The 118,989-nt window shown below is 39.1% G+C and overlaps 1 protein-coding gene across 1 annotated transcript; it reads left to right on the top strand.

Moving 5' to 3' along the window:
• Window positions 1-12,620: 12,620 nt before the first annotated feature.
• Window positions 12,621-74,813, top strand: trabd2a (TraB domain containing 2A). The gene is made up of 7 exons (XM_040000392.1): window positions 12,621-13,338; window positions 14,661-15,221; window positions 38,517-38,663; window positions 39,177-39,351; window positions 65,528-65,618; window positions 68,030-68,302; window positions 70,604-74,813. The coding sequence occupies exons 1-7, from the start codon at window positions 13,234-13,236 to the stop codon at window positions 70,809-70,811; spliced, it is 1,560 nt and encodes a 519-aa protein (XP_039856326.1). The 5' UTR covers window positions 12,621-13,233; the 3' UTR covers window positions 70,812-74,813.
• The last annotated feature ends 44,176 nt before the right edge of the window (window positions 74,814-118,989 follow it).

Genomic DNA, 118,989 nt, shown 5'->3' with positions numbered 1-118,989 from the left:
TTACAGAGTTCAGTAAACAAACAGAACACTTCTTCTCTACATGAAACTCCAGCCTTTTTATGTATTGGCCTCGTGTCCTGTATACAGATTGCTCATTAACCTCTTCAATTTTATTGCATAATTTATATATTGATTTTGACTTGCATCTCATTGTCATAAAACTAGTATGTACCATATGATGTTCTTGGTTAACCACATGCTTTGAAAAATCTTATTTTCCAAGTAGTAGTACGTGGCTTTTACTACTGATGCCCATTTCTCTATTTATTTATTCATAGTAATAAATGCTAATAGGAGATGTGGAGTATTATTTTTCTATCGTCAGCACAGAAACAGCATGTCACATCATAAACACGAGTGGTTAACATGCAGAAAAATGTTTGAAATGTTTTAAGTGGGATTTGCACAGGACTGCACAAAAGTCTTGAGCCAGGCCTAATTTCTTTCTTTATTTTGCTTTGAAAATTTAAAGCATGTGTAGGTATTTCAAGGTACATTGAAATACAGTATATAAGGCAACACAGAGCTTGTATAATTCTAACGAGCTTGTAAGTCAATTTTTGGTATGAGCGCCTTTATTCTTCAACACAGCCTAAAGTCTCTTAGGCAGCTTTCTTTTTGTTTCGTCAAGTAGTCTCCAGGTGTAGTTCTCTGGACTTCTTAAAGGACATTCAAAGCTCTTCTTTGGCTGCTTTTTGTTTTGATCTCTGTGAAGATGATCCCACACTGCTTCAGTAATCTTGAGGTCTGGGCTTTGGGGAGGCCAATCTATGACTGATTGTGTTCCATTGTGTGTGTGTGTTTTCTGTCCAAGTATGCTTTTATTGCATTGGTAATGTGTTTGGGATCACTGTCAGTGTGAGAAATGAAGCCAATCAGATGCTTTCCCGGTCGATCAAAATGCAATGGCCTGAAATGCTGTTCCAAACCATGACAGAGTCTGATGCTGATGACAATTTTAACCAAAAATGTCAAATTTGAATTCATGACTCCCGTCCAGTTCTTGTGTAATTTGGCAACCTCAGTCTTTTCTCCCTGTTTTCCTTCCACAAGACTGGAACTGAGATTAAAAAGCTCAGTGATCAACTGAAGGTCCAGATGGATTTTTTCCTGTTTCTTAAGAATGTGACTTTGGATACTGTTCATCTGTTGTAGACAGTTTTTAATGCCTGCTACTTTTTCTTTGCCCTCCACTTTCCTCAAATTTCTTAATTGCACACTACAGATCAGAGATGTGCTGAGATATGCTAAGTTTTTGGCTAATAGCTCTTTGGGACTCACATTGTTGATGTAAAAATATAATGTTATACCTATTTAAACTGTGTAATCTTTGGGATGATGTGTTTTTGTAACAAAACAAAGTGCCCAAAGATGCAATTTAAGGTCAGTTAAAAGGTCTGGACTGTAAATGAGTGAAAAAGTAGCCAATGCCCAAAGAAAAGCTTTGAATGACCTTCAGAAAGCCTGGAGAACAAGACCACTTTAAAATTACAAGAAAGTCTGGCTCCTTGGAAACAAAACATTAAGAAAGAAAAAAAGAAACCCAGTGCTCTTGCTTTTTAAAAATCTTTGTCCTCGAGAGGCTCTAAGCTGCGTAAGTACATTACATGAACATTAACCTTTACACCATGTATAAGTAATCAAGTTCAGGTACTGCAGATAGTACACACACACACACACACACACACACACACAGGTCAACAGGGAGCAGAAATCCACCGGGCCAGAGGGATGAACGTCTGAGTGATCTCCATGGTGTTTGAGCCAAAGTGAGTCACACTGGGCGCCGTGACCACTAAATCAAAGAGCTGTTTGAACAGCTGCATTCCTTCACACCCCTTCATCCTCTCTTTCTCTTGATGTGCAGTAATTCTAATTCTGGCTTTGCTGCTGACCCAAACCCTGTCCCCTTTCCATGTTCTGGTGTGATGGAGATCAAACTTAATGGAAAAGGAGTGCAAGCAAGTTTAGTCATCCTCTGATAATGAAAAGGTGTCTGTTTGAGTTCCAGTGTGATGATGAGACGGAGAAAGTGCAGCAGATTTATGGACACATGACAGCCCGAGTGAGTCGACCTGCCGTTGCTTTTCACATATACAGCTGCCCTCCTCCACACTCATTTACTGTTAGGCCTTTAGTTTTCAGTGACAGGCGTGGTAATTGGAGCGGTATGGACAAATCTCATACTGAAACAATTCTTTTGTTTTAGGTTTCTGACATTTTACTGGTTCAGTACTACCTAATGTTACAGTGCAATCATGTGTAATGATTATATTAATGTTTCTGTTCAATATTTCCTCCACGTTCCTGCCCCGATTTTTTAACTTGCATGCTTAGGGTGACGATCCTGATCACTAGGCCAGTTTTATTCTACTCTGCATGAGTATTTAGCAACATAAACAACTTATCAGTAAAGTCTGGCATTTGACATTGTTCCTCCTACTTTGGGGGCCTACAAGTTCAACTTCAGGCCATGCAAACTATGTTACATCTGGCATTTAGTGATAGATCCTGAAAAAGAAATGAAGCATCACAGTTTCTCCATTAAAGTGTCATCTTTGAAGTCATCTGTTAACAGGACCAAACAGAGATGCTTACACTGGCGGTTTCAGGTGGTAGTTTCAGGTGGCTCTTCATTTTGAGAAGTTGTTAGCTTTTTTTTTAATGTAGGTATTTCCTATTGTTATTCACACTGCCTGAAATAAAACAGTGGTTTAAAAGAGAGAGCTAGGGGAACATTTAAGAAACATATGCATATTTAATATCCCACCATTATGACTGCATCCTTAGTGAGTATTTGTTGCTACAATCTCAGGAGAATCTTTTGGAAAATTGAAATGTAACTCTGAAACAAGTCATTTTTAAAAAATCTGCTTCAAACCTGAGGAGGAAAAAACACTGAAGGAGTAGTGCCTGCTGCAGCACTAATTCAAAACAGATGAGGTCTCTCAGCTACCATACTGGATTATAGGTTGACTTCTGTAATGATTCATCAGCATGGTGGACCCTGCAGGCTCTGGGATGGGTTTCATTGGTCTTAGTTTTGCTTTATTTCTTATCAAGTTGCTTTGCAGTTCTGTATTTTTATTTTTGAGTCTTGTTTTATTTAACAACATAATTAAAACCAAAGCAAGTGTGGATACAACATGTAATGTATGTAAAAGATGGACGTACCACTGTGATGTCACCTTTTGGACTTTGTATTTTGAAGCCTCAGCATCAGTGTTTTGATCTGATTTGGTTGAGTTAATTCAATTTCAGCCTCAAAGAAAATGGATGAATAAATTTTTTTCCACAATCATTCTAAACAAAATACCCTGCAAATAAAAAATGAAAAGAAAAATACATTAAAACTTCTTAATCTAGGTGTTTTTAACGAGATTGCCTCACCTAACACATAACGTGTATTTTTACATGTTCATTTCCCAAGAAATTGAAATCTTAAATCAGACCATGCCATTTGAAATCCCAAACTTTCTATTGTGTGATATAAAATTAACAGTTTAAATGACAGTTTTAGTGATTTTACCAACATCCAAAATAATGCTCTTTTATATGTGTTTATTTTTTTAAAGAAAAGATTATCTGTTTCACTATACACAAGTCCGGGAGGAGAGGAAGCACGTTGAGCAGGTACACAGACTGAGAGAAGACAGCGCTAATAAAAAGGGTAATCAGGGAATTGAACACAGGAGGGAAACACAGGTGAAACAAATAAAAACGGTCATGCAAGGGGAGAAATATTAAATGGAACAAACAGGAGACAAATAAAAAATAAAACAGATAAAAGTAATTAACAAATACAGAGGTAGATAATCAGCAACTTTACAGTGAGGAAAACACCGAGGGAGCTTGTTTCCACCACTTTTTTTTTTTTTTTTTTTGGTCAGTGGTGGAAACAAACATGACTTTTGGCCAATGCCAATAAGTTAAAATTTCCAGCCATTATCCCAAAACTCAACCCACCAACTCAAATTTCTGAGAAAGTAACTTGACATGTTGTGTTATCAAGTCGAAACTCTGACATAACCCCAAACCTCAACTCATTGAAGACAAACTTTTTTTTCATAGCGGCAGTAACGGCCTTCCCTAAAAAACTGCAATTCACAAAATCCAAAAACACTATACAAACCGCAGAAGAAGAAAAAAACACATGGATTTGAAACTAGAGTTCAAGGCCACAAAGAAAGTGTCCAGTGAGGTCACAGATCATCTTAGTGGTAGAGTCATCCTCCGGCTAACTTCCATGCAGGAAACCCTCCTTGCAAACAGAGAAGCCGCACCCGTCAGTATTAAACCAAAAGTGCAGATTTAAGATCTTATCACCTTCACCTTTTGTTTCACAGTCGTAACCACACTTTGATTGGTTCTTCATTAACTTTTTTAAAGATTTTTTTTTGACTTGGTATAAATGCAATCCTCTACATATGTTTTTAAGTCAAGTTATTTAGCAACAATACTTTGAGAATCAGAAAACTACTTCAAATTGTCACACGATCAACATTTTTCTGCTTTTTTACACCTAAGGAAAACCACACCACACGAATGTGAGTCAAATATGAAAAACGTGAAAAACAGAGTTCAACAACAAACACTGAGAGGAAGGTGGTTGGGTGATGAACAATTACGAACATAAGCTGGGATCAGAGCTTTGGATCAAGTATACAAGGTATGTGTGTCTGCCCACAGATCCGCCGGGACACCCTGGATTCCAGTAAGTGCTTTTTACCCTGAACACCACTTCTGCCTTTGAAGCTGTGACTAAAGGCTCAGTCACACAACCACTTCCATCACAGCTAACCATACAGTCATGTCTTTTCTGCTGTCTGTGCCATTTGCCATTAATGTCATGTTTGTTTTTGAAATGCGAAACTATAGATGTTTACAAGTACCAGATAATTAAATGTGCTGTGACTATCAAACACAACCATCATGTGGTTTGTGTCCCTGCTAAAACTAGAAACTCTCCATATAAATCTCATTGAAGCTGAGATATCTGGGAGATTGGTTGTCTTGTGTTGAGAAGTCACAGATTAGAATAGATGGGATTACTGTAAACAGAGCAAAACAGCAGGACAAATTATCATGTCATAGGAAGAAAATGTGTGTGGTTTTCTTTCTTTTTCTTTCCAAAACCCAAAAAGATGTCATTATAAAAGTCAAATATCTGTGCAATAAAGTCATATTTTCTCTGCCTGACGAAGACAAATACCCTCCAGGACTCATTTATAAATACTCTAAATGACTCTGATTGTATCGCGATTTTATATGACCACCTCAAACTAGACTTGTAGTCAAGACTGCCTAATCCGAGACCAAGACAAGACCAAGACCAGAGGGTATCGAGACCAAGACAAGACCAAGACAAAAGTCCGTCGAGACCAAGACGAGACCAAGATCTTGTAAAAGTGGTCTTGAGACCGGTCTCGAGACCAAGACCGGTCTCGAGACATCCAACTCTAGTCAGCAACCACATAAATATGCCCATTAAAGTCGACAACAAACCACACCATACCAGCCCTTAAAGTGCTCACTGAAATGGTTTCGATATATTTCTGCTCAATGAATTCACCAAAATACCTAAAGTTAGTGAAAATTGTTTAAGTAGCTGATAGCCACTGCTAGCGCTAGCTACCTGTACATAGCATGTAACGTAACGTTAAGTTAAAGTTAAGTCTGCAGGGACGGTTGCAAAAAAACTGTCCCTACATAATTTATAATGTTTGAAGAACACATTATAAATAACAATATTACATAAACATGACCTGGTCATCTGAGGTTGGAAAGGTAGTTAGAAGAGTTTGAAGATGGATAGATGGCTACTGGCTAGCTTACCTTTGAGGGTGTTTGAGCTCCAGGTGCCTGGTGAAGGTTGAGGTAGTCCCGGCTGTCTCGGTCAAGGAGACTTTGCAAAACCTTCACTTTGCCGAATGCTTCTTTTTTGCATTTACCAAAAACTCTTTGTGTTCTATGAACGCAAACTTTATGACACACGAAGTCGCTGACATTTCTGTAACTTACTGACCGGGCATATTGCTCAATCTAACGGGTTGCATTTAGTTGTGTTTGTGTGTCGCTGTGTGACAGCTGAGCAACGAAAGGAAATTAATTGAGGAGCCGGCTCTCGCTCAATGGGAGTCGACTATTCTGATTCACTACAAAGCACTCTCTAAGCACGGCTCTCAGAGCTAAAGCTTTTGCGCATGATACATTATCGAACGTTATGCTGTGTTTCATGGATACTGTTGACTCCAAATCTCCCGACCACTATGTTGATCTGAGACAGCAAGACCGAGACAGCGAGACCAAGACAAGACCGAGACCAAAGTCCGTCAAGATCAAGACAAGACCAAGACAAAAGTACGTCGAGACCAAGACCACGTAAAAGTGGTCTCGAGACCAAGACCGGTCTCGAGACATCCAACTCTACCTCAAACACAGGACACAACCTAGATCAGGATTTGCCTGTAGAGGACATTCCACAAGGTACCTCTGTGTGGTTTGTATAGTTAATAAAAACTATGAGTCACTGTCTTGATTGTAAAAAAAATAAGAAGTCTCTTTCAGTAAGAATATACCCAAAGGACCTAAAATACCTTTACCCTAAATAGCACAGACACTACAGGCTTTGTTACTTTCCTGGACATCTTCTGAGTCCTGTGTTTACCAAAAATATACCAGATCTATAACAGGTAAACAGATGAAGTGAAGCAATCAATGAGAAAAAAAAGCCATGTTGTGACAAACAGTTTAACATCCACAGCCTTGTTTTTTATTTTATGCTATCTTGTTAGCACACAAACTGTCCCTCAGCCTCTGGATCTTCTGTTTGGTCTAGTTTCTGTAAGAGAGACATAATGAAGTCTGTCTTTGTATATGATCTGTCTGACATCTATGTATTACTTACTTCTGATCTAACTTGATCGACTGATGTTCAAAGTGGTAAACAGAGATGGGCAGTAACGCGTAACGCGTTACTGTAATCTGATTACTTTTTTCAGGTAACGAGTAAAGTAAGGGATTACTATTGCAAAAACGGTAATTAGATTACCGTTACTTTTCCGTAGGAATGCTGCGTTACTGCGTTAATAAAACCGTGATTTTTTGGGAGAATGTCTCATGACAGTGACATAAGCGAGTGCGACGTTCGTGGCAACAGCTGTGTGCAGATCAACAATGGATAATATATCGAGTACGGGAGAGAGTATGAGCAGTGCAGCGTTTAAAGCGTGGAAGTACTGACCTTACTTTGAGTTTGATTCCATAAAAAGTGACAAAAACATTAGTGTCCATTGTGCGTGGGAAGAAAACTTCTTTTTACAGCGGAAAAAAACCCCCTAAACTTCCAAGCAAGCACCGAGTGCGCAACGACGTAATGGGAAACTCACAGAGAAACTCGCGGATTCTTCAACTGACCGCTGTGGCACACCTGCACCAGGGTAAACCTCCGCCTACCCAACTCCTGCTTTACAGGTGAAAATAGAGCAAAAGGACCGCTGAGTCTTTGACTTTATTTATTTTCTGCTGTGTTTTACTTGCATCTATTTGAAAGAGTGAGTGTAAACACAAAAAAATATATTTTTTTATGTGCTGGAATGTGCAGAAAATAAGTTTAAATGTTAAACTAATTTCTTCCAGTCAGAGAATGTTGCATATAATTAAATTTTTGCTTGATGCATAAAGTTAAAAGGTTAAAACTAATAAAACAAGTTTTAAAAAGAGACTTTTCCATTTGATTACATTTTGTATGATGGATTATGCAGAAAAAGTAGAAGTGGGCAGAAAGATCTATCGCTTTATCACCTATTCAGGTTGTAAATCGTGTTTTTAAAAAGTAACTAAGTAACTAAGTAATTAATTACTTTTGAAAATAAGTAATCAGTAAAGTAACGGGATTACTTTTTTGGGGAAGTAATCGGTAATTAGTTAATGATTACTTTTTTTAAAGTAACTTGACCAACACTGGTGGTAAATGTAGTTTAATTGATCCAGTGAGACTTTGGCATGAACATCTGCATCTGCAGCCATTAAAGGAGGGAGATGGTATTGGAAGGTCACTTCTGGTCTGGCTCATTTGTTATTGAATCATCTATAGGAGCTCAGAGGACAATCAATAAATCATTTATCACCCTTTATTTAATAATAAATTCGAATGAAAGTATTATTTTAAACTTCACAAAACTCTTTGAAAACTAAAAGTCTTTATCTGTAACTTGAAAATGTCTGAGGCTAAAAACGAAATATAGTGTGTACTATATATATCCTGTGGCTTAATATTTTATGAGAATATCAAAACTTCTCTCATATCTGCACATAAAGCTCCACTCCAGGTTTAACTGAACACAATCTGCTTTGTATAATAATGTGTGTTGGAAATAAAAGCCAGCCACCTCCACTAAAACCACATAGACCATTTTCACGCATGAACTGCTGCTCTGAACTTGTCTAGACATTACCACACAAAGGTACACGTGACAACACTTGGGACAGTCTTTAATCTGCCAGCTCCCTAGTAAAAAGTCCATGTGATGCCTGATTGGGCTGATGTGAAAAATATCAAGCAGGTAACTGTCCCGAGAAATCCCAGCTAGCGAGTGGGAGTCATGTCTCCTGGGTCCTGCAGGCTTTATCCGGGCCCCTACGTGCCTAAACCGAAGAAATCTTTGGAGTGAGAACATCTCCAAAGATTACTGTGCTAAATATCAAAAAGGGCATATTTGGATAATTTATCAACCGGATTCCTCTAACATTATCTGGAGGTCATGTGTGAAAATGTCTACAGGCAGGCAATGCAAGCATGGAGGCAATCAGGCATCTGCCAGCACACAAGCCGCAGATACTAGAGCCAGGTCTTTTCAATTAGACACAATAAGACAGTGGTTTATATGACTGACCATCTGTAATCGGACAATTACTGGAACTGCATATGCAGTCCATATGATTCTCATCTCTTCCTGTTCTTTTTTTCGTGCCTGATTCAACACTTCATCAAAATGTGCTTTCCACTACCAATATCCACAGTTTAGGTCAGCTATTTTTCTCCCTGACTGATTACAGCTCAGGACAGGCCCTGGTTTCCCATCTAGAATCATCTGTGGATTTGCCAAAACCTCGTTCAAGTTAACTGAACTGTTCCTACATCACAGCTGTAGTCCTTCTGTCCCGCAGGTACTTGTCTACTTCTTCTGGAGGCCTCTAGGTCAGCCAAGCCCAAATGGTCTTCTTTTTCAGCTTGACAGCTTCCTTCATCATCGGTGTCCCCTTGATGATTCTTAGTTTGCAGCTCCAACAGGCGCTGACAGCCTACTGACCACAATTCAAGTAACCACCAGCACTGGGTCCAAACGTGGCTTTCTTTGCTTCCATGTCTCTAATATCCTCACAGTGTATCCAAAAATGTCCCGTGGAGGAAAAATGTGCCACAACTACATGTTAGCTGTTCACCCACCCAAGTGTCCAAGAAATCGCACCTCATATCTGATGATACAATCAGAAAGTCAAGCTTTGAACTTTGACCTTAAGTGTTTTGCTGCAAATAAGTAAGCCTGTGATTGCTAATAAGGTGTTTCTAGCACCGGAACCCAACCATGAGGTCTCACAAACATTCAGGAATATTCTCCAGAGACAAAACACACAACTCAGGTATAGTGTCCATTGGGCACCAGAGGCCACAACAAACTCTGGGAAATGGAACTGCAGGAGAATGGAGGCATAAGCCAGACAACTCAACTACTCAACCTCCCACACCAGCACGGGGTACTTCCCCAGCAGAGTGGTTAGCATGGTTCCATCTCACAGATGAAAAGTTCCACACCCAGGTCTCGCTGTTTAACAAGCCTTAGTGGATTTCAGTGGAGAGACCCATCTCCAAACAGGACATGTTTTGTTTATGTTTTTATGCATTTTTCTTTTAAACTTCTTCTTCTTCTTTTTATTTGTTATATCTTGTTCATGGTGTTTCTACACACACACACACACACACACACACACACACACACACACACACACACACACACACACATATATATATATATATATATATGATATTATTTTCTCATTTTGCAATATTGTTGCATTAGAAAACAAAAACCCCCAAACAGTGTTGTATGAGTCACCTGTCAGGATCAAATGCATTCACCACCCCATCTGTAAAAATGAAACATATGTGGTCATTTCCATACTGTGAGACGCTTTTGAAGATTTTTCTAAAGAGGCCGAATCGGATGTTTGCTCAGGATCTCTCAGAAGACCCGAGTTCTGTTTGATCTTCATAAACAAAGCCACTTTAAAGTGGAAATATACAGATGTAATGTTGCATCTGTATTGACAGGAGGTCACTGAAATCCATTCCAGATTTCAAACAGACTTACTGCACTCAACTTGAACAAAATATCGTCAGTGTTTTTTTGGAGTATTCAAAATTAATTTAACTAATAAAACTGTGGATTACTGGTTTAACATTTAGTTCACTTGTGCAAAAAATCTGACCATAAAACCAAATCATCTTTAAAGTCACCTGGTAAGGTTTAACTTATATCATTACAATAAAAAAACATTTTTCAACCCACAAGAACATAAAACTAGGTGCTTTTAATCTCCCCACATGCTGGTGTGTCATATGGTTTTTAGTTGCAAAGGTATTTTGCACTGACGTGACATTTTTAGCAACGTGTTAGTTAATCTCTGAGGAGTCATGAACCCCAGACTTCATTCTGATCCTCGCTCCAAGCGAGGTACTAAAACTGTGACTTCTGCTGCAATAAAAAACCATAAAAAGCACACGTTAAGGGCTCTTACACCAGGCATGCCATATGTGATGCTACATTGAGCTGGGGAGGATGATCGAACAGCCTTTGCCAGATAAAAAACAGGTGTGTGCTTAGTCGCGCACAGATGATGTTCTTTTAATCTTCATACAGATGCACAGAACAAATGATCAAACACACACATGCGTGCACGCACACACACACACACACACATTCGAAGTTGTTTTCGCTTCTCTCAATGTGTCCTGCCAACAGATTGGACAAATTAGCTTAAGATAAAGATCATTTCCAGTAGATTGTTTATGTACATGATTGACAGTTTCCTGTTAGTCACTAACATCATTAGACAAATGCAGCGATGTTCAGAAATGAGTGAAGTCGAAATGGATCGAAAATAGCACGAGTAACCATGTGTTATAATTTATATTTACAATTCTGGATTCTAAAAAGATGGTGAGAATGATCTCCAAACTATCTTTGGGCAGAATAAACTCAGAGGGACCGGCTTCTTTCTCAACGTAACACTCTGTCTGACACCGCTGCTTCTTTTCTGTCTTTACTTTTCTGGACTGAATTTGTCGTCTCACCCTTCATCCTATCTTCCATCCTCTCTGCTTCCTTTTTCTCCTTCAGTCCAGTTCTGGAACTTGCAGAAACAACTCTATCCACTAGGAGGCGCTTTAACAGATATTGGTAAAGTTGGTTTATTTACACACAGCTATGCAAAAACACAGCAGATTATTAGTGTACCAAGGGGAAATGTATGCACATGCAGCCACATATCTGATTATCATCATTCACTGCTAAATGATTTAAACGGATTTAAATCGCACGAGTCAACGCTGTCAATTACATTCGGTGAGCTTGACTCCGTGAGCTTAATGTTGAAACCAATTATCATACAAGACACTTTTCTCTCTCTCTTCTATTTGTATGCAAACAACAAGCGACAGAAATCGGGCCCCGGGGTCGTTCCTCGCGTCAATAAACCATTTCGTATTTACTCAGACGTCTGAAAACATCAACATGTGTTCACTGCCCCCGTGTGAACCAGGGGTTTCGAGCCAGAGCGCACAGATCGGCCTAGAGACGCAGATATAAACCTCAAGGCCTTACTTAGGAAATTCAGTCCAAAACTGCTAAAACATTAGAAAATGTAAAGCTGTGTTGGATCTAATGATAATACGACCTAATAAATATATAAAAATAGGTTACAAACACATTTTCTGCGTGGACCCTGAATAGTAAAAATGTCATATTGGTAGTCCTTATTTATTCAGGGCGAGGTGACTGACCTTTTCTCAGCTGCTGCATGTTTCTGCTGGCCTTTCATGAAAAGGTGAAGCTCTGCGGTTTCCTTGTCTGTCCCAGATGTAAGCCAGTGTTATGGCAGGTTTTCTCATGCGAATGCCTCCTGTTTGTAAGGCATTAAGGACTAGAACATGATAATCTATCCGCGGGATCTCGAGCGGCACCCAAAAAAACAATGCCTTTGGGGCCTGCTTCTCTAGGGCGACAAAAAGAGACCTCATCAGTATAACGATAATTGAAATCAGGGATAAATGCTGTAATCAGTGTAGCTTTTGTTAATCACACATATCGGTGATAAATTGCTCTTGATTTAAGTCTGGTAAAGGTATGCACACTGAATTCATTGACATATGAATTGTGATCGACGAGGTGACGTTTAATCAGATTACTGTATGTGAGTGTGAGAGAGAAAGCGAGAGAGAGAGAGAGAGAGAGAGAGAGAGAGAGAGAGAAAGGAAAGGGTGGACTGCAGCAGGGTGGTGGCGGTGGGGTTTATGCAGACAACCTGGGGGAGGGGGTGGGGTGGTAGGTGCTCATTCACACACGTCAGAGAGAGAGAAAGAGAGACGCAGAAACAAACAGTGCACGTCTCCGTGGATAGACGGAGCAGTGTGCGCAAAAGTTTGGGGTTTTTAAATATCTATCTGGCAAGTGCGGCTTCGTGCACCACGCTCACATTCACCAAACCAGACATCAGGAAAACAGAGGTCAAAACGTAATCCCGAGTTTTATTCTGATGTTTAGCTTCAGGTGCTGGCACGGCGTGGACCTGTTGCTTCAACTTTTGCAGGCAACTTTTGGATAAACTCGCGCAGTTTTTCTTGCCAGAAGGGAGTACAGAGAGGGGAGTGTGTGTCTGTTGGAGGGGGATCCAACATGACCAGCAGTGAGAGGATGATGTGACCCTGTGTAGACTCCTATGACCGCCTCTCTCTCTCTCAGACACACGTGAAGCGGCAGCGTTGAGTCCAGGAGGCTGAAGTCAACATGATTCTGTCCGGCGGTTTATCGGATACTTGTCAGCTCATTTTACGTGACCGCACGGAGCTCAAGCTGTGGAAATAGGACTTGGTCCATGCTTTTTTGGTATAGTTGCTGCAAACACGTTGTGGTAGAGTAAACACAGGCCACCGTGCACGGTTTGGAGACAGCTACGATGCGGGGCACTTTGGGCGCATTCATTCAGTCCTGCCTCATACTGTTGGTCCGAGCAGACCAGTGGAGGCTGAAGGACTCCGCCAGCTGCGAGCTGAACAGGAAAGTAAGTTGTATGAAGAGAGAGTGTATGAGTGATCACACTGTTTCAGTTTGCAACAGTGTTGCTTTTTGTGTCTTTTCATTTGCTTTTAATTTTGCACTTTTTTGCATAACAGATAAAATAGTTGATCTCAGACTGGACCTGTCTTGGATTTAGTTAAATCTGCCTTTTATAACTTGTAAAATCAGCCCAGTTTGTTTTTTGTGCAACTACTCACTTATCGTCATTATTTGTTTAATTAATAAATTGATGATCTGATCTTTGAAATCTGAAAAAAAGCTTCCAAATCTCTAATGTAGCTTTAACTTGAAAACTAACAAGCTTACAAAGAAGTGGATTGCCTACAATTTTCTGTCAGCTAATCAATGAACTATTTCTTTTAACACTCCTTTTGTGTATTGGGATTGTGTTATTTGTAGATCTTTATCTAATCTACAAAAAGATGTGTGCATTCATAAAAATAACCTTTCAGTCTCTTTGCGAGTAGTCTTCTTGTAACACCGTTCATCATACCCCAGAGTAACTCAGACCAATTTGAGGTCAGATCCAGCAGCAACAGGAAGGAAAACATTCAGGGCAACAGCCTGTAGTCTGACAGTCACTGACATGTGTATTGTTCATTTGACACTTGGGCTCTAAGTGGCCTGTTAATAAGTCATTATCAGCATGTTAGTGGTCTGTCTAATAAACAGCCACTCACAGACAAAGAGGCAGTTGGTGTCAGACAGGCTGTAATGTAAACATAATGGAAAGACTGTAAATTTGCCCCTTTGTTTCTTTCTTGCTTGTTTTCCTATGTTTTTTTTTTCTTTTCTTAGAGTTGCTATTGTTTAGGTGCTACGTGCTTGGGTGATAATTTGATTACTTGAGCAACTCACAATTAGAATTAATTGTGAGAATCAGGAATCTCCTACATTAAGGATTTCTATATTTCTATATTTCATGAGATTGTGGTTTAGGACTATCGAACAAACATAAAAAGTAAAATATTTAGCACGTTATTATGAACCACTCAGTTTATGTTTGTTTGTGGTTACTGTGTGGAGTTTACGTGTTCTCCACATGTCTGTCTACACTGGCTTCCTCCTGCACTCCAAACACATACATGGGATTTAGTTAATTGATGATTCTAAATTGTGAATGTTTGTCTGTCTCCGTGTGTGATTAGCGACGTGTTCAGGATCTATTTTGCCTCTCGCCCTATCACACTAGGGATAGGCTGCAGACCTTCTGTGACCCTGAATTGGATAAGTGGAAGAGGGCCCATGAATGGGTCTGTCTATCTTGATTGTAGCTTTGCTAATATTTTTTTCTTGTACCCACAGCAAACTGACCTAAACTCCTTCCTGTGGATGATCAAACGGGACCCCCCTTCATATTTCTACGGTACAATCCATGTTCCCTACACACGTGTTTGGGACTTTATCCCAGAAAATTCCAAGCAGGCCTTCCAGGAGAGCAATATTGTCTACTTTGAGTTGGACCTAACAGACCCTTACACCATCTCAGCTCTGACCAGCTGTCAGCTGCTTCCTCAAGGTGAGAACCTGCAGGACGTATTACCCAGAGACATTTACAGGAGGCTTAAAAGACACCTTGAGTATGTAAAGCTCATGATGCCTTCTTGGATGACCCCGGATCAGAGAGGGAAGGGACTCTACGCAGACTACCTCTTCAATGCCATCGCTGGGAACTGGGAGAGGAAGCGACCCGTTTGGGTGATGCTGATGGTGAACTCGTTAACCGAGGCAGACATTAAGACGAGAGGGGTGCCGGTGCTGGACCTGTATCTGGCCCAAGAGGCGGAGAGGATGAGGAAGAGAACAGGAGCTGTCGAGAAGGTGGAGGAACAGTGCCATCCACTCAATGGGCTCAACTTCTCCCAGGTTAGTTAGAGAGATGTACTTCTTCATACCGTCTCATCTTTGCTTGTGTGAAATTGTCAATATTGCAAAAATAACAGAAACACAGTGGTACAGCTGTAATCCTACAGCAGAGACTGTTTCAGATAAATTACACATGATGAGGAGAGTGAGGTGGACACATTGAAGCAAAGCTATTTCCCAAACCTACAGTTACAATTTACACAAGCATAAAAAGGTCGCTGGGCTATAATTGTCTCCATAGTCAACATTTAATGTGTAGCAGCACATAAGTTTCTAATAACTTCCACAGAGGAGTGATCAACTGATTGGACTTTTAAGATAAACATTATTTTAAGATGTGTGCTTTTTCTGAACGCGATTATGTCTTTTCGAGTCTGAACAACATCCATCTCATGCTGATGATGCCAAATGATGTGATGTTACATGAAGCAGCTGGTGGGTTCAGGCTTCGGCCTTCATGCATCAGGCTTGCTTGTTTCAATAAACATCAACGCCCCCCCAACACTCTCATATATTGTAAAATACATCAGCATAAGACACTAGTATGTGTAATATAAATGATTAAGACTGGGCATATACAGCCCTCTTGTCCCTTTCATTCTTTTCCCATAGCTTATGTGGAGAAAGGTGTGGTGTGAGTAATCAGCTGTATAAACATCCTAGCGCTTGTTTTTTTACATCCTTTTGTTATTAAGGAAAAATGGATTCTAATAACTCAGGTCTGAAATCACGAGAAAAAAAGGGAACCTTGTTCCTCAAACCTCTCTCCCAGCCTTTCTGTTTATCTGTCTGTGCCCCTCAGTGACCCTTTCAGCATTACAAACATGTCTCAAAGACAGCAGCCACTATGAAATCATGTCGCATATTACTGTGGAATTTCTGCCAACGCTGGCCGGGAGTTAGAGGGATTACACCATTTAGCCTAACACCCAGAAGCTTAAATTGTTGTTATTTTAAAGGGCGCCCTGTTGGCCACCATAAGTCTCAACTCAAACCACCCAACACCACTTATATAAGCATTCTCTAGAGATGGAAACAAGGGTTTTAATAATCTCACAGCACATATAATCAGTCATATGTAAAATGAATTATGCTTTTTTACTTGTTGGTGTAGGCAGTTTAATAGAAATCTTTTTTCCCCATGGCAGTGCTTACATCTTAATAAACACATGGCATGTGAGTGATAGATGACAGTTACTGTGAAAGCATTTTTTCCCTCTCACTGAGGTAAGATGATTAGCTTGTGCTCTAAACATCTAAGACTGATTTAAGAATGGCTTTGAATAACTGTGAGTGTTTTTGATTAGAGTCCTCTAATAAATAAGAACTACAGGAGTATCAGCTAATTGCTAACCCCTTTCTAGAAAGCATGCTTTTTTTGTAATTAGACAAAATATCCAATGGCCAGTGGATATATTAATATAGCTTCGATATTTCCAGGAAATCTGCAATAATGATATTTATGACACTTTAGAAAAAATATGTTTTATTCGTTATTGCAGTTTGCAGCCAGTGACATTGATTTCTGCTACCAAAATTTCCATTTTCAATTCGTTGTTGTCACTGATTACAAGCTATGTAATTTGAAGTGAGAACCTACTGCTACAAGCTCCCAGCAGCTTTAGCTTAACTCTAAAAAGTCTGTCAGCGTAGCAACTAATAGTTCCCACTGCACACAGCAGACAAGAATAAACAGCCAAACTTAACTCAACTGTTCCGCATAGACGAGACACAGTTATTTACAATATCTTAACTCAGGCACTACAATAATTAAACTTCTGGGCGCACACATCAGGCACAAACACAGGTGAGCCAATCCATTATAAAAACATTAAAGAGGATTCAGGTATTGCAGCTGTTTAGTCTCTAAAGATACAGCAGTCGGGACATACAACAGGCCTGTTTGCACACTGCTGACTAGAACCTATCAGATTTAGCATATAATACTCGCCCCAAAGCCAGATTTGCACAGCATACAATATGGTCAAATGCCCTTCTGCAGCAAGTGTAGGACTGTAAAATCACTGCCTAATAACAATATTAAACTGCAGCAGCTTATAATAGGCCAAAGGGTTACTTTCATCTGCGTGCACAAATATAATACTCCAAAGGTGCTCCGAGGTTTAGGCGATGAATTTCTTCATGAGTTCTATGGAAGAAATTGTTCCAAGTTTTCAAAATGTCTTTGAAGGCATTCATCAGTAACAGGTGTGTGACTTTCATCTGTAATGTATTGAACAGTAACCATGGCGTCACTGGAGAATAATCACTCGGGTGAGGCCAACAGGAACAGTTCTGAGAGTCATCAGGGGGATGATGCTCTATAATATGCTGGTGTTTTGCTGTGCTCTTTTTATAAGCTAGCTGGTAACAAAACAAGTGTTTTGATATTACTGTCATTTAAAAAAATGCACCATGTTTTAACTATTGGTGGCTACTATGTAAAGTCATTTGACCATGATACCTGGTGATGATGGCATTTTTAATATATTACAACTTCCTATCACACATTTCTTAGACAGCTGATAACAGGAACACTCTTGGCACTATAAAGGTTTTTAACATATTTACCTAGGTTTTTTTGGCACTTGGCAGGGGGTGCTGCAGCACCCCTACTTACCACGACCTTGAACAACAGCAAAACTGAGAGGAGCCCAATTCAGAACAAAGTTGAGCCCATTATAATGTAGCAGTTGTGACAAAGCATTATATAAAGTGATGTAACATAAAACAAATGTAAGCATAAAACTAGAAACATAACTGCTTAACACTTTTGTTTAACAGTAATTAAAGTAACGGAATCTTAAAACCCTTCAGGAGCTATGTAATATTTTTATGTAATAAAGTAGTAATAAAGCAGAAATTCAAAAATATTTTCTAACCTGGAATTTTGTGTCTTGGGTTGATCATTTTAACTAGTTGGCTAAAGCCCACCTTTTCCATCATGTAACAGCATCAGTAATTTCCATCCACCATTTCCTTTTTCTGTCTACTGAGCATAACTAGCAAGTGTTCCAGGGATGCTAGGTTGAGTCATTTACTTTATTTACTGTTGGATTGTGTTGGGAGGGGTGAAGCAAGTTTGTCCTTTCCACCTTTAGCAGGATTAGTTTGTTGGAGGTTGCTGAAGTAGCTCCCTATTTAGGTACTACATTACCATCAGAGGCTAGCATTCTGTTATGGCGATATACCGATATTACGGCAGGCTCTGTATCCAATGACCACTGGTATTGGCCCATGTTGGTCTTGTTGATTGATGTCAGAGTATAACTAGCATAACCGGCTATTGTTATCTGTTTCGTCACATCAGTTTTATAAAATGTTTGAAGGGACTGAAAACCTAAACAACTTCATATGTTCTGTGATGATTTCTGTGTTGCCCTGGCACAATAATGAAACAAATAACTAACACAAGATAAAGAAAACAGAAGGACATTTTGGTAACAACTAGTTGTCTGAAGTTTGCACTGCTTGTACTGCTCAAATGGTGATTTGGAGTATGTACCTGACATTATCACCAGCATTTGCAAAGAAGTTTAAATGCCCAGAATCATTTACGGGAGGTGGCATATCTCCTAATTCATTTCCCGAATCAAAGTTGGCCTGTTATGAAAGACATTGATACTTTGCTTATTTTGTTGTATAGACATGGTTGTTAGACATTATTAATATCAGAGAAAGGTTGCGGGTGGCTGAAATTGGGTTTGTCAACAGACCTGTAAAGTGATTAAACCTTCCATCATCGCAGCTTCCATTTAATTAGGTCCACAAAACCTCCAGAAGGCTCAACAATGGATTGTAGTGTCCTGAAAACAACCCCTGTCCTGATCCTATCAAAACAACACACAGCTTGGCACTCCGTAATTTTCACACTCAGTTTCAGTCTAATCACCAGCAGCTCGACTGACGCCTTCGCCCCGCTGGCTTAAAGCAGCCTGCTTTATACCTTTTTTCACAGTTCTGCCTTGTAGTTGAAAAGGGCAATTCCATTTAAAGCCTTTTAGCTCAACTCAACTATAAGATGTCCAGATAGAGTGTGATGAGTGAGATACACGCTTGGTGAAACAATACTGCCGCCTCAGCCACCAGTCTTGACAGAGATGTTTAATCAGGCTGCAAATAGAGAAGCACATTTATGGTTTGTAATAGTCTCTGTAATGTTTTCACTGGCTATTTGGCTCTGGCATGGAAAATAAAAATATTTAATGTACTGAAACAGTGAAAAGTTCTCTCCTCGTGCCTTTGTTAAGGACAAACCAGCATGTAGGCCTGTTCACTTCCAACAACTCAGATGGGTATGCATTTGAAGTAAAATTGATTTTCAAAGCCACAGTTGATGTAGACATTCTCTTCTTTTGTGAAAAATCAACACAAAACCTTTCCACAGCTGATTGGATGACTGCACCACTAGCTTTATTTCTGACTTTCGCACTGGAAAATCATGGTTGCCCTTCAGGAATTTTACCAAAACCTTGAAGAAGTTTAAGACAAATAGGTCTTGCAATCATGTATAATTGGACATCCAAAGTATATCTTTCAAAGGGTTTTGAAGGCTTGGTATTTTTTCTAAGAAATGAAAGAAAAAGAAGGAAAGAATTACACAATCATCTCACTGTCATTTAGTTTTCATAATCTCAACTCTTTCCATAATCAGCTAATGAGCCAGCTTCCTGCCTTCTGTGAATGTATCCAAACAGATAAATTCACAGAAGGGAATGCAAATGGCATAATGCAGTCATTTACATGTAAAGATAATGCTGTACATTTTGAACAAATCTTTCCCTGAAAGGTTTCTGTGGTTTTGTACTTGAGACATTCACAAAGAGATAAAGTAATTGCATCAAGCAAGGAAATTTGAGCTCTAGAGTATATGAATTTTGAAAAAGTTTAGATGTTGAACTACGGCATGCAGCAGGAATGCTTCTTGGACCGATGGCTTAGGAAATTTAGAAAAATTACTGGATTCATGGATCTTAAAGGCAGGCAATTTGTTGATACCCTAGAATATTGGTACCTGGCGCAACTTTTTTACATAAAAAAGACAAGATGCGGCTTTTTTTTTGCTTGTCAATATAAATTAAGCACATTTAGGTCATTATTTTCATGCCACAACTTATTATGCTTTCTTTTGTCGCATCTCTAATCTGGCTAAGCATGACTGCTCTTATTCTTGCGTGGTGCCCCTAGTCTTTTGAAGAGCGAGCTCAGCCTTGCCCATTACACTAAGTGAGCTTGTTGAGGACAACAATAGCTGCATGAAGGCTGGCTTTCTCTGTCACTGTTGCTGGATACCCACAAGACATTCCACACCTCAGTGGAGCGGACCTGCTAATGAAAGTGTTGTTTCTTTGCTTCCATCATTGGGTGTAATGGTGCATGGAGAGGTGATGAATGCGGGTCTCAGTGTACGTCTAGGAGAACAGAGAAAGAATGTTTTGAGCCCATTTGGTTCATTCATGACCAGGAGAACAGGGAGAGCTGAGATGCAGACTGAGATCAGTAGAAGAGCCATTAGGGAAGGAAGGCGTGACTCCATCTCCATTAAAGGTATCATGACGTTACCTCTGTTTGACAACCTTGAAACTCCATTTGTGGTATTTTCTTTTCACATGAACTGACGAGCCACCGAGCTCTGGATGTGCAAGGTTTCATAAGGCGAGGCCTCATGATATCTGAACAAAACCCACATTTATAACATCACAGACTCAGAATGAAGCTGTTTTCTCTTTCGATGGAGCAGTTCAGTTCTCATTAGACTTTCAGTTCGCCTCTCTTCCCTCTTTTTAGGCTCGTCTTTTTTGCCTGAAGAGAAGCATAAGATATTAGAGAGATATTTTACTAAGGAAAGCCAAACACAACTTCTGCCTGATGTGAAATTCAACACGGACAAGGCTCAATAGCACTAGTGATTTTAACCTAATTATCATATCTTCCTGCATGTCTGTAATCCAAGCTGTTTTCACACATGCACATCAGCCCTGAACTTTTTGAGCCATCACCCTGTGGAGGTGCACATGGAAAGCAAATGTAGATTGTATATGAGGCCGTCTTTAACCTGCTGTCTCCTTACAAAGTTTTTGTGCTGTTCAATCGAGTCCACTTGAGAATAGCACAGGTCACTGTCAGGTGAGTTCACAGTGAGCGAGTTGGTGTCAAGTGTCCTGCCTCCTGCATACTTTAACCCGGCTGTGCCCTCACCTAAGAAAAAAACCAGAGTATGTCTTGTAGTGAGAATGTAACCGTTTCAGACCATTGACAGCAGTGTGCTACATTTGAGAAAGTGCAACTTTAGACAGTGTCCCAACCTGATTCACCCAAGAATATCTGAGGTTCACGTGTGAAAATGAATTGCAACTGTTTCTGGCCTCAAATTCAAAAAGGCCTCTTACTGCACTAACTTACCCATTGCATCCTTTTTTTTAAAATCTCTACAAAACTGTTTGAACTTTAAATACAATTCTACATTTATGTAAGATCATCAAAAGGAGATATGGTAACAGAAGTGTGCTGTTACAGGAACATAATACTAAAGAGCAACTACATGAACAAAAAAAGTATTAATGCCCATGGGAGGAGCTTGCCTGTCAAAACCGAATCTATTGTAAGCAATAAACAATATAAATGTTAATTGTTTTGTTAATTTCTCAGCTTTCAGTGTGCTGCTCTGCACAAGACTTTGTCACTTATGCATGAAGCCACACTTCTTCCATGGTTCAGATTAACTGCACAGATATGAGCGCATTCGCAACAGTTTGTCTAACTCTCAACAGGAAAGCAAATAAATGTATTTCTCAGGGATTTACTGACTAGCATATTCTAGGCCACTAATGATTCAAATGTTTAAGTAGTTAATTGAATTAAATTAAAATGGTTTTATTTGAAAAGGAACCATGCATTGTACCAGAATTAGCTTAAGGCTGGCAACTTAAATTAACTATTTTTATGTAGCCTGGCATCCAGGCTGTTTAGTAGCTTCTACTATGGGACGAGACCTGCCTATGAGTTTTTGTTCAAACATGTTGTGGGGTAAGACTATAGATAAAACTTTTTTTAATTAGATAAATTAAGTTAAAATAATTTAGCTCTTTATCAAAATGCAAAATTCAAAACTATTGCTACACTGCAGGTAATTGTTGGTCACTGAATCAGTGAATCATCATCACTGCGGGCAGGGCAGTGGTATTGGTTTTGGCTGGGAAAACAAAAATTCTTTCGTTTGAGAAACAGAGAACATATGGTGTCATAATGACAGTATTACATAGTAATACACAGGAGCAAATCTGATTAGAGCTCATTTGTCCAACTGAAAAGTCATAGCAGTGAGCATGTGACGAGAAAAATGTCTGTGTGTGCTCTTATGGCTGCAGTCAAAATGAAGGGAAAAGAACAGCATTTTAACATTTTAACCTGCACTTGAATTTATGAAGCTCATTACGGTACTCTTGAAGTCAAAGTTAAATGCTCTGCCAAATAATTGTCTTGGCTTAAAGAATATTAATTTGTTATTTTGGAGAAATGATGAATCGTGCATATTTTTAAAATAACTTGCTAAAATGGTTTTGCCAACGAAACATCACTGTTTGAAATATTAAAAGCAAACATGCAGTGCAATTTTCAAAAAGCCAACAAAGTAGATATGGACTGAGCGCAGTAGGACACGATCTAGTGAAAAACATTTATTTACATGCCACCTGTTGCCCAGGTGTTGCAGTGCAGCTGCATGATCTCATTCATATTGCAGAAAGTCATTTGTATTCTTATGCCCAGCATTAACTCGAACATTTCGTCTCTAAATTGTTTATAAAATAATTTATTATCTTGCTTCACTCTACTTTGATCACAGGGAGTAAACTGCGCATGTTTAATTACAGCTTGGGGCGTGTTTGTCCAGTGTATATTTTTTCATATAATTGCTTGTATCCGTTTATTATTGCTTGCATGTGCATGTGAATATTTCCATGCACATGTGCACTTCTGTGCTTGTTTGCAGGAGTTGGATATGAATGATGGTTTGTATCTGTGTGTATGCGTAAGTGCATGTTTATGTGCATATACAGCTCTATGGTTGAACTTTGAACATGCCCTTACAGTTTCTTTCCTCGGTTTCATGTCAAATGGCGGTGCTTGATTTCCTCCCCACTGTTGACCAAACAGTCCCGTATTAGATGTCTGGCATTTCCTCAGACATTATCTGTCAATCTGTCTCGATACATGACACCAGAGACAAAGAAGCGGCAACTGTTACTTCCAAATCACTTTACAGATAGAAACTGAAGCCTGGCAACAAGTCAGAAAAGAATACAAATCAAAAACCATCAGTCTGTATCGACTCTTGATATGTAGTTTGTATTGGCTGCTTTCATTTTAACAGCAAAAAAAGAATAAAACACCAGAGATTTTGTTTTTCTCCTGGTGGTTGAGGAGTTGAATGTGGTGCCATTCGCTTTGGTGATTGCAAATATTCATGTTCATATTACAGCGCTCCCTTCTTTGCTTTAAAGTTTACACGTGTAACGTCTCAAATATTTGAGGAGATATTAGAGAGAATTTCTTTTATTTCTCTTGTTGTCAGGATATTCTTTGTGTGATCACTGCACACCTTTTTAAAAGAATCATTAGAAAACCGGCGTCATATCGAGCTAGAAAAACGTTACAAATTCCATTTTCCTGTCCTGTGTAAGTCCACCCATTTGCATAGTTTTATTTTTTGAGTATATTTGCTTCAAAGTGGATGAGATTCAGCTGGATGGTGCCAACTGCGTGCCAAGAAAAAGAGCTTTGATTCCTGAAAGTATATACAGTAATACACTCCCGCCGAGCGGAGTTTGACTTTTTCAGACTGCCGCAGGCTTTTCCTGGTTGTGTAACACAAGCTTCTGCTGCTCAGTTAGGGATTTAATAGCTTGTCTTTCTGACTTAACGCTAAGTCATGAAAGTTTCTGCAGGTTCCAGAGAACTATAGTATCAACATTACACTGCATTCATACATGGATGCTCCAAATTAAAACATAACACTTACACTCAAAGCTTTAGAAAACACAAGCTCTTAAAGAAAACATGCAAAACTGCACATAATAGCTGCCACTTATGTCAAATAAATGCAAGTCACTAATCCTGATCCAGGGTAACACAAGTTAAACACACTTCGTTAGAAATAATTCATCGCTGACTTGATCTTTTTCAAGGATTAATGTATAATAACTGAATTGGGACATGTAAAAATAACTCAGATGAACAGAAAGATATCTCTGAAACTGCTTATTTTAATAGGCAGGTTTCCATCCACTGTTCCAACATCTGATTATGAAACCTTACTGAAAGTAAACAGCTCACAGAGAAACATGGATTTTGTTGTTTCACAGGGAACCGCTGCCTTCATTTAAGTAAGAAAAGCTCAGCATCTGCAAATGAACTTAACCCTCACATACTAAGGCCTTCGCTTAATTAAAGCTAATGTAGGTTACATGTAAGAGCTGCGGGAGTCGTTACGACACTAATTTCAATTTGTTTGGTGCCCATCAATCCCTCTATTGTAGTGTAAGTTAACATTTTTGCGGGCTGTATGTGGTTGAGGCCCCGGGTTTGTTGTTTATACTAAGTCGTGACCAATTAGCATTAAATTAGCATGTGACTGATGAAAAGTAAGAAATCCCATACATGCTTGTTTTAGTGTAATTTATTTCTGTGTATTGCAAAAGAGATACAAGCTAAGTAAAAACAGTTTAGAAGTAAAAGTGTCATGATAAAGGATTTGTTAAAAAAAAAAAAAAGGTTGCTTCTCATGGTTCAGTCTTGACTCTGGTAAATTGTATCCTGTTTGTTTTCCCATGACTGATGAAGCCATTGATCAGGATTACTTGATAGCTAAATTGCTGTAATATCGCTAATGGCTCAGTCACACTACAGTAAAAGTACAGCAACTGCCTTGCGACTCAGTGTCTGAGGCAAGCCTGCGGGTGTAACTCCCTCAAACGTTAGTCAACCAAGGTGATTGTGCAAGGTAACGTGTCTCCAAACAGTCACGGTGCGACTGTGACTGCAGACAGATTGGCAAAGATTTGCTAGCAATTTTGGAAAAGTGACAATTCGTGAACAAAGAAATATTGCAAACACACTGCAGTTGATCTAAGTCAGTCTTCATTGGTTGTATTCTGGTTATTTTACTATATAAAAGCAAGGTTGCTGAGCGCCTGAATTTGAATCACATCACTATTTGTGGTGGAAAATCTGGATTTCTGTTTCAAATGTGTGAGGTTCTAAGTAGCCTCTGAATGCAAGTAGTTCATGTGGATTTCTGTGTGTGTAGATGTGCAAGAGATTTGCAGTTTTTGCTGGTAGTTAATCGCTGTTTCATCACAAACAAACCCTATTGCCAACCTGACCCATTCAATCGCAAACTTACAGCAGACTAATAACAGACTGGCCCCATCTTAACAATTCTTAATTGCTATCTTGGTGCACCAAAGCTGCTTTGAAGATGGCAACTAAATGCAAGTGGTCACAGACCTGGCCTCTGTCTTCAACAACAAGATTGTGAAATAATTTCCGTTGTGTCCGCGGTCTCTGACCTAGAGAAAACAGTGGAACACCTTTCAAGGAGGTATTATCAAGCTGGATCATCACTGAATGCTGAAAAAAACATGGAGATGCTTTTTAAATTAACCTTTCGCCGTATGACATGATTTCTCATAAATTCTGCCTGGTAAGCTTATGCTTTCTGTGTGCTGCTGAGGTTTGTGGCTGGTCTGGATTAAATCCAGTTACTCCACTGCCTGTCGAAGTGAGCCAAACCTGGCTGGACTTCAGCCGAGTGATACAAGGCCAAAGCTGTCCACAAGCTCCCACACAGAGGATTAATAGTTTCTGTGTCACCTGGAACTTGTCAAAAGGTTTTTTTTTTTTTCTAAAGGACATTTTTTAAAATTAGGAAAATAATATATTTATCATTTTTAATTTGAAGGAATGTCAGATAATTATATTTTCATATGTTTGCTTTAAGGTCAGCTTTCTCATACTTAGAAAAAAGTTGATTAAACATTTGTAGCACGTATTTCCAGTTAAGATTTTTTTTTTTTGGCTTCGGCTTCAGTCTGTAAAATACAATGATGTTATTGACCATTAAATGAAGCAGGTAAATGATTCTGATAATACTTAATGTGTTTGAATAAACTTTTAAAACAGATAAATGACCATAAATGCACTTGTGTCCTTCTGGCTCCAGTCCACATTTTTGGGGTTTCGGTGAAGTTTCACAGGTGAGTGCCACACAGCACACTTTGTGAGAGTTCTGCACAGATGTTTTGAACTGTCTCAGTGCTGTTACACACCTCATTCACAGCAGGTCTGTAATGAATAGCTGCCTTGAGCATCCACTAGATTGCCACCCCCCCTCCCCAGCTAGGTGATGATTTCTTAAATACATTGCAAAGCTGCTTTTTGACCATTACGTGCCATTACTAACGTGTCACTTGCCAGGCTGTGTTCAGTTTCAGAAAACACAGCTCGACCCACTATTAGATGCTTCTGAGATATTTTTTGCTGAGTGGCAATTTCTACAAATTAGCTAAAAAGTGAAATGTTTTGTAAATGATGAATAGCTGTCATGTTGGGAGTGGAGGCCAGGACCTTACACATGCTGCAAATGCAGCGAAATGAGGAAGATGCTTTTGAAATGATCTTTTTGCTGTATTCTGCTGAGAATTCTGGTAATAACTTTATTCATTCATTAATTTAAGATTAGCTACAATGTGTGTATGACGAAGGAACCAGTCATCGTTTAAGGTAGCCTTTGACAATTAGAATCATCTTCATAGTGCTGGTTTTCAAGGTTAGCATGAGCTGGAGAGGCCCAAAAAAGTTACTCTGTAGCTTAGCTTATTATCAGTGTTCCACATATATCTCACTGTCAGACTAAAATTGCTCCACAAAACCTTGCCCACATTTTCTCCTCCTTTTATAACTTTGTATTGACAAAAATTGCCATGTGGGTAGCCTTCACATGATTCAGATCTGGCACTTACTTCTTTGTGTGGGCATAATTAAACACTCTAATTTAACTCTTTATAGAATTAGGCATGGTAACCATGGTTGATTAGACAGTTGTGATCACTTACACGAATATCTGACATGAGCTGGCAAAGAGACACCGAGCTACACATGCTCCACAGCTAATCAGGACCTGCAAAGGTAATCAGATAGCCTTTACCTCAGGCAGCAGCATACCACAGACATTGTCAAGCTGTCCAAAGAAGAGGCAGGAAAATTTCTGTCTTTCCTTGGGCTTTTGTAAGGTGCCTTGCATGCAGACCTGGTCTTCTTTCATTGTGAAGCAGTACACCTTATGGTGAAAGCATTTGACAGTAAATAGTGCTGCAGACACTCTGCACATGTCAGGTTAGGACACTATTTAGCTGATTTTTCTAAAAGGAATTAAGCTGCTCACACTCTAAAAAGAAAAGCATTAGACTGTCAAAGTAACTACTAAACATTGCCTCACCTGTCCCTGCCTCATTTTCTTACCCAATTGGAAAATTGATATTTTTGTGTTTTTGGCTGAGAACAGAGCTAATTGGAGGTTTGAGCGTCACACGGCCTGCACAGTTTCCCTTTACCTCAACGGAAAAAAAAAAATGGTAAAAGCAATTTTTCCAATTCTGGAAGCCCGTAGTTGTAGATTTAGATAAGATCTTTTCAGAGGAACACTCCTTTTGAAAAATCGCTGCTTAGATAACTGACACATATTGGTCTGAATACAACGGCAAATGTGATGGTCTGGTGATTTGACTTGTTTCGTATCTGTAGATGAAGACAGATATGTTGTATAAACTTATGCGGTGTGTGGTTTTTGTGTGCTGTGCATTTTTGTCTGCGCGTCGTGCTATATGTGTGTTTGAATCATTTTTTGAAAATAGTCAAAAATTTTACATTATTGACATTGCTGCATTCAAATACCAGGCTAAAATAATGTTTAAAAAACCTGCTAAGGTGTACCTAAGCCTTTGTGAACACATACTTTTCCAGCATTTGTGGAATTTCTACTCAGAAGTTGAAGCGTTTTTAGGTTTGGCTTTTGAGGTTTGAGTTTCAGGTGGTTTTGTGACTTCAACAAAACTGTTTGGTAAGGTTTTTAACCTATGTATTTCAATACCATCGATCTAACTAATTTTCATGGTCTGTTACTTGCAATACTTTTTCTGTCCCCAAACATCGATTATATTTATCTATTTTCAAAGCAAAACCTACCAGACTCGCTCTGATGCAAACCGCTCAGGTGAGTACTTGTTGCTTTTTATTTTAATTTTGAACTCAGTATCTTTGTTGTTGGGAAAAAAAACAAGCACGCTGTATTTTTTTTCCACATTTGCAGTTTTTCTGAAGTCACACACTTTGAAACTGTTTCTGAGTCTGCAATAATAAAGAAACTTTACAGACATGATGCAAAGTTTGATTCCTCACCATCTAAACTTGTATGCAAACCACTCTTTGACCCTGTGTGAATCTTTCATTGGCTGTTTCTTATTTCACAGTTTCCTCCCCTTATCTAAAACGTGTTGAAGCCTCTTCGCTTGCTGTTTTTACAGTATATTTCATCATTTGTGTTGTTTTGACAGTTGCTATTTTGGTGTCAGTTTGCATATCAGGATGCTTATATTTGTACCATTCACAATAGTTGCAGAGGGACACTTCTCTGAAAACTGAACTCCCAGCACATTTGTGATGTTTGGATGTTTTTCATATTTTGTTGACTGTTCATAAATCTGTGGTTGTGAAGCTGTGGGAAGTGGTAGATGTCTGGACAACAACAACCATCACACTCTCTGATTTTCACTTGGCCTACCTATCATTTTTTTTAACCGCTATTTCTTTTTCTTTCCGTGGAAACACGATTCTCTCTTTCCTCCCGCTGTTTGTCTCAAAAATATTTTCACCCTCTGTTTATCTCCTTTACTTCCTTTGTCTCCTGTACTGATCAGCCTGACAGAACAATAAACAGATTCATTTCTCAGATGGTTTGGATGCAAGGGCCCATTTTCCATTGCATAGACTTATTCTGTAGGTGATTGGGAGGTGTAGCGTTTATACTGCTGATGGCATTAAAGGTCGATGTTGAGTTTATTGGGATTCCAGTCTCTGTTTTTGTTTAGAATAAGAGAAGTGATGCAAGCTGACTGAAAGTGTTCACATGCATATTACTGTAAATAAGCGTGTGTGCTTGTGCATGTGCCTGGCTTCTTCAGTTTGGTTTGCCCGCGGTGATTTGGTTCTGAGTCTAGGCCAGTGGTAAATAGCACTATGTGGGTTTTTAATTCCTGCTGTGTCTTTATTTCTTGGAGAACTTGGAGAGCAATTTCTTATCCTGCTGTCTGTTGTTGTTTTTTTAAACATTATTTGCCCCCATCATCCTGTGCAGTGAGGAATTTGGTGTATTTCAATTCAATGTCCAAACTTTTTACGGGATTAATATACAGATTCAAAAAAGTACAAAATAATCATCTTAACAAAGCAATTTAGTCAACGCTGTTGGATTAAAGTTTTGGTCATGTAGTAGTAGTTTGAGTTTTCCCTTTTCTTCTTCTTCTGTAATTTACATTTCCCATGTAAACCTTTTCACCTTCAGCCTCTTTTTGTCTTCATATGTTTCCATAATTTCTTTGGACTTCTGCATCTTGACTCTTTGCAGTTTCCTGTTTTCACATGTGTGCTGAATAAAGGTTCAATTATCTGTGTAGCATGATGTGGATGACATAGAATGCATGCGATTGGTCTGTGTTTACTCTGTACATACACTGATAAAGACAAAAAGCTGGTTAAAATAACCTTACTACAAATACGAGAGTAGTTCTGCAGAATATAACAGAATTTTCAACTTGAAAATAACAAACTACGTCCATTCTTTGAATCACTGTGGTTTGGCAACGATGTAAATAGATAAGCTTTTAATAAATACTCCTCTGGCCTTGCAAGAAACCATCAAGCAGTCTTGATCTATACATTGTTATCGCCACAGGCTAAGGATGAAATAGCTGCCACTATCACCAAGGGGGCAAAGTTTGTGGAATGAGTGCACTGAGTGGGATTTTTCTGTTTCTGCAGAGGTGTGAGTGCAAAAGAGCACACGGACTAAAATGCAATTCATGCATCAAAACTATGTTTTTTATAAACTCGACACTGAGATATTTCCAGATATTGGAAATACTGGAAAGTCTTTTTCTTGCCTGTATCCTTGCTTGGCTGTTTTTTTTGTCCAGCTGCGATTCCCAGTTTGTCGATGGCCAGCCATTTGTTTACAATGGCATACAACACTCTGCTATTGAAGCAACCTGCTGTACCGAAATATTGCAACTTTTTCCCAGATGAAAGAAGATAAAACAATTTATTTCCGACGTGGCCGGTGGCTAATTTTTGCCTGTTTGAGTGTGGAAAATCTTGAATTAATTTACTCTTCTTTCTTTGCCTGTTTGCGTGATAACACACATACATTCTCAGATGGTCAGTGTGCGTCTGCAGTAAGTGTTCGCAGCTGTTTTGGTTTGAATCTCGGCATGAAACAGCTTGGCAGTGTTGTTCTTGACTCGTGCTGTCCTGAATTAATAGTGTTCTTTCAGTCAACAGACAGTCGTCGAGATTGATGGCTGTTTTCCTTGCGGCTCACTGTGTTTTCAAGATCTTTGTGTTGTGTCTTGGTGGACCGAGTCGCCGAGCGGCTCGCTGGTTGCTGTGTGGGCCTGTTTTGTATGTACGTGTGAGAGAAAGGAAGAGTGACAGGCAGGAAGACAGAGGCAGGAAAATTTTGCGAATAGTGGACACTCCTGTTTGGTCACTGTCAGAATGTGTGATGACAGGTGGCAGCATGTGTGTGTGGGAAAGTGTGTGTTTACAGTGCTTCTATGTTAATTAGGAAATTAGCTTTGCACAGAGAAGCCACTGTTGTTATGTTAATTTATATAAAAAGTTAGAAAAGCTGGAGTTACTGAACTTTGACATTTTGGCATTTTTACTTAGACAGTCAATCAGGTATAAGAAGACATTACAGTAAATCAAGGGGCTGATCACAGACTAAGAATGACCCTTGTGTGCAAACGGCGTGTTGTTAGGACTCCTGTACAGCTTGTTCAGGGTATAGCGAAGCAGTATAGCCGGATAGAGCGCGGGGGTTTGAGAAGTTGACATTTCAATCACCACAACCCCCACGATCTGCACGCGTGTGCACACACACACACACACACCCACACACAATGCGCGTGCAGAAACCTCGAGCCATTTGGTTTGAGGCTGATTCCCTGTGACAGCCTAAATATTTGGCTGCGTCGGGCACCAAGGTAAATGCACCCCGCAAGAATGTTTTTACAGGGCGAGAGAAAGGGAGAGAGAGACAGAAGGGAAGCGAGGAGGGCGAGAGATAGGTTTTGGACAGAGATAAATAGAGAAAAAGAGAGAGAACGCACAGAGAGGAAGAGAAGGAGAAGTGTAGTCACGGTTTCATATGAATGTGGTCTGAGTGCTGGCCACTGGTTTCTCTGTGATGTACATGGAACATGTGCTCATTTTTTTATGTGCTGAAGTCTGGAGGCATAACTCTACTCCAAATAATTAATCAATAAGAAATTGTATCGACACACTCTAAGTTTAAACTTCAGCCTCCCAAGAGATCTATGAGGAAACAAAACATGCACATTAACTTATTCATTGAAAACATTTTTAAAAAGCAGACAAAACAAACAGATATTACTTTACTGATAACAGCTATTAGTGAAATCCTTGCTCATCTTAGATGACTTGGCTTTTATAAACACACTTGTGAAGTAAAAAATGCTTACTGATGATTTTAGTATTTTAGTGATTTAAAATGCAACTGTGGGCTTAACCTGGCTATTAAAGGAGTTGTTCATGTCAGCATTAACTCACAAGGATCATAAGGATTAGGAAATATAAATGGTATATGAGGACACTTTTTTCCCTAAAGAGAGAGAATACGTTTTTGGTCATTAGTATTTTCAAAGCTTTGGGCCTGAGGACTTTTTTACTTTCTCCTCTTTCTTTCCTGTACAGGAAATCCTTGCCCAATACTTTCCTTCTTTTGTTGTATTGGAAAATTAATAAATCTTTCTTCAAAGGTCTGCTCTGAGTTCTGCAGAGCAGGCAGTAATCCATGATGATGAAGCATTTAAACACACACACATATAGGCACAGACACATACATGTACACTAAGATGAGACCTAATTTTGTACAGGTTATACACACGTACGTACATGAAAACATACGCACGGAGCGAGAAGGTCATTAGTGACCCGAGGAATGTAAGGGTCAAATCTTAAAAAGACCTGATAGAGGGGATCTATAGGATCAAAGGAGAGAAGGATGGAAAAAGAGGGAGTGAAGGAATATGCAGGATCAAAGAGGAGAGGAAGGGAGGTATGAAACGATGGGAGGATAAATGTGTGAGGGAGAGATGTGTAGGCAAGTCGGAGAAAATATGCTCAGGGGAGTTGGAAGGAGGGAATTGAAAGAAAGAAGCAACAATACGGATAAGTCAAACTGACAGGTGTGCGTATCTGTGTTTAAATGGTGGGTTTTCAGCAAGAAAGTGAAAAGGTTGCGCGGTGGTGAAAGATTTATGTGTGTGCGGTGGGTTTCTGTGTGGTGGGAGTGTCAGTGAATGTCTGCTGAATAAAACACTTTATTTCCACTTTTGCAGCCACAATAGCCATTAAACAGCCGTTCCTTTACAAACATAAAGACAAAAATCATAAAACTGGCAGTATCTTCACTTTTTTTAACCACAGTCTTATAGAAAAAGAAACTTGCTATGTTTTCTTTCACTTTTCAGCTTGTAGTTATGGTTTAAACCACCTTTTTAGTTTATTTAGGTTTTCTCTTCATTTTCATGCACCTTTTCCTGGCTCAAAACCAATATTGGATATTTATTTGACCAGAAAGCAGCAGAAAAATACAAAAGAAACACGTTATGTTGATTTTGTTTCTCAAGACTGTTAGATGTTACACTGAAACGTGAAAGTTCGTTTTTCATGGTTTTAAACCTCTGAAACCTCTGAAACTGTGGAGTGGACAAATTGAGACTTTCAGTTTAAAATACACAATGAGACTACTATGAAAGAGAAAACAATCAATTTGAAATCAGTCACATTTTTTAAATCATCTTAGGTATTAGAAGTTCAGCCTGTTTTGTCTGGAAACTCAGATAAAATAGACGTTACTTCCTGAACTCCATCACAATCAAATCACAGGGCGTTGGTGTTTAAATGTTAACTACCTGAGGACAGCAGAAGGTCTCCGAATCACTGTTTTGTGAAGTCCTAGCAGTGCTGCTGTGTTCCTGATGGGTCTTGTTTTAGGGCTGACTGCTCTAACATTTCACTGATAACATCACTCATAAGTAATTCAGAATCCCCGTCTCTGCCTACTTCTGCCTGCATTCGTCTTCGTCTATACTCTCATCCTGAGGTTTCATCGATAACATCAGTAGTGAAAGTCTTTTCACTACTTTTCTTTTTCTCTCCCTTTTTTTCTTTGTTTTCCTCTCTATTATTGGTCTGAACCTTTCTCTTACTGTTGCTGGTATAAATCATACTCAGTGCCTGTTTCTGTCTTATTTATGTGCATGTATGATAAAGAGAAAAGGAGACTTGTATTACTGTGATAGCATCACAAGCAAGTAGGAAACCGAGGAGCTGTTGGGAGTCTTCATTTGTACTTGGGAGATTGCCTGGAAGATCTCTCTGTCTCACTCTCTCTCTTTCTGTGTGTGTGTGCACACAGAAAGAGAGAGAGTGAGGACATGGTTTGTCAGCAGTGTGGACAGCCTACTTTATAAAACGTGTGTTACTCCACATGCTTTTTCTGCTCACTTAGGCACGCAAAAACAGAATATTTGGAAAAATCACAAAAAACCACAAAGACGCTTGCACGCACCAGCACACATGCTCATCTTTAGTGTCTCATTAAAGCCCAGCTGAAAATTAAACTAGTCAAACACTCTCTAAATCTCAGTGCCAGCTCTTACAATCAGAATAACATAAATTAGCTGGAGGCTTTGCCATAAAAGGAATATAGCTTTGTGTTTACATGTTGGTCACATTACGCCAGATTCATATTATGACATGATCTCTCATATAGTTTACATAGTCTATATATTTATATACAGACCAAATGTGTTGATGACATTGTTGGCGAGATTAAAGACGTAAAGTCATCTTATCTTTGCTTGTTATGATTATGGTGATTATGATGGCAGCATTAAGGCCGAAATATACTGAACCTAAAGTAACATGAAGCAGACCAGTGTTGAATGCTGCTGGCTGTTGTGCCGCTGTCTTTCCCTGGATACAAAAGAGGTCCTTCTCTAAACTGTGACACTATTCCTATTCCTATATTATTCCTGTGTTATGGAATTAATTGTGCTGACTTATTTATGGTGCCATCACATTAGTACTGAATAGGTTTGTCACCAGAACTGAGAGTTTCGATACCTTTTGACACCAAACCAAAAAACACTGATACTCGAATACTAATTGATAAAGAAAAAGTACAGATTATATCGCATTAGATACTCATTTGCAGCAGTATTGAAATCAACAGTGCTTTCTTCACTTCCACCAGCTGACGCTCTGCTTTACACAGCCCCACTGTAAGCTGAAAGGCTCACAGCCCTTCCCCTCACTAGCAGCTGAACACATGAAAAGTAGTGCAACAAACTTTGTGATGCTTATTAGAAGACCAACAGCCCACTCTTTATCAACAGTTGTCATACATGTTAGCCTGGACACATGTTACCTGATTAATTACAGAGCTGCCGCGTGCTATCATTAAAATAGGGTCTAGTGGCTTTGGCTAACAATAAAATGCTAATGCTAATTTTGGACTTAGGGATATTTTATATTCAGTGCAGTGAATTGACGTCAAATCTGCTGTCACTAGCCACCGTTTCTTGGTCGTGCACTTATCAAGTTTTGTAACCTGGTTGAAGACATGACTGTGTTGTTTATTTTTCCTGCCGTTTTAATGGTATATCAGTAGAAATGCTCAAACATTCACAGATTATATAAAGGGAGATGTTGGAACAGTTGAAAAGATGATACTTTGTGGACAAAACTGGAAAAAGCAGTTTTTTTCTCCTTGTTTTGACCTCTTCTTCTCCTATATCAGTGCAGATGTAGTTCTCTGATCAGGAAAATAATGTAGTGGCTACCTGCTTTGCTGCCATAACAGAGAGCATAAATGAATGAGGCCGTGAAGCCAGCAACCTGGTGGGTATACTGGGGCCTTTAGAGAGCAAACATTATCAGTCCTGCTCATCTGTGTCGTTAATGGACAATGTTAGTTTGTCAAGATAGCAAAAATTATTTGTTTTTTAAAAAGTATTGTGTTTCTTTTAAAGAAAGACACCTAGACAAATGATTCAGTAGATATATCTATAGCAGGAACTTTTCATTTAATTGTTTATCCATTATCTAACTTTGGTGTAGAATGAATGACAAGGGATCTTTATTAATAGAAAAAAGCTGTAAAACGTATGAAAATATCCAGAAAAGTTCAAAATGAAAAAAGCCTTCCAGTGGAACGGACTGGCATCTTTGCTTGCCCGATTTTGACCCCCGGGCCTTATGTTTGACACCTCTGCTTTAGAGAAAATCAACATTTGGCTCTGGTACATGTTCCTTCACATGATTTAAAGCATCTTTCCACTTGGCTCGCAACCAAATGACAATTTTTACTAAATAGTTGAGGAGGTGTAACACCTCAACAATACTCTACAAAACTCAAAACCTTAAACTAAGACTCCAAACTCCAGAGCGAGAGCAGCAAGAGTTTTTTGAACCGGACCGCTGAACACTCCAAATCTCCACATGTGGGAATCTGACCGTGATGATGTTTGCTCTAGATGCACACACCCACCCCACTCCATCTCCACAAGAGGGGAGATTTCCATGACAAAGGACAATTATTGACTTTCATTGGCTCCGCTTGCTTTGATATCAGCAAGGGGTGTGTCTGTGTGTCTGTCTGTGTGTGCAGGAGGGGGCGGGTTAGGGGACAGCAGAAGAAACAGGGGGATCTGATGAAAGGAGCCGAGTGGGGAAAAAGCACCCGCTGACCCGCAATGGAGTAGTAGAAGAGGACGATTACAGCAGAAAGAAAGGAATGATTTGTTAAGGTTTTCTTTCTTTCAGTCCTCCACTTTACTGCTTTTATTCTGTTTCCTCACTTTCTTGTTAGTGTTTTCTTTCTGTCTGTCTTATTCCTTCCCCGCATTTTTTTTTGTACTTTAAGCTGCCTATATATGACTGATCCTCCCCCTCACCCACACCTCCTCCTCTCCCTTCACTACCATAATTTAAGGGGCTGAAAGGCATGGCGAGCACAGAAAGAGGAGAAGGGAGAGCAGTGAAAAAGGGGAGACCCTGCAGATGAGGGCCTTCCTTCACGGAGATGGCACAGATGTGAGGGTGTTTTTGTGAAATGAGTCGGGGAGGGGCGGCGATAGGCTAATTTGCGTGGCATAAAGACGGGGGTCCTTTTCATATGCAGAGCTCCACTTTGATGCGCGGCCGATGAAAGCTGGAGGGAGCACAGAGGAGAGGAGAAGAGAGGGTGACGGAGGGGTTCTTTGTCCCGCTGACAAGAAGGCATCTGCTCCACGCTGCTCTCCTCTCCTGCTCTCTTCAGCTATAAGGAGGCTCCCACAAAGGGGAAGCCGAGGGGGAAAAGTGTCATCGGAGCACCTTAGAAAGCAGAACATAAAAAGCAAAAACATAACAAAAAATAGCCGCTCGGGTCCGCCTTGCATACAGATACGCATATCGTTACAGAATTCAAGAGCTGAGGCTTCACACACAAACTGGTGAATTGCAAAAACATGCTGACATACTGTGGACAAATTTACATAGTTCCGCTGCTAACCAAAAACGTATTCACTTTGACTCATTGTTCCTTTTGAGAAGCAAATAAACTATACAAAACTTTCTTCTGTCACTGGGATTGAGATCAATGGCTTCCAGGGTGAAAGGTGTGCGTTTGTGTGCATGCGTCTGTGTGTGTGCGGTGAGAGATCAGAGGGAGACCATGCACTGAGGTGACTGGCGGTGCTTTCTGTACGAACCCCTGTCTCAAGTCTGATGTGTAGACTGTACAGCTTTCTGAGCATGTGCGTGCGCTGATGTGTAATTGTGTATATCTATATTTGCATGTGCATGTGTGCATATGTCTTTCATCTCACCAGGCCTCTCTAACCAAACACTGGCTGATTTCATGCTCACACAAAAGCTGAATCTGTGCTGCAAAGCTGAAAGGGGTCCAGGCAGAAAAAAGTGTCCTTTTAAAAGTGGTTAATTCAATAGGACACGTAAATCAGAATTTTATGCCCAGTCTTGCCTAAAATTTAACATGTTTGCTGTTTGCTGACAGTGTCTGTCGGTCAGACTAGTATAGCTCAACAACTTTTAAATGGAATCCTATAAAGAGTGTACATAAAATAGTTTTCAGATAATGGATCATTTTAACTCTAAACCAGGCTGTACTCCAAAAGGCTAGGCATGCTGCACTATGTTGAAACTGATAGCTCCTCTCCATTTCCCCACTGTGGCAGTTACCACTACATATCATCACAGCAAAACTCTTCCTTATGTGGATTCCTCGCTTCTCAAGATTTTCCACTCTAGGTGAGCTATCCTCTCACCTTTTGTCAGACATTTGTGTTTTTTTTAGCAGCAGAGCTCCTCTCTCTTACAGATAATTGACATTGTCTTGCATTGACAGCCACATGTGCTGTCATTTCTCTTGATCCTCTTTCTTTGTTGTTTTTGTTTTTTTGCGTTGCATTGCTCAACAGCTGATCTGGGAATATCTTTAACTCTCAATTTGATTGTCTCTTTGTTTGGCAGGCCTTGAAATAAAACCTCAGAGTTACAGAATGAAGCCTCCTGAATACAACTGTCATCAGTAAATGGTTCCCAACAATAGCATTCTTCAGCTGCATGGCAGTTTTAGCAGTGGCACACTGCACAGCCAATAACTGTTCAAAGATTGATTTGGCTTGTAGTTGAGAGGGCACTGTTTATTGCTGGTATCCAGTAATTACACCAGAACATACCAATGGTCACATGTATGTGTGAGGTTGCTGACTCGCTGCTTGTTTGATTGTTAGAAGTTGTATTTTACACATATAATTGACATTAATTTGCTTGATCTTCATATTTTTGAGCCCAGAAAAACCTCTGGGTCTTAGAGCGAGGTAGAAATAAATCTTTCATTAATTGGTTATCCCTGTCTTATTTTAGGTGATCTTTGCCCTGAACCAGACTTTATTACAACAGGAGTCTTTAAGGGCAGGAAGCCTACAGGTCCCATATACCACTGAAGACCTCATCAGGCACTACAACTGTGGAGATCTCAACTCCATTATCTTCAATCATGACACATCACAGGTCAGATCATCCACAATTGTATCTTATCTTATCTTATCTTATCTTATCTTATCTTGTCTTGTCTTGTCTTGTCTTGTCTGTAACTTTCAGTCTGTCTAATAAGCTTAGATTCATTTTGACCCCTTGATCTTAGGTTTGTCCAACTGGCACAACCCTTAACCTTTTACTTTCACCCCTAACCTACTGACCCACCTCACCTTCTTCTTCCCCCACCCCCCAGCGCACACATGCACTTTCTCCATACTTAGCTACTTCTGTTCTTTCTCTGCCACCATTGCTATATGTTTCTCCTGCCAATCTCATGAGATCTTTGTCAGTCCAAAGGCTTTTAAGTCAATTGTACCATCAGTCATGTAAAGAAAATAAATAAGTAAAAACCCTTGAACGATATGTCTTAAGAATTTCAGATTTTTTATTGATCCAACCTTAGTCAAAGGTTTGCAAATAACTTATAAATAAACAATCATGTCTTCTGTGTTTTACTTTCATGGCCAACTACCTTGGGAACTATAGGTCCCTAACTTCAATAATGTGACACTGCCACCCAATGAGCAGGCCACTGCCCAGGAAATAGACAGCTACTTCCGACAGGAACTCATCTACAAGAGAAATGAAAGGATGGGCAAGAGGGTCAAGGCTCTGCTTGAGGAACACCCAGACAAGAGCTTCTTTTTTGCTTTTGGAGCAGGTTGGTGTTCTCTAATTTATACAAAATACACACAGAAAAAAATGAACAGTGAACTCTGTGATCAGTGTTTGGAGTATCAGCTTTATAATATGCAGTGTGGGTTGTTGGTTTACTAGTGTGTTATTAGATACAGTAAATGCCGCTATATACGTATAATATCCCAAATCCACGAGTTCCTCCCCGTGGATACTTCTATGTGTATGTGTATTTGTAAAGTGGTAATGAGATCTTTACTTCAGTCCAGACCAAAACTTCTGGACACAAATTTACTTAAATACCTTCAAAATGACTGAATGAGTGAATGGTCTGTATGTGTGTGTGTGTGTGTGTGTGTGTGTGTGTGTGTGTGTGCGTGTGTGTGTGCATGGCGGGGCCTGGGGCTCACTAAGCCTTGACCCCTGTGGGACATGGTCCTGCTCCCGGCTGGATGCTTCTGCCCGTCTTTGGGATGTGGGTGCTTGTTTGTTCTGGGGTGCATGGCTGGATGTTCCAGTGTGGTTGTTGGCTTGCTCCCTTGGTGGCAGGGTAATAATAATTACTTTTATCCATTTAATATAATGACTTTAATTCCAGTTTTGTTTGAAGAGCACTCCTACAAAGGAGATTAGAGACTTCTTAGTCAGAGCAGCTTAGCAAACTCAGGTAGAGAAAACAAAGACATCTTAACCTCATAAGACCCGAACTCTTTCATGGCATGCATTTTTAATTTCTCTTTGCTATTTGGGCTGATTGGGACCGGATGAATGTAAAAACAAAGAATTACGTAGTATTTTGGTCTAAACAACTCAAAATGTGATGTCCACATATGTGGACGCCAGGTCCTAGGAGGTTAAGGAAGAGGTGAACAGAAGTCCCAGAAAAGCTGAATTTAGCTTGTCTTCCCAGAACTGAAAGGGCAGAGTCCAGAAACACACACATATATATACATTTATACATATAAGTGGCAATTCATGTCTCTTACTGTTGTCTTTAAATAAAGAAAACCATTTTTCTTTGGATGTTATTGCATTGGATTTATGGAAACCGGTGCTGCTAATCAGCCCTATGAATGAATAACTCACTGACTGATAGATGATGGTCTTTATCAACTTTGAGTCCAAATAGTTTAGTTTAAAGGAGATCTTCTATAAACCATAATTTTATCAATGCAGGGTTAACCAGAAGCAGACTTGTGGTGTGTTTGAGTCATTTAGAAATGTCAGCATAATACTTTGAATTCTTTTAACACTACATAGCAACCCCATAAGTATCACCCATCTAATAAAAGAATCCAATGAAAACAGGGAGGGTGATAAGAACAGAAATCAAGCATACTTCTATGTGTGTGTGTGTGTGTGTGTGTGTGTGTGTGTGTGTGTGTGTGTGTGTGTGTGTGTGTGTGTGTGTGTGTGTGTTCACTTTATGTGTGTATAAGTCCATCAGCCAGACTTTCTTTATTCTGTTTTGAAAATGGACAATCAATTGATTCATTCATTTTCTCTATCCTTTGAATTTGTCTTTGTTGTAAATCACTGATTGATCTATTGATTATATTTTGGACAGTTTTCTAATGTAATGTCCAACAATCAGCATATTTTTGAATAAAGCGTTTACAGATAATTAATAACACATCTATAAACTATTTATTAGCCATCAATAAGGGGAGTCTTATTGAAAAGTAGTGCCATTACATTCTGAATTTGGCATGTCATACAGTTTTAGTTCATTTCATACTTCTTATACAGCGCTGTATAAGAAGAGTGGACCAAATTGTATTAATTTCTTAATCCAATTTTGTTGTTTTGTTTTGTGTTTTTTTGCTTTTAAGCAATGTTGCTGTGTAAACCTTTGGGGGGTCAGTTTTGAGTAGAACAGCAGTGAGCTTTGAGCAGAAAGAGAGAGGCTTTCACAGACTATTGGTCTGCTGCAGGAAACAGATGAGGAAAAGCAGATGAACACGCTTGCTCGCTCTCTCTCTCTCTCTGTCTCTCTCACACACACACACACACACACACACACACACACACACACACACACACACACACACACACACAAAACCCACTCCCAGTGCCTAACAAGGAGTACATTTCAGAGCTTTCCCCTAAGGAGGTGCCTTTACAAGGGCTTGGTCTCTGAAGGTGTGTGCCTCTGTGTGTATTTTTGTATGTATGGGTGTGTGCTTATATGTGTGTTTGCTGTGCATGTGTGTGTCTGCATGTGAGCTGGTGAGTGAAAGTGATATGGCCAATCAGCCCAGAAGCATTGGTCTTAGACATATGGAGGGCAGGTTAGGTCGTTGTGTACAAGGAATGGGATATGGCACACGATGGTCCACACACACACACACACACACACACACACACACACACACACACACACATTACACAGGCCCCTGGGTATCTGGGTAAAATGTGTCCTTAATTATCCCGGGTGGGGTCAGAGGACAAGCACACTCACACACACACACACACACTGGCTACAATGGAGCCCATTATGTCAGGGTACTCCGTTTCCCTGTTGCTATCAGCTGTGAGATCAGTCTTATCACTGACCTTATCATGTCCCTCTGATTCGTTAAAGAGTGTTTAAACAGATTAAAGATTTTTTATGTTCCACATTTTCAGACACACAAGACTTGCAGCATTATGCGTTTCAGCAACTACAAATTCAGAAAGAAGTGAATTTTTCCCCTTTAGTTGTCATGCTGAAAGCTTTAGGTAATCTATGATTATGAATAATGTTAACTTTAGATTTAATTTGATTCAGAGGAATTAGAGTTGTGCTTTTTAAACAGCAGTAGCATATTTGACATATTTCTTTTCCCGAGTAATGATCCCATTTGACTGCAGAGGTCGGCCTGCAGATTCCTGACTGACCTATGTGGAAAATTGTTGAGGGTTTTCATTTTTGCTTTCAGTAAGCTTTATTGCCACAACAACTTAAGTACACTGGAAATAAAATAATGACCTAAAATAACTTCAGCATTAACATTCTAATATAGTACAAAGTTAACTGTGATGAGGAAATATGGCTGTTTTTTTATATTTAATTTTTATTTACATGATCAACGCAGTTTGTCTGTTTGTCTGTCAGCAAGACAATTCACTCACTGGCCACTTTGTTAGGTATACTTCATTAGTTCTGAAGCGCACTTCTACAAAGGAGATTAGAAGCGTTGTAGTCAGAGCACCTTAACAAGTTCAGATAGAGAAAGCAAAGACAATTTTTAAGTAAGACGAGACAGAAAAGCTGATTTTTTTTTCTAGAACTGATGGGTAGTACATGGCACAAATTGAGTCTAATCAGCCAGTTACATGACACAAACTCAGTGCTTTTAGGCAGATATGTGCATATAGACATGCTAAAGTTTAAACTGAGTGTCAGAATAGGGAAAAAGGTAATTTAAGTGATTTTGAATGTGCCATGGTTGTTGGTGCCAGACAGGCTGGTCTGACCGTTTCAAAAAACTGCTGATCTGCTGGAATTTTCTTACACAACCATCTCAAGGTTTTCCAGAAAATTGTCTTAAAAAGAGAAAATAGCGAGCAACAGTTCTCTGGATAAAAATGCCTTGTTAATGCCAGATGCCAGAGAAGAATGCTACGAATGCTTCAAGTTGATAGCAAGGCAACAATACTTTAAATAATTACTTATTATAACTAAGGTATGCATAAGAGAACCTCTAAATGCACGCATTTAATGCAGATTGCCTACAGCAGCAGAACATCACACCGGGTGCCTCTCCTGTTCGCTAAGAACAAGAAATTGAGGCTACACTTCAAACTGGCTGGTGAACAAGCCGAACTAGGAGACGCATAGTCAAAGGAACCCGTAAAGGTTTTGTGCAGATATGTATACCTTCTGTCATAATTGAACAGTCGTGCACTGGATTTGACCCACAGTTGTTATCTTTGACTGTGTGAGCCATATTATGTGAGTATTTAGGTGTTTTTGCATTGTACGAAAAAAATAAATAAATCCATGAATGGACAGTAGTCACACACTAGAGTAAAATGCTTTCGCACCCTAAATAATTTCCCATACAGGAAAACATACACACTGATTTATACACCAAGAAAGAATTGCTTTGTTACATGTGGGTGGAAAACGAGGCCCTGCCAAAGTCTGTTACTTGAACTGAGCTGTAGGGGCTAAACTGACTGGTCAACTGAGAAATTGTTATTTAATTTCTTGTCATCATTTTCACGCTCATGTTAAAAATTCACCAGAATGTGGCCTGTGATTGGTTTGCATCCCAGCTTTCACTGTTAGATAAACTTTGTTTTTCAGCAGTCTGGCCAGAATAGTGGTCAGGAAGGCAGCAGTCAAACAAACAGTAGCGGTCGCTGGTCAGTACCTCACACTACACTTTAAGGCCCAATGGAGCAGACACATACACACGCTCTCACTCTACACTGGCTGTGTCTCTCTTTACTCCCACCTCACACTTTGTTGTCTAGAGTCCTTTCTTCTTTTCCTTGTGCAAACTGCCTGTTAATGCAAGTTCACAGAGTGCAGTGGATAAAGATTTGAAGAAGGAAAAGAGATGCGGTGATAAGAGCCGGTTATAACAGAGTCACATTCATGGTGCACAGACCTCTGTGACCACCCAGTAGTTCTAGTTGTTATGAGAAAATTTAAGGTGGAAAAACGTTTCATACACCTGCAGCACAAAGTACCCTGTGTCATGCTTAGTGCCCCATCTTTCTGCTAAAGCATAAAAACCAGGGTTATTAGAGTAACAGAGACATTGCCCCAGTCTTTCCTGTCATCCTCATACGAAAACATGTCAATAAAAAGATTTTGACTATACTGGGATTTGAGCCAGCTTTCAGCAATTTGCCTTTTTTAAATAATTTTTAAATTTTTTTAACAACATAACTCATAATGGTGTACATATAATATTTGCCAGTTCTTTAGTCCTAGAAGGAGCAGTGATTTTAGACTCAATATATCGTGCCCTTGTCTTGACCATAATGGTAAAACTATGAAGGTTTTTCCAGTTTTACTTTGCGTAGCTAAACAGCTATCCTGCCACAACTTTGTACTTTACTGTACTGTAAGTAAATACCTCCTAGAAATTTGTCTTTTCCCCCCACTTGTTTGTCTGAAATACCACGCCCATCACTCAACGTGAATGATGATGTTGAAAACGTGCCATATGTTCAGACAGACATATGGAAGTGGTTATTGCTCCGCTCCATAGGTACAGTAACCCAATCCATGTATACAATCTGAACCCTTGTTCCCTTTATAATCTCTGCCATACCCTGGCACGCTTGACTTTAATAAAATGGTGTGTTTACATATCGCTAAAGGCCGAGAGCGACGTTCTGCCTGCTCTCAAATGTTTTTTCTTTTTCCAGGCTGAACTTGAATACATCCATGTTTCAGCCTGAAGCTCCTTAGCACACCATGATTCCCCTGAAAATCTGCTCCAAAACCACAAATTTAAATATTTGCGGCAGTGTAATAGCCAGTGTGGTTGACAGGCTCTAACGGTTACCGTACTTTGAAATGTTTGACTCTTTTCACAGACAATTAAGGTTTGACTTTGGATCTTTTGCTGTTTAGCTTGGTACAGCCTTGCTAAAGTGAATACCCCTTGGTTAGTGAGCTGTTTAGTACTGTGGGTATGCCTGTAATAAATGGATGTTTTGGCTCATGAGCTGCAACTCATGACAGAAGTTGACATGAACTCATAACTCACACAAAGCACCTTGACAAGTCAGTATGTGGGTTGCTCTTGGTACTGGAGTCCCTTAATGAACTGCTGAGTCCTCTAGTTTCAACATAAGCAAAGGGTACTAACATAGCCACATTTGTAATGCATTTGTTTGCCAAACTATTTAAAAGCAACTTAAATAATAAGAATATATCTGGCATATTCCAATTGGAGCCCCCTCGAGCCAATGGACATGACAGTGAATCCAAATCCCACTACCATTTTAAGATGGTAGTGTGACACTAACCATTTTCAGCTGCTACTTTATATCAGTTTTTATGTTAACAGTGAAGTTATGTGGCTTTTATTGACACATAAGTGCTGCACCACAAAAATAGAGTGAAGCCAATAAGATAACCGTACATATCTTACTGTAAATAACTCAGAAGCTTTTTTGTTATTTTATGATGTGATAATGATACAGTTATTATTTCACAATTATGTGAAATAATACATGCAGAAGCAAAAATGTTCTGTATCACATTTAATGTTATAGATAATCTCAATTGATATTTGGGATTCAGGTATTTGTTTTTGTTTAATATTTTAAAGCATTATTTGCTGCCAATGGTTGGTGCTGCTCTCCCAAAGTGCAGAGTAGGATTAGGATTAGGTTTAGCAGATACGATGACAGTCATATGGGAGACGGGGTACACTCTGGATAGGTTGTCAGCTAATCATATGGCATGAAGAAACCACTGACACTCACATCTACACCTACAGGCAATTTAGAGTCACCAGCTTACAAAGCATGCTTTAGTCTGTGGCAGGACTTAACCACTGGCACAGTGATAACATTGAGCCTTGGGGAGTCAGTAAGTTTGAACCCAGCGGTAACAGTGCTAACCACCGTGCCAACCCCATATAAACATAGGTTTGAATATTTCCCTCAATGTAAATATAGTTGTGATGAAGAGTTAAAACAAATTGATGCAGAATCTATAGTTTATGATCCTGCTACACACTGCAATCAAACCATATTCAGCTCATTTGAAAAGCATTACATTATAACTGTTGTTACAACACTTTTTTGTGTAAATAAACTAAGCCTCTACTGCTCCTACATGCATAAAATGGTAGCTTCATAGGATTGACTAGAGATTTCTCCAGGTTAAATCTTCCACATGCATGGCTCAGATCTCTGCTGTGTGTTTTTACTGTATGCACCGCTGCCACTGCCCCTTTGGTTTTTCTCGCCCAGATGGTGTGAAAGTCAAAAAAAATATGGTGCTTTTTTCACAGCAACCTCACACTCATAAACAGCCAGTTTACAACTGTTTGGGGTAGTCGCTGACACAAGTAACACACATGTCATCCAACACCATTAAAATCCAGACCTACCACACACCGGTTAGGGAAACAGGCAGCTAGGGCCGGACCATCTGCCAATCCTACATTAAGTCCCGGATTTAAGTTTGAATGACACCTTTATGCCTAACCTTTTTTGTAAGGTTTAGTTTATGATGATACATTTAATGATAAATGAAATTATCAGTAAGATATTTAATCATGTTTGATCGAATAAAACAACAGCTATCAGGTGTTTTTTTTTTAAAAACAAATCTGAGGAGGTGGACACGGTGTGTTTACCACCTCCAGAGTGGTAAACACACCGTGATGAGGTTTTGTGTCAGAAGAGAGGAACAACTAGCTGCTTTGAGTTCAGACAGACTTTTACTTATTATTTAAAACTGTGTGTAGTTTCTGTTTGCATGTATAATATTAAACTCAGTCCAGATTAAAAGACAAAACATTTTAGCAATCAGATGTTAAGATACCACAATCTGTAATGTATCATTAGCACATCCAATGTCTTCTTCCATGAGGATAAAAGAGCGATAAACCTGTCAGCCCCTCTGGGTAACTAACTGCTTGTTAAACTGCTGAGTGAAACGCTCCTAAATATATACATTTTGTTGAAGTCATCTGGTCAAAGGCCTCAGCCTCTGTACTTGAAAGACATATTTCCTACAGCTCACGCTTCTCTCTCGGCTGCAGCACTAAATGCTTGTCACAACAGTTTGCTGTGATTTATTAAAAGAGTTGAACTCCTCACCCACTGACCTCATTCAAACTCAGCAGTATTTCCTTATCCACCTGGAAAAAGGCTTTTTACATGCCTGCCCAGAGGCTCAGTTTCATTTGGACCATAGGTAACTCGCTTCTATATAAAAGGGGAGAGGGAAAGGAAAATGACATCTTTAGCAGCAGTGCATCTATTGATGATTTTGAGTGGAAATGTCTCATGTACAGTTCCTGTATGAATGAGTCTGTCTCTGGCTGTACGGAGACTCTGTACATTCAAACAAGCAAAGCAAGGTTTGACCTCAGTAACTTCTTTGCTGGCTTAGATTAGCTCTATGTGTCCTGTACACAGTGTTGGGAAGGTTACTTTTAAAATGTATTCCACTACAGATTACAGAATATATGCCCCAAACAGTATTTTGTAATGTATTCCGCTATGTTACTCAATGAGAGTAACGTATTCTGAATACTTTGGATTACTTAATATATTATCATGCTTTTTACAACTACATGAATCTACATTGCTGTGTGATTTATTACTTTTACTGAAGGTTACTCGCCATACCAATACCAACTAGATGTTAAAATCTTAATATAAAGTGAGTAACAGTAGGTGGACATTAGGTAAGGCTGCACATTTTGCAGCGATCTCGTATAGAAAACTATTCCGCACGTACAGGGAGTGCAGAATTATTAGGCAAGTTGTATTTTTGAGGAATGATTTTATTATTGAACAACAACCATGTTCTCAATGAACCCAAAAAACTCATTAATATCAAAGCTGAATGTTTTTGGAAGTAGTTTTTAGTTTGTTTTTAGTTTTAGCTATTTTAGGGGGATATCTGTGTGTGCAGGTGACTATTACTGTGCATAATTATTAGGCAACTTAACAAAAAACAAATATATACCCATTTCAATTATTTATTTTTACCAGTGAAACCAATATAACATCTCCACATTCACAAATATACATTTCTGACATTCAAAAACAAAACAAAAACAAATCAGCGACCAATATAGCCACCTTTCTTTGCAAGGACACTCAAAAGCCTGCCATCCATGGATTCTGTCAGTGTTTTGATCTGTTCACCATCAACATTGCGTGCAGCAGCAACCACAGCCTCCCAGACACTGTTCAGAGAGGTGTACTGTTTTCCCTCCTTGTAAATCTCACATTTGATGATGGACCACAGGTTCTCAATGGGGTTCAGATCAGGTGAACAAGGTAGGCCATGTCATTAGTTTTTCTTCTTTTATACCCTTTCTTGCCAGCCACGCTGTGGAGTACTTGGACGCGTGTGATGGAGCATTGTCCTGCATGAAAATCATGTTTTTCTTGAAGGATGCAGACTTCTTCCTGTACCACTGCTTGAAGAAGGTGTCTTCCAGAAACTGGCAGTAGGACTGGGAGTTGAGCTTGACTCCATCCTCAACCCGAAAAGGCCCCACAAGCTCATCTTTGATGATACCAGCCCAAACCAGTACTCCACCTCCACCTTGCTGGCGTCTGAGTCGGACTGGAGCTCTCTGCCCATTACCAATCCAGCCACGGGCCCATCCATCTGGCCCATCAAGACTCACTCTCATTTCATCAGTCCATAAAACCTTAGAAAAATCAGTATTGAGATATTTCTTGGCCCAGTCTTGACGTTTCAGCTTGTGTGTCTTGTTCAGTGGTGGTCGTCTTTCAGCCTTTCTTACCTTGGCCATGTCTCTGAGTATTGCACACCTTGTGCTTTTGGGCACTCCAGTGATGTTGCAGCTCTGAAATATGGCCAAACTGGTGGCAAGTGGCATCTTGGCAGCTGCACGCTTGACTTTTCTCAGTTCATGGGCAGTTATTTTGCGCCTTGGTTTTTCCACACGCTTCTTGCGACCCTGTTGACTATTTTGAATGAAACGCTTGATTGTTCGATGATCACGCTTCAGAAGCTTTGCAATTTTGAGACTGCTGCATCCCTCTGCAAGATATCTCACTATTTTTGACTTTTCTGAGCCTGTCAAGTCCTTCTTTTGACCCATTTTGCCAAAGGAAAGGAAGTTGCCTAATAATTCTGCACTCCCTGTATATAAAACAGGTCTGCGGCTCCGAACCCTAAAGGCATAAAACCGTAAAGAGACCTCTGGCTAATACATCGGGTTCCGTGTCGGGCTCGTAGCCGAAAACTAGCTTTACTTTGTTGTCTGGGTCAACTTTGTATATATATATTATATATTTACATGCTTCCATCTCCCGTTTCTGGTCGGTGACATCTCTTACTTTTTGACTCTCTTTCTCGCTCCCTCGCTCACAGACACATAACGGGTATGGCAGTCCATTCTCCCTGCAGCACGGACTACACTGCCCATGAGGCTACATTCTTTAGGGCTATGCCTGTAACACTCTGCCTATTGCCTTCATATTAAATAATTTTTGTGAATAATTTTTTAAAATACTTCTTCACGTCATTATGCGAGCCGCAAGTAGAGGTGACATGGGCCGCGAGATTGAGACACAGACATGAGAGCCTCTTAATGCGTGTGTTGTTTGGGTTTCCACCGCCGTGTAATCCATTCATTTCAACAAAGTAACTGTATTCTGAATACCACCTTTTAAAACGGTAACTGTAACGGAATACAATTACTCATATTTTGTATTTTAAATACGTAACTGCGGTACATGTATTCAGTTACTCCCCAACACTGCCTGTACATTACGGTTAGATTAATGGTTTGTGCAAACAACACAATAACAAATGATTTTTTTTATTGTAAGTCCTGAATTAACCACATTTATAATTCAAATTTAAATAGTCTTTATAATAATGTTCTTGTTCATAGTTTTTGTTAATAACATAAAAAAATTATGTTTATGGTAAATGTGTCACTTGCAGGAATAATACACTAATATTATTTTCTTGCACGTCTTTTTTTTTTCATTTCCCGACTTCTGGTGTCAGATGTGTAACCTAAAAGCTGCTTCCGCTATCAAATATGGAAGCAAGAGTCAGGAAGGCATATGTCTAAACTGTATTAAAATTATGGACGTAACTTCTAGGTCAAAAGTGAAGGCTAAGTGATTCCTGCTAATGACCAACAGGGGGTAACTCCACTGGGTGCAAAATGAAGTCTGTTTTATTTTTAGTAATCTTTTGGAAAATGCTACATTGGCTTCGATGTAGCAAAACTCATAGGAGACATATTAATTTGGGTCTAATTTGATTTGAAAAGATGGCAAAAACTCACAGCTCAGGCTTCAGTCACACAGACCTTGAGACAGGTAGAGGACACCCTGGCAACCTGTTAGCGAAAAAAAATGTATTACCCAACTGGTTGGTAAGTGTTTGCTGGAGGTTGCTGGCTATTGCTGGCATGTAGCACCAAAAACCTCTGTGTGATGGTTTTGATTATGTTGTCATGGTTGCTCACAGTTAGAATCAAAGTTGCTTGCCAACTACTAGCCGAGCTGCAGTGAAACTACTGCAACACAAACGAGAAATGGAGAATCTTCACCTTCAAAGTAAAAGTTGTTCCCTTGCAGCTGCAACCAAGATGTTTCAAAACGTGCACCTTTTACTTTTAAAGCAAATGGTGTCTGTTTCCTTCATTCATTGTTTTATAAGTCAGAATCTTCCATGCAAGCTACAGTGACAGCAGCAACCTGCCAGCAACCAAGCATTTGCCAGCAGGGTTTTGGTGCAGCACCATATGTCTTTTGGTGACCTATTTCATTTTGAGATTGCCAGCAACCACTTTCCAACCAGTCTGGGGAACACAGATGTTTTCTTAGCAACCAGATGTTACCAGGGTTCACTGATTGATCTCTAGGTCTAACTGGAGTTTTAAGTTTCACAGACAGCCAGCAACCACTCACCAACCAGTCGAGGAATACAAACTTTTCCCTAGAAACAAGGGGTTGCCAAGGAGTTGCCAGCTGGTTTCTAGGTCTGCGGACTGGGACCTTAAGGCTTCACAATGGGACTTAACTAACCAATGGGTGATGTCACAGTGGCTTTCTCAATTTTTATCTGCAGTCTGTGGGATTAAGTAAGAGTTCAAACACATACCAGAGCTGACAGAGTAACCGAGCGAGGAGGAGAGTAGATCAACGAGGCACTCAGAGAGGTTACCTTTGCTCATGGCTGAACAAGGGAGCTGTACCTTACTAATTTAATTCAATTTATTTGGGACAGTGCATGTTAATGAACATACATGTAAAAAAAATGTCTAACTGATGATATTTCTCTGACCGCTTATTGCTGAAAGATTATTTCTGCTCAAGAAATGTAGGTCACTCTAGCTTTTACTATTTGGGGGAGGCCTTATGCTTAGGGGATTCTTTTCTGTAACATTAGGACCTGACACTGTGGGTGATCTTGGAACCTCTGCCTATGCAACTTCTATTTACATCTGCAGAAGTATGAAGGTTAGGCATACTGAAGCTGGGGAGTAGAAATCACCTTATCTGGAAAGAAGAGTAAACACAGACAAACTCTGAAGCGAGGGGCCGTCCTCTAACTCCCTGTGAGAGTATAGCCTACGGAACTGGACGACCTAGCCTGCCCTAACATGTGCTCATCTTTTTTTGTAGAAATACTTGATTGATGTCATTTCCATAACAAATGCATTTTTATTTTGTGTTTTACATCTGTGTCCTCTCAAAGATTATTTCTGCAAGAGGAGAACTTGGTCTTACAATGTTCCCACAATACTGTTTGTGCAAAGAAGCAAGGAAGTTAATGAACTACTGTTTTAGTTGAACAGAGTACAAATAGTCATTAGCTTCATTAGAGTCCTAAAATGAATGACTTGATAAATGAGTGAGTTTCATGTGTCCTAAATTATAAGCATTAGGAAAATGAAGGTGCTGTCCTCCTGCTAAAGATGCAGAAAGAACAAAATAATCAGCTTAAGATGGTATGGTTTTAATTAACATGTGCTGAAATTACCCTTTTGTGGGTCATAACTTCTGTTTGGCATTTAAAAAGATCTGGAGTGAATGAGAGGTTTTAATCAGAAAAACATAATTTTTAGGTTTTGCCCAAGCTGCTTCAGATGTTTTAGCTGCTGCAGAAGTTAAACGTGGGTATGTTTTCTTATGAAGCTAAAATCAGAAAGCTGGAGGATGTAGGCTCACAGTTCAATGCAGGTCAAAATCTTTTTAAATAGGTAGTAAAGGATAAAACAAGAGTGAATAGAGACAGAGGACGAACAACTGGGAAACTGTCTGAAAAAAGTGCTTTTGAATTTGTCAAAAAAAGGAGAAAAAGAAAAGTGATTGTGTTGTAAAGGCAACACGGCAGTCACAAACGTCCGGGGAGACTTTAAAATACTCTGTCCCGTGGATCTGCTTCTAGTTATAACACAGACCTAAAGCAAAGACAATATGCAGGCCTCGTGGACAACTGCTACAGCTCTTGCAGATTACTCAAACTAAATGGGCACAAAATTGCACTCCAAGCCACATGTTTTAGATGGAAGTCCTGTGAGAAAACGTCTGAGAAAAATGACGATATGGAATTCTTTTTAAAAAGTGAGAGGGCATCCGAATCCCCTTGGTATATTTTTTTCTGTGCTCAAACGGTTGAAAACCTGAGCAGAGACTCACAGCAGGATTGCAGAGGTTTGTGTGTGTGCGTGTCTTGTTTTTGTTTGAGAGGAAGTGGTTTTTGAGGCTACAGTATGCAACCTCCAGGAATACATTCTGGTGGCAGAGTGTAACATAACTGGCCATGTTGTGTAGACAGTTTTTCATTCTTTGCTGTAAAAAAACAACAACTGATAACTTTTGACAGTCTTTAAAACTTTCTGGCTTTTCTGGATTCAGTATAACGGTCATCAAAGTCTGCAGTACGTGTTGCTCACACAGAACAAAGCTTTGTGTCTTTGCTGACAAGTACACTCGTCTACCTTTTTATTAGCTTCCAGTGTCCTGACCATGAGATTGTGAACCACTGGTCAAACAGACCCAGAAGAAAGGATAATAATAATTACATACTCATACTCACTCATTTACCTGCTTATTAAATATCTCAAAATCTCAAATATCTAATCAGCCAGTCACATGGCTGCAACTTAACTATATGTACATGCCTAAATACATTTGCATGTGGTTTCAGCCAGTTCAGCGTCAGAATTGTTTAGCGTCAGAATTTGGGAAGAATTTAAGTGACTTTGAACATGGAATGATAGTTGGTGCCAGATAGGCTGATCTGAGTATTTTAGAAACTGCTGATCTCTAGGGTTTACAGAGAATGATCTGAAAAAGAGAACATGCCCAGTTGATGCCAATACAAAAATGCCTGTTGTATGCCTTGTTGCAACCAAGGTATGCAGAAGCGTATCTCTGAACACAACACATCGAACCTTGAAGGACGATGCCACTCCTTTCAGCTAAAAACAGAAAAGTGAGGCCATAATTTCAACAGGCTCACCAAAGTTGGATAACAAAAGAATGGAAAGCTGATGCCTGGCCTGATGAGTCTCAATTTCTGCAGCAACAGTAGGGTGGAAGAGTGGCTCCATCCAGCCAGTGGTGGTGGTGTAATGGTGTGGTGCATGCCTACCATGCACGTCCCTTTGGGACCACAGTGTATCCATCTCCTGATTGGTTGCTTTCTACAGGATAATGCACCTTGTCATCTCAAATCATCTCAAACTGTGACAACTCATGACAAAGAGTTCACTGTACTCAAATGGCCTCCACAGACATCAGTCTAAATCAGGGGTGTCCAACTCCAGGCCTCAAGGGCCGGTGTCCTGCAGGTTTTAGATCTCACCCTGGGTCAACAAACCTGATTCAAATGATTAGTTCATTACCAGCCTCTGGAGAACTTCAAGACATGTTGAGGAGGAAATTTAGCCATTTAAATCAGCTGTGTTGGATCACGGACACATCTAAAACCTGCAGGACACCGGCCTTCGAGGCCTGACGTTGGACACCCCTGGTCTACATCCAACATATCACCTTTGCAGTGTGGTAGAACAGCAGATTTATATTATGACTGTACAGCTGATGAATCTGCAGCAACTTTCTGATGCTGTCATTTCAATACGGACCCAAATCTGTGAGGAATGTGTACAGCACCTTGTTCAGTCTATACCATGAAGAATTAGGAGAGTTCTGAAGAGAAAAGTTGGCCTAACCTAATACTAGCTAGGTGAACCTGGTGAGTATGTAAGCTTGTATAATATTGAAGTTGCAATGCTAATTTAAACTAGGCATCTTTTACAAAGCCTGTTTCTTTTTCTCAAAAGAATATATCTGCATATATCAAATTGCCTTCTCTTTCTTTATATAAATGTCTTCATTGTGCATACATTTTTCATCTGTATCACTTTACCGTTTCAAAAAGTCTCTACCATGCAGCTGAAGAAACAATTAAATTTAACATGAAATCCAAAGACTGTATATCAGTAAGAGAGCGTTCTCAGTCACGGGTATTCAAACACAACGGTTTTTTTTCTCCTTCTTGGCGCTTGAGACGCTGAACTGGATATAAGCACTGGAAAGTGACGAGTACAGTTTTTTAGGAGCTTTACTTTGATATTTCCACTTTATGCTATTTACGTCTACTTCATTCAGTTCCAGGCTGTAGGTGGACAGGTGGCCCAGCACCATCCCCTATTAAATATTCTCTGAAACTTTATTTGTAAAATGAGACATTCAGTGGTAGGGACTTTCAGAATTGGCATTGCTCCGGTTTATTTTGTCAGAACTGCTCGCTTGTAAAGAATTTTCCAACTTTGATCACTTTTTCACAGTGAATGAGCCGGTGTGTACTCAAGTACCTTAATGTCTTGGCAGAAGGAGCTAAAAATGAGGACTGCGCTGAGCGAGAGAGTGTAGACTATTGCAGCCTGACAGATGTAATCCCTAACACGGCTCCAAAGTGCTGTGTGCCACCACAAATTTTCAAGTGAGGGTTTATTTAAAAAACAACCTCACACCACATACCTCTTATGTGCCCTGTTTTTCATTTAGGCTCAGCATAAATTTAAAGCTGCAGTTGCTCAGCACAACCTTAAAAACTTCTTGCAGACCCTTGAGCGGTTATCACACTAATTATAAGCATGGTTCATGTTAAAAAAACACAAAAAAATGCACAAAGCAAGACAAAGTAATTAAATGACAAACGCATTTAATGATCCGTCTTCATCAATTCTGCAAGTGCGAACAAAGTTGCAGCAAATTTGCACTAAGCAATGCAACTCCATGTACTTTCTCTCACATTCTCCCAAATAACATCCACATTAAAGAGACCATTATTCCGAAACACTTGTCTGGGACAGAGACGGCGCTCATTAAATAACAAATTGGTGGTAACAAACAGTGTCAGATGAGATGAAGGCAATGTAATCGATTTCCTCTGAAGCACCTAAAACTTTTCTGATCCAAATTATGTGAACGAGGAGTTCACGTCTAGTTGTAATGTCTTCTCAAATTCACATTTCCTAATCTCCGTTTTCCCTAGTTTAGCTTGAGCTCAAGATATTTGGTTAATTGTTTGAAAACCACCACCAAGCTAACACCGCGCTTCGAACTGTCTTGTCCCCACTCATTTATTCAGGTTTGTGGTAGTAAGCCGACTTTGCATGGGCACAGCTTCAAGATACAGTCTACAGAATCTCAATAGTTTGTTTTAGCTGTAAAACTGTGGCCTTAAAGGATGCTCTTGTCCTCTGCTATCACAGTCTGGCATCTGAAGTCTTGACATTCCTGTATTGCTTTGCAATCTGTTTTTCTTTTGTAAGAAGGATAAATCTGCTCTTTTGTTTCTGCTTCTGTCTTGAATTGCCTTGTTTTCTGTCTGCATTTATGTCTAGCCTCTTTGTTTTCCCTTCCCTGTGTGTCTCGTTTTTTCTTTGTCATCTCTACTTCAACAGCTGTGTCTGTTTACATAATCCTGATTGCTATCAGTTTGATTGTAAATTGTTTTATTTCACTGAATTAAGCCTATTAGTGAACTGTCTGTCACACAGTAACATGCCTGAGAGAAGTACAAGGAGAAATGTTTTGGTATTGGTGGAGATGTTAGCATTCTTTGGCCTAACTCTATAAAGGTACGTGGTGTGTGGCTTTCTCTTGTGTATGATCAGTCTTTCAAATTCTTACAGCCGTATCACAACCATCGTTTATCACAGCTTTCTCTTATCACTGGCATCTCCCTTTCAAAACCACATCCTGGAGGAGTTTGAATGGACGAGGTCTGATTGTAATGATGTAATATGCTGTCGAGTCTGACTAAAACAACACATGGAGCTCTACTGCTGTCCTCTGTGCTGGACTGCTCTGATGCTATAGAGTCCACCATTTTTAAAGTCTTTGTGGTAAGTTATGTTTTTGAAGGACCTGCAAGAGATAAAACTGTTCTGAGTTACAATGTAATATAATCTACAGTTAGAAAGTTGATGTACTCCAATAAAAGGCTTGAGACTTGGGTGGAGACTAAATCCGCTGGCTTATATGCACACCCGTTTAACCAAAGCTGTCTTGGTTTTGGCGTTCTCTCTTATGCTTTCACGAAAAGAGTACCCTTATCCTGCAGGGGGTTTGGATCAAAATGACAACACATATTTGCATGTAACATCATGCCAAATTTATTCCAGGCAATGACATTGACATTAAAAAAAGTTTTTTTCCATGACTCATCCAATGGTAAAAAAAATCACGGTGCCCACAAGGATATGAATAATGTTAACATTAAGAGTTTCAGCGCCACAAGCTGGCTGCGTGAGATAATCTAGTGTATGCCTCTGATACAGGATTATTTGGGCTATGATTTTAGACCATGGTGGCATCATAACATATCTTGCATAATAGCATTTTTGTAGATAGAAATTAAATGTCAAAAACTATAAAGTGAATATATATAAAGTGAAATACTTTAGCATTTTATAGTTCATGTTTAAAAAATCAAATGTTTTAGCCCATTAGCAGGTGGTTGCTAAGCTGCATGCTAAAGTCATGCATCACGAAAAGTACCTTGGATATAAATTGCATTCTACTTGTTGTGAAATTAAAATGATTTGATGGTTTTATATGTGTATAATATGTGCATAATTGGTACAAATTGGTCATCTGTAGACGGTTGCTTGGCAATATTTTGGTTGTTTATCTTTTGAATGTATAAGAGGAGTTGTGACTTTGTGCGTTGTAGGAAGATTATGAAAGTTTCATGTATGTAGAACAACAGCTGTTGCTGTGCAATCACACTGTGGTATTCAGATTAAACACTCAGTGGTTATTTCATGTATTTCCATTCTGTCACCTTCAACAGCAGTGTTATCAGTGTAGCTCTAGTACCAACTATTTGTTGTACGCCAATTGTTAATTTTTTCCTTAAAATAGAAAGAAAAAAGTCGTGAAGCCTGCTTTGAAATCAGTGAAACAAACCATTCACAAAAAAGAAATCCAGTATTTTCAGCTGTATCCAATGAAATGTTTTATCATAGAATAATAAAGTGAAGATTGATAGACTGTATTACAAGGCACTGTGTGTAATTACTCTTAACTAGCTTGACAGTGTTTAATCATCATGCCTGTGGTTTGATATTACTTCCAACGGTGTCCTGTTCTTTTCAACCAAATTGCATGTGACTGATAATTGATGAGGTTTCAGTTTAATACAAGGAGGAACTGACTGTCCATCAAGGACATGCAAATCTATGACTTAACCAGAGATTAAAAAAGTGCAGTGTAAGCAGAGCCCGTATTTCCAGACACTTGATATGTGTGTTAATACTGAGCTGGCATTGTTTGAAAAACACCAGGATGGCTGTGTGATTTCTATGTGAGTTGATAACCAGTCATTTTCTTGTCATTTGCCTTTGACATGACTGTTGCCTCCATGGATGGCTAAGTCTCCTTGACAGTTGAAGGCACTGAGGTTTTGCTCAACTTTTAGCAGCTCAAAGAGCCAAAACTGTGATTTTCCAGTAAAATCTTTGGCAGGTTAGTACTTCCGACGTCCTAGAGATGTCAGATCATGAAATTCAGTTTGTTATTTTAATAGTCTGAATCTCTCTGTTTTTATAGCTCTCTTTGTCTCTGTGCTGTAATTTATGCACAGTTGATGGTCAGGAAACCGCTGTAGCGTCAAATATCTGAACAAGAATAGAAAAACTGAAAATGACCATTTGAGCCAAAGATTGTGGCTCTACGTCTTGGCCAATAATAGTATCTTCCCGAAAGAAGCAAACCAAACGGTCTACACATCAGATATCTTATTGTCATCGTCTTCAGTAAAAGGCTTTATTCAGTGCTCAGTGGTCATGATTATGGGCTGCTGGGTCCAGCTGACTAGCAAGGAACATGTGTACATAAACGGAAAGAAAAGGCTATGTAGGGCAGAGTGTCCTCAGTGGTGCCTATACATGTAGAGTTTGTTTATCCAGCATGCTGTAATGTTATGAGAACTGCTGCTTCAGCCTTAGTTACAAGTTGTAATGTAAATATTGATGTGTATGGAAAAGGAACAGTATTTAAAGCTTACCATATGTTCTAATAATTTGACACACTGATTCTGAAAACTGGATAAGCGTTTAAGGACAAATACTGCTGTGGTCCTTTTCTGTTAGAGTTAGCAAAAATGTATTTTGTTCATGTTACAGACAAATATTCACATTTAGCACTTAAAGTCATGTGAAAAGGTCCTGTGGACTGCAGACTCTAGCATGTAGAACCTAGCTTGTAACTAGCTAGTAGCACCACCTTTAGCAGCAACAACAAAGTAATAATTTTTTTTGTATGGCTTTCTAAGTCTTTCACATGGTTGTGGAAGAATTTTGACCACTGTTCTTTGATTCAGTTCCTTAAAGGTTGCAGATATTTCTTTACATATCCCTCTCTCAAGGTCCTGCCACCAGATATGGGCAGTAACGCGTTACTGTAATCTGATTACTTTTTTAAAGTAACGAGTAAAGTAAGGGATGACTGTCGCAAAAACGGTAATTCGATTACCGTTACTTTCCCGTAGGAACTCTGCGTTACTAAAACCGTGAGTTTTTGCGAGAATGTCTCATGACAATGACATAAGCGAGTGCGACGTTTGTGACAACAGCTGTGTGCAGATCAACAATGGATAATATATCGAGTGCGGGAGAGAGTATGAGCGTGCAGCGTTTAAAGCGTGGAAGTACTGACCTTACTTTGAGTTTGATTCCATAAAAAGTGACAAAAACATTAGTGTCCATTGTGCATGGGAAGAAAACTTCTTTTTACACCGGACCCCCCCTAAACAAGCTCCGAGTGCGCTATGACGTAATGGGAAATTCACAGAGAAACTCGTGGATTCTTCCACTGACCGCTGCGGCACACCTGCACCAGGGTAAACCTCCGCCTACCGCAGTCCTGCTTTACAGGTGAAAATAGAGCAACAGGACCGCTGAGTCTTTGACTTTATTTATTTTCTGCTGTGTTTTACTTGCATCTATTTGAAAGACTGAGTGTAAACACAAAAAAAAAAAAATTTTATTTTATGTGCTGGAATGTGCAGAAAATAGGCTTAAATGTTAAACTAATTTCTTCAAGTCAGAGAATGGTGCATATAATTTAATTTTTACTTGATGCATAAAGTTAAAGGATTAAAACTAATAAAACAAGTTTAAAAAAAGAGACTTTTCCATTTGATTACATTTTGTATGATGGATTATGTAGAAAAAGTAGAATTGGGCTGAAAATCGCTTTATCACCTATTCAGGTTGTAAATCGTGTTTTTAAAAAGTAACTAAGTAACTAAGTAATTAATTACTTTTGAAAATAAGTAATCAGTAAAGTAATGGGATTACTTTTTTGGGGAAGTAATCAGTATTTAGTTAATGATTACTTTTTTCAAGTAACTTAACCAACACTGCCTGCCACAGGACTCACAGTCTCACTTTGATTGGGTCATTGCAACAAACCTGATTTGTTTTGCCAGTGTTTGTTCTGTAGATTTGCTGGTGTGCTTGGTATCTGCTATATCACCAAATGTTGACCATTCTTTAGCTGTTAGATAGATTGCCTTGCAATTAGCCTTTAGCTCTAGACTCCGGGCCCTGTGGTTGCAAAACAAGCTAAAATCGTTACCAGAAGTTTGGTTGTTTGTTCATTTGCAACTTTGCAATTCCTAAGCTGTCATGTTCTTTTTTTTGAGAAGAGTCTTTCCCCTGGCAACCATGCCAAACGAGGCATATCTGTTCAGTGTTTTTTCTTAGTGTTTTGGCATGCTGAGAAACAGCTCCCGGTTTATTCGCAGCTTCTTTGAGCATTGCACGTTATGATGTTAGTGATGAATTTGCAGGGAAGACTGTGGCATTATGTGGCCTCACGTTAACCTGTTATGTTAACACACATGCTCCAGACCACCAAACTGCCAAAACTATTGTTTATACAGAGATGCTCACACTTGCTGATGATCGGTTAATCGTGTGCATTTGATTAGCAGCATCTGCTTACCCCCTTGATTCCTATGGAAGCTTTAAGGGTGTACTTAGTATTTCACAGGACTATATAGAGTTACTTTCCTGGTTTTATAGTGTCAACTGAACAAATTAGAGCCTGAATGGCAGAATGACAAATGAGCAGTGATATTTACAGCACACAGAATGGAGGCTAACTGGCTTACAGAAACCAGACAAGAAAATGACTGGACTAGAGCAATGATGTCGGCATTGAGTTTGACAGTGTGGGAAAGTGGATGTAAGAACTACAGGGAGTGCAGAATTATTAGGCAAGTTGTATTTTTGAGGAATAATGTTATTATTGAACAACAACCATGTTCTCAATGAACCCAAAAAACTCATTAATATCAAAGCTGAATGTGTTTGGAAGTAGTTTTTAGTTTGTTTTTAGTTTTAGCTATTTTAGGGGGATATCTGTGTGTGCAGGTGACTATTACTGTGCATAATTATTAGGCATCTTAACAAAAAACAAATATATACCCATTTCAATTATTTATTTTTACCAGTGAAACCAATATAACATCTCCACATTCACAAATATACATTTCTGACATTCAAAAACAAAACAAAAACAAATCAGCGACCAATATAGCCACCTTTCTTTGCAAGGACACTCAAAAGCCTGCCATCCATGGATTCTGTCAGTGTTTTGATCTGTTCACCATCAACATTGCGTGCAGCAGCAACCACAGCCTCCCAGACACTGTTCAGGGAGGTGTACTGTTTTCCCTCCTTGTAAATCTCACATTTGATGATGGACCACAGGTTCTCAATGGGGTTCAGATCAGGTGAACAAGGAGGCCATGTCATTAGTTTTTCTTCTTTTATACCCTTTCTTGCCAGCCACGCTGTGGAGTACTTGGACGCGTGTGATGGAGCATTGTCCTGCATGAAAATCATGTTTTTCTTGAAGGATGCAGACTTCTTCCTGTACCACTGCTTGAAGAAGGTGTCTTCCAGAAACTGGCAGTAGGACTGGGAGTTGAGCTTGACTCCATCCTCAACCCGAAAAGGCCCCACAAGCTCATCTTTGATGATACCAGCCCAAACCAGTACTCCACCTCCACCTTGCTGGCGTCTGAGTCGGACTGGAGCTCTCTGCCCTTTACCAATCCAGCCACGGGCCCATCCATCTGGCCCATCAAGACTCACTCTCATTTCATCAGTCCATAAAACCTTAGGAAAATCAGTCTTGAGATATTTCTTGGCCCAGTCTTGACGTTTCAGCTTGTGTGTCTTGTTCAGTGGTGGTCGTCTTTCAGCCTTTCTTACCTTGGCCATGTCTCTGAGTATTGCACACCTTGTGCTTTTGGGCACTCCAGTGATGTTGCAGCTCTGAAATATGGCCAACTGGTGGCAAGTGGCATCTTGGCAGTTGCACGCTTGACTTTTCTCAGTTCATGGGCAGTTATTTTGCGCCTTGGTTTTTCCACACGCTTCTTGCGACCCTGTTGACTATTTTGAATGAAACGCTTGATTGTTCGATGATCACGCTTCAGAAGCTTTGCAATTTTGAGACTGCTGCATCCCTCTGCAAGATATCTCACTATTTTTGGCTTTTCTGAGCCTGTCAAGTCCTTCTTTTGACCCATTTTGCCAAAGGAAAGGAAGTTGCCTAATAATTCTGCACACCTGATATAGGGTGTTGATGTCATTAGACCACACCCCTTCTCATTACAGAGATGCACATCACCTAATATGCTTAATTGGTAGTAGGCTTTCGAGCCTATACAGCTTGGAGTAAGACAACATGCATGAAGAGGATGATGTGGACAAAATACTCATTTGCCTAATAATTCTGCACTCCCTGTAGACTAGCCGCTGATGTATCCATCTTTCCAGCAAAAGTCTTTGCAACAATGCAAATGACTACCTTGTAACAGCTTTCAGACACAATGTTTAAAGAGTGTTTTGAAAGATTTTAGTTTTTATGTTTATTGTTAGACTCTGCTAGTAGAAGATTATAAAAGATGTCACTTTTATATAACCATAACATGAACTGGTCCATGGTACTCCAACTCAGAGGTCCATTCATGTATGCATGTAGCTCCACGAAGGAAGTTAGCTGTGAATGAAAGCTTTCAGGTCACAGGTCTTTATCTGTACCATCTCCCCCCTCTTAGTGGTACAAAATAAACCATACAGTGAATATATTGTGCAATAGGACACAAAGTAAAAGCCATTTTCATAAATGTAAAATGTATGAAATTGGTCTAAATGAGTAATCAGTGAAAATATGTCAGATGTCACACATGTTATTCTAGAAGTGTGCTCTTAAAACTGTGGCGTGGGCTGTATGCTGGGCGGCAGCCTGCAGCTCTGTTTTGAATGGGACCCTATAAATATAAACTACTGCTTATGTACCCAACCCAAAACAACACGTAACAACACCTTAACTTAGAAAACTCTAAACTTAATTAGTAATGAGAAACATGGTGAGTCAGTAGACTCCAACATTTCCAACTTTTATAACTATGGTACAAAGATATGTTTGTTTTGATTTAGCTTGAGACAACCAGGAGTTAAACTGTGCTGGAGGCAGCCGTAGTGGAGCTCTGCTTGTTGATACCTTTAGATATTATCTCTCACGTATGCAGTAGAACACTGCCTTCCTTTTTTCTGTCCATCCACCCATTTCCATTTTCTTAACCACTTATCCAATTCAGGATCACTGGGGGGCTGGAGCCTATCCCAGGAGTCACAGGGCGAGAGCAGGGTACATTATGCAGGGCACTGGTAACTTTAGTAATTTTTTATCCATACAAATTACACATACTAAGAAGAATTTGCTTTCACTGAAGAATCATATTTTATGGTATATGCTTACATCTGGGTGTGGCCTTGTATATGTTTTGTTAAGTTCGTGTAGGCTAACTTTTTCTATTAAATTAGTGAAAATATTGCTTCATCTTATCATCAAAAGGCACAGAGTGTACTAAAATGAAATGTATCCAAAAGTAAGAATCTTAGATTTTATTTATCTTAATTAAAATAAATATAATTAATGAGCAATGTTGTTACTCTGGACAATTCACATTAATATAACACAAATGAAACTAGTATCTACAAAAGAAACAGCCTATAAGGTTAAAGCCAGTGGCCAAATGTTACAGCATACACAGGCCATATTTCAACAAAATCCAGGCCTAACACATAATTTTCTTTTCCCACTTTATACCTTTTTCCTGGGGCATCAATCATTTTTAATCAAAGATGTCTACATTTTGTTTTTGTTTGTAATTTCATGAGTTGGGCGCACCATTAGAGTGCAAGTTTCCCATGTTTCATGCTAAATGGAACACTTATAAAATGGTCTTTGTGTGAAGGGTTTGCTGCATGGCATCCAAAAAAACGCCTAAAATAAAAATGTCCCTCTGAAACAAGCATGTGAAAGTTTAAAGTCTCACCACTTGTGTTTTCTATTATATTGATTAAGCATGCCCTAAAATCTGCTTTAAAGCATTGGTTACATGTTGATAAGATAGCTTGTTATTAAAAAAAATATTTATTATTTAAAGCACACAAATGTCACTTTCTATTTTATTTTCTTGTGCCACAGGATTTAAAAAAAAACTTTTTTAAACTCAGGAATAAACGAACTCTACTTTTTTTTTCATCTTGTCAAACATGCTCTCACTCCCCGTGAACACACTGGCCTTTGGGGACATGACAGAATTGATGGCTTACCTCCTTAGCGCTTGCGTGTGTGTACGTATGTGTGTCAATTGTGCTCCTTTGAAGTTCTGAAGTCCGCCCACCTCTCTATGGCTCTATATTGTGCTCAACAGCTCCATTTATCCCACCTTAATCCCCTGACTTAAACTTGCATAAATCACGCTGAGTTGTTTCTAAACCTGGGCAAGCTGGAAAACAGTGTCTCTGTCTCTGTTTCGTTCTGGTTCAGCTCTCATTGTGAGTTTAAGGGCTTCTGGATATTTAGCCGACCATGCTAATGATTACTGGACAAGTACAAAAAATGTCTTTTTATGTGGCAACTGCGTTTTTTCTCCTACACATTTTAGCAAACCTGAATTAGGTAAATGTGCCTTAAGACAGAGAAAACATAAGATATGAAAGCATAATTAATGGTATTTTTTACTGTTTATACATTAGAAATATACAGTTAGCTTGTAGCGTAGGAAAAAGAAAAGGCTTTAGAAGAAAATAGGGTTCATGGGATCAAAAAGACTTCTTCTAAGACTAAACTCACAAAATTGTTTTACTCTAGCAGATCATATGCAAACATTGTAGAAGTCCCTTCTCTGGCCTTTTTCTATGGCTGGGACATAATGTGACATTGTTTTAACCAGCATTCAGTCCAAGTCTCTGGGCAGCATCACGACACCCATAGTGCATCTAAGCTAACCTCTCTCTATCGATGGCTCTAGGCCAGATTAAAGTGCTGGGGCTCATTGTTTACACAGCTCTGTGGTGCCACGGCTGAGCAGGCCCAAACAATGGACCCCTGCTCCCTTTTGTCAGAGTGAGAGGAAGAATGGAGACCTCTTGACATGGCAACCTGAAGCCTCAATGCCCCTACTTCACCTAGCTGAGAGGGTCACAACGAGAATGAGAGGGGAAAAAAGGAGAAGAGGGGAAGTTGGAGATAAGAAAGAATGAGAGCAGAGAGAAGAAAATGGAAAGGGAAGAAAAGAGATATAATATGGAGGGTAGAAGATTAATTAAGAATGGAGGAAGAAAGCTCGAAGTAAAGGACGTGGAAGAGGAATGGGAAAAGGAGAGGCAATGACAAGTGGATAGGAGATGCAGAGAAAAGCAACACTGAACTTACTTATGTAGGAATCATAAGTTTTGTAATGATGACAGAAGCAGATATATAAATGTATGCGTAATATTTTGATTGGTGCTATCAGGCTTGCTTTTTGTTTTACTCTTAAGTTAAACGAGAAAGAGAACTAACAGAGCTGGTGCTGTCCTGACAATGTTCCGCTTATTTTAGTTTGAGATAGCTCATCGTCTCCTTTCAGAACAGCAAATTCATCATTTTCTACTTATTGGTTGCAGGTCACTTTCTGGGTAACAACACAGTTATTGACGTGCTTCGTCGCCAGGGATATGAGGTGGAGCACACACCTGCTGGGCAACCCATAAACCGGTGAGTTTGCTTCAGTCTAATCATCATCATAATGCTGCTATATGTTTAACGGGACTGGACCGTAAGACATCCACGGCTTTTAGATGCAGTTTCTCATATACTATATGGTGTTTTCGGTAACATCTCCCCGCCTGTGTGCTTTTTGCAAGTCTTCTCTTGTTTCAGCTTAGATTGTACTGGAAGATAAGTGTCACAAATTCCCCGCTGGCCACCAATGAAGTGGTGTTGAAAAGGCCAACTTAAGTAGGGTTCTCACCTCCTGCTGTGAAGCATGTAGTGCAGTCTACCTTGGCACACTGAGGGTGGTAATCTCGCTTTAAATCTGTGTTCTTGTTCCTGTGTCTGAGTGAATGAATAGGTAATTCTACTTTCTCACACACAGCCCCCGTGTTTGATACGGTATTATGAGCCTGAGATGAACCCACATCTTAGAATAGAATAGAATAGAATTCAACTTTATTGTCATTGCACATGCACAGGTACAGGGCAACGAAATGCAGTTTGCATCCATCCAGAAGTGCTTTGGTGATATAGATATATTACAATATATATTAGCAATAATATAGATATGTAAGTATATTACAGAAATGGGTCTATTATGGTATGTTATAATGTACACGGTATGAAGTATGTTGTGAATATTCTATAACTATAAGTATGTACAGGCTGTAGTGAGTACAAGCTATGTACAGGATATGAACAGGATATAAATATGAAAAACTATACAGAATATGAAATAAATAACTTTACAGAATCTGAGATATACAGCTATACAGAAATGGGAACTATGCAAGTTGTAAACAGTTGTAGGATTAAAGATTATCGAATGTACAGAATGATTATTTACACAGAGCTATACAGTAGTGCAGTTAAGATAAGTGAGGGTGTAGATAGTTTCTACAGAGGCTGTATAAAGTGCTAGTGGTTGTGAGTGGTGGTTCAGTCCATGTTATTATTGTGTGTTTGAGGGTACAGTTGTCCATTGTGGGTGTGTGTATGTTCAGTCCATGAGTTACCGTGGGTCCATTCAGCCTTCACAGCTGTGGGGAAGAAGGTACCTGGTGGTCTTAGTGATCTGCCTGTTCATAGACTACCTTGATGTTGTCTTGAGAGAACAGACAGCCTTCATTATATCCATGTATAACAATTTATTATTCGACTTCTCATTAATATATCTGACATCACAGTTGTTCAGAGGTCTAAGTGCATTTACTCTCTTTGTTACCAGTATTGGTTTATTCATGGTGATTAACGTGTCTTGAAAGGAAAACTAGTGTCAAATAGTATCAAAAAGAAGAGTTTAGGTTTTTCTGTCATGCTTCCCAACTTGTAATTTGTTCTTCCACAAAAAGAAGCTATGTTAACTATTAGACTGTATTTAGTTTTTTGTCCTTCCATTGCATCCTGAATGGAGAAAGAATGGAGACCCGTTTATAATAATATATAATATTAATAATTAATAATACTTTTTTCTCGACTTCGCTTTGCTCTTGATTTGAAAGTGTATTTCTCCTGCTTGTTTCACTGCCATTTACTTATTATGATCAAATATTCACTTTAAACTGTCATGTTAATATTTTATTGGCAGGCTCTTTAACAGGACTGTCAGGTGGAATAAACTCCTGGCCTGCATAAAAACACTCTAACCTGCTTTCAGCACTTTGCTACTTTTGCTCAGCATTTTCTCTGCACTTGTAGACTCTCTCACGAGACTATAGTGCCATGTTTCAGTGACCTCACAGGAAAATGTGATATTTATTTTGCCTGTAACAGCAAAACAGACCTTGTCCTTACATTCTTTGGTGTCCATGGCAATATCCTTGGACAAGGCACAGAGGCTGTAAGATGTGCTCAGTTTGTTTCATCTGCATCTTCTTTGGTGCATTATGAAAGTTCCATTTATGGTAAAGCCCTCCAGACAATCATATGCAGGGTGAAATGTGGGGAGGCTGCAGTGTGAAGTGTGAAACCAACACTGGCTTCATCGCCAGTATAGTCCAGCATCACCTTCGTATCCATGATCATTGTTAATTGGAGCTCATATAGTTCACCACACTTGATGAGTTCTTCAACAATGATCTCTTTTTGTCCCACGTGATTTGATTCAAACAGCCCCAAAAATGTGTTTTCAGCATAAAGATTTCAAGTTTTTGCTTTTGCTTAGGACAGGCAAACATCATCTTATAATCTTCATATGGTTGCTTGCCTTGTATCCCCAGTTTTCTGCTTCTGATCACCTAGGCAGGGTAACTACTCTTCTTCTTTTGCAGACAGGCTTGGCACCATCGTTGGCAGGATTAAAGATGATTAAAGACTAAAGTTGATGATTTTATTATAAAAGTGACATGCAACGAACCCCTTTTCTCTTTCTTTCTAAAGCATCTTACCCTACTGTAATGTGCATCCTCTAGGCGATCATCATCTGGACCCGTCTCACCAGAGCTGGAGGACCATTACGATGAGTCGCCTCAGCTGGAACCTTTCTTGCACGAGCTTCCTCACAAAGAGGAGGGTCAGGGGCATACTCTGGAGGAGGATCTGTTACCCCACATGCTTCTGCCACCAGATAGCCTGGAGGTTCTGGAGAAATCTGAGAGAAAAATGCTAAAGAAAAAGAGGAGGAATAAGCAGAAGAAACAGCGGCACAGGCATTTTAATGACCTCTGGGTTCGGATAGAGGAGAGGTAAGATGAAAGAAAGAGGGGTAAAGAGGTGAAGGTCTTTCTTCTCTATATATGGGTTATCAATGACTAGAGATGAAAGGCCACAGGTGAAATGAGAGTATGATAGCAAGAGCTCAGAAACAAGCCAGAGAGGATGTAAGGGGAAATGTGTAACTCACACTTGTATATAGAATAAAACTGACACTTCCTGGTGCAGTGCTGCAGGCTCAAACAGCCACCATATCACATCACCATGCACTTCATGCAGTTTGCATAAACTTCAGCACATACACATATGTGCCCTGCAGTGGTATATGAGTCCTGACTAGTTCCAAGCTAGTGTAGGTGTCTTGGTTATGAAAAGAGCGACCTGGGAATTCCTGCTAAGTATCGGGATTTGGTCTCACAGTAGCTCCAGGCAGGAACTCACAGGACAACACGATAAGATCACCTTTCAGACAAAGAAGAATCTTTTGCACAAGGTGTGGTCTGCCATGTGGAAACATCCCTGCATTTTTTGCAATGGCAAAACACAGTTTTGTCATTGGGTTGGAAGCAGTAACGCTAATATGAACTTCAACACATAAACTTAGTCCTAATCTATTCAGTCACACCTTTGGGGAATTTAAATTTTCCATGGCCTTGCCCAAATTTGGGTTGCAAGAGAAAAGACAAAAGGACAACATGTGATCTTGACACAAAACAGAGAAATTTTATCTTAATTGAAACAGAGAATGGGTGAACAGCTAACATTAGCGTTATTCAGATGCAGATCTGGACTTAAGAAGTTGTTGCAGGCTGCAGTTTGTAAAACTGAACTTGTGCTACCAGTAATTTTTATTTCAATATGCAGTATGCACCAGTCCAAATTAGTGATGGAAAGAAAAAGCTAAACAAATAGTGTCACTTCTTCATGTGAACAGAGGAGGTTTGTGAACATTTGTGTACATTATTTCTGAAGAAGTGTTTTCTCTAAATCCGCAAGATCCTGTATTTTGAGCAGAAATGAAACTGACTCTTTGTGCATGGACGTTACAATGTTATGCACGTTCTTGTATATTTTAATGTCTAAAAAGGTGGCTGAGTAAGAGAAAGTAAGGCAATTTGAGAAAAAGAAGCAACTCCAGTCTCACAGTTCTCTGTTGTGTGGCCATGGTATGTCACACCTGGTTTCTTTGCGCCTCTTAAGGCCTTTTCACACAAACTAAAGTTAATTTCTCTAAAACTATGCCCCTTGAGTATTTGGCTGAATGCAAATAAGTATGAAGAGTAATGTAAATTTGGGGCAAAGTGGCATTATGTTAGGAGTGTTTCTTTTTAATAAAAATGGAAATGCTATGATGTCTGTGTGGTTTTGACCACCTCAAAGCAGTCATTGCCTCACAGACACTTCAGTCTGTGTAATTTGGGGGTGAAGGAAGAGTGACAAAGGGCATAATAGCTTTAAGGTTTATTGGCAGTTGGTCATGTGACGATCAGTGATTTGAGCACCCAGAAATTCTGTCAGAGAACGTTTCCTTTGTGGCTTTCATCATCATTAATGTTTCCATTGTTGACTTTCTGCAGTCTGCATATTTTCTCTGGCAATTTTTGACAATGTGTGGATGTGGAGAGAGGCTGGTTTTCCTGCTGATCCTGCCACAATTTCCCCTACAGTACCAAAGAATTGTACAGTGCAGAAACAAAACAAAATGCTTTTTGTTTAAAAAAAAAAAAAAGTAAAAGTCTGGAATTAATAAGACCCTACCCAGTCTGTAGTGACTCTAAATTGCAAAATGGGAGCCAGTGCCTGTAGAAAAATTATGGTGTAGTTTACTAATTGCAGCATACAGAGTTTTAAAGCCTCTGAAATTAAGATCTGATGTTGTTTTGTTTTTCCTGTAATAAAAAGAGTGAAAAAAATCAATGAATGTAAGCAAACGTTAATGTCACAGCAGTGAAGATGGGTTCATTGTGAAAGCCATCATTCAGTTAACCCTTTAAAGGCTAAACCATGATGTAGTTGACAGAAATTATATTATTTTGCATTAATGAGTGTTAATTTGTGTCAGTGTGCAATGCGCAGCATCATTGTGCAACCAATTGCTTTTTCAGTTGGGGAGCGCCTGGGGGGGGGGGAGTATTACCCACACTAATACTCATTCCCTTTGCCCACAAACCAGTGAAAGAAATGCAAATAAAGAATGAATGCAGGATCCTCGTTAATTATACCAATTAAAATCATTCTGTTTTGTGTTCATCATTTAGGACCCATCATTCAATTGAGAAATATTATAAATCTTCATTATTAAATCCATGTTTTTGCCTCTTTTCTCTCTACAGCTCTGTGGTGCAGTCCCCGCCTCCCCCAATGGTTCGCATCATCAATGGCTACATCACGGTGCAGCCGCCTGACAGAATCCAAAGCCAGTACAACTATCATCGTGTTCCTTCAGCAGCACCAGCGCCTTCGATCTTCTCGTTGTCTTTACTGAGCTTCCACCTCACACTACCTATAGTGATCTCACAGATATGGACTGTGGCCCTCTAGTAAAATGGTTATAAGGACTCTAAATAAAACTGGTACACGTACGCGGTTTCAAATGTACTGCTCTTAAAAAAAAGTCTGGTCTAGCTGTTCACTCCATGGATGTTTGGGCACAGAAAGTTTGCTATGTTGGAAGTGAACTGGAAAGGCGTGGCAGTAGGGCTCATCTCTTTACAGATTGGGCTTTGATGTGCATGCGAGTTCATATAACTTGAAACATAAAGGTCTGTGTTTCACTTAATTTACACAGAGTGAGCACAGAGTATGCAGTAGGGAAAACAAGAAGCTCAAACTGAGGTAGTGTTATCACTAATTACACAACTCATCAGTGCCTTGCTGGGTTACACAGTTATAGTAGACAGCTATTAGTTGCTCTGAAAATTTGAGAAATCACTTAAGTAATTTTACTTAAGTAATTTTTCAGCTTAAATATTTTCTCCAACAGCAACTGGGACCACATGTCCTTTGAGTATCTCTGTGAGAGTACGTGGGCGTGGGACAAACAACGTCTATCGGCTCTTAAACCCACTGGGCTTGCAAACACAAGTGCTCAGACTTTAATTTATTCTTCTATTTTAGAAGAATCTGATTTGATTACATAAAAACCTGCTGCGGGGAGAAAATTGTACATACGCCTTTTGAATATTATAGAAGTATTTTAGAATTATTAAAAAAATTAAGATTATCAGAAGCATTGTTGTTTATAATGGAAAAGTATAAATAGATATGCAGTATATTTTCAAAACAAAATCAGGAACTAACCACCATAGCCCCATGTCATGTGTCTCACTGAAATTACATTTTTGAAAGGGACAGGTGATTGTATTGTACTTTATTAGTGTTATCGACTGCTTTGATGTATATGTTTGCTGAAAGAATTTATGTGGATGTGTCTGGGCGTGTGTGCGCGCGTGTGTTTTAAATAGCATTCATTCATTTTTTATTTATTTAAAACTGTAGTGTTGCTGTTAGCCATGTGAAACATTCCCTGTGGCTTTTGTTTTTATATATTTCATCTCACCATGATGCCAAAATGACTTGTTTTTCAAATGTTCTTTCAGTGTAATTTCAAATGCATATCATGGCAATAATAATTAAACTGACTACATGAGCAGACCGCGTAGTGCTTTACGACCTTCACATTTCATTTATGGCACGAGATAGCAACAATAAAATATTTATCTGGATGTAAAATTGGTCTTCGATGCTCGTTCTTCGCTGTGAAGCAAATCAGTGGAAAGTCAGGGGAGAGAAATTTTTACAGCAAAATAACCAGTGTTATATTAAGTATAGATCAAATTATTTTATGTACCTTAAAGGTGTTACTCAAACGAACAGCTTCCCAACACTTAAAACCTTTTGGATTCCTTCAAAAATCTTTTTATTTAACGGTCAACAGGTTTACGCTCCAGTCCCATTATCATGTGTATAACCCTCAGTTCCAACAGGCAGCTGTTTTCAGTGATCAAGATCACATAAGCGCTTCCTGTATGACCTGCCCAGCACCAGCACAGTGAAAACTCCGCTGAGTATAGAGGACCATTTAGCAGCTAAATTGCGCATATCTGTTTCTAGTTGTTGTTTTTCATCAGAGATGTATGAATATTAATGTTAATGCTGTGTGCCCCATGTCTGCTGGATGTACAAATAGCCATCTGTTAGCTAACATGTTTTTTAGGTCCATCAGCTTTAGGTACAGCAGTATCAACTGAACAAAGGAGTGGGCACACACACGTACACATGCTGCCCTCCTGATGGGTTCATGGCATGTTTATGTGATGTTAATGGGATAAAACAGCTATTAGAAGTTGTTTGACGTGTGCATGTGGTCTGTCACAAACAAGACAGCTGCTCTGCTGGCAAATATCTTTCCTTCGAGACACAAACAGGAAACCGGAGCAAACTGGCTCTTTAGATGTACAGGAAATGAGAGATAATTGATTTGTTACATTAACAGGAAACGCTGAGTGACTTGTTAGTTTGTGCTTTTATTTAGGAGTGGCTATGTGCTTGATGTGCTGACATGCATGAGCAAAATTAGGGCAGTGATTCTGAGTTATTCTAAGTGTTATATTGGGTAACAACAAGTACAGTACAGCCCATGGAATATGCTAACTTTATCTGATGCTTTCTGATTGTTAAAGACAAATTTATGTTTGTTTTTATTTAAAAAGCAAAAAAGTAAGATGCATGGAAAAAGTAAATCACATCCTTACAGCTTTTCACACATTTGTGCATGTCTTGCACTAAAAATACTTTAGTAAATCATCACTCTGTAAGTGATATCAGCTACAGGGTTGAATTCAAACTGCTGTTTTTTTCAGGACTGGCTCCACCAGCATCGGTGTGCTGGAAGAAGAAGGTGAAGACATGGCATCTGAAAGTTACTCCTTTACACACGTAGTCAAAGAGAACTCAGACAATTACATTTATGTGAGGCGGGCTAGACAGCTACAGTTTGCCAGTGAACATACAGGCAAAGTCTACAGGTTTAGTGCGGATCCATACTGATTATGGTTTCTCATTTATAAATGTGGCTTATGCACAAAAAGAAGGCAATGCACAAATCTAAGTCTGTTGAAAGAGGGGAACCTGTAGATACAGGTGTTAAAGGAATGAACTGAAGCCAGATTGGAGATATTAAATTCAAGAAATCATTATTACACCCACATAAATTCAGCAGTGTGAGTAACCCATACATATGAGCCAAATCAAATCTTCAGTTCCACTCGTTATTTTGAACTTTCCTCATCACATTTTTTATACCCAAAGTGTAGAGGAGAGAAAAAAGACTGTATCCTACAGACACACATTGTGGCACTTACAGCAGCATCACAGGATGATGACAGGATGCAGCAGGTGACAGGAAAGGCAGCCGTGGGTGTCACTTATAAGTCTGTGCATAATGTGTATTTTTGTCTTACTGTCTGGAGACAATGTGATGGCTCTTACACACTTTGTCTTCTTACCAGGAATATCAGCACCATCACAACCTTTTAAAAGATAAAACATTTCCATCCATCGCTACATTTTCTTTTACTTACCCAATTCAGGGTTTTGGGGACTGGAGCCTGTCTCATGGCAAGAGGTGGGGTACACTCTGAACAACTTGCCAGTCTCTTGCAGGTCTCACACAGACACACACTCACTCACTCGCTTTCAGTACTTACAGATATTGTAGACTCATCGCTTAAAACGTGGATGTCTTTGGACTGTTGGAGGAGATCACATAGGCTCCATGCTGGGTTCAAATCTTGGACCTTGTTACTGTGAGGTGATAGTGCTGTTATGCTGCTATACTACAGTATAGCAGCAATATATAATAGCTGTAATAGCATCATAACAGCTATTATGTAAATTTCCAGTTAGGAAACAAGGCCAGCAGACAGATCTCCCAAAATTATTATTACACTACATATTATCATTCCAAGCACAGCATACATAGCTACTTTCAGATGTGCTCTTACTGACAAGAGCAGCACACAGCAGGTAGCTCGACATGTTTGACTGGCAGATTTTTGATTTATTCATTTCTTGCCTTTTCTGTCTTTTTTCCTCACTCCAATTTCCTCTTATGTGCTCGTGCAGATTTTTTTTGCATGGATCGTACACACTCTCTCATAAAGGAGACTGCAGGCTTTTTCGGGACAGACAAATCACTGAATCACTGATTGAATTATAAATCTTATATTGGATCAGCAAATGCTAAAAAATAACATGAAGGTGTCCAAAGGCTGAACTTGTTCCATTTGGGTATCTGAAGCTCAGTTAAAAAACAACCAAGGAATAGCTTAGAAGACGAATAAAGTCATGTAGCAGAGTAATCACAGCTGAGATTTGAATCCCATTGAAATGTTGTTGGCAGCATTTGAGATCTTGCACTGAAGGAATTTAACATGGAAAAGTAGTGAACATTTTCAGAGGCTATATCAGAGACTGCTATGCAATTATGCAAAATGGCTGCAACGAGCTATTTTAGCTCAAAGAGCTAATATTAACTTCTGAGGCTAAGAGGGCACTTCCTTTTCACAGAGAAGAATTATACTTCAGCTTCAACTTCTGTTCACTAAAAGCCTGAAACAGACATTTCTCTGTGTGTCATTGTTCAGCCTTTATCTGCTTTGTTTGTCCAAATAGGTCAAAAGGCCAAGAATAACAGAATGCAGGGATATAATATTTAGCTCAGAGGGCTTTTTAAATTCTTATTCTATAAACAATTTAGGCCTACTTCTGACTTTTTTGCTGATCAGGTCAGGTCATTAATCTTTTTTTTTTTTTTAAACTTAAAGAAAATGAACCCCAGACTTTTGCCACTGACCTTATGCGAGAATGTGGAACTGAACACTGCTACCTTTCATGGCGTGATGCGTGTTTGGAGAAATGTAGAGAGAAAAAGCAGACTGATTGTATAACTAAAGTCATAACTGGAGCCACTGCAAAAGCTCAAAAACATTAACCTTACATCATGTTGATGTGCGACTCCAAACGACATTTGTCTTGTGCTCCGTGTAACACAAAACTTTAAAAACAACAGACCTTGTAAGTCACTCAGTCATTACATAAAAGAACAAACAAATAGGTGCGGGTCACTCTGCTAATTGCCTCCCTTTGAGTGCTTTTGCTGACAGATGTTACAGCTCATTTACTATTAAAAACACTGTATAATGAATGGTGTGAATTACATAAGTCAAACTGTGGACCATATGAGTGAACTAGTGTCAAGGTAAAATCAATTCAAGACTTTAAACCAAGACGAGAATCCGCTTATACACACATCAAGTGGCAGTTTCTTTCATTTCAGTTTAATTTTTTCTTACATGTTTTAGTTCCCTTCTCATTTCAAGACTTTAACCAAGAATTAATACAAGCATGCAAAGGCTATTTGATAACAGCTGAACCAAATACCAAACTCAAGAATTCAATACTGCACATCACGACGAGTTGAATTAGAATAGCATTTCGTCTAGAGTTGGTAATTATAGTGCAATAGATATGCATGTAACATGTGGCAAATGCAAAGCATTACCTGCAACGTGAATATGAGGAATTTGTTCATTCCGATCTTTTTTAACATATGATTCTGAACATGTTTGGGGGATTTTTGATCTAATTATACCCTTATTTATCACTATATGAAGCAATATCCTCTTGCCAAACATTGATTTGGGAAAACACAATCAAATAAGAAAGCAGGTCTTAAAAAAATACACGCTACACTGAACTGGAGGTGTGCTTTCCAGATCGGACAAACCCATACGAATTGAAAGCAGATGGCGATGCATCCATCTGTTTCTGGAAAGCAGAAACCTAAAAGGTAAAACCAGCCACAACTTAAATTAACATGCTTACAAAAAAATAATCTGAGGTTGTCTGTTATTTACAGGCAGAATAAATATCTAATCCCTTGTGAAAACAAGATCTAACCTTGAGTTTTCTCCATTTGTTATTGCACATGACACAAACAGTTTTATTTTCTGCACTAAACATGTATTGGTTCAAATTGATCAGAAATTCTCAGCTTGTTATTTATGTTAAGTTCCTCCCATAATACCAATCACCCAGAAAAGCTTTTATCTACCCTAGTCTATTTGTGCCTTTGTGACACAAGGTCAAATCACTTTCCCACTGTTAAAACAAGCACTGAATGCTATTGTTTATCTGATGTAGCTCTTGCACAATTGAGCCTATGTTAGGTGGATCTGTCTTTGGCTATTATCGCTGCATCTGTCTAAGAGTCCTTGCACTGTGTTAGCTGCGACCCATGGAAATAAGTGCTTTTTTGCCCGAGTCCTCAGTATATATTTACATACTAAATCTCTCTGTGGTTACATGTGTTATGAGTATTGGTTAGAGCTTTGACCAGTGGGAACTCATATTGTAAATATGCAATATTGGAGAAGAGTCAATTCTTGGATCAACTATCAGTAAAATAGTAAATTTTGTATATTTCGTCTCTGCTCTTGATTTACATTTCTACATTTTTCTTATATTTGCCAGTTCCAGCATAATTCATCAACTTTCACAGATGAACAAAACCTGCTTTTGTTAAATGCAGTAATGTATCGCAAATCGACCTTTGCAAACTGGGCATGTGTGACATTACACATGATTTTTGCCAGGGGCCCAAAAGAATTGCTTAGAGATGGAAGTTTTCACTGGGTGGAATTGCCCAGAAATAGGGCAGACTGAATAAAACATATGAAAGCCCAGGAGTTCAAGTATTTTGTAAGGAGGTGATCATAACAGTTTTCTTAAACTGCTTTATAAATCAGCCCATTTTTATTCACATAAAATGTGAATAATATTATCATATGACCATAAAAAACTGATTTGATTTTCCACCACCAGCTACCATCACCACTGACTACTTTATAAAATAAAAAGTTGAGTGATAACTCCCCCAGTATTGGACATTTAAAGAGGAACTAAACACCAATTTTAAACTATGTGGTGTATTAAGTATAACAAGCATTTATATTTCTGTAGAAATACTGCAAATTATTTAAGCCTTTATTTTTTATCATTAAAAAACAATTATTAAAAATAAATTCTTTTTCTACTTTGTTTTCGATACACTTCAATTGTATAAGAAATAACTGCTAATCATCAAAACAGCCAGGTCATCCCAATACACCTAAAATCCATATTTCAGTTCATTTGGAGATTCAGAGCAAAAACATTGTTTATGTGTCTCACTGCCTGTCAGGGTTGCTCAGAGTATGATTGTCAGCATATAAACAAATCTAACATTTTTTGTGCTGGCACTGCACCACAGGGTGTCAGTCAGCTGCAGCTTGGATCAGTGGAGCCCATTCACAGGAGTGATTTTTGTGACGAGTGTTGTGGATAGAAAGAAGCCCACACTGGGAGCTGTAACCTGGAGTCGTGGCACGCACGCATTTGGAAACACTGCTTCTCAAAACCAAAGCACACAAACACTCATGGTTGATATCAAAATATTGATAGTATATATAAAGTAGTATCATAGACGCCTTTCTGTCTTCCTGTTGCTCATATGTCAACATGCGTTTTAAACCATTCATTTAGTAGGTTTCCCAGTTATGCCAAACGCACATGCACCCCAAGCTGAAGTATGAAGACCACTAGGTGGTCCTCTCTACTCTGTCCTCATTCCACTTAGGAACATTTTTTGACTACTTCATGTGTCAGTGTTTCTATTCTCCCCCCAACAACAAGCCACATTACTAGCCTGTTACTTTATAACCTATTTATGAGCTATTTCGCGCCCCCCCCCCCTTTTTAGTAAGCATTACACAATATCCCTGTCCTCATTTTTAGAATAATGTCATCCAATGCCATGTAATTATTTACAATTATATACTAAAGAACTGAAGGACTGAGCTGCATCTTTCTTTTAATGGGAATGACAGCAGTGGATTTGCGTGCAATGCTGCCCTCTGTCTTTGAACTGAGGTACTGGATTTCAGTTAATTTGTGATTCTCATGACAAAGTGACTGTGCAACTACTGCAAAACATGAGTAATAATATATGTAAAAAAAATAATTAAGCTTATATTTACATTTTTGACATGGGTTTAAATAAAACAATAAACAAATAAATCTCAATTTTATTTTTTTTAATTTTTTTTTGGGGGGGGGATGGAGAAACAGTGTTAGCAAGACTACTTTTGGCTTTTATGCCACTGTGCCTGCTGTTCAAGCAGACAAGCAACTCCATTAATATATAAAACATAATTTTTTTACTGGAAAAACAATAATAATAAAAAGAATAGTCACATTTTTGATAGCACCTTACCTACTGTTTCCTGCAACTCGATGTCGATGCATGTCACTCAAGGGTAGGTACATTATTATGTCCACCTGCATAACTACAACTGATCGATGTCAAGTCTGGCTCATATGAATAAATTCTCTTTTTCCTTCTCTTTATGTGTCCAAGCTTTTGGACAGATAAACATCAAATGCCGTTATAACAGTGTAAACATATGCAAAAGCAAAAATCTATCTGTGCTTTACATATTGTTGATAAACCTTACTCCAGTACAAAAAGCTGAGATGAACTTAGTCTGCCTCCCTAAAACCTTAACACCAACTAGTTCTTACGGTAAGTTCTGAACAAGCTATACCTTGGTAGGCTAGTCCGGCACTCTCATCTCACAGCAAGACGGTTCCTTGTTAGAATCTCTAAGTCAGTTTAAGTCTTTTTGTACATCCTCAATGGACCTGGGTAGATTCTGCATGAAGCACTGTATGAACATGCAGCTATAGGGTGATGTAAAATCTAAAGTACTCAGAGTTAAGACTGGAAAAGTACTATATAAATTTGAGTCTATGTACATAACTACAACAGAATAAGATTAAACACTTAAAGTAAAGTAAAGATGAGGATATAAATTGGCACAGGGATCATTAGAAGATTATGAAGTGTATAAGCCATTTTTCCTTTTCTTTGCAGTCCATCAAGTGCTCTTCTCTTGTTCAGGGTCCCTGCTGTCACGTTCCAGCCATCCTGCTGACTGACTCCTCTATGACTGAAGCTTCCAACTCATCCTGGACTGGCAAAATCTCATTCTTTGCCTTCATTTTTTTAAGTAGTGACATCTCGACATCTCCAGTAGACCTTGTGCCTTAGCTACATCTGAGTGACAGCCAGGACCTTTACTGTTCTTCCCTTTCATACTTTGAAGACATGAATAACTGCCTCAGAGACTTTTGAGTTGCAGAACTTTCAGTATTTCAATACTTTCCTATTATGGGTGAACTTACATTCTTCATTTATGCTCAGATATATTGCCAGAAGTATTCACTCACCCATCTAAAGTATTTAATACATGTGTTTCAATCACTTCCACGGCCACAGGTGTATAAAATCAAGAGCTGAGGCATGCAGACTGCATCTGCAAACATTTGTGAAAGAATGGGTCACTCTCAGGAGCTCAGTGAATTGCAGGATGGTACTGTGAAAGGATGCCACCTGTGCAACAAGTCCAGTGTGAAATATTCTCACTACTATTCCAAAGTCAGCTGTTAATGTTATTCTTCAACGTGATTGGGCACGATTGTAACTCAGCCACAAAGTGTTAGGCCAAAAATCACTGAGCGAAGTCAAAGGATGCTGAGGAGGATACTGCGCAGAGGTCGCCAACCTTCTACAGAGTCGATCTCTACAGACCTCCAAACTTCATATGGCCTTCAAAGTATCTCAAGAACAGTGTGTAGAGTCTCAGTCTGTGTGTGTCTCTGTCTGCCAATCCAGTGGAGGAGGAAAACAGTACATGTCTGACTGCGCTATGTCAAGTGCAAAGTTTACTGGAGGGGGAATTATGGTGTGGTTTAGTTTTTTAGGAGTTGGGCTCTGCACCTTAGTTCCAGTGAAAGGAACTGTTAATGCTTCAGCATACCAAGAGATTTTGGCCAATTTCATGCTCCCAACTTTGTGGGAACAGTTTGAGAATGATTCCTTCCTGTTACAACATGACTGCACATCAACGCACAAAGCAAGGTCTATAAAGACATGGACGAGTGAGTTTGGTGTGGAAGAACTCGACTGGCCTGCACAGAGTCCTGACCTCAACCCACCAGAACACCTTTGGGATAAATTAAAGTGGAGACTGCGAACCACGCCTTCTCATCTACCATCAAATATATGCTGATAATGCAAAGGGGAACATGTGGAACCTTTCATACCAGCTTTGAGACAAATGTCAGGTCCTCTATAAAAGCTGTAGACTCTTGGGCACTGAGCCTCAGCAAACTCTACCTGCATGTTTATGGTGGCTCATCAAAGGATCCTTAAAAAGGGTGCATCCATTTCCCAAGTTCAGTTACGGGGTGGGTGTGTCACCCTGTAGTTAAACCTAGAGGACAATATGTAAATGAAATCTTGTTTGCTTTAACTCTTACTCCTTTATATCCTCATTGCTTCTCCTCAACATCTCTCTCCTTCAGAGCAATTTTTATAAACCATTTAATTTACCCCATTTGGCTCAGTGTTGAGTATCTTTATTGTCCATCTCCTGGATCTCCTTTCCAGCAGGAAAATGTACTTCTTTGGACAGTTTTAATAAATATCTAATGCAGTTTATGCTGAAGTAATTCTATATTTACAAACCTGAATTTATTTTAAAATATGTCCAAGAATTAGTTGTACATAGGGGAGTTTTGAACAACAGAAAAAAAGATTTAGGTGAGTTTTATAATAAATTCTTGCTTTTATTTATCTTTTATAACAGGAAGCACTTCAAACTGACTTGGGTGAAGTATGTCTACAGAAATAAAGTAATTTCTTTTATATATTTGGTTTCATTTCAATGGATTTATCCACAAGAATCACTAATTTTTCATATGTTCTTTTTAAGAGGGCATTGGAGAAACGTTTCACACGCAGCACAAATAATACTATTACTTGGTACAGTTGTTCTGAGAAAATTATGTACAGAATTTAAGGACCTTGCTTTAACCTTGGGATAATAAAACAGTTTTAACAAGGGGACTGATGAGATACTGTGTTCATCAAAATCAAACCACATTTTATTCATGTGTGTAAATTGCCCACGCACCAGTCCTAATAACATCAGCAGTGTTTTTTTGGTCTCTGAATGGAATTCATGAGGGAAAATGAACTTTACTTCCAGGTAAAGACTTATTATGTTCACCCATAGATTCAGCTGGACACACTGCCAAGAGATGGTATTCATTTATGAGCTTAATATGCAGGAGATAAGTTTGTTTGTGTGCAGTAGCTTGATTGCCCCAAACCTAATCAATTAAGAAGCCAAATATTTTTGATTTGTTTGACTTTCAGAGGCTGTATTTAACAATAGCCATCCTACGTATCGCATTTAAGTAAATCCATTAGATTTCAAATACATGTCTGTAGGTCTGCCACCTGTGAACTTAGCATTTAACAATTTAAAGTGGTATTATGTTCGTCTCCTGTGGTGTCTCTCATTTTATAATCCTCCCCCCATTATTACTTAACTGGCATAGAAGAAGCCATACAAAGGTAAATGCCCTTCTTACTTCCACATCCCCCGCACCTGCTACCATCCCTTGTGTTAATGGTGCAGTGGTGTTTTGAAATGAGTACCTATTAAAATGCCATTATTAGATAAAGGGAGGAATGTTGTCCGTGGCACAGGTTTATTGGGAAGTAAATGTAAGCCCCTACATGCGAAACACCTCATTAATCCTGCAGTTATTTACGACCCTGCAGCACAGAGGCAAGTGCAAAGATGAAATCCCTGCTCATCTAAATATTGTCTCAGCTGATAAGATTAACTCTGCTCCTACTCATACATGTGGGTGCAAAGGGACTTAACACTTCAAGTAATGACCTTTACGGATTCCTGCAGAGAAACTTTCTTACGCTTAAATCTCACAAAACAGAACACAGAAAGCCCCAAAAAAAAACAACCCATTGCTGAAACGACAACAAAACCCTGCAGTATTATTTGGGATAGACTGCAGTCAATATTATGTTGACTTTAACAAGAATAAAGAGGTACAAACTTAAAAGAGTGTATTTTTGGTGTGAATTGGAGAATTGGAACAAGTTTTTAAAACAGCACTGATCTTGTAGCCTACGGAGTCCAAAAATGCTGCCATAAAATATGCATGTGAAACAGTAGGTGACCATAAATTTATCACAGCTCTTCGTGTCTAATATTCTTCCACGGATTCAACTGCAATTTCTTCTCGAGAGGCTCTGTTTTGAGAAAAAAAATTGCATCAAATGAATTTGGAAAACCTGCAATAAATTACACAGAAGTGGTGCAAAAATTTAGCAAACATCAAAGCCAAACAGTCAAATTCCACAGCTCTTTATACACCAGTCAAAGTGACACTGTAACTGCGATGTTTAATAGAATTTGCATTGTTCTTTTCTCACTTCGACATACGTGAATCTTTTTTTGTGCTTTTCCACAGCCATTGCCACTCTGGTTTAATGATCCTCTTCTTGTTCCGTATCCAAGTTCATTCTGGATGTTCAGTGGGATTCACCTGAAGTCATCCGTCATCCATCTGCTAGACTAACAAGAAGCACTTCAAAACACGAACCTCCGCCAAGGCATCACACTTTCTAGGCGGTGTTTACTTTTGACAGTACAATATTGTATCTGGTATATAGCAAGGCTGTTTTGTTTTGTTTTGTTTGTTTTTTTTGTTCTTTTCATGCCTACTTTGGAAGTTTGTAGAGCAGTAAAAGTTAGACAAGGGAAGCATGACAGATGTTTATTCTGAGTGTTTTGAAAGAAAGAAGGATGTGAGATGTAAAAGTGATGTCAGAGGTCAAATTAGGGAATTTTAAATTAAATAAAAAAATGTAAATAAAAATACAAATGGGGGTATTTTAAATTTGTAATTTTTATATGATTCTTTTTATATGTTGACAATACACAACACACTTACTAGTTTCTAGAGTTTGTTTTGTCCATTTTTGACATATAAATCATTAAGCTGGTGGATGTAAGGCACCCCTACAAAGTGTCATCTGTATTCAATCAAAACTTTTCAACCAATCGTGTTTACAGACAGGAAGAATGGCACATGCGCATGCGATGACTGGAAAAAACACAACCTCCTTGGTGGAGGAAATAAACATCAGAGTAAAAGTGTATCAAAAAATACAGGGTAAAGCTGTATTTTTTTTTTTTTACATTTAAATTCATATACATTACAGACAGTTTTCTGTTTTTAAGTGAGAAATAACCTTAATATCCATCACCTCACCATTTTCAATGAATATAGACAGAATAAAAAAAGGTGCATTAAATACAGTTTGCGGCATACTTGCAACACTTTAGAGATATGATCATTAAGCATGCTACATGCTGCTAAGGGCATTATGATTTGAAAGGGTTACGTTACAAGATGTACTTGCCTGAAGTTAATCGTTTTTACATTTACCCTGTTATTCAACTAAACACAACAATGTTCTTTAAATTGTCTGCCATGCAGCAAACTGATTGATGTGTGGCTTTGATGCACAGAATGGCAATGAATACTACCTGTCAGATAAGAGTCGAGGCTAAAAAAAAGAGTTTGCAGTATAACCCCTCTCAAGACTTTTTTAGCTTTTTACTTTAGGCTGAATCCATTACTTTTTTTTGAAAGACGGATGGCAGTGCTACCAGCCCCTCTGAAATTCCTGACCATTTCTTTTTCCCACCTTCCAAATGTGAGTGTGAAGTCTTTCCAGCTTCCCTGTCTCCTCACCTTAGGTTCTTGCCAAGCAACTGGAGATAACATTATTGAATATATAATTACCTAGGACCAGGCCCCCTCTCTACCAAGATCAATTTCCAGTCAGAAGCTGTAAAAAAGTAGCTGAAAGCTCTGTGAAATGAAACTGAAATAGCACCCGGCCCCTCACAAAACACCCATAAATATGGAGGTTCCTCTTGAAAAGTCTTATTTACTGGGAGCTTGTTACTGAATTTAGGGAAAATTCAACCATTGCGGATGAAGGTCTAATCATCACGTACCCTCTGCTAGATAAGCTATGTAAGATCTCTATCTCTAAGTTGTTTGAAAATAAAATAAATGTTGTGCTCGTGGTCAACTATACCCTGAGATACTGTGTAAACAAACGCATCGCAGTGAAATGTGAAGATGGCTCGAGCCTCCAAAACAGCGCAAGAGGGCAAATTAATAGTCTCTATGTTTGCCTGGCTGTCAGACATTGCCCTGTTGAGACTGCAATTAAAACAAAGGGTGTTTTGACTCTGCCTTTCGTACCACTCTAATTTCTGCCGCAGTCTCTCTGCTTGGCATTTGAGTATAAGATTACATAGATAGAAAGGCATTCTGCACGAAATGAAAAGTTACCTTCGCCTTTTTGAGGCGAATGCATGCAGTTATTTGTCATCCTGAAGCTTTTTTCAGCTCCGAAAAGGTGACCGTAACACTTAAGGCTTCTATAGTTCAGTGTGTTGTGATTTAAAAATACATGTTTTTGTACTGACATTCAACTTTCGCAGTCTTTCTTCATTCTGCATTCAAGTAAAAGCTTCTTCTTTTTTTATAAAAAAAGTGGCACAGTCTTGATTGCTGTGTTGTTGTACGTTCATCTGGCAAGAAAAAACACTTTTCTCTGTTTCATTTGGTTTCACAGGGACAGGAAAGAAACACTCTCCAAGCACAGCTCTTTTGTCCATCAGGTCCCGCAGATCCAAAACTTCTCATCATGTTTTGTCATGGATATCCACATATCCATGAGGGAAATTAGGGAAATTTTCATCCAAATGCGGTGTGGCAATTTATTCCTGGCTGACAACAAGCTGCCAAAAGAAGCCTAGATGACAACTGCACTTAAAAAACAAGAAACCAGAGAAAATATATTATAAAGCAAAATACCTTTTCTGGCCTCTTCAGAGGAAGTGTGCTTTCTCTGTTTTTCTGTGAAAGACTGACCTTAATCTTTAGCATGTGAGAGTAATCTAATTACCAGTAAATATAGTACATTATTGAAAGACTGAACAAAATGATCTTGTAATTTTTATGTATCAAACCTTCTCTTGTCTTTACCCTACAATGTTAGGACCTTGGCCTGTTGCTCTTACCTTGACAGTCTGACTTAAAATTAAGATTGCTTTGGGATAATAAGAGAAAAGAAGAAACATCTGTACTTTTATCCAGACATGAAAAAGCTCAAGAAAAAAAAATATAGAAAGAGTCAAGGATAATCCAATCAAAAGGAATCATTTTTAATAGCTTAATCATTTGCCGCATATCCATCTAGGCTTAACGGCATGGCAGAATTGATCTTTTATTAGAGCTGATCTTGCTCGCACGGTGAGGCAGATGATTGAGCCTTATGCAACAGCCCAAGGCTCCTCTGGTATTCAAGAGTGAGGCTGAGATAACTGACACTGACAAGGCAAAGCTGGAGTAGATGAACCTCATCGACTCCTGGAGGCATCGCCGATCACAACCCCGACAGTGCTGGAGAGAGAGGAGGAAGACAGACCAGAAGACTGGAGGTGTGAAAGTGCATGTCAGTGCTGATACGTAAAATGCTCCCAAAGCAGGTAAGACTACCTCTGTGTAGAGCTGATGAAGATGATAGAAGGCTGTGGAAGACTGCAGTGGTCCATAACATAAAAAGATGAGGCGGTTTCATTTTACCAAGGGGGCAAAGGAGGACCAGCTAAGGGAACTTGCTACCACGTTGAAATGTTTGAACACTAGATGGCAGTTTGACACAGAACACTATTGTTTTGTGGATGCCTTGCTGCAAAGCATAAATTTATTTACCAACAGATACGCTGTAACTGTTGTTGTTTAGTGATGCAGATTGAAGAGAAGATTTTGATTATCCTAAGCCTCGTGATTTCATGATCTCGTAGATATTAAAACCCACTTCTATTAGCGTGTGTGTTTGTGTAGGGAGATGAGCATCACGGCAGAAAAGTCTTTTGACTTTTATGTTTTTGCCACGCCTTGTTTATTTTAAATCAAACACTGTTTCTAAAAAAAAGATGAAACAAACAAAAAACTATATAAAGGTTAAAAAAAAAAGATTAATTTCACAGGTTCACAGCTTTTGCTTTTATTGAGTTTTTACTACGCAATCCACAGAGAGAAACGTGCGGTGTAGGTGTGTTTGTGTGCACAGTGTTTTTGGCATATCATACAGAGACATTTTTTTTTCTTTACCTTTTTGGCCATGTGCGTAGGAAAGAGTCTTGTGACATTTACAGCCCTCTGGGGGGAATGAGCACTCACCTGGCAGACTCTGTATTTATTAGCAGATGACTAACTTGGTATTTATCTGATGCTCCATTTCAGCCTCATACCAGCAGCAAGCAGTGACCATGGCCAAGTCAACTTATCAGGCAGGCTTGGGTAAATGTCTACTCCACAACTCCACTGTGATCCATCCACAGCACCTCTGTGCTTTGTGTATATACCCTATTGCTATTTCCTGAAGTTTTCATTACATTCAGTGCACACAGTAGACTAAGAGTCCCAGCTTCATCACATTTTTCTTAAATCTCCAGTGACCACATGGTTCTCCTGGTCCCAAGTGTCCCCTGTCAGTTTGATAACTAAACTAAGCTAAATATACTACGATAATAAAGTGGCATGGTTTGTCTTTTGTCTGAAATATTTTTAAACAGAGCTGCAATCAGTCAATCAATCAAATAGACACAAACTAAACAAAGGGTTTGAACTAGAGGTTGATATAATATAACTGCACATTTTTCCATTCGCAAACCAGCTTTAGAGCTGTCCTTAGGGAAGGTTTTGAGAACACAGTGACCATATAAAAGTGGCTAAAACCAGAACTGAATTCAAAACATATTCATTGTTCCCTCTCTAAACTGCTGGCACATTTATTCAACAGACCCTTCAGAAAAATAATATTAATAATAATAACAAGCTGCACAGTTAGAGGTCTTTGCACTCAGCTGAGACCTGTGAATGGAAAACAGCATGAAAACAGCAGAACGTTTAATCTACCCTCATTGTAAACTACAAGAGATTTGATAATGTAAACTCTAATGGCACATCAGCCCAGAAACCTGGAGGGACCCCAGTGCGTGAGGAACACAACAAAAATTTGATTTGCCTTTTTCTATCAGCACTCATGTGTGTATATATTTAATAAGAAGGAAAATTGCTTACAATTAAAAATACTGCAAGATTTAAGGCGTCACGGAAAGAACTTTGTTCACAAAGAATTTGTCCCTGAGCCAATAAGCAACCTCAGATATGAGTTTTCATTTATGTTTGTTCAATATCAGTACAGACAGCAAATTAAAACTGAAGAAGAATAGATTGATGTGAAGTGATTAAAATACAGCTCATGATTCTGATTTCAATCTTTTAGTACAAAGATTGCATTCAGTAGTGAACAAGATCTTCTAAAGGGAAATCACTGTCATTCTTCATTGGCGTTTTTTCAATATACTTCTCTTGCCTTCTTTTTACCTTCCATTTTATACACTTTGCATCTGTTTATTTATTTATTTATGAAAGTTCTCCTTATGTTCTTAAAGTCTTCTCTCAGTCTTGCACATATTTAGATTTAATTTCCTGGGGAAAAAGGGAAGCTGTGTAGGTGGTATGTCCAAACCTCCAGTTATTAACTCCAGCAGCAATTCTGATTTTCATAAGAGAATCTCAAATAAGCCTTGGGGCAGTGAGAAAGCCTAAAACCAGATGCAGTAGGAGTAACAATCAGTCGGATTTTATTTTTGAAACTGTTCTTATTTTGTCTACTTTTTCGACCTGTGCTCATTTTTGTTTTGTTTTTTAGCTTCTTCTTTTTTTAAACCAGATGCTCAGTGCACACATCAGACAAACAGAAGGAATTTTTTTCAGTGTGTTCCCCCTTTTTTCTGTCTTTAAAGAAAAAGAAAAAAACAGGTGGACAAATGCAGAAGATGTGAGTTTAAATCACTTGCACAGATGATTGGGGTTTTGGGGGTAGAAACTGACATTTAGAGTACTGCTTAAGACCTGTTGGTGGCAGTGTTGATGCTTCCAGCTCTGTGAGAAGCTGTACTTTGGTGAACCCTTGCCACACACGTGTCTGATAAATGATAGGGACAGAACAGTAAAGCCCAACACCGAATGGTGGCTTTAAACTGAATTTGATTTGGGGGTTTGGAAAATATATTTATTCTATGCTAGTGAATCACAATTCATGAGCTGAAGCTTCCACTCCAGCGCAGACACACACAAAAAAGCAACGATTAAAAAGAAAACAAATCCAAGGTGATATATTGATTATTTTTGTTTTGTTTTTGTCATTATTTCATTCAAATCATTATTGATAATCCATATATTAAATTTCCTAACCATCACACAAGACAGTCCTTAAATATATCCTTTCCATTTTTCACACTGTGTGGTGGACTGACAATCTGGATAGACATTTTCCTGGTGGGCCTCTCACCCCGTAGGTCTGCAGTGAGTCTATAGTGATAAGGACAGATTCATAGTGTTGAATGGTTCACTCCATCCAGGTATGTGTGCTGAAGAAATGTTAAAAACAAACAAACATATCATACAGTATGTCTGCTGCTTTCTCTCAGCATGTTTCCCTTTCTATTTTGCAAACTGTCTTGGCTGTGCAAATCAGCATCATACTGCTGTACTTTACCTTTTATAACAATCAGGATTTTATTGACTTATCTGAAATGGTTAATTTCATGAAAGCACTTATACTTCCCACTTAATCCTGTCCTTTATGGTTGCCCATCAAATGATTTTAATGGGCTCTACCAGTTCAAAAGTTTACAGTGTGAAGCTGCTGTTTGATTCTCTGACTCATCAATACGGCATCATTAATGGATAGCTAATCTCTCTACCCAGACCTCACATACGAATGCATGGGTAACATGAAATTTTAATGCATGGGGTACCCTTTAGTTCAATTATTAACTTGAGTGTTAACATTGTTGAAGGGTAAATTTTAACTCTTAAGCTTTTTCTAACCATACCCAAGTGGTTTTAGTGTCTAATCTGAGAAAACAACAAAGGAAAGTACGTACAGAATAACTGCTGGGAGCAGCCGACAAACTTCATGATTCAGAATTATGAATGTGATTAATCAGGACCACAATGGTGGACTGATCAGACATCTGATGAGTAGACAATGGTATAGAGACTATCGTAGCTAAAAAAAAACAAAACAACAACAACATTTTTTGTGTTCGATCTTTAATGTTACACACTGTGAGGTTTCAGGTCTATAAACTATCAAACACCAGGAACACCAACAAACGGGACTGCAATCAGGCCCATGAGAGATTGGAAAATGACCCAGTTTTTGTAATTTACCCTCTGTACACCACCACAGTTGATTTTATATCAAACAGCCACTACTGATGGTTTGTTCTGACTGAGTTGTAGACTTTCAACATTAATTTGAGAGATTAAAGGGAGGGATAGAACTTTGTATTTGGTAGCTTAGCTTTACTGTGGAACTCTCACCATGAGGTTCAGAAACCAAAATAAATCTATCAGAGATAGCAAAAACTTGAAAAGTGGCCAAACCTATAATTGGTTACATTTTGGAAATGAAGGAATGCACCTTGCTGAGCAAAAGATCTGAAATACCCCGAAAGATTACTAAAGTAGAACGTAAAAGAAAAAAAAGAAAAAGAAAAAAACCCTTTACAATATTGTTAACAACACTCTTCGTGAGCTAGCCGTAGAATTGTTAGATTCTACAATCAAGAGGTGCCTTGTTCTGAAAAAAGTCTTTGGACAGATGAAACCAAGATTAGCTTCTACCAGAATAATGGGAAGCCAAAAGTATGGAGAAGCACGGAAACAGCTCCCGATCCAAAGCATAGAACATTATCTGTCAAACGTGGTGGAGGTAATGTTATGGAATGGGCACATATGGCTGTCAATGGAGCAAGTTAACCATTGTTTATGGTTCAGGGCTGTACTCTCTTATGCTTGACAGCGCAAATGACCCAAAGCATACTTCAAAAGCAACCCCAGAGTTCCTAAAGGCAAAGAAATGGTCAAGTCAGTTACTTAATTGCAATTTGCAAACCAAGAAAACAGAAATTTCAATTACTGAAGACAATACTAAAAGCTGAAAGACCCCAAATAAGCAGCAAATAAGGTGACTGCAGTAAAGTTCTAGGGCAGGGGTGTCAAACTCAAATACACAGTGGGCCAAAATTCAAAACTGGAACAAAGTCGCGGGCTAACGTTAATATTTACTGAAATATATTTATTCCTCCAGATATAAGAATGAATCTTTTCTTATGGACTCAAACACGTTTTGCTGAAAAACTGAATATGGAACAAGCAAAGCTTAATACTAAACAATATATATATTAGCTGTATAATACCAGTAGGCCAGCTCTAATAGTAATTTGGTATGGCTTCGCGGGCCAAATGTAATTAGGCTGCGGGCCAGAGTTTGACACCTATGTTCTAGGGAAAGACATCTCAAGGGAGGGACCACATCATTTGCTCATGCCCATCTGTTCTAGACTACAGGCACTCATTTCTTTTATTCTTAAAAAAAAAATCCATTTTAGTCTGTCCAGTTACTTTTGATTGTGTGAAAATAGTGTATATAACTATTTTTTAGTTATAGCAACCTGAATTTGTTCAAGCCTTTGTATTAAAGTTGAAAGTCTGCATTTGAATCACATTTGGGTATTTTGAATAACAACGTATAAAATTAAACATATCTGACTTCTATGTGACTTAAAAATTGTTGAAACAGTATAATGTTGTTTATAACAATATATAAAAGCATGTGAAGCTCATATTTGGAACACACATGGCATCACAGGGTTTCTCCTAAGAAGACAGACAGAGCTAATATTAAAAGTCATTAGCAAAGGCAATAGTTGAGGGCTACATAAAACAAACTGCCATTACCATCTTGTTTAATAGCCTAAAGCTGTTTACTAACTGACGAGCAAAGCAGAATTAATAAAGCATCTTGTTCTTCTTCCAGGATTAAGCTGGTAAACAAACACAATTTGAATGCAAATTGCTTGGCTGGTGACTACCTGCTAATCAACAATACTTCCATCACCCGAGAAACTTTGCTGCGAAAATAAAAAATAGAGTTACTTTGCATTTATTGATGTTCAATTTATTATCATTGTTTTTTTATTCTGTACATTTCAAGCTGCAGTTTTGTGCTTTGTGTTTTGAAAGGCACCTAAAGGCGAGGCTTAAAAACCAGCACAACAGTAAATCACACTTCAAAGGAGGCTAGCTCTGGCTTTTGTCTTTCAGATACAAGTACTCAGCTTGGATATTTAAATGAGCTAGCAGAAAAATAAGCCCATATACAGCAACACTGTTTTACCTTTTGGATCACAGGGATCAGTGCACAAATGCGCACACCGTCATGGATATCCTTTTTATTCATTTCTTTTTTCCCCAGTGTCATTAGTGACCACAAGAAGAGCTGATTCTCCACATAAATCTGATGCTATTACACTAGTCAAGCCAATTAGCTGAGTGTTTTGATTGCATTCTTCTAATGAACATTCAAAATTGTGTTGTCAAGCTCTTGCTGGCCCATGCTGTTATTGTAAGTATTACATTAGCTTTAATGAGATATGAATAGACATGTGCTTTGGTATTTATTTCACTAGAGAGTCTCTCTCTGACTGAATGGCATGAAGCACATTTATCTTGAAACCAAAGTCTGCAGAGGATTGTCTGGAAGGAGAGACTCAAACAATGCTTTACAAACAGCAAACACCATGAGACTGTGACAGGAAATGACAAAATAATGACTGCTGAGCAAGCGAGGGAATTGTAATGGTTTTAATGATTTGGAAAATATTATTAATACAATGTTATGCAACTGTGACAATTCAACAGTTTTAATTGATATGCAGATAGACACTGTTCAATCTGTTAGGCCCAGGGAGTCTTTCAGATACGATGACATGAACGATTTAAAAAAGGAGCTGCGTGTGTGCAGATAATTGCATTGAGTAGGTAATAAAGGAATCAACCAACTCAGGACTGACAAGCATTCAATTGTAACTGTAAAAGAGAGAATAAATGAGCATGGAGTAGCTGAAATATGCACAATAAGTGTACAATACGGTTGTATATATTTCAACTTAAGGAAAAAAAGACATTCCTGAACAACTCAGCCTCTTTAATTATGTTTGATACAAAAAAAATAAAACAAAATTTTATATATATATATATATATATATATATATAAAAAACACCCAGCACGCCCCTGCGGGCGGTTTATCCTTCAAGCTCGGGTCCTCTACCAGAGGCCTGGGAGCTTGAGGGTCCTGCGCAGTATCTTAGCTGTTCCCAGGACTGCGCTCTTCTGGACAGAGATCTCCGATGTTATTCCCGGGATCTGCTGGAGCCACTCGCCTAGCTTGGGAGTCACCGCACCTAGTGCTCCGATTACCACGGGGACCACCATTACCTTCACCCTCCACATCCTCTCAAGCTCTTCTCTGAGACCTTGGTATTTCTCCAGCTTCTCGTGTTCCTTCTTCCTGATATTGCTGTCATTCGGAACCGCTACATCGATCACTCCGGCCGTCTTCTTCTGTTTGTCTACCACCACTATGTCCGGTTGGTTAGCCACCACCATTTTGTCCGTCTGTATCTGGAAGTCCCACAGGATCTTAGCTCGGTCATTCTCCACCACCCTTGGGGGCATCTCCCATTTTGACCTCGGGACTTCCAGGTTATACTCGACACAGATGTTCCTGTACACTATGCCGGCCACTTGGTTATGGCGTTCCATGTATGCCTTGCCTGCTAGCATCTTGCACCCTGCTGTTATGTGCTGGATTGTCTCTGGGGCATCTTTACACAGCCTGCACCTGGGGTCTTGCCTGGTGTGATAGACCCCAGCCTCTATGGATCTTGTACTCAGAGCTTGTTCTTGTGCTGCCATGATTAGTGCCTCTGTGCTGTCGTTCAGTCCAGCTTTGTCCAGCCACTGGTAGGATTTCTGGATATCAGCCACCTCCTCTATCTGCCGGTGGTACATACCGTGCAGGGGCCTGTCCTTCCATGATGGTTCCTCGTCTCCCTCCTCTTTCTTGGGTTTCTGCTGCCTGAGGTATTCACTGAGCACGCTGTCAGTTGGGGCCATCTTCGCAATGTATTCTTGGATGTTCGTTGACTCATCCTGGACTGTGGTGCTGACACTCACCAGTCCCCGGCCCCCTTCCTTCCACTTAGCGTACAGCCTCAGGGTGCTGAACTTGGGGTGAAACCCTCCTTGCATGGTAAGGAGCTTTCTTGTCTTTATGTCAGTGGCTTCTATCTCCTCCTTTGGCCAGCCTATTACCCCAGCAGGGTACCTGATCACGGGCAGGGCGTAGGTGTTGATGGCCCGGATCTTGTTCTTACCGTTCAGCTGACTCCTCAGGACTTGCCTGACCCTCTGCAGGTACTTGGTGGTTGCAGCTTTCCTAGCGGCCTCTTCATGGTTCCCATTTGCCTGCGGGATCCCCAGGTACTTGTAACTGTCCTCTATGTCTGCAATGTTGCCTTCTGGGGGGCGAGTGGGGAATTTTTATATACATATACATACATATACATATATACATACATACATATATATATATGCCAATGCAAATGTAGAACTGATTTAGAGGCATTAAATCAAATAGTGCTTGTTAATTACCGCCAGTCAAAGTAAATCCTGTGTCTGTTCAACAACAGTACATTATGTCTGTGGAGTATATTTTTTGAAGTGAGACCTCATGTGGATTCTTCATTCCAGACTCCCCGCTTTGCATAGTTTAACAATTATGTAACCTATTTCATTACTGCTGCTCACCTCAGTGCACTTTTATTTATTGGATTCAGGTTTACCAAGACAAGTTAAAGCTATTTCTTTGTAAAAGTATAAATATCAAGGAAATTTGACAGATTTTACCCGATAAATCGCTCATGTAAATGTAATAATGTAAAACAAATATTTCCAAATATTTGGTGTAAACCAAGATGACAGGGAACAATGTGGGTTGCTGTAAAAGTCTTCATACAAATGTTTATTGTTTGAGAATATTGATGACTGATTGTTATAATTAATACATTAAATTGCTTTTAGTCAGACAAAGAATACACTGGACCTTATTTTACTGGTTTTAAGGCATTGAATGAATAGCTAGTGCATAGTTCTGTCATGATCCTGGGTCTGCTGACCCAGCGTTTTGTGTTTAGTTTATGTAGCCTTCAGGTTTCCTAAGTTCATCGTTATCATGCCTAGTTGTTTCCAGTTAATGTTTACCCCTCATGTTCCCACTATGTTAAGTCTATCATGCCTAGGTGTTTCTAGTTATTTACCCCTCGTGTTCCCACTATGTTAAGTCTCCCCTGCTTTTCATGTATTTCATGTCTGTGGCTTATGTTGTCAAGTTCAGGTTGTCATGTCTAGATCTCACTGTGTTTCCTGTTTTATTGTGAAGAGGTCTGGCGTGTCTGTGTTCATCATGTTCAGTTACTCTCCCCCTGTGACGTAATTATGTTCATGTGTCAGCTGGGTCCCCATGTGTTGCCACTTCCCTCATTATCCTCCTGTGTCCATTTAGTCTGTGTGCTCTCAGTCATTCTTTGTCAGGTCGTCTGTTGTATTCGTCCGTTGTACTGCTCCGTTGTTCCTATGTCTCCGCTCCAGGTATCCCTGTCAGTTCGTTATGTTTAGAGTTTTGTATGTTTCGTTTTAGTTCACCCAGTTTAGGTCATTGTTTAGTTTTCATCGATTCCCTATTATTTTGTACCCTCGTTTCTTGCCTTAATAAACGGCTTGTTTTGTTATTCATATCTCATTTCGGTCTGCGCTTGAGTCCTTCCCTGCAACATACGGTCTGCCCTAGCCAGACCGTGACAAGTTCACATATACTTTTAATCGTTAATAGTAAGTAAAACTGATATATTACTTTTTATCAAATTATTTCTTTATTGGTCTTCACTGACTCCTGAGGCAGCTATCGGCCCTTTTAGTTTCTTTAGTTTACTCTCTATTATTTCAAATCCAGCTTATGGCAAAAGCTGAAATAGTGCCAAGATTCAATCACTTTCACCCATTCCTGCTTCAGTAGGAAATGTGTATTGTTTCAGTACAAAATGTGTTTTGTGTGAGTGTCTTCTGAGATGAAAAGCCAGTGATTAAAAACAGCTTTGAAACAAGTGGTAATCAATCATTTTTAACTAAAACCTAGAGATACTGCATATGAATACGTCGAATCTGGATATCACCACAAGCTCTACCACTTAAGCTTTCCTATATATGTAAGCTTTTTACAGTTTCTATTAACCTGATATTTGTTCTGAGAAACGAGCCTGAATCGAGTTAATCAAAATTAAAAAAAAAATGAAAAAGAAGAAAGAAAAAAAATTCCATCAAATGTTAAACTTTGTTCCACTGATATCCATCATCCATTTATTTTGGCAGGCTAACAATAATACAGTATGCAATAATGCAGGTGCTAGCTAACTAGCTAGCTTATCCACAGCAGTGCTGGTTCGAATAACTTCTCTGGTGGAAATGCACCTTAAGATTCTGTACTACTTCTAAAACAGAGCTGCTGGGTGTGGTTAAGAGATATGGAAATCTCTAAAACACATCAGATCTCTGCTGCCTTTCCACTGCCCCTATATCAAAAGCTAGATGACTAATGACTACCACCGTGATGTGTCTTCTACTGCATTTTTATTCTTCATCAAATAAGAAGCTTATATGCAGATCGATAGGTCACAAACTAAAAATTAATCATTTGATCCACTGCAAACAGAATTCAAATGTAGGATATAAAACAGTACATATAAATCTGCTGCAGCATTCTGACCCTAAAGAACTTTCAGGAGTTTATAGCGAGATCCAGCTTTTGCATCACTTTGCTGTTACCATGGCAATGGAGCTGTGAGAGATCGGAGCCTTCTTCAAATGTTATACTTTGAGTGTAGCATCATCATCATCATGCTTCCTCTGGAAGTGTTGTCACCCACAGATGACACGATCATCTTCTCTTCATTTCTTCTCCATTTGTTTCCCTCGAGGCGTGTGTATTCAGTCACACGTCGGTCTACATGTGCTTCGATGTGTAAATTTATACTAACATGAGATTTATGATGTGCGGTTTCAGCTTGTCTGCGAAACAAGCTCCACTTGAGCATAAGCTGCCATGGCTTAGACGCATGTAAAGCTATGCTTAAAACCCACGAGCTCTCAGGTATTAATTACATTGTAATGTTACTTATCGTTACCTAATTCTTTAAAAAAGACTACTTTCCTATATTATTATTATTATTATTATTATTATTATTATTATTATTATTATATGGCTTTCATTAACCATCCTCCTTTAAAAAAATGTTAAGCCTGAATCATTTCCATTTATTGATCTTAGAGAAGTCAACAGTCACCCAAACTGCTATCTTGAAGCCAATGAATCCTGACAAGTGCCGAGCCTTTTCAAATCTTGTTCACTTAAGGTCTTTCCACCTCTGTGTCCTGCTCTAAAATCCAATTTATATGAGTGTGCATTACCGATGGTAGAGGCCTTCCTGTCAACGCGAGTGTATTTTTCAGCAAATTTCACATTGTTGAGCTATCAAATCAGATAGCTTTCACGGTTGAAAGGTGCTTCTGCTGAAACAAAGTTCAAAAAGAATTGACAATATTCTGTGCATTTTTGACTGAGACAAACTAAAAATATTGAAAATACTTCCAGCTGTTCAAAGTACAACTTTCTCCCTTCACATCTTCTTGCATTCTTCATTTAGCTTTTTGCCGCGTGGCTGACATGACCCGAGCGGACCTGTCGTGATGGCAAGGAAAACGAACAAAAACAAATCTGATAAAAACTGCTACTGCAATAATCCAGCAGTACTACCTGCAGCATAACTGTTTTAGAAATAGTAATTTCTTAGATTACTCATGGTAAATAAAATATGCTTAATACATTACTGTTGAACACTGCTCATAAGAAACTTAAAAAGATAATAAAAATCTATCTTCTTCTCTTTAAAAAGTTTTTCTTTCTTTTTTTAACTTTAGAACTAAAATCAAGGGAGGGAAATGTGAAAAATGCAAAATGAAACTAAACATAATCCACAATCAAAGCAAAACCGCAGGCAAACAAATATCATAATTGCAGTTTGAGACATGGTTACAAGTATTGTCAGTCAGAGTGGTCAAAACCATCATTTTTAGTACATGTTATTAAGCTGTCATTCTTCCAAATTGAGCTACACTTCTCTATTGATGCTGCAGACAAAGTGAATCAGCTCCATTTGTGTTTTTAGGAGCCTTAAATCTCTTTTAAAAATTGTACAACCTAATTTTGAGCACAGTAACACTGGCTCTTTTGGGGCTGCTATGGAAATTGTATGGCTGGGACAATGTACAGGAAAGTCTTGGCAGGAAATAATTTGCAGACCTGGAAAGTAAAACAAGGAAAACTTTCTTTGTCCCTGAAGACATTAGATGTGTGAAAAAAATGTAAAATAGAGCTTTGGATATAATGCTGCGATACTGATTATGTTAAAAAGCCGGATATAATGGTAATGGATTCCATCCAGCAAGCAGGAGGCAACATGTTTAAAGCTGTTGTGTTTCTAATTAAGACCTCTTTGCTTGGTACTGATAGTGACTGACTTTGTATAATTGCTTACACAAATTCTAAATCCCACAGCATGTAAAGTCACAGTTGAGGTGTTTGATGTATACTTTATATTTGACAGATTGACAGCAGTAAAAACTATTTCTTTGGATGTCTTTGATTTTCTCGGCTGGCTCTCTTCATGGTACAGACTTCCCACCTGCATCTGCTTGGCAGGAAACAGTAGGCTATAAGCAGTGACAACAGGGATCCAGTTCTCACTGCTCGGCGAATGTAATCACACTCTATTTCCTGAACTCTGTATTGCGAATCCTTTCATGAAAGTCACTTTTTCTATTCTCCATGTGTTTGTCTGCATGTCTGGCACTCTCTCAAATACAATGGTGCTTACTTTATGCTCTAGATCAGTAACTTGGTTGATCACGGTAGCTTATCCCAGCTACCACAGGGCCAGAGGCGGTGTACACCCAATTTGAACTAATTTCTTACAGTTCTTTACATGCTTGGTCTATTTTAGGTGCTGTTTTTGTATCACTTCTTTCATTATTCTGATAGACTTGTTGGTCTTTTCCATTAAAAAAAGATCTAATCTGAAACTTCCCTCCCAGTGGACAAATTCATGACTTGCACATATTGCATCAACACGCAGCATCATGTGGTTGTTGGAACACAGAGTGTGCTGCAATGGAGTTATTGTTTCAGTCTGTCCTTACTGATAATATTTCCAAAGAGCAAATATTGGATGACAATGCACTTTCCTCCCAACTTTGAAATAAATAAATAAATAACTGAGCAGAAGAGTAACTGGCAGGGAGTAGAGACTAGACAGGCTGCATTACTCCTCGCAGATGGCTGTCTGGATCTGCTGCAGTGATGGAGGACAGCTTGTCATTTTGTGTTACGTGTTTATCATTGTTAGGTGAATTGACAAGACCCCAACATTGTTTTTGTTTCCCCTGCTCTTCCCCCAAATCCAAACAGAAATTGCTGACTTTTGGCAGACATGCTTCGTTGCCATGCCCTCAATCTGTTGCTGTGAGAGTACATACAGTAGAGATTAATGAGTATCTGTCTGCTACAATGACAGAAGAGTTCTAAAGGGCACATTGTGTCAATTATAAATTATTTGATGAGTACTTAATTTTATAAGTCATATCTCCCCCCCCCCCCCCCTTTCATGCATATGCAGGTGAAGAATGGTAGGAAGTTTCATAATGTAAAACTTCTAATATTTTTAGTACATTAGCGGGTTGCTTTGTTTTTAAGGAAATAATAATCTGGCAGAAAACACAGAGTTATCTTTTGGGTTATTTATCCTGGAAAGTAAAAATCACTTTTACAGTCAATAATGCAAATAAATGTAAAAAGAAAAAAAATAACCTGCACAGATGTAATTACTGTAGTATACATACTTTCCCAGTGCTCAGTCCCAAGTTGTGCAGAAGATCCAAGGCCTGTGTTACTGGTGCAAAGACATTAAAATGCATAGGACTGCAGAAAGAGTGCAAGACAGAAAAAAAACACTGAACAAGAAGTGCCAAAATATCTGCAGTGGCTTAGCCTAATATAACACACAGCCCCCAACTTAGTCATTAATAATACTATTACATTACATTAATGTATGAACACAAATACATACAAACTATTCAGCGCATCAATCCAGACACAACAGAACAAAAACTACACAAAAGGGGAACTGAATGGGCAGATCAGCTTAATTTCCAGTTCAGTTGTCTTTAAATTTGGTTCAGTTCTCTTCTGTCAAGATCCACCAAATACAGTCATGTGAATGTACAAAACCTTATGCTAATACATGAATACTTGTGAGTGTTTAAAAGAGTTTAAAAATACATTTATCTAAAAGAGCAAAAAACAAAAAGAATCACTATTCTTTGGAAATATCCCAGATTAATACTGCATCAAAGTGTCCCTGCACTTCTTTCTGGTCCAAGTCCAGTCTGGCACCAGTGCCCTCCCACTCCACGGTGAGAGTAACTTGGCTTAGGGTCACACTTGTAAAATTTGAAGGGCCTTTTAATTAAATGGTAGAAATACAGCAAGGTTGGAGAGGCCTTCTTCTTTCTGCAACAGAGAAATGAACTTCAACCAACGTCTTCAGTTATTTATGCTGCTGTCAGACGGATTTATTAAGAAAATCAAAAAAAGAAAAACATGATTTATGAAGCACTTTTCTTCATGAAGTGTTTCCTCCATATCAGAGACAAAACAGGTGCTACGCATTCACAGCTTATGGTTTGTAAGCCTGCATCAGTACAGATTCTGTGAAGCATTTTATAAGCCACTTTCCTTTTCCATGCTTGTTGGTTTGGAGCGGCGCATGGCCTGAAAACAACACGCTAATGTCAGTTTTCACTGTGGAAATATTTTGATAGAAATAGTAAACATCTGATATTTTTCAGTGGAAAATGCTTAATTTTTAAATATTACTCAACCATCTGTAATGTTCTTTGTGTTATCATAGCTTCATTATGATAACAAAAGTTTCATATATGTGTGTTTTGTTGACTGAGAGGACATTCAGTAGGTGTTTCAGGGAGTAAGAGTATGAGGTATCCGTCCGTTGTCATATGCTATTTGGTCCATCTACAACTGTACTGACACCTTAGTTTGCATTGGCAGCAATGAGTCAGACTCAATCCTGGTGGATGCTGGACTCTGCCAGGGCTATTATTCTTTTATGGTCAGAATTTCTAGGCATAGCTAGAGCGTGGATGATCAGATCTTCTCTGTATTTCATCTCTGCTTTTGAAGAGGATGTGGTCCTGTTGGTTTCTTCTAGAGATGATCTCCAACTCGGGTGATTTACAACTGAGTATGAAGTGCCTGGGATTAGAATTAGCACTTCCAAGCCTGCTGGAAAAGAGTGTAAGTGCTCCTTCTGAGTTGGTGACCCAAGTGGGGACCCAAGAGGTGGGGTGACCGTATCCCAACACAGTGAATATGAGGCAAACGGTGTTTTTGTCGATGCAGTCTCAACACTGCTGAGCTTTATGTCTGAATTCAATGCCAAATTGCCAAGATGTCTGAATTTATTGTACTGTTATTTCACTCTTCTGTCTGGGAACACTTTTTGGGTGTATCCTTAAATTGGCATACGATTTTTGAGCTATAGCTGACAGCAATTTTTATCCAATTATCCACACATACACTCATATTTTCCCCCCATGCGAAATTGAAAAATAACTTGAACAAAAAGACAAAAACTCTATTTCTCAGAATGCACTGCAGCTTGATTTTTCGAGCGCTAGTTTCCATCATATTCGACATAATTTGCAAAGCTTGTGAATTTTCAGTGACTTGTAACTTCCCCCGATGCCCTGAGTATGGCGTTAGAGACGCTAACCTTCTTACGACTATAATATAAAGCCTTCCCTTCATATACATTGGGTAAAATCCATTCTAGTCAAAATGTGAACTACTCAAAATCTTGTTCATTGTCTCAAGATGTGGGATAGGCAAGGGGACAGGGAGGAAAAAATGCTGTGCAGTCACACATAAAGAGGAACAATCTGTCATCCTAAGTAGAGGAGTTCAAGTATCTCATGGTCCCGTTCACAAGTGAGGGGAGAGTGGAGTGACAGATGGATTGGAGTAGTGTCTGCAGCGATGCGGACACTGTACCGATCTGTTATGGTGAAGAGAGAGCTGCGCATTAACGTGAAGCTGTCGATTTCGAGGTCAATCTGAGTTCCTACCTTCACCTATGGCCACGAGCTGCAGGTAGTGACCGAGAGAATGACACTGACAACACAAGTGGCAGAAATGAGTGTCCTTCAAAGGGTGTCTGTGCTCTCTCAGATATGGTAGGACCTTGTTCGGGGAGGGGCTCAGAGATGAGCTCTACTCCTCCATAATGACAGAAGCAAGGTGAGGCGATTCAAGCATCTGACTGGGACTCCTCGTACGTGAGGTGTTTTAGGCATGTCCAACTGGGACAAGGCAAACTCAGGACACGCTTGGAGAGATTATATCGCTCTGCTGGGTCGGGAATGGCATGGCGTCCTGCCTGAAGAGATGGAGTAGGTGGCCGGGGAGAGGGAGGCATAGGTGTCTCTGTTTAGACTGCTATCACTGTGACCCAGACCTGGATAAGTGGCAGAAAATGGATCGATGGGTGTCTGAGTAAAGTGTCTGTCATTTATGTTGCCCTGCATGTGCAGTTTAAGGTACAGACCAGTAGCTTTTATTTATTCCACTTTCTGTATTATAGGCTTGTACTTGTTTATGATGGGGCAGGTAAAAGAACAACACTGTCACTTACTTGTTTTGAAAGTTGTAGGATGACAATACTATCATTTTGACTATATCAGTAATATTTTTGAATCACAGCTAAATTTTGCAGTTTTACAACACTCACTGATTCTTTTTTAAAAAGTTTGGAAAATAACTGCTAATCACAATATTCAACAAATTATACAGTAAGACTCACATGTAGCCAGATTGTATACCACAAGCACACCCAATGCATTTCTATCTAATTTGAGCCACAAATGCACCATGACACCACAATACAAATTAACATTTGACCAGGGGACACATTTGCACTGTAAATTGTAGGGGTGGTAAGACAGAGTTACTAGTGTTATTATGTCATGCCTAGTGTGTTTCTGTTGATTGTTATTATCCCCTCCTCCGGTCTGCTGAATCACTCTGTGTATTTATTGTTCTCATGCACATCTTTTTGTCCAGGAAATGTGGTTGCATATTAAATATTGCAGTTATTTTCCCACTTAAAGTTTTTTGGGTTGTATTTTCTGTCATCTTCTCATCTCCTTTAATATCTGACTGATAAGAAAAGGCATTTTTCTTGCACTTCATTCTAACACTTGTAAATTATGTTAATTATCAGGTCATGTATGACACAAGGAAATGACTTAATCTCCTAAGACCCGAACTCTTCCACAACATGCATTTTTAATTTCTCTTTGATATTTGGGCATATTGGGGCCCGATGAATGTAAAAACAAAGAATTACCAGAATTTTTTTTTTACCTTATTTTTGTTTTTAAGAAAAATAAGAGCCACAAATGAGGATATTCATTTAAAATTTTGATAGAACAGAAGCAGTATAATGTCCTCGTAAGTGGATATCAGGCCCATGTAGAGCAAAATTGAGTATTTTGGTCTAAATAACCCAAAATGCGATGTCCACATATGTGGACGGCAGGTGCTAGGAGGTTAAAGCAACATAATACATATGCTTAGATACGCAAATGCATTACACTCATGAAAATGATTGTGTTTAGCAAAGGAGGCTGAATGGAAAACACAGGAGAACAAGCTCAATGCTGAGAGTGTGTATTTGACCTGGCACTTGCAGAAGTTGTAATCTTCAGTCTCTGAAAGTTGTGTTTACTGCTGACAGTGTGAGCATCTGATGCCAACAGTCTCTCTCTCTATCACTCGCTCTCATGGGGTCACTAATGCAACTGTTGCAGCTGCTCTGTGCTTTCCATTTCACACAAGGCAATTGTTTATCCAGTGTTTACAACCTCCACTCTTATCTCTGTTTATTCTTTTTTCCTCCCTCTCACTCTTTTCTCACTTTTTTCCTTTGGTCTCTCTGCTGCTCTGTCACCCGTCTTGCCAATAATTGAGGGGTTGTCAACCCTGATTCACTGTGTGTGACAGGTGTGTGCTAAGCGCCTACTGTTGCCTATCATTGTCCTTGTCACCGCAGTCTTCTTCACTCACAGTGCTTCATATCAAGATCGGTAAATTTATATCAGCACACCTAGATCTGTTTGTGATTGGCTGCGTGTTCCCCCACTGCTATACACAGGCATATAGGAAGTAAATTTTTATGAAGGATTCAGATAAATAAAAAGCAGTTATATACTAAATCACACCATGACTTTCTGCTTTATAAACCTATCAACTACAAGATTGAAAAATACTCGGTCTCCAAGGGACCATTTTCCATCATCATCCATCCAGACTCCCAGAAGGTTCGAATATATTTTTAAAAAGTCTGCAGCAGTCATCTGCCGGATGTGTAGGAAAATTGGTCAACAACATCAAATGGAGCTTTTAATGAAAGCAAAAAAAAAAAAGAAAAGTCACAATCCATGCAAACCAAAATAGTCAATTAATATTTTACTTTAAGCTTTACAGATAGCTCACACGGCTTTTATTTAACTAGCCACTTTCCTTCAGATTGTGTTTTTCCTACTGACGTGGTTGCACCCCATAAGTGGCAGTTGTAGTCCTTCCTTCTCACACTGTTCTAATTTAGTGCAAACGCTCCACTATTGTGTTTTGTTGTTGTTAGGCAGCATGGTATTTTGAGCTCTTGTGTGGGCAGCTTTCCGTCTATGCGCCAATAGTCAAATAGAACAAATTAAACTACAGGTTGTACTATTCTAACCGTACTTGTGTCCTAGTATATTGTATTGACATTTTGATTATTTTTTGGTATTTTTTTCACATGGTTTCGCTGAGATTTTTTTTGTTGTTAGCTTGTTTTTGCTTGGGGTTTTGAACTATTTGTACACTCTTATTTTAATCCTTTTTGTTCTTATTTTATTTGAGTTCCTGTTACTGTGCATACAGTCTGTTATTTGTGCTGTTTTCTCAGTGTGTTCCTTTTGTTTACTATAGTCTCTGTGTAGTAGTAATTCTTTGACTTTGACTTTGCATTTTACTTTGGTAGTAAATTGTCGCATATTGCCTTAATTGTCTACACCTGTGTCTAGTTCGCCCCCGGTGTCTCCGCTTCTCTATTTTCCCCATGTGTATAAATAGCCCTGCCTTTGTTACAGTGTTTGTTCAGTTTTTCTGGTGTTTTCTGCTGCCTCACCTGAGTTGACTTTTATTACATGTTATTACTTTCACTTTGTTTTGAGCACCGGTCTAGATAAGTGGCTTTCCTTCTGTTTACTCAACCTGCTTCATGCATCTGTATTTGGTTCATATACATACATATATATATATGTATGTGTATATATATATATACACATGGGAAGGGGAGCTTGAGGGTCCTGCGCAGTATCTTAGCTGTTCCCAGGACTGCGCTCTTCTGGACAGAGATCTCCGATGTTATTCCCGGGATCTGCTGGAGCCACTCGCCTAGCTTGGGAGTCACCGCACCTAGTGCTCCGATTACCACGGGGACCACCGTTACCTTCACCCTCCACATCCTCTCGAGCTCTTCTCTGAGACCTTGGTATTTCTCCAGCTTCTCGTGTTCCTTCTTCCTGATATTGCTGTCATTGGGAACCGCTACATCGATCACTACGGCCGTCTTCTTCTGTTTGTCTACCACCACTATGTCCGGTTGGTTAGCCACCACCATTTTGTCCGTCTGTATCTGGAAGTCCCACAGGATCTTAGCTCGGTCATTCTCCACCACCCTTGGGGGCATCTCCCATTTTGACCTCGGGACTTCCAGGTTATACTCGGCACAGATGTTCCTGTACACTATGCCGGCCACTTGGTTATGGCGTTCCATGTATGCCTTGCCTGCTAGCATCTTGCACCCTGCTGTTATGTGCTGGATTGTCTCTGGGGCATCTTTACACAGCCTGCACCTGGGGTCTTGCCTGGTGTGATAGACCCCAGCCTCTATGGATCTTGTACTCAGAGCTTGTTGTTGTGCTGCCATGATTAGTGCCTCTGTGCTGTCTTTCAGTCCAGCTTTGTCCAGCCACTGGTAGGATTTCTGGATATCAGCCACCTCCTCTATCTGCCGGTGGTACATACCGTGCAGGGGCCTGTCCTTCCATGATGGTTCCTCGTCTACCTCCTCTTTCTTGGGTTTCTGCTGCCTGAGGTATTCACTGAGCACTCGGTCAGTTGGGGCCATCTTCCCAATGTATTCTTGGATGTTCGTTGACTCATCCTGGACTGTGGTGCTGACACTCACCAGTCCCCGGCCCCCTTCCTTCCACTTAGCGTACAGCCTCAGGGTGCTGGACTTGGGGTGAAACCCTCCATGCATGGTAAGGAGCTTTCTTGTCTTGATGTCAGTGGCTTCTATCTCCTCCTTTGGCCAGCCTATTACCCCAGCAGGGTACCTGATCACGGGCAGGGCGTACGTGTTGATGGCCCGGATCTTGTTCTTACCATTCAGCTGACTCCTCAGGACTTGCCTGACCCTCTGCAGGTACTTGGTGGTTGCAGCTTTTCTAGCGGCCTCTTCATGGTTCCCATTCGCCTGCGGGATCCCCAGGTACTTGTAACTGTCCTTTATGTCTGCAATGTTGCCTTCTGGTAGTTCAATCCCCTCAGTTCTGACTACCTTCCCTCTCTTTGTTACCATCCGACTACACTTCTCCAGTCCGAACGACATTCCAATGTCATTGCTGTATAGCCTGGTAGTGTGGATCAGTGAATCGATGTCTCGTTCACTCTTGGCATACAGCTTGATGTCATCCATGTACAGGAGGTGGCTGACAACTGCTCCGTTCCGTAGTCGGTATCCGTAGCCAGTCTTGTTAATGATCTCACTGAGGGGGTTCAGGCCTATGCAGAACAGCAGTGGGGACAGAGCATCTCTTTGGTAGATCCCGCACTTGATGGTGACTTGTGCCATGGGCTTGGAGTTGGCCTCTAGTGTTGTGCGCCACATCCCCATTGAGTTCCTGATGAAGGCTCTTAGGGTCCCATTGATCTTGTACAATTCTAGGCATTCCAGTATCCAGCTGTGGGGCATTGAGTCATAGGCCTTCTTGTAATCAATCCAGACAGTGCACAGGTTGGTCAGTCTGGTCTTGCAGTCTCGGCTGACTGTTCTGTCTACCAGTAGCTGGTGTTTTGTGCCTCTGGTATTCTTGCCAATTCCTTTCTGTGTCCCGCTCATGTATTGACCCATGTGCCTGTTCATCTTAGCCGATATGATGCCTGACAGGAGCTTCCATGTAGTACTGAGGCAGGTTATTGGTCGGTAGTTGGAGGGGACCGGTCCCTTCTTGGGGTCCTTGGGGATCAGGACCGTCCGACCTTCGGTTAGCCATTCCGGGTGTCTCTCGTTAACTAGCAGCTGGTTCATTTGTGCTGCCAGACGTTCGTGGAGTGCAGTCAGCTTCTTTAGCCAGTAGGCATGAACCATGTCGGGCCCTGGTGCTGTCCAACTCTTCATACTGGAGACCCTTTCTTGGATATCTGCCACTGTGATGGTTACTGGACCCTGTTCAGGGAGGTCGCTGTGGTCTGCCCTCAGATCCACTAGCCACTGAGCATTGCCGTTATGGGTTGCGTCCTTCTCCCATATGCTCTTCCAGTATTGCTCCGTCTCCAGCCTTGGTGGTGCTGTTCTCTTATTATTATTATTGTTCCCTTGCCACTGAGAGTACACCTTTGCTGGTTCTGTGGAGAACAGCTGGTTTATTCTCCTGCCTTCTATCTCTCTGGTGTACCTCCTCAAGCGGCTGGCCAAGGCTGTGAGTCTTTGCTTGGCAGTTTCCAAGGCCTCAGGTATGGACAGCTTGCCATAAATTAAAATGTTTTTTTGTGCTGTAGCTTCATTCTGTTCTTTTAGTATTTATAGGGCTAAAGCTTTTATGTATTAAGTGGGTCCTTACTTTTTTGGGTGACTGATACTTAAATTCAAAATAAATAACAGAAGAAAAACAACAGTATGATGACACACACAGAAAGATCTGTGGTAGAAGACCTTAATACTTTGTGATACATGTCAATATAGATGTAGACATCAATACTACTCACAGATAGAAACTAATAGAATTAATGCACTGCTAAATAATGAATGATAATGTGCCCCCACAGCCCCAAAACAATGCTGTGTAGGAATTTATGGCAGATTCTACAGAGTGAAATGTTTTCTGTTTGAATGTAGACTGCCAGCCCCTGCAATTGTGGTTTCTTTGCAGTGTCTGAGAAGCAGAGGTAGAGATGGTATAAACCTGGCAGGTATGTGGGAGTTTTGATCCAATGGATTCTTGTGTAAAATGAAGCTCTGAAGCTTGTCACTCTACTTAATCTAAAATGACAGCATCATCTTTTACCAATTTGTCACACATGTACACTCATCTGCACAGCATACACACACCCAAAACACTTGCATACAAACTAAGCACACTCTCCAGTTCCTATTTAATACAGATGCCATTTCAAATTATTGTTGGTTACTACAACTTTATCAGTTACCTGCACCTTAAAATGTCATGTTTCCACCCCCGACCCCAACCTTCAGCATTTCAGTCAGTGTTAAATAGAAGAGCAGACTCAATCTGTTAATTATTGCAATAGGCAAGGAGTCCTAAACTAAGCACAGTATATCTCTTAATCTGTCCAGCTACACCAAACCTGGGATGATGGTCATGAATGTTCTCACTCACCCCAGACTTTATCCAGAGTCCATAGCTTCTCATTGTGGTTGTAAACAGTTAACTGCAGGATAAAGACAAAGTTCAGTAGCCTGCTCAACTGTGAAATAGACTTCAAATTGCACATAATTAGTGCATAATGAGCTCAATGTGTTCTATACAAGACCCCCACAATCATATTGAATTAATTAAAGTTTTAATTACCAAATCACCAAAGGTTATTTATATGTTTAAAAAGAACTGAGAAGTTTTGATACTGACTGTTTTTGGGTCTCTTCTTAAACTTTTCCCACCTATTTTCTTTTTTAATATAATTTAGTAGCATATTGAAAACAATGTTAAGATTTGGTCTTCAGTGCTTGTATTTGCTGCATTAATGGCACACCAGTCACTACCTTGAATGGTTGAATTAACGTTCATCCTGTGTAGTGAGTAGTGGTGAATCTTAAATTTTGAATCCTCGCAAACTGTGATTAGCGATACTGTTATTCTGGGAAAAAACTAATTTTAATGTGAAATAACCTCAGATAAAATCCGGTTATTAGAAAAAAAAATCTGCTAAACCCTCAGATATAGTTAAACTGTTATCTTTCTGTCCCGTTTAAAAAAACATTGATAGAAATTAGTTCACAGAATATTAAAAAAATATACATTTATGCTGTTAAACGTTTTCAATAAGGTAAAAGGTGGCTGCAGTGTTGTGAAGGCTACTTATCCAGAGAAGCTCACCCTGTTTTCTCATTCATTTACAAAGAAATACCTTTTAAATCTGCTTCCAGGTATTGCTTCAAAAAGTCACTTCATCACTGTCAAGTCCTTTTTACGTTGAGGTCGTCTGTGATCTACATCTGACTCCATGGATGACAGCCTCTCGACCAATCTATCCACATCATTACACAACTCCCCTAAGCACAAAGAACGATCTCAATTATTCTAAATGTTCAACCAATGTCTTGTTCCCCAGTGTAGTGTGGGTAATGAAATCTATTACTCAGGACATCTCGTGTTGTTCCCATCCTGGGTTTTTTTTGTTCCTTGGTATCTCAGCCCATATGGAAAAGATATATATAAATCTTATAAAGTTTGTATCTGTCTTGTGTGAAACTTGTATGAAAAGCATATAAGAGTGAAAACAGATATAAGATCCCTTGAAAAATTATATAATGAAACTTGTACGTTTTGGATACTTACTAAAACAATGTATGAAAGTAATGAGAAAGTGGCCACTTTCATGAGTAAATCATGTAAGCCTTATATGATTTACTCATGAAAGTGGCCACTTTCATGAGTAATCACATATAAGTTTTTACTATTTCTTTTCTATATGGGAGTCCTTTTTTCATAGCCTTCTAATTGAGGGTTGTCTTGTTTGAGTCCTCTCATAGTTTTCAAACCGTGGAACAGTGATTTGATCTAAGTGCACCTGAATGAAAGGGCATTATCTAACTTTTCAATATAAGATTAGGAAAATAGATCGTTACGCATTGAACAAGTACATGGAGGCAGTCCTACATGTACTTTATAGAGTTTTCTGGGCACGTCCGTGTGGAAGGACACTCTGGGATAGACTCCGAACACTAGGCAGATTGGATTTCTTATCTAGCTTGGGAAGACCTTGCTGGAAAGAGGAATGCTGGACTTCTTTACAGTGCCAGCTACTACCTCAATGTGGCCCTGGATAAATGGATTGGATGGATGGCCTGATGGATGCTGGTGTAATGACAAGGTCTAGGATAAAGGACAAGTGGCTGGATGATTACAGAAAATAAACAAGCTCAGCTGTCTGTGAACAGCAGACGCAAACCTGTCACACTACCGACTGAGAAAGGATTATCATCAGGCTCAAATCAGAGAAAGGCCCGAACCTTTATGATGTAAAGACTGCCAGATCATGGTCTGTGATGTGATACAACACAGCCTGGCACAACGCTGGAGCACAGCTATAATAAAGTAACAGCCCTCCTGCACAAATCCAGCACATCTGTGGCTGACTATACTGCATCTTGTTAACATATTGTAGTACATATTGTGCTAGACTATATAAAAAAATGGATGTAGCCTTGGGTTTGAAATGTGAAGGCAATGCAGACGTGCCTTGAACCTGTACTAGCACACTTGTTTCTAGTAGTAAAATGGACAAATACTTTGGCTTTAAAAATAAAGATTCTAGTCGTATAGAAACAGAGAAAACGTACCTCTCACTTCCACAATTATCTCAGTACAATACAGACATTAGCAACACATTCATTGCCTCAATCTTTAGTTTTAAGTCATATTACTGTATGTACAGAATGATGAGAAGAAGCAGCTCATTTATTCACACTGCACTACAGAGCCAGTACATAACGAATGATGGTTGATAATGATAATTGTAATTGATAATAATGATGGCAATTTTGTAAATTATGGTGCCATCTAAAGTAAAACACAATACAGCAGGGTGTGAATATTGTGTCAGTGACAACTATCAATGTCTGAGCCTTACTGCTTAATTAAGCGAGCCAAGACGGTTCCTGGTTTCTCTGTCAGCTCTTCTCATCTCTCCTGTCCAGTTTCAAAAGACCAAACACTATTACCTAAATTCTCCACTCAAGGTTTAAAACAGAATTTCAGCTTTAAGTAACTTTACAGCCGTATCCATCTCTTGCTTTGACATATGCAAGATGAGGGCCCAAATGGAGACAAGCTGAATTAACTGAAAAGGAATTCAGTGGATAGTCCAAACCAAACAACAAAATTCATAAGAAATAACCCAAATAGTGAAACAGCTAAATAAATTCAGGCAGGCAGCATACACAGACAATCTGACTGAGAATAAAAGAAGTGCAGTGTTGAAAAAATACACAATGTAATGAGAGAAGGTGAACATGCACACACAAGTGAAGAACAGGTGAACAGAAACAAAGGGGAAGAAAGACTAAATGCAAAATATGCAATACAGGTGGCTAACAAAATAAAACTGGAAGTAACTGAACAATACACAGACAAAAACAGAACAATTTAACACTTAAGGAAACCAGGGGGATTAAAACAACCTACAAGCAAACAGATTAAAAATCTCCCAGAGGTGCCCCCCATTATAATATTATATAATGGGGGCACCTACTGTATATATTGGAGAGGGGTATTCCTAAAATACATCTTTAATCCTTATTCCTACTAATCTGATGGCATTCACCTGTTCACAGCACTGACATAGACATTCTCTCTCTTTCACTGCTACATGACACGCACTGCATCTGATTTGTATAGGTTAATTAAAGATGAGAGATCTTTCACTAGTTCCCTAAAACAGGCTCAGCAAGTACTCTAAAATTTGCCAGTAATGAGATATGCATCAATTACCCAAGCCACAAAAACAGGAGATCATTTAAACAGGCTTATGAGTGGCCAAACTGTCTGAAAAAGACGTTGCAGAAGTTGCTGAAGCAGAAGACATTTCTTGTTTAGCTTGGTGTTTTCTCACTACAACCACTGAGTAATGAGGCCCCCAGTGAGCAAGAATTAAAAGAGCAAGAATGGCCTTTCTTCCTTGTCATGGGAATACTTGCCCTGCTCATAGCTTAAAAACGAGGCTTTAAATTCACTAACTGAAACAGCGTCTTTCCAAAAACTAACTAGTGTTCAAAAATTATTGGTGGTGGTTTCCGTTCATCTCTGACTTCTATTCCCTGTTGAGGAGCCCTTAAACTTTAATTAATATATAAATAAATAATATGAAAAAAGAAAAAATGTACAGTTACGGTGGATGATTTTTTTTTCAACACATAAACAATTTTACAATGCATTAAATACACAAAAACACTTATAAATCCAAGTGTCTGTGCCAGCAAATTTTTGAATGTAATAACTAAATTAGGCTGGCATTACTTCTGCCTGCTTCATCAGAGCATTCAATACCACTGAATTTCTGGGTATTACACATTTAAACAACAAAAGTTAGAAAGGAAAAAAAATGTCAAAGGTTTTTCTACCATAACCAAAAACATGAAGCTAGATAGCTACAGAACCAAAAGCAAGCTTTATTAACTCCCATACTTTGTGTTTCTCATGAAAAGGCAACAAAATATCTGTTCCTGGGAGGAAAATATGGAGAAGATATATGGACAAACTTCATATCACACGTATGTCACATATGGACAAGGAAAATAAGATGCTTGCTCTCACCGGTTAAAACATGACAAACGTTCAAATTTAATATGTTAGTTAATTGAGTCAACTTTAGATTTAGTCTACTGTAATGACATTTAGTCTAAGAAAATGAAAATCATTTAGATGCCTAAATTATGACTAAAACTAAATGGAAATTTGCTGTCAAAATTGACCCTGCTGCTAAATCAGAGCTACCCATTGTAGCCACTACATGGTGAAAATAGCTTACTAAAGTAAGATACTTGTGCTTTGTTCATAGTACAGGCAGGCGTGTTCACCTCAGGTCAAGTAAGGTAATTCAACTTGTGATTTAACAATGAGAATGTAAAGTGATGAGGAGTGTTTTTCTGCACTCATACACTTTTTACTTTTTGGTTTTTTTTTGATATGAAATCTTCTTGAAAAGCAGAATATTCATCATTTAAATGGGGCGACGTCAACAGTGCATCTGAAAATTAATGAAAGCACAAAATACATTAAGGCATGCCACTTCTTGGGGCTTCTGCAATGCATATAAGTCAATGGTTGACAAAAAGGTAACATGATGGAAGCTAAGTCTCCAGGTTTGCATTCTTTGTTGGGCTCTGTTCTCTGAAGACATGATGAATTTATATTTCGCTTTGCATTCTATCACTGCTGTGCAGAAGCATTAACAATATAAAAGGTACTACTATGATGATTAGTTTCTCTGTGTGCACTTAAAAGGCCTCTTATGAAGAGTGAAGATGAACTCAGCTTTCGCCTGACCGTACATAAGAAAGAGTTATGCATCCATTGCAAAAAATCTATTACTTATGCTCCAAGCAAATTTTATGTATCAATGGGAGGTGCTCTAAGACTTTCAGCTCATACTCTGCAGTGATTAATTGAAGCAGTTCAGCTGCTGGGGGCTGATTGGTGAGCTGTTTAACTGTCAACAAAAACCTACACATGCACATCACATTTGATATATACGAAGACAGTTATGTGTGTAACCACCTCCTGTACCTTCAAATGACATTCAAGATCACTATGGACTATTTCTTTCTTGAGTTTACACAACCAGCATCTTGCCTTCTCTTAGATGCCGTAATTCAGGCATCATAAAGTTGATCAGTCAGCTCTCAGTGATTATAACTTCATTCTTTGAGGTACCCTGTCAGAGGCACTAATGTGCAGTTACTGCTGTGAGCCACATGATCCCTTTACAGTTGTAATCAGTATAGTCACATTTGTCATTATGTGAAATCCAAGTGAGTGCTGGATTTGTAAAAAAGAAAAATGGAGAGGAGAATTTGAAATTGGAGAGACACTTTTGTACTGTGTATTCTTAATAGATTCAGATTACATGCATCACTGTGTATATTACAAAGAAAAAAACGCAACAGCTTTGTATTCAGCTGTCCTAAAAGATTTAAAATGGTAAACCAACTGAATATTTTATTTCACATAACCAAAAAAAAAAAAGAAATGCCAAACCAAAATACTAAAAAATACGGAGCCCCACAGGGGACATGGGAGAAAAAAAAAATTAAGACGGACTTTTGCGAGATCTCGCTAAACAAACTCGGGATCTCGCAAAGCTTTTGCGAGATCTCGCAAAAGTTTTAGCCGCATTCTTCAGAGGCCGCCAGCTCGAAGCCGACTGGGAGGTCGAGGCACGATGTGCCGGGAAAGTGGTGTTCCTCCCGGCTGTAGTAGGTCTCGACCTCCCGTTAGCTTCGAGCTAGTGGGTGTCAGATCTCCAAAAACGTCGGAGCACTTTTGCAAATATGTGATGTCTTGTAAACCGAACAGGTATCTGACGTTTACACAACTACATTCACGCCTCAAAATATCTTAAAAGTGTATTTTGTGACCCAGAAAGAGTAATATTACAACTAAGTAGCTGCCGCCATTGTTGGAATTCAACTTTTGCAAGATCTCGCAAAAGTTTTGCGAGATCCCGAGTTTGTTTTGTGAGATCTCGCAAAAGTTTTGCGAGATCTCACAAAAGTCTGTCTTAATTTTTTTTCTCCCATGTCCCCTGCGGGGCTCCGTAAAAAAGTGTGAAGTAATGAGTGAAAATGGCCAAATTTTGTCCAGCTTTGAACATTGAATTTGAATCATAATGAAGGTTTATCATTTGTTGTATCCAGTATCACTACACAAGCTGCATATATTATACCTTTATTCTCTTCCCGATTAAATATATATAAATATAAATTTTATATGCTTAAAATTATTTTTATCCATATCGTTTTCCCCAATATCTGTAGAAGGAAAGGTTAATGAACAGAAAAGTTTGATCAGCGAAACCATCTTGTGATTTCAAGTGTAGAATTTGTGTATTTTATAAAACAAAAGGCATTCTGTATCTCATGGACTATTTACTTAAAGGCTCGAAATCATAAGTTGTAAATGATAAAATATATTAACACTAAAATGTGGAGCCAACTGAATTCATTTGCTCAAAAAGTTTAAAGATATTTTTTCCTTGAGCAAAAAGAAATCTTGTGCTTTCTGTGAAATGAGATTGCAGCACTGCCAACTGCCCACTTACATTTGTGTTGGCCATAGCCTACGGTGCCATTACTGATGCCAGCATCAGTAAACAGAACAGTTGTTGTGTTGAAAAACATGTAAGTTAATGGGCAGGCTTACCCCTAAGTGTTTCGTAGTGATCTATGTTATCCTGCACTGCTGTAAGGTGTTTTAAGACGGTGCCCTCCCTTCAGGGGTTACATAGTCATTTTAGAAAAGAAAGTCACCTTTGAATTCTACAGCTTTATGTTTTTCATGTCATAAAAATTATTCTGATCCTCATCTGGTTGTAAAATTGTTTAAATACATCCTAGTTAAAGAAAGAGGGTTTAATTTATGACAGCTCTGCATTTAATAGTTATTTTTGTCCTGTCTCTGTCCCTTCAAGCCCTCCCTGCCTGAGATATCTTCTTGTTAAGAGGCAGTTTTTCCTTCCCGTTGTCGCTAAGTGCTTGCTCACATGAGAAAAAAACCTGCCAAAACTACCTGATCTTATGCGAAAAAGTGAAAAAGTAAGTTTTTGAAGTTTTCAGTCAAAGTTTGACCTTAACTGGGGCTTCCTGCTCAAAAACACTCCAATGCAGGTGAATTAAAACAATTCTGCAAATATTTTTTTCCTCTTAAATAAATGAAGTTGTCATTTAAAACCTTATTTTTTGTCTAATATTAACAGTGCTGATAGTGTTCCTCTGGCAATATTAGCACTTACACTGATAAATGTAAGAGGAGCTTACAAATAAATAAAAAGAAACAGATTTTTTCATGCGAGTAATTTAAAATATGATTAGTATGAGTTGCTAGGGTCCATCACCTTTTGCTTTGTTACCCAAAATGGGCCTGATTCTGTCATGGTCCTGGGCCATGTTGGCCCAGCATTCTTAGTTTTCTTGTATTTTTGTATTTTGTTCCTTATGCCGTGGTTCCTAGGTTCTGTTAAAGATGTTCCTTGTTTGATTACCCCCTGTGTGCCCCTCTGTGTATCTGTGAGCCCTCGTTTCCCCTCGTGTTTCATTTAATGTTTTCCCCAGCCCGTTATGTCTGTGCTCTCTCTCTCCTCCTGTCTGAACCTCTGTGTACTTCCTGTTTTACTTTGACAGTCTCTCGTCAGTATGCGTCATGTTGTGTTCAATCCTGCCCTGTCTCGTTACGATTATCTGTGTCAGCTGTGTTCCCCGTGTGCTCCCACTTCCCTCGTCAACCCTCTGTGTATTTATGTGCATGTCTCCCTCAGTTCAGGGTCGCGTCGTCAATGTCTTCCTCCCCCCCGAACCTGTGTGCCTTTCTGTGTTCCCTTGGTCTTCTGTTAGCATTCCCAGTTTAGTTCTGTTTCTTTGTGAAGCCTGCAATAAAGCAGTGATTTTGAGTTCAGTTCCTGTCTCCGTGAGTTTTGCGTTTGGGTCCTCATCTGCCTCCATACAGCTAGTTCATGACAGATTCAAACATTTTTGGAGTACTAGTTATTATTCCATTCAGCAAAATTGTAAAAGGACTACAAGAAAAGCATGTGTGTGCATGTCTATTCATATGTGTGTGTGTGTGTGTGTGTGTGTGTGTGTGTGTGTGTGTGTGTGTGTGTGTGTGTGTGCACGTGCACATTTTTGACCATCTGCCATTATTCTTGGGGTTGGATCTATCACTGTTTATGTCCCAGAACAGATGCGAGCTCAGAAAGTTCACCTCTCAAAAACACATATTGTGTCTCAAAGAAAGCTGTGTGATGTATTCTTATAAGACTCTTTGCTGCTGCCAGCAAAAGCAGCAGTAGAGCAGCATATTGAGAAACAAACACAACCCAAACAAACAGATTGGTACTTGATGTAATTATACAAAGGTTGTGGAAGATAACATTAGAATTACACTCTGATAAACTGATGATATGCACCAGTATGTCTCAAAAAATATTTTTTTTAACCACTAGAGACAAATGAGCTGTGTATCCAGCCTAAAAAGCTGTTGTTTTTTAATGCCACTTAAATTTTCCAGACCAATTTGTACCCATCCATTATTTCTTAGTAGAATCTAAGGTGTTCCATTAAACTATAAAGTGCCCAGTGGTTTTAACCCTCTCCAGGCAGACGTTGCAGATTTGCAACAGTTAAGAACTAACAACCTGATTACCTCACATACATATTTTATGAGTTTTTTTTACTCAGAAGTACCACTGCAGGACTTGGTTGTGCATTAGCAACAAAAAACTTAATTTGGGCCTGAGAGGGTTGCCTTGCCACAGAAGAAAAAGTACATTATCTTCACTTACATCCAGTAACCTTCCAGTTTCTGTTCAGTATATTATGAATTGGAGTATGAGTGTCACAACAACTGCATATAAAATATAATTACACGTGCGATGTCATAGACACTTCGACAGCTGAAAGGATATTTGAAAGGAACAAAAGCCAAATGTATAAACCAAGTGTATTTCTTTTTGCAAATGAGACAGGATATTAAAGGATTGGTGATTTTCACTTACCATTGTTATCTTATTTTGTTCTTTCCACAAGATTTCAAAGATTTTCAGCCCCTGAATTTTTCAGGCAGGTAAACTCAATGTGATTAGGTTGTTTATTTGACTCCGATTTTACTTCAACCTATTTTCTGAACCCTGTTAATCAGATGATTAGAAAACTGCACGGCCTCTGTTAGTAGCTTAATGGGTCGAGAAGTCCCCCATATTAAATGTTCTCTAACAATATAATGTTATGATATTTAAAGTCACTGTTATATGACAACATAGAGAAATAGACTTAAGAGATCATATGCCAAAAAGAAAATAAGGGGAAAATTGTGTCTTTGTGGAACAAAGCGTTTGGATGTGCACACCACCACAGTGTAATCAAGTCAAGGAATCCATATGTGATTAAAGTGCAAACTTTCAGCTTCAATTTAAGGGTTTTGTACAACAATTTAATATTAACTGTTCATGAATTACGTCCATTTTTATAAACAGTCTCATTATCAGTGACTCAAAATGGACTAGCACAGTTTTATGTTATGATACTTTAAAATTAAAATCCTTTAAGGTTAATTACTGCCTGAAGTCTAGAACCTACGAACATCACCAAATACTACGTTTCTTCTCTGAGACGCTCTGCAAGGTCTTTACTTCAATTTCTGCTTAATTTGGGGTCTCTTTTTCTTAGGTTTTGTATCTAATACCCTTTTTTTTTTTTTTTTTTTTTTTTTTTTTTTTTTTGCCTTGAGAAACTCTTGGGTTGCTTTTGCAGTATACTTTGGGTCTATATCCATTTGCACTGTGAAGGGCTGTCTGAACAGTTCTGCACCATTTGATCTTAACTGAGCAGTAGAGGTGGTGATCGATCTAAATATTGATACTATTGACACCAATGATGGTATTGGATCGAAAACCTTTTTTGTGCTGAAAGTTACGTCTGTTTTATTTATAGCCCATTGCACATTTAAACAACAGAAGCTGACCCAAAGCGCTTTAGTGACAGGCACATTTATATTCCAGGTCTTGGAAAAAAAAAAAAAGTTTCAAAATACATGAAAAGCTGAAAGGTGTGTTTTGTTGTATTAGGTAATTATTGTGGAAAGTCATGTTAGACGGATAATGTGGTATACACTTTTCTCTTTGCAGAATTGTAGCACAAGTAAATCTTGGTTTCATCTGTCCAAAGATCTTTTTACAGAAAGATCTGACCTTGTTGATCTTGAATGCAACCAGTGGTTTGCATCTTGTTGTAAACAAGCTGTATTTCCATTCCTGAAGGCATTTCTTGATTGTAGACCTTGTCAATGCTACACCGACCTCATTGAGAGTGTTCTTGACTTGGCTAGATGTGAAGTTGTTTTCCTATTTTGTCATGATGCACCTTAGTTGTCCTCTGTGATCTTTTAAGCTTTTTGATGTTGCTGAGCTGGCCAGTGCATTTCTTCTTTTTAAGAAAGCATCAGGTTTCTCCTAAAGATCTGGCATTTCTCTGATGGGTTTATGTTGTTTTTTCAGTGTAATGGTGGCCTTTTACACGTGCATTGATATTTCTCTGGGCCTCATACGTGAAATTTCACCGAAAAGATATAAAATACAAATTCAAATCTTTAAATACCGTAGTTATTATTTCTGTTTTTTGGTTTTTGATTAGTCTTGAAATAACAAGGGTGCAGGCCTCACTTAACTATAAAACTGCTTGTCAAGCAGCTGTCCAATTA

This window comes from Simochromis diagramma, unplaced genomic scaffold (assembly GCF_900408965.1).
Source record: "Simochromis diagramma unplaced genomic scaffold, fSimDia1.1 OVJJ01000596.1, whole genome shotgun sequence".
Taxonomy (NCBI): Eukaryota; Metazoa; Chordata; class Actinopteri; order Cichliformes; family Cichlidae; genus Simochromis; species Simochromis diagramma.
The sequence above is the reverse complement of the archived record's forward strand: the minus strand, read 5'-3'. Positions and strand labels throughout refer to the sequence as shown.

What these genes read in the sequence shown, in the direction of transcription:
- trabd2a (XM_040000392.1), top strand. Translation starts at nt 13,234, where the DNA reads ATGCGGGGCACTTTGGGCGCATTCATTCAGTCCTGCCTCATACTGTTG. An exon ending in GCTGCGAGCTGAACAGGAAA is followed by an intron (nt 13,339 to 14,660) that starts GTAAGTTGTATG and finishes TTGTACCCACAG; the next exon opens with CAAACTGACCTAAACTCCTT. An exon ending in TGGGTTCGGATAGAGGAGAG is followed by an intron (nt 68,303 to 70,603) that starts GTAAGATGAAAG and finishes TTCTCTCTACAG; the next exon opens with CTCTGTGGTGCAGTCCCCGC.